At 39.7% G+C, this 109,338-nt stretch overlaps 1 protein-coding gene across 1 annotated transcript; it reads left to right on the top strand.

Annotated features, from left to right (window-relative positions):
• Nucleotides 1-13,754: 13,754 nt before the first annotated feature.
• On the top strand, nucleotides 13,755-108,820 carry AMN (amnion associated transmembrane protein). The gene is made up of 12 exons (XM_088149800.1): nucleotides 13,755-13,823; nucleotides 24,491-24,609; nucleotides 24,694-24,738; nucleotides 71,448-71,535; nucleotides 78,235-78,467; nucleotides 81,035-81,172; nucleotides 82,266-82,374; nucleotides 87,067-87,149; nucleotides 88,642-88,828; nucleotides 90,229-90,394; nucleotides 99,880-100,000; nucleotides 106,344-108,820. The coding sequence occupies exons 1-12, from the start codon at nucleotides 13,781-13,783 to the stop codon at nucleotides 106,452-106,454; spliced, it is 1,443 nt and encodes a 480-aa protein (XP_088005926.1). The 5' UTR covers nucleotides 13,755-13,780; the 3' UTR covers nucleotides 106,455-108,820.
• The last annotated feature ends 518 nt before the right edge of the window (nucleotides 108,821-109,338 follow it).

Genomic DNA, 109,338 nt, shown 5'->3' with positions numbered 1-109,338 from the left:
CTGTTCAGTTCAGAATACTACTTTCTTGTATTGTATTTCTTGTGGTTGCAGCGGAGATCCCCCTTCCCTGTTTTGCGAAAATGATCTTAAAACTTACCATCATGCCTGTTTTGCTTTTCAGTTGCAGTGAGAGATCGGCTGCTTCTCTGTTGTTGTGTATATCCATTATATTCCCATTTTTTTCTTTCCTGTTCACTATATTAAACATAACTTGTGTGCCTCAGTTTCTGCTTGTCACTATATAGGTGCAAATAAGAGCTTTTATGCGCACAAGGGTTTGACTGACTAAAGACATTTTGCTTTCTAAGACAGAACCATAATGGGTGCCTCTCCCCCAGATGAGTAAATTAAGCTAAAATAAATAAAATTATTTTTGAACATAAGGCAGAAAAACCATTAATTCCTCTACTTGGGAATAACTAACTAAAATAACTAAAAATGTGCTATTCTTTCGATCCTTTGCCTGAGGAAACTTCTTCACAACATTTCTGCCTCAGAGCAAAGCCTGGCAGATATGGGAAGAGAGTAATTATCAAAATTCTCAAGTTGGTGAGAATGGAGATGGATCTGGCACTCCACCCAGTGTGAGAACAAATAGGCAATTATTTCATTCATTACTAGAATTTTATTAATGAGGGATTTGGATTTTATGCTTTTTGAACCAAATCTCCTCTCTCCTCTCCCTCCCTCTCTCCCCCTCTCTCTCTCTCTCTCTCTCTCTCTATATATATATATATATGTCACATTTATATAGCCACCCATCTCACACAAAGCAACTCTGGACAGCGTAAAACAATTGAATAAGACTTTGCAGTCTTCTCAAGCAGGGGTGCCTTCAGGGTGTGATACAAAAGAAAAATCAAGATGGCGGTTACAACCATGATCAAAGCCCTGCCTGTTTGTTAAGTGCATCACATAATGTGGGACACACATAAGAAAACAGGCGAAGCTTCAACTGCACTGCCATGACCACCAGCTTAATCTTCTTGACCATATCCTGCAGACACTCCCATCTCATGTGATACCCTTGAGGTCTTCAATAAGCACTGAGAAGAGCAGCCTGCTGCATTTGGCAGCCTTGGTGCTTTCCTATGGAGATTGCTATATTAATCAGAATACTGCTATTTATTTCTCAAATGGTTATTCACTTCACATAATCCATCAGCTGACACCATCTTTTGAGTTTGCATTTTATCTGCACTCATAACCTTCTGCTGGATGCAAAGTCTTGTCACTGGCTTTTATTTACTGAGATTTATTGAGATTTTGTAGGTTTCTGAATAATGCTCAACTGCATACCAGCTGTATTACTAAATGATAAAAATTGCTATAGGTGCATACTCCAGTGCAATGCAGTTATTATTGCTTTATATTATATTATGCCTTCCTTCTTTCCTGAAGTTTTTATGGATAGGCCTTCTTTTCAGTTACCCCCAATTTATATAGACCTATGAGAAGATGTTTGACTATTATGTACAACCACTGATTTATTCCCTTCAACAAGCAAGCTTTATCACTGTCCATCAATGTTACCTTCACATTCTGTTTCCCAGTTCATGCATGAGAAATATTTTTGTGGAATTATCTACCATTTATATGCCAATGAACTAAAGCTATGGGATAGCCTAGATAGGGTTTTGGTGGGTGGTTTTATAAGCCTGAAGATTGTTGTTCAATCCCTTCTGGAGCCCATGGCTGGAGAATAAAACCCAAAGTCTGTGGGTTTCCCACAGGCATCTTTTGGGAAGTGTAGGAAGAGAATGCTGGATTAGATAAATTGATTAGATAAATTTGTGACATCATCTGCTATGGTTCTCCTCAGACATCCAGAAGCTGCAATTGGTACAAAATGTAGCAGCAAGATTGGTGATGGGCCAATCCCATCAATATTTTATTTTATTTATTTATCATATTTATATAGCTGTCCATCTCACACAAAGTGACTCTTAGAGTGACACCAAGTGTGAAGTCCTAGCATTGTCTACTAGTAGGTTTCCAAGTTCAATTCAAAGTGTTGGTCATTACCTTTATTTCAGGCAATATCTTGCCAAAATAAAACCTGCCCTCTAGAGAGGGCCTACTGAAGGTTCCCCTTCCTTGTGAGGTACACTGGGTATAGACCAAACAATAGATCTTCTCACTGGTGGCCCGCATTTACAGAATATTATTTCCTTGGAAGTAGAGTGATTCCTAATCCTCCTTGCATTTTGTAAGCAAGCTAAAGCAATATTATTTTGATGTGCTGTTGGCCCTTAGCTAAATCTGGGTATCTACCATACAATACGTACTTTGTTTACTGCCGTATTTTTAAAAACTGTTTTGTATATTAGGAACTAAGTTGTTCACTGCTAAAAGTCTATATGGATTGGGACAAGCTATAAATATTAATGTATGAATGAATAATGAATAAAGTTGCCCACTCTTAAATTAGCCACTAGACTGTAACCTCTGACTCATCTCCTTGGCATTAATTAGCTATTTCCATTTTTTAATAATAATAATAATGGAATTATTTATAACTAATTTTCTGCAGTGTGTGTGCATGAGCTTGAGACAGTTTCTGTGTTTGTCTCCTTATGTTTTATGGTGAAATAAATGAGAGGCTGGATTTATATGCTATTTTTCAATCATGCACATTCACTTTTTGCTTAAGAAAAGAACCTAAAAAGATTATGACTGAAAGGATTTTGCATTGTTGTTATTTGTAAATCAGCTTTGGGTATATGTTTATGTACTCAGCATGGGGAGCAGAAAGGGCACCCATAAGAAACTTGATTCTACCTTGGTATAGTCTTAGACAACTTTTAGTATAATCCTTAAACTTGGAAATAGCGCCAGTTGCACAAACATCCTCTTACCTGTTAATGCTGGCACCCATAGAGTGACCTTCCCTGGGCAGAAATAACCTGCCTGCCATTAGCCAAGATATGCTTATTAAAAAAATATATTTCAATGCAGCTTAATAGATTTTTTAAAAATGCTGCTGTCAGACTATAGCAAATTATGCACTCTAACCAGTGCTTGAAGAGCTGCATCAGTGGCTGATATGTTACTAGGTATAATTCAAAGTGTTGGCGTTCTTCTTTAAAACTATGGGCTTGACATCTGTTGAACATTGCTCTATGGATTAAATTATGCAAATTCTTTGTCAAGTGCTAACTACCTGGTGGTACCAGTTAATTCATGTTCCTATTGTTAGCTGCCAAGAGTTATTCACTTGATGGGCAACAAAACAAATTTTATAAATAAATAATTAAACCAATTTGACTGTATATAAATACACTCTCTAAAAGAAAGGAGATCGGCAATATATAACGCTGCAGTCCAATTATATGTGCATATACTATCTGTAACTGCACAGATAGAGCCATGTTTGATAACTAGTAGTCATATCAAAATGCACATTTAGTACAGAGAGATCAGTATTCCATTGTGATTACATGGATCAGTGAAACTCATTGTACATTAAGCTGCTATTGGTATATGTGAACCTCCTTGAGCTGTCAAGTTATGTAATATGGCTGTACAGCCTTTGAAAATTATTCAGAAAAAGTGCTTTAGATCTTACACAAGCACAGCATCTCTCTACTATTCATTAAAGCAGCCCATCTTTCTTCAGGCTTCCATGTGAGCCTGAAAAGGTTTCCCATCCAGCTGAGGACTATATTCATTTAGGCACCAGATTTCCAAATATGGATTAAGGTATATATGTACAGTATCTGCAAATCTGATGCCTCAGCTGGATGGAAAACTGGTGCAACCAAGTAACAAAATGCTATAATCTAGATGTTGCTTAATGCCATGGTTAGTTTTTTGAAATACAAGTCAACAACTGTAGCCAGTGGGAGAACATATATGCGTACCCATCATGATATCCCCTTTTGAAGTAAGCAATATTATGCAAAGCACAGAAAAAAGGGTGAATAGTAAGCAAAAACTAAACTAAATTCAACTGAAAGGGAAGTTAAGTCTAGTTTACGTCAACACCATTCACTGTAATCATCAACACTTTACTATCCCTACAAAACCATCCTTCTTTCCCCAGAATCCATGGATCTCATCAGCTCAATCTCACAATCACATTTTCAGTTTTCCCCTTCCTCTCAACCCATTCACTCTTCATTCATATATTGTTTTGTGACTCAGTCCTCATTTATTTTCTCTGTATGCCTGGTATGTCCATGTGTCACCACTGCTACACAAGTTGCTTTGGTTGTCAATCAGCTTCCAGGTGCAATTCAAGGTGTGCATTGTTACCTATGAAGCTCTATGACATAGGGACTGCATACCTGAGGGACTGCTTATCTCCAACTGTTTCTGCCTGCCTGGTACATTCCAGCGTAGTGTATATGCTCCAAGTCCCTTCTATTAAATGTTGTAATCTTATGGGACCAAGGAAGTGTGCTTCTCTGTTGCATAATTCAATCCTATTTACTTTATCATCTTCCTTCCTTCCTTCCTTCCTTCCTTCCTTCCTTCCTCCCTCCCTCCCTCCCTCCCTCCCTCCCTCCCTCCCTCAATTAAGAAACAATCTCTGGTCTGCATACTTCTGCATTACACCACACTGAACTTCCCCAATTTTTCTCACTGTCACTTCCTGAATATTTTCAATCACAATTTGCCCAAATCCTTCTGAGGCACAGTTAATAAACACACACCCTTGGTGATTTTTTCATTCCTCCCTTGATACAGGAAAGCAACAAAAGCATTCTTCTAATCATCAGGCACTGATGCAGTCTTCTCACGCATATTAAATAAATCAAACAGCCACTCCATAAACAAAATACATCATTTCAGGCCTGTCACATCACTTTGTTCCTACCTGCCCTCCAATTCCTTTCTGTCCAATTTCTCCAGTTCTATCATCTACACTTGCAGCTTTACCGTATTTAATATTCTCACACCATTTATGACTTCTTTTTCATTCATTTTTCTTGGACTCTTACAGCACTCACTTCAATTCCACTTTTTTGACATATCACCATCATTTCCATATAGATTTCTAAAATACTTCTTTCAGCATTCCGTCACTTCAAATTAATCCCAAATTATTTCATCACTTTTATTTTTCATTCCAATCTACTACAAGTTCCTTATTTAGCCCTTTTATCTACTATATCCCAAACAGTTTTTTTTATTTCCATCAGAATTGGATTTAGTCTGCATCTTTTAATCCATTCTTGCTCTTTTAGACTGCATTCTTTCATGTCTCTTTCTCTCTCTATATATTTCTCTCCATATATATGCATTATATGATCTTTCTCTCATCCTCATTTTTTTCATGAATCATTCTCCTACATGCATTATTTTTTTCACCCAAAGCCTTTTTTTACTTCATTTCACCAAGATATTTTTCTACAGTGCTCAGTCTGTTCCAAGCAGCTTTAATATTCCAATAGAAAAAACATTTGTAGCTCAGGATTGAATTGTGGAGTTCTTCGTGCTCTCCGAGCTTAGTTGTTTGCTTGCAGACATTCATTACCCAACTAGGTAACATCATCAGTGCAACAGTCTTTTCCTTTCAACCACTTCATTTATTCTGAATGCAGAAAAATCTATCTTTTAATACTTTTTGATACAGGGCTTACACTTTATCTTCTTGCAGTCATTACCCTTTCCCACTAGTTTATCCCTCCCACCATATTTCTTTCTGCCTATTATTTTGCTAGCTCCTACCTGCCCTCCAATTCCTATATGTCCAGTCTCCTCTTGTACTCTAAAGAGCAATCCCAGTTCTTGAGAGCTCCTCATACAATATCATTTCCCCCAACCTTAATCATTCAATCATCAGTTAACATTCAGCAGCCCCCTGGGCCCATTTGCCAACAGAGCGAGCTCAAAAATACACTATCTACATACATAGCCAAAGGCAAATTTCTATGCATCTTCCACCATATAGCCCATTTTCACCAGATCCACAGATGGCAAGCCCCAATACCAGTACAGGAGATAAGCCCCTTCTGTCTCTTCCCTGGAGAGGGAACAGCCACTTTCCTCACCAACCAGTCCAGAAATACATTGTTTTTAATCTCTCTCTTTTTTTTTAATCTGCACTCAATCGTGACTGATTCTGCAGCAACTGCCTGGTTGAGTCCCTGCAGTTTTCACGGCAAGGTGTTTCGGAAGTGGTTTGGCATTGCCTCCTTCCTAGAGCAGAGCCCAGCTGGTGAGTGCAGGAGGTGGGGTTTCCGTTGCTTTGTGCCGTTTTCGGGCATACGCGACTTCCGCGTTACCGGCAACTGGTCCTGTCTCCTGTGCAAGGCGCCGCCAGTGTTTTTCCTCCCACTGAGGTGAGAGTACCCATTTATCTACTCGCGGATGCTTTTGAGCTGCTGGGTTGGCAGAAGCTGGGGATGAGACAGGAGCTCACTCTGCCACATGGAGCTGGCCTCGAACCGCTAAAGTGTTGACCATTTCTGGCTGGCAACTTTCAGCATCATTAAGCTGCTGTGCCACCACATCCCCCTTTTAATCTCATAGTCCACATCAAATAATCTGAGACCCATCCAGCAAACAAATTTTGCAAACGTCATAAAATTTAGGCTCTTCCACAACAAGCATTCCAATTGGCTAAAAATGGTCTTCTCTGCATTTGACTATGTGGGAGATATGATGGTGTCATATCAGCTGACAACTTCCATCAGAGCAATCGCAGAGCTCAGGTCAGAATTCAGCTTGCTGTCTAGTCTGATTTTGTTCCTGCTACCCACACTCCACAAAATCAGAACAAAACCTCCCCTGCCAGCCCTCCCAATGTGTCAGATCAGCTGAAGCTTCTCTAGATTGAGCCAAAGAACTGTCACCAGTTCTACACATACCACACACCTTGATCTCCACTTCCAATAGATGCCTGCCAAAGCTTGCTGCCAGCACCACTATCTAAGTACTATAGGCACTTCAGAGTCAGCAGTCACCTGAGGCTCCCATCCAGCAACAGGTTGCCAAACCAGCTCCAGAACATAAGAACATAAAAGCATAATCATCGTCTCCTGGATCAGACTCCTGGCCCATCTAGTCTAGCAGGCTGTTCTTAGTAACACAAGGAAGCCCACTAGTCTCCCAGCAGATGGCCTTCAGAAGCAGTCACACACCCATCAAAGCTAATGGCCAATGATCCCCATGACTTCCATGAATTGGTTCAACCCCTTTTTTGAAGCCAGCCAAACTGGTAGCCAGCACCAAACTTGGGATAGTGAATTCCAAAATTGAATTATGCATGGGGGAAAAAATTGCTTTAGTCTGTCTTGATTCTTCCTGGATTCAATTTTATTGGGTGATCTCTGATTCTAATATTTTGGGGAGGGGAAAATAGCTTCTCCTTGTCTACTTTATCAACACCATGCATAGTTTTATACACCTCAGTCATGTCCCCTCTCATTCACCTTCTTTCTAGACTAAAAAGCAGCAAATGTTTCCTCACAAGGAAGCTGCCCCAGTGCCTTGATCATCTTAGTTGCCCTCCTCTGAACCTTCTCTAGCTCCACTATATTCTTTTTGGACAATGATTTCTGCCAGCTTCTCACTTCATTAATTGCCACTGTTGCTTTGCTGACACTGCTCAGGATTCCATTCACATAAGCTCAGCTACATTCTGGCCCTCACACCTACCATAGTCAACAAATCTTACTTAACTACTTTCTCTGTCCCCACCCAAAGCAACCTACTTTTCCACTGTCAGAAACCTTCATTATCACCTTTGTATCCTTCATTACTTAGGTCAACTTTCCATATGAACAATTAATCATGCTTTCAGAATGATTCCTTTGACATATATACACATGAATAGACTTATTCTTAAACCAAATATTTGAAACCAACCTTTTTCCAAGCACCAAACAATCACTGGTCTGATTATTATTTGGTTTTCCAAATGGCTCAACCACTTTTCCTTACTCTTTTATCTCATTTTCACTCATCTATCCATGTTAGCAGAATAATTTTTCTCTGGATCATATGCACAAATTTTTGCAATGAATGGGTAGGGTGCCCACTGCTTGCTGGTAGAACAGCAAGGGAGGGATTCCTGTGTATGTTTGTGTGTGAGACTGTGGTAATGAAGTGGGGGAGGTGGTTGCTGGGCTCTTATGGCTCTGAGAGCTAGTAAGCTAAAGAGCCTCGGGGTGCCCAGTTCCCCTCCCAGATATGGCTGATAAGGACAGCAGATGCTCCCCGGTTTTGGGAAATGAGGGGCTTCGATATAGGGATGGGGCTGCTGTGGGGGGGAATGGGGGTGGGCCAAAATATGGTGGTGACGGGCAGGGGGAGATATGGCAGGAGACGGGAACAGGCCATTTCCGGGGACTGCGGGACCATTGTTTGTTGCCAGTTTCATGTTCCAGGTCCTCAGACTCAGCCCTGATACCCTGTCAGCAGACCTTCAGAGGCTCTGGTCTCCGGCTGCTGCTTCTAAACGTCAGCTCAGTCTGTAATAAGGCATCCCTCATCAGTGATTTAATCACGGATGAGAGGGCTGGCCTGGCATGCATCACTGAGGCCTGGCTGGATTTGGAGCGGGGGGGTAGCTCTCGCAGAGTTATGCCCAGCTGGGATTTGAGTGTGGCATCAGCCAAAAGTCTGGGGCAGGGGTGGAGGTGTGGCAATGGTCATCTGGGAATCTTACAGCCTTCAGGGGCACTGCACCACAGGTCACTGGATGTGAGACCCTGTTCATTAAGTTGGGCTTTAGGGATCAGCTGGGACTGCTGCTGTTGTACCAGCCTCCCTGCTGCACAGCAACTTCCCTGCCTGAGCTCCTTGATGTCATTTCTGGGTAGGCAGTGGAGTTCCCCAGGTTTATGGTCTTGGGGGACTTCAATCTGGCTTCTCTAGAGATGGGGTCTTAGAGGGCTTGGGAATTCCTGGCCACCATGATGGCCATGGGCCTATCCCAATCATCCAGAGCCTGACATAGAACAGTGGTCGTACTCTGGATCTGGTATTCCTGTCGGAGCAGTGGCTATGCGATCTGAAATTGGGGGAGCTTTTGGTGTCCCCCTTGTCATGGTCAGATCATGCCCTGATTACAATGGGATTCCCTAGCACCACTATCCATTGCAGGGAGACTGGACCTATTAGATTGGTCTGCCCCCAGGGACTAATGGACCCGGATGGGTTCCAGAGGGAGCTGGGGGTTGTTCCTGTTGGTCTGCTGCATGGTACATCTGAAGCCTTGGTCACCACTTGGAATAAAGGGGCAGCTGAGGCTTTGGATTGGATTGCACCCATGCGATCTCTCTCCTCTTGGGGATCCTGGCATTCTCCATGGTTTACAGAAGAGCTAAGGGAGAGGAAGCAAGAGAAGAGATGTCTAGAGCATTGCTGGTGCTCACAAGGGACTAACTCAACTGAACACAGGTTAGAGTGGCTGTTCATGCCTACTTAGTGGTGATAAGGGCGGCGAAGCATCATTACTCCTCTGCTCCTATTGTGTCTACAGATAGCTGCCCCGCAGCCCTGTTTTGGGTGACACAAGCCCTCCTGGGTAAGGATGGCTCAGAGAACCTTCTGCAGAGACATGTGGAGGAATTTTCTTGGCATCTGTCAGATAAAATCACTTGGATTCATTCTCAGTTGGATGCTGGCTTTACTGCAAGTCCAGTGGAGGTGCCTAGGGAGGAGACTTGCCCTGTTATCTGGGAACAGTTTGAACCAGTTGGACCTGAGGAAGTGGACAGGGTCCTTGGGGATGTGAGCTCAGCCACCTGCTCTTTAGATCCATGCCCCTCCTGGCTTGTGAAAGCAGCCAGGGGGTGTCATGTGAGTGGGTTCTAGCGATGGTTAATGCATCTTTGAGTAAGGTGGTTGTTTCCTCACCTCTTAAGGAGGCCTTGGTTCTCCCCCCTCCTCAAGAGGCCATTGCTAGACCCCACTATACTGCACAATTTTCATGCAGTACCTAACCTCCCCTTTTTGGGGAAGGTGATTGAGAAGGTAGTTGCGCAACAGCTTCAGAGGACCTTGGATGAAGCAGATTATCTGGATCCCTTTCAGTCGGGATTCAGGCCTGGGTACAGAAGAGAAACAGCATTGGTCGTGCTTTTGGATGATCTCTGGCAAGGGCGAGATGGGGGTTGTGCATTCATCCTTGCCCTACTTGACCTCTTAGTGGCTTCCAATACCATCGGCCATGGTATCCTTCTGGATCAGCTTAGAGGATTGGGGGTGGGTGGCACTGTGTTCTGTGTTGTGCTGTTCACCTCCTTTCCCTGGGGCCAATTCCAATCGGTGGTGGTTGGGGAGGAGAGATCCTGCCCTCAGCCCCTGTTATGTGGGGTGCCCCCTCCTATTTAACATCTACATGAGGCAGCTGGGTGAGTTCATCTGTCACCATGGTGTGAGGTATCATCAGTATGCTGATGATACCGAATTATACAACTCTGCCCCTGGCGAATCAAGCAATGCTGTGAATGTCTTATCCCGGTGCCTGGAGGCTGTGAGGGTCTGGATGGGGACCAACAGGCTTCAACTGAACCCTGGCAAGACTGAGTTGCTGTGGGTTTTGGGGCCTTCTGGTGCTAGAGCTATGCCATCTTTGGTTCTTGATAGGGTTGCACTGCCCCAGACAGACCCTGTGCGCAATCTGAGGGTCCTCCTGGACTCATGACTCCTGCTCAAAGAGCAGGTGGCAGTCATGGCTAGGAGGGCCTTTACACAGCTTTGTGTTGTGCGCCAGTTGCGCCCATTCCTAGATCAGAGGGATCTAATCATGGTCACTCATGCCCTGGCACCTCCTGTTTGGAGGTTTCTCTAATGTGCTCTACATGGGGCTACCCTTGAAGAGTTTCCGGAAGCTTCAGCTGGTGCAAAATGCAGCGGCATGGGCAGTTATGTGTGCCCCTAGGGTGGTACACATTACACCTCTGCTCCGCGAGCTGCACTGGTTGCCAGTTTGCTTCCGGGTCCAATTCAAGGTGCTGTTTTTGACCTTTAAAGCCCTTCATGGCATGGGGCCAGGTTACCTGAGGGACCACCTCTCCCCAATTACATCTGCCTATCCCATCAGATCTGGTAGAGGAGGCATGCTACAGATGGACTCACCCAGCCTCTGTAATTCCCGCCTGCTAGAGAATTACATTTGGCAGGTCCGAGAAGGCGGGCCTTCTCTTCTGTGGCACCTGCCTTGTGGAATCTTCTCCCCCCAGAAGTGAGATTAGCTCCATCCCTCTTAACATTCTGCAAGTTCCTCAAGACCTGGCTATGTGATTAGGCCTGGGGCTCCCGGGGGACTGGGGAGATTTTACGATGGCTCCCTTATTAATTTTATCCCTTCCTATTTTGTGTGTTTTTTCAGCTTTTTTTTTTATGGGTAATTGTTTTTATGTATTTATTTTTTAATTGTTGCATGCTCCCCAGAGTCACCTTGTGTGAGATGGGCGGCTATATAAATATGATAAATAAATAAATAATTTTCCAAAACTCACCCCTGGTTCTTTCATTATCAGCATACTGGAGCATTAGCATAAAATATCATCGAACTACAAATTTCTGTTTTCGTGCACACCATAGCAATCTAGTAAATGAACCCCATTCATACTTTCTAACATACATCTGAGCCATTTCATTTGTAATTACACCAAGACTTTACTTCCATAAATGTATTCATCCCCTACATTCTAAAAGAGCAGACCACCTTCATTTAGATACTATTAAACTCTTTTAGTTTCAGCTGTGCACAATGTATCTATTTTTCTTCCTTTCTTCTCTTCCATTAATTAATAACCTTTACTGACTCTTCCTCTTATGTTCCAATTCTTTTTGCCTTTAGCAGGAAAAACACTGTTATGTAAACATGTTTCACCTTCTTCTCTGTTCCTTCTTCTGCACTGTCTCTGATGATGATCATCACCATCATTCAATTTCCAAATTTTAATAAAAAAAAATTTATTCACTGATTTCTTCAGGAAGATTAATTGGAAAAAACTACCCATTTGACACTATTATTAGTAATTATTAGATAATGGACCTTTTACAGTGGGAATGAGCATAATGGCATAATGGATAACAGCTCTATAGAATGTTAGCATTTTACAAACAATGAATGAAATTCAATTAATGAAAGCTTAATGATATTTCCTAAACCAATGTCAGAAAAGGAAACTGATAGACCTAATCTACAACTCCAATTGCTTTGGAGAAGTTTTATTAACTTTGGAATTAATAAATTAAATTTGCACTGCGTCATTCTCTTGCATTCACAAGCAAATATTTCCCTGGGGATGAGACATGCTGACAATTGCACTCTGCAATTGTATGCATTTATTCATGTTTTTTCTTTATTTCCCTTTTATATTTGGTGGTATTGTGTCTTGCAGTTAGTTATGGATTTGCTTCATGTTTGGACTAGACTTTCCCCTTCCAAAAATGTCTAATGCAATAGTTGTGGCTACTAAATTTGTTTTATTTCTTGCTCTTTCCCCATTTTCTTTTTTGTATGTTATCTATTTTACACTGTCATTTAAATTGTGCAGTAAAACTGAATGTATGAAAAATTGTATTTAACAATAGGAAAGAAATCAATGAAAATGATCTCAAAGCAATTTTTGCAAAACATTTAATCCATTACACTGAGATGGCTACATGTACTTACATGTTATGAACAGGGAGGCATCATGCAATAAGGACTAGCAGTATTTCCATAATAGAGCACATATTTGTGTACAGAAAATCCCCATTTTCTGCTTCTGTCCTTGGCTTACAGAGCAAGTAATTGAAAGATCTTTGTGTGAGATCTTGGGGAGCCAGTGTAATGTAGTAGCTTGGGTATTAAATGTTGTCATCAAATGGGACTGAGGAAATGTGCCTTCTCTGTTGCAACCCTCACCCTCTGGAACAGCATCCCTCCAGAGATAAGGACTGCACCCTGTCTCCCAGGGTTCCGGAAAACTCTTAAAACTGGCTTTGGTCCCAGGCCTGGGGTTGATGTATTTAGGTATCACTGTATTTTGGGGTGCCCTGTTTTGTTTGATTTGTGTCATTCAATCATTTTAGTCCGGGCTGTCTGTTTGGTTTGATGCTTTATCTGTTTTTATGGATTTTCCAGTTTTGTACGCCACCCAGAGTCCACTGTAGTTGAGCAGCTAACAAATTTGGATAAATAAACAATAATAAATAATATTAGACTAAGAATGAGGAGATTCAGAGTCAAGTCCACCAAGACAGCCATGGAAATTCTTTGGACAAGTCACTTGCTCTCATCCAAACATAATTCACAGGAGTACTGTTGTGGGAATAAAACAAAAGCAGATCCCCTGTAAGGTATCTTGAGCTCCTAGGAAAGATCAGATATCAAAAATACAAACAAACAAAACAGAACAACAACAACAAAGGACTCTTGGTGGGCAGTCATCTGTGAATAATGCTGTGTTTAATGGAGACTCCCTAATCTACTGGACCTCTGCTTACCACTGGCTGAGGATTGTGGCAATTGAATAAAGAATTCTTGTGAGAATGAAAGTTGGGGAAGGCTGATCCTAAGGGGTCACATACTGTAGACTTGAAGTTATACTGAGATTACTTTTTCATATGCCTCACCCTTTTGAGTAGCATTAAAAAGTGGGAGATACTGCTTCCAGGGAAGGGCTACAGCTCAGATCATGCTCCAGCAGCAATGCATGAAAGACAGGCTGTGTGCCCAAACTAAAGGGGAAGAGCCCTCTTATTATCCCTACAATTATCTTATAGTGCTGCAGTTTCCTTAAATTACCAAGTGTCATATGATAGGCAGAGTCTAAAGTTCATAGGGAGATTAAGAGGAGACAAAGTAGAATCAGCAGGCTGCAAAATGAAGACGTTCCTTTCCTTCTTTGCTTTCATACAGGTTCTTGGTAAGTAAAGAAATCTCAAGTACTATCTAAGATTGGGGGATGAGGGTCAAATTGTTTTATATATTGCATGAATATTGTGCAAAAGAGCCAAGGATTTGATCATTCATGATATATTTATAATTCAGGTAGGAAAGGTAATTTCCATGTAGATAGTTTGGGGGTGATTTGCAAAGCACACTCATAGCGATTCTGCAGCTTGGATTTTTCCATTCCTTTCCTTTCTATTTACACTTCTCCCTCCATTGTCCCCCCCCCCCACCCCCCATGTGTAGAGCCTGAAGCTACTACTGTGAGCTAAGTTCTGTTAAATATGCATTGCTATTTAACATTCAAAGACCAAGATCCTTTAATGCAAGAACTGATTAAAGCAGAAGTCACAATTTATTTATAGAAATTAAACACAGCAACAGTACCATAATTGTTGAGAACTGAGAATATTTTATTGCAATTTGCAACATTTTATTATATTAAATACCACAGTAATTACATTAGAAGACAGAGATTGAATGTTCCTTCGGCACCATAATGAAAAGAATACTTAGAATCTATGCAGTAGATTTCAAAACTGTGATCTAATGCTTAATATAATCCCATCAAGTTTTACAACAACACTGTAAAGTAGGCTGGTATTGTGATCCTTAAATTACAAATAAGTGAGATGAAAAGAAAAATGGCTTGCATAAACTGAGATTTCATCCAAGAACTTTCCCCACTGTACACCAATTCCCATGTTCATATCTGTAACATTTTGTAAATTTGTATTTTGATTGAAGAGTAATTTTAAAAGATTAGAGAAGGAATAAAATTATTGATAAAAAGACACTTTTCCAAGAGTGGTTTAAACATATGTATGAAATTTTAATTTGTTATAATCATTGTCATAGTATTTTATTTTGTTTTATTCAGTGAGTATGGCCGTACTAATTGCCTTATTATAATTTATTGTCTGACAAGGAGACCAACACTTTTAATTGCAGATAGGAGTTTGCCCGACTAAATTTCTTTCAAATAAAAGAAAACTATCTCCACATGGAGTTTAGATGACAACATCTACTTTATGTAGCCATATTTTTTTACACATTGGAAATCTTTCAATCCTATGATTCTTTCACCTGCATTTAGAAGTGACATAATCCAGAATCAAGCTAAGAATCACAGTTATGGTGAAACTAGAACATGGGTATTCCTATGATTTAAAAAGACAGAAGATTTTATAATGGATCTTGATTTTTTTTATCCAATGTCCTATACAGGCACAGGGAATTAGTGCTAAATGAAGTACAAGGAAACTGTTACTAGGTTTTCCAATACATAAGTCATGTATCTTAGTTTATAAAAGATTTGCTTCTATTTGAAATCCAAGTCTAGTTCAAAAATTCTTTGAAGAGTGAACAGAAACCATCATCACCAAAGAGATGTTGTAGATATATCACTGGTATTGCAAAATGGAATACTCATAGCAATATGGTAAGCAACAGAAGAAGAATCAGTAAAGGTTTTAACCAAGCTATGCCAGCAGATTTGGAGAACAATACCACGATAATGGCCAACTGATTGGAAGAGGTCAATCTATATTCCAATACCAGAAAAGGAGACTTAACAAAGGGTGCAAACTATTGTACGATATCCTTAATTTAACACGCTAGCGAAATAATCTAATCCAACACAGATAATCGAGAAAGCCAAAGAATATAAAAAAGAAGTCAATATGTATTTCATTGATTATAGAAAGGCTTCAATTGTGTCAAACATGTTAAGCTGTGGAATGTGCTTAGAAAAATGGGAATCCCAGAATATCTCATTGTCTCATGAGAAACCTATATACAGGTCAGGAAGGTATAGTATGGACAGAACATAGCAAAACAGTTGGTAAAGAAGTGGGAGAAGACTGTATACTCTGCCTTTATTTGTTCAACCTACATGCTGAATATATATTAAGGGAAGTTGGATTAGAAGGAGATGAGCATGATTTTAAAATTGGAGGAAGAAACATCAATAACCTGTGCTATGCTGATGACACTATTCTAATAGCTGAAAATGTAAAGGATCTGCAAGGTCTACCAATAAAAGTCAAGGAGCACATTGAAAAAAATTGGACTAAAATTAAATATAAAGAAGACCACACTAATGACAACAGGCACAACAACCAACTTTAGAATTGATAATGAAGATATTGACTGGTAGATAGCTTCTGCCTTTTAGGATCAACCATCAATAATAAAGAAACAAGCAGTCAGGAAATATGCCACAGACTAGCACTTGAACTTTGGTGTTGGAGAAGACTCCAGAGAATTCAGTGGACAGCCAAGAAAACAAACAAATGGATCATTGAACAAATCAACCCAGAATTCTCACTTGAGATACAAATGACCAGGCTCAAATTATCCTACTTTGGGCACATTCTGTGAAGACCTAGCTCTCTAGAGAAGGCTTTAATGCTGTGAAGGGTGGAAGGAAAAAGAAGAAGAGGATGACCAGCAGCAAGGTGGATGGACTCAGTTATAGTGGTGATGGATGCACCATTGGAAGACCTAAAAGACAAGCTTGGGGAGCAATCACCATGTAGAAAATCTATCTATGTGGTTGCTAAAAATTGACAACAACTTGATGGGATATAATCAATCAAGCTAGCAATCAAAATAGCAATATACCTATTTAAATCAAAATAATTATTTCTAAATTCATATCTAGATATTTAACTTAGCTCATTTGTCCTGTTTGGGTGACACATAAATGGCTACAGGTCTACAACATTGATTATGGGTGGGCTTCAATTGGGCCATGAGGGCAGTAAATTGTAACAGGTATAGAGGATGAAGCATCATGGTGCCATTTCTCAGGTTTCACACTTCCAAAGATGAAGCCATGTAGAAGATAAAAAGTAAAACATAAGATCAATTTTGAAAGTGAGTATTATAGAGCTGAGGACTTAATCCCCCTCAGCTACAAGTGGGAGGACCGTTATAAGTAAAGAAAAATAATCAAGAGATCCAGCCATGGTTAGCCTATATCATCTCTCATTTGGCCTTAAAAGAATCATAGGAGAAACTTCAACAGGGAACTTTAATTTAGAAAAGCTTTCCCCAATATGGTGCCTTCTGGATGTGTTAGACTGCAGAATCCATAAATCCTGTTGAGCCATCAGTCCCAGGAACCATTTGGCTTGGGGATTATGGGAGTTGCAGGTAAAGGGTGGAAGAAGGGCCTATGCCTAAGAATTTGGTGAGTCATTACTGATAAAGCAGTTAGTAAAGGGAAAGGGGTAGAGATAAGCCCAGCAATTTCATACATTTCTATCTAGAGGTTCTCGGTCAGCATGTCTCCAGAAAGAACTGTGCCTCTAGCTCTAGCTGCCCTTCTTATTGAATAGATATCTGTCACTGTATTCAATCTTTCACTAGCCAAAGATTTCAAAAGTATGCTTTGTCATAATTCAGAAATAGCAGTGCCTCTCTTGCTTTCAGCTAATTAGAGTAAGAGAAGACATCCCTTTGTACTAATTAATCCTAAAATGCAGTCTTCAACTATCTCCTTCTCAAAAAAAACTGTATTAACATGCTTCTAGGATTGCTCCACAGGCCCTGTAACTTCACAAAATGATGAACCACATTTTTGTCTTAGTTATGTTCCTGCTGTGGCTGAATATCATACTTGTCTCTGACAATAGTAGCTTGTTAACTAACATGCTATCAATGAAACAAATCAGTTCAAGCCCTAGACAGGTTGTGAGGAAGCTGGAAATGGGTCTGCTTGGTTTCTCTGCAGGACCTGAATACGACTAAGTAAATGATTGAGCTGAGGGTTTGGGGGAGTTTTTTAGCCTGGTAATGGCAGTTAATCATCAATTTCTGAGATTTAGGAGATGCAGGAAGCAACTTCTGTTTCTGTTACGTTTTACTCTGAATCTGCCTTCTATTCCATGCATCCATTCCTCTCCTGTGATCATTGCCAAGGATTAGAGCTTTCTAGACCCCTTTGCTGCCATCAATGGCTCATCTGGACTTTTGCAGTCTGGATCTGGTAGCTGTTTTTGCCCTAATCCCCATCGGAGTTATTTGCTACTTTGTGGAACAGAAATGGAAGAAAAAGCCATTGATGGTTGCCTAGCAACCAGCAGACACGGCTTACAGTTTAAGAGTCACTGAGAAAAACATAGGCAGGGAATACCAAATATTTACTTCCTTTCTTATAATGCCACCCACGAAAGTAGAAAATCCTTGCTGACTTTAAGCATAACAGTATTATAATTTAACCTCAAGGCTTCCTCACAGATCAGGAATGGTGTGAGATGAAGGATCTGTGACTGGATGTTTTGCTGAGGGCCTTTGTTGAAGGTGTGAGAGGTGAAATGAGGTGGCCCGTGTTATCAACATGCCTGGAAGCTGAAATGCCCTCTGGCCATGCATGATAGCAACCATGCATTAAGTGATAGGCTGAAAGAAGAGCTAAGGGTGAAATGATATATACTGGCAGTGCTTCTTTGTGCAAATGGGAGACCTGAATAATTGGATATCTACACTTGTCTTGGCCCCTCTCACACCAACACGGTTGTGAAGAGATTGGAACAGCAATTATATGGACATTGGGGGCATGGCAGTGAACAGTTCCACTGAAGGGGGCTTGTGGTATTTTGTTATGTTTATCATAAAACAGTTGTTGGGATTGCTATTTTGTTAAAAGTTACAGTGGAGAGAAAGCTTTTTCACAATTTCATTTGTCACATTTAAGTACTGCCAAAGATACTGGCTTATAATTGGCTCAACATTGGAGAAAAAATGTACAGTATCAAGCTAAGCACATTCTGTCTTCACTAAACCACATGGGACTAACAGAAACTTCAGGAACAATTTAGACAAGGAAAGTGTGTGTGTGTGTGTGCGCACGCGCATGTGTGTAAAATGGAAAAGTGTTAAATACCTTTTCCAGCATTGCCATTTGAACCAATATTAGAACTCCTGTGACAGATAGTTTAGTTTTAGTTTAGTTTATGACAGATATTATTTTCAATAACCTAAAGTTAAAAACATCCAAGTATTTTGGCCATCAGTAGATCCAAGCATAAGCATATTACACTATATCCATTTCAGCCTGAATAATTCCTGATTCTTCTCAATTTTACAGCCAAAAATAGAATTAGAGAGCTGAAACAGACTATTTAGGCCATCAAATCCAACCGAGTGTTTAGGCCAGAAACCCAGATTGAAGCATATCCAATAGATGATTGTCTAGCTTCTGACTGAAAGTGGACTTTCCCCATTAGTAAGTCATAATGTTAGTGGCAGAAAATTATTCCAGCATGAATGTACTGTCTCCGTTGCCAATTTGTATCTTACTTCTGTTGCTCCTGTTCCATGTCATTGCAGTCACCCAACTTCAAGATAATGGGTGACAAAGCCTAACACATTTTATAAAGGTTGAGCTGTCCTTAGATAGTAATCTGAATAAGGGGGAAAATAACTATTCTAACACTGGTACAGATGTGGATATCTGTTTTATCCGGGGAAGGGATTTTCACCACTTTCCTCAGTTATAAATTGGTTTCACTGTGAAAAGTTCTGGGATTTTTTTTCCTCTAGCCTTCAACAATAACCTGCTTTCCTATAGTTTAAGACAATCCCTGTTCTGAAAGAAAAGGGTATTGACCTTCTTCTGTGTGACACTGATCTAGAGACTTGAAAACTGATATCCATTTCTGTCAGTCTTACCTTTTTGTAACTGATCCATTTTCTCTGAATCTTTCTTAAAATGGGATGCAGAGAACTGAACATAGGGCCCAAGATGGGTCTGACTAATGCAGAATATGATGGACCTATTACTTCCTGTGATTTGAATGTTACAGGTCTTTTGATGCAACCTAAAATTGCATTTGCTTTTTTGGTGCTATGTCACACAGCTGAGTCATACGCAGTGGGTTATCAAAAACAGTTTTAATTCACACATGCAAATACCATCTGCAGTGATGTCTTTTTATTTTCACATCTGTTTTTAAGGCACCATCAATAAAAACACTTTTTTATTTCATCTCTTTCTCGAGTTAGCCAAGTCCCCACCATCAACTTATAGGGATGATTTATTACACATCTGCCCCTTGAACTCCACTGCCAAACTCCTGTTAGGTCTCCCTGATTGGTCTGTCAGGAAATGAACGGATTTATTTTTCAAGTTGTTAAGAATTGGTTCCAAACTGCCTATGGTATTAAAAATATATTTAGGGTTTTTTTTCCTTCTAAATTGAATCACATGAGTTGGTGGGGAGGAATCAGGATTGAAACCCTAGCATCTGGGGGAGAGTTTTTCTAACTCTTTCCTTCATTGCAGAAATGATTCACATAGAAACATCCTCTCTGAAATTGCTATTACTTGGGGGAAAAGTTTCCACTGACACTACAATATATCCTTGTTTTAGTTCTCCTTTAGCTTGGTAGAGATTACTCACTGTGTGAGATAAAGTCTCCCTTAAAGCCAAGAAACTTGATTTTATTCTCTGTGACGGTGTTTCAGGAATTGGAAGAGTGCATCACATCTCATCTCAGTTATCTTTTCTCAAGGTTACACATACACAGATTCTTCAATGTCTCTTCACAGGGATTAGATTCTAGTTCCTTGATCATCTTTGTTGCCTGTTTCTAAACTACTAATTTCTTTGAATCCATAATAAAACTGTGGTACCTAGAATTACAAAAAGTACTGATGGTAAGGGGTCAAGCCAAATAGAGTGGAATGATTATTTCCTGTGATTTGGAAATTATACTTAGGTTGATACAGCCTAAAATTGCATTTGTTTTCTTTGCAACCACATCACACTGCTGGCTTATATTTAGTTTGCAATAAACTACAATTCCAAGATCTTTTTCATAAGTACTATTACCAAGCCAGGTGCCTGACAGCTCTGTAATTTGCTGGATTTTTCTCCTATTTGGATAGGGATAATATTTCTCCCTCCAGTCATCTAGCACTTCACCCAGAATTTCTGAAAGGTAATAAGTAAGAACTTGGATAGAATATCACCTAACTCCTTCAATACACTACAGTGCAATTAATTTGGTCTAAGAGATTTAAGCTCATCCAAAGTACAAAGTTATTCTCTGATCATCTTTGCATCAGTCACAGGCTTCAATTGTGCCCTGTCATCTTCTTCACAATTTCCAGGTGAAGCAATGTTCTTATTATCTGGCAGCATTTTGCCTTCTTCAGTAAGCAGCTGGTATACTGATTTTTTCCTTTCTTTTTCTTTTGACAATACTATTTTTTTTGTTATTCTTAGTAAACTTTGTAGCCTCAGCTCCTTTTGAGCTTTTAATTTCCTGGCACCAGCTCTACAATTTTACACTTCCCATCTATACTCTTCCTTGTAACCTGGTCAGCAACACAAGTCAGGAATTTCCCAGAATAACTGTGCTTGCCAGAAGAGAATATTTGAAAGAGAGAAAACCGTCAACAAATGTTGTAACTTCCTTTTCCTAGAAGAAAAGGTGATACAGGGGAAAGGTAGTCAGTTCATTCAAGATGATTGCCTCTGCTGGATAGACATCTCCAAAGTAGGTGATGTTAAAGGTAGGCAATTACTGGCCAGAGATTGTTACCTATAATGTAGATAAATTTACAGATAAAATGCAGAAAATTAAACAAGAAGCCTACTTTGACTTGATTTGGCTATTTCTGTACAAGTAATATGTAGGTAAACGATAGCAAATGATGAAAGATTCTGTATTTAGGGGTATTTGCTGGGAGAATAGGCGAATGCAATAAAAATTCACAACTATTTGTTATAGTCCTGCAGTTACAGACTCCATAGACCTTGTCCTTTCATAAAGTTAGATTTGTTTTCTTGGTTCCATCAACAAATCAGCTTTTTGTGAGTGTGTATGTGAGGATCCTTAAATAATCTCACATTTATTGTGACACAAAGAGGAAGCTTTCTTCCTTTCTGCTTGATTGATGAATGCTGCTAGGGCCCATAGAATCAACTCAGCTATGTGATTTTTCAGGGAAGGACTGAAATAATTTAATTCGTGGCTTAACAATAGTCTTTGGTTCCTAATTTAATGGAATCTACAGCTTCTAATTATGTTGAAGCCCCTTCATCAGATATTGCCATAAAAAAAAAAGGCTGTTCCAAACAATCTAACTTGCATCTTCTAAAAAGAAGAGGAAATTGAACATATGAGAACTTTTCAGACATTATTCTGATTGAATTGCCATGGAGGAAAAGCTCATGCTTGTTAATTTGTTCTACCCTGCTCCATAGGTTATGTGTGTATGTGTTTTAGAGAATCTGACAAAGACTGAATGAATATAAACTATACATGCATGTTTGTTCACACAGCTGCAGCCCTTGAATAGGCAAAATCTTTAACTATAAAAGGTAAACACTGATTTCAATCTTTCTGTACTGTGCATTCAGACAGTACAGAAAGTGCTGTGTAGAATTTATGAATGAGCAGAAGAATGAAAGAAGCATTACTTGGGTGGAGAGTGATCATTATGAGAGGTTTCACCAATTGTCCTAAGAGTGGGCACTGAAAACATTAACCAAGGGCACTTTCATACCACCACCATTTCATTTCCCAAGTCTTCAGATGCAGCAGAAAGCTATATATGATTCACTTCTGCTGATCTGAAATGCTGAGAACAAGGGACAAAGTTCCCAAGCCACTGCAATTTCTTTAGAAGCAAAATCCATCTCAAAGAGCAGGAATGTGGGGCAAAGGAAGGAAGGAAGGAAGGAAGGAAGGAAGGAAGGAAGGAAGGAAGGAAGGAAGGAAGTGTAAGGTTCATGGCTACCCAGAAAACTTGAAATCAATCAACAGCACAAAATAAGAGACTTCAAGCAGGGACTTCTCTAAGCAGCTTTTTATTTGGCCAAGCAAAACTCTGGGTGCTCACACCATGCACTAGGAGAGAGCAGGGTGGCACACCCTTGGAGACAAAACCACAGCCTTTTATAGTATTTTTAAAAAGGCAGATCTTAGTACCATTATAATGAAGATGAGTTTTACAACCAGTCAAAGAAACTTTAGCAGAATACATTATTCCCCGCCCTTGTTTGCTTACATTAATTTAAAGGAGTTCCCCCTAACTCTTATACCTTGTCAGTCCCTGCAGACCCTTGTTCTGGGTCCTCCCTCCTTATCAGGCCTCAGACTTAGTCTCTTCGGGAGGAGTTTTCCCTATCATCTGAGTTAGCTCCTCTGTGGTTAGTTGCTTCCTCTTGCAATTTCGCTAAGTGCTGTTAGTATTGAAGCTTGGCTATGAAGAACTTTGCGCATGCTCTAAAGCTATGAAGTTAACATTGCCAATTTAGTTATTGATCCCTTCAGAAGGAAGGGGTTCTTCCATGCCAAGGAAAAGGCAGAAATTAACAAAGCATTAATAAGTTTCGCCTTACTCTTTTTGTTTGCTTGCTTGCAGCACTGACAAGCTAGCATTTCCCTTACAGGACCAGAAGTTCAGGACTTAGGAGGTGTGGTAATACTTCCTTCCAGGGAGAAATGGAGCCTTACCATCTCAATCACTAACAAAAGGGGGGAAAGTAGTATCTCAGCAATTTCAATTACTCTAAGCCAATGTTCTCCCAACATTGCTGACATTATGGGAACACAGAAGTCTGGAGCTGCTTTCAGACTGGTTCAGAATCCTTCTGTGGAAATACCCTTAAAAGGCCTGTTATGGTGGAATCCTAATAAATAGGAGTCAGAAATCTTTCTCGCTTAATCTCATCTATGGCAATCCCATCTTCCGGGACAAAATCATCCTGTGAGAAGACTAGACTTGTGAGAAAGTATTTTAAAAATAATAGCAATCGACAGCTCTTCATCATAATGAGTATAAAACACTGCAAGGGTCTTCTAGGGCAGGAATTCATTCACAGTCAATTTGTTATATTCGCTTAGAAGATGAGGAACAACTTCAGATGTGACAGAGAATCAGCTTGTCCAGTATCTATGTATGATTATTTTTTTGGATGTTGCAGGAGAAGCATGAATTGTGTGGGAATCTGTATACTGTAGTGCTTCCTGGAATTTGCCATATTTAAAGCCTTTCTGGGAATTCTCTAGAAAGCATTGTCTACAGCAAGCAGCTATGTTGTGGTGGTACAATATTTAAGTAGGAAAGAAATAATAATAATAATAATAATAATAATAATAATAATAATAATAGGACACCAGTGCAGCTAAATAAGAAATGTGTTTTTGCCCTTACCCCAATCATTCTGTCCTTGAACATACAACATTGGCTATTGCATGCATGCCATAGTATACAGAGCAGTAGTACTTATAAAACCACTTGTACACAGCAATACAGGCAGGAAGCATTCTGCCATAAAGCAAAAGTGCTCTTTAAAATGCAATAAAACACAATACATAGGATTGGTAAGTCTTTGTGCTGTCATCAAGGACATCAGTCAATGTGGCCAGGGTGTATCAAGTAGCATTTTAAGGCCTGTGGTGATATCTGAGCTATATAGCTACTTGATTTTTTCGAGTGGGTTAGTAAAAAAATCTGAATGTATAAAGGAAAGGCCAAGGATCAATGTTTCAGTGATGTCAGTTGTAATCATGCAGTGATAGGAGTAAGAAAATCAGACATTCCACTTTGCTGTGGCCATATCTCCTCAAACAAAGCTTGTTGATACTATGGACTTTTTTTTCTTTTTGCTTTTTCAGGCACTTCAATTGCTGTGTACAAACAATGGATTCCAAACACAAATTTTGAAAATGCTTCTAACTGGGATCAAAATCGAGTTCCATGTGCCAAGGATGTCATCCTTTTTGGAAGTAGTAAGGTGCTTAATTTTTTAATCAAAACCAAAATTTACAACAGTCAGTCTTTCAGGAATGTGGTCTTTACACGTCTTTATTTCTTCCAGATTGTATCAGTTTTTGTCCAGGCATCCCACTCCTTGACAGGCATGGTAAGTATACTCATTATTGTGACATGTACAAATAGGGTAATACGTAAATGCATTGCATACCTAAAATTGTACTGCAGGTGGATGAGGGATTATTTTTGTGTCATTTCTATTTATGTTGTATCAGTGCAAGTATTGCTGCCTTTTAGAGTAATAAAGAAAAACAAGCCGAAACAATGGTTTCTGCAGGTATGGTCAGAAAAGTCCAGATGGTAGTCAAACTGTGATTGAAGAAAGCATAGTCAAAGCTCGGCATGCACTTGAAATACAGGCAGAGTTTCGATCACACCATCGTGGCTGCCATCTGGACTTTTTGACCATGCCTTGTGGACACCCCTGAGTCCAAAATCAATCACTTCTCTTGATGACCTTGACTTGTGTTCCTTAGAAAGAGATACTTGAAAAGGTACTCGTTCATACCCACCCTCCAAGAACCATGGTTCAATGGGCCAATTAAAATAATCCTATTCAGGTTTGATATGTTTCTCTAGTAGTTCAGTAGGATACCATATTTTAAAATATGCATTCCAAGATAATGTGCAACAACCTGAAACTGCTTCTGACATGAATTCATTTCTTAAGTAACTGTTTTGAGTTGATTCTGTTGTAAAATGCTTGTAGGTTGCAGAGAATTCTGCATGTGTTTGGGGATACTCTAGAGAATTAAAGCAGAGATTTGAGGCCTCATGGTTTACAGTTTTAAGTTAGTAAAGTTAAGTAAACTCTCCAAATTAATCACAACTCATGGCAGCTACATGGATGCATCCATATTGTTTTCTTGGCAACAACAAGGAATTGGTCTGAACTGCCTTATTTTAGGGCTTTTTTAGATTATTATTTCCTTGTATAACCAACAGCCTTCAGATTTCCATTCAATTGCTAACCAGATCCAACTCCGCTTAGATTGTTAAATCAATTTAGTTGAGCCTTGCCATTTGTTTTGTCTTTAAGTCAGTACCCTGTCCTTTTATTTTTGTGCAAGAGCAACTTGCTTCTGCTTAGTGACAAATGTCAGGGTTGCCAGTGCTTACTTAGGATTCTTGTAAAACAATGTTGGTCAACACTGCTGGATTCAAATATATCTCAGTATTAGCCAGAATTGAATTCAGGATTTGCAAGCCTTCCATGTCTGAAGATGTACATATCGCCATCCCAGTTCAGAAGGAGGACCTGGAGACTGATAGCACTTTTATGACAGACAGTTTATTTGGGCATGTATGTAGGCATAACGTGAGGATTCACGGATTCTCACAATCAATACTCCATGTAATTCTTGTTCTCCATCTGTTTCAAGGGGAACCACAATGTCATCAAATTTCTTGTAGCAAAAAAGTCAGCTCTTTACCTCCTTTTCAAACCTATTTTCAGAACAGATGGCTTAAATCTATGGACAAGGTTTGCCCTCTCCACTTGGTCTAGTAGGATAAAAGATTGAGTCATCTTTCCTCTATAAGTTATGATTTCTTGAGACTAGTCTAACCTCTGCGGAAAAACCACTTTCCTTTGTCGTATCTTAAGATGTATTTGCTCAGGAAATCTGGACAAATATTTTTGCTAACAGAAATCAGAGTCAAAATGCAATTCTGACTCTACCAACATCTTGATCAATTCACAAGCCCAAGAAATTATTTTATTGAGCCAGTTCCTGAGATACTCATACCAAATATTTAATGTCTTCTGGATTGTTTGAATAAATATGGTTGTATATTTATTCTCTACAGTGCTCCTGTCATTACATGCTTCCCTTTCCCACAAAGTATGAGCTATTCTTGGAGCAGTACTTTTGTGTTAACTTTTCTTTGTGTAGGGTTGTGTACATGAGTGTGTGTGTGTGGGGGGGGGTGAGTGCTGCAGATTTATGACATCTCTGTAATATTTATAAGTATATATTAAAACCTGCAAGTACAAAATCTGAAATAGGCAACTTGTGGCAATCCCAGTGTTGCTGAACTACAACTCCCAGCCTCTCTACCACTGCTCATACATGCTGGGGCTTCTGCGAATTAGTTCAGCATCACCTGGAGTACCACAGGTTCTCTGCTCCTATAGTTATACCACATAGATTCCGCACCAAAAGGTACCTTCAGCTTTGGGCCTCCTGATTGTTTTTCTTTGTTTTCCTTTACAATACCAGTTGCTATTCCTCAGTTATTCATACCTCTTTTTCTCTCAGCCAGAGTATTATTCTTTCCAAGTTATGATGGGTCTCTTATTCAGAAACAAAGAGTTGCCAAGAAACTGGCAACTAACCATTAGCTCCAATTGATGGAATCCTATGAACCTTCTGAACTGTTGACTAGCAATCAACCAAAGAAAGGAATGGAGCAGCACCTATAAAGCTAGAACTGTCTGCTCTCTTTTCTATCTGTACATACTCTTAAGAAACTTAAAACATTCAATATGAACAATCCTACATTTGGAAAGAGGCAGGCTATGTAACTGAGTACCTCCCTCCACTTGTGTTTTCTTGTTAATGCATTTCTGCTTCTTCCAAATGCTTGAGCTTCTAAGAATGGGTTGTGCCCTAAAGTGACCCTTTCCCTCTAATAGTTTCATCTCACTATTGCACACTTGGGCATTCTTAAAGCATTTAATAGGCTAGTCAACATGTGCAAGTGAAACAAAATTATTTTGAAGCACACAGCCCTTAGTTGCTGCTGTAAACAATGATTCTGTCAAAATATCTGCTTTTTCATTTACCCCCCTCAAACAGCATTCATCCTAGGAACCTGAGGTTGCTACGGTGATTTGATTTCCCAGGGAGTGAGTTATCAACCATTAAATAGCTACATTCAAAACTGCATAATGCAACAATATGCAGTTGTCTTTTTCCATATGACTATGTCTACTTGCTTCGATTGTCAGTGGAGGCACTAGCTCCAGCCCCTGTCACCACTGGAAGGAGCAGGACAAGGCCTTTTTAGCTGCAACCCTCAGCCTGTGTAACCTGCTGATGCTCAGTTGTTTTCTACTCTTCATTGTTATGTTGGCATCTTATATACTCTAGGCTGTTTCAAACACATATATTGCTACTCTTTTTGATGGCTTGGTTTTCTTTCTTCTTTTGTGATTTCATAATACGTCTATTCATTTTGTAGTGAGTCTTTTCTTGAAGTTTTAATGAAATTTTAATTAATAATCTTGTTGCTTTGGAACCTTTTTCATTATCTGCTTTGAGAGTCCTTAAATGGTCAAAATTTGGAATGCAAATGTTTTAATTAAAAAAGTAAAATTTGGAATATGAAAAGTCTTGGAAGTTGTTCAGTGTCAAAAGATGGAATAAAATTTGATTATGTGCCATCAAGTTGTTTTCAACTCCTAGCAACCACATAGGTAGGTTTTCTCCATGACAATCTATCCCTAACCTGTTCTTTCAAAATTATATCATAGCAATAGAAGAATATATAGAATTTAATGTAATCTGTAATTTGCCATTTGCAAACTATGATCTGATCACCCAACAGATCCTTCAGTAAGATTTCCAGGAACTAAGAAGGGCTTAATCACATTTCTATTGCTTTCTTGTAATACTTACCTAGTTTATTTGTTTCCTTATATTTATTTTCTACTTCTTATCTGTTAGAGCAGTATATATGGTTCCCTTATCAGAGGATATCTGAAGGAGGGGGTTGTGAGGGAATGTATCTACGAGGAGGAGAGTGATGTGGGAGAACAAGGCTATCAGGAAGGAGGGGGTGCATTCCAGGAGGGGGCAGGAGGCAAGAGTGTCCATAAGGTGTAAGCAAATAAAGGAACTGGACTGGACTGGACTGGACTGTTTCATCGTTGTTCTTGGGCCGGGCCTGACATCAGTCTTGCCAAACTCATACTCCCAAGAGAAGAGAAGAAATTTGAGCATGGCTACGGATCCTCAGGGAGCACCGTTAACTCCACAGCATCTAGCAGCAGCCTTACTACAGCACCAGCAGCAGGAAAATGCCTTATAAGCCATGGTGATGCAGTTAGCACAACAGTTCGAGCAAAATGCCCAACAAGCCATAGCTGGACCACCAGTGCTCTTGCATTCTCATGGAAGCTTACCGGAAAAATATGGAGGAGTCATCAGGGAACTCAGAGGGAAGCACCACACCTGCGCTTTCATCTCTACCACCTCTGCCCAATTCCTCTGAGGACTTGAAGGGGGAGTCTGACTTTGAAAGGGGGGGGGATGTGATGGAATGTATCTACGAGGAGGAGAGTGAGGTGGGAGATCAAGGCTATCAGGAGGGAGGGGGTGCTTTCCAGGAGGGGAGAGGAGGCAAAAGGCAACAACACAGTCCGCAGGGGAAGCGTGAGAAGAGTAAGAGATTCAGGATAGCCACTCCCTGGAATCTCATAGGGTAGATCCACTAGTTGCTGTAGTATAGATTTAGTTTGGCAAGATTCTGTCTATAAGGTGTAAGCAAATAAAGGAACTATACTCGACTGGACTGTTTCATTGTTGTTCTTGGGCTGGGCCTGACAGGAGTAAAAAAATTCAAGATGGCAGCCACAACCATGTGATTGAAGCCCTGCCTCTTTTTATGTACAGGCACATATAAAAAAAGGGCTGGGGCATTAATTTCATGGTTTTGGTTGCCATCTTGAGTTTTTAACACCCACACCCCGTGGCCAGGACAGTTAACTCTAGCCCTATCCCAAACTTTGTATGGGCAGTTAATTCTGATTCTTTAAAGCAGTGTTTCTCAACCTCAGCGACTTTAAGATGGGTGGACTTCAAAGCTGGCTGGGGAATTCTGGGAGTTGAAGTCCACCCATCTTAAAGTCACTGAGGTTGAGAAAAACTGGTTTACAGTATGGGGTCTGTCGGAGGAATACCACAGTACTTTTTGGCTGGGACAAAAAAGCACCCCCAAAGCAAGATTGGTTCATTCCTTAGAATGCTTTCTCTCAGGCATTTCTTTTTAAAGGAAAGAAACTGTGGCTAAAATCCAGAAACAATACATACCATAGTATACTGTAGGTGTAGCATCTTACAAGAGTCTTCCCTGTCTGGTTTCCCACAGAGATAAGAAAGAATCATTGGCATTCTAGTCCATAGCCTAAGGAGTGTATCAGATGAACAAGGCTATCTTAGAAAAAGTAGGTTATGGGTTGGTGGATGTGCAAATTCTGCAATGGAAAAGTACATCCAGAGAAACATTTTCATGCATTCCAGTTGTGAAAATTACTATGTGAGGGATGGAGCAGTGTCTCTCTGTTCCTAGTCCACTAGACAATGCTTTGGGTCCCCCCCCACTTTCCAAATATCTGCTCCCTGGCAGTAAGCATCTGAGCCAAGCACTGCGGAAGGGGGTTTAAAAGAAATGGGTGTTGGGGAAAAGCATCCAGTTTCTTCTAGTTAATATGGTTGGTGTTTAGTGTATCTTCTTGCCTCTTTTCTTTATTTATGTTGCAGGTTTCTTTTCATTTTCTAAGGGTCATGCATGAGTTTTATCTGTCCAAATAACCCATATAATTTTATTTGTGATAATTTATTCAAGCTATTTAAACTGCTAATTACTTGACTGTTTAATAGGACAACATGCTGTGTTTAACTGGTCTATAAGCATCCACATGAGAATTGTTGTACTTCACTGTGTATAATTATTTTACACTTGTAGTATTTTAGGAGAAAGGCTATATAGAGGTAAAATGGTGGGATGTTAAAGCTAAACCAGTCATGTTTCTGCATATTATGCTATACTTTTTTAAAAAATAATGTAAATAATGAAAAAAATACAAATAACTGATTATTATACCAGGACAAGGTTTTTCAACTGCCCCTCTTCTTCAGTATTCTGATTTTTCCTTGAAGTACATATTATTGTTATTATTATGCAGCAGAGTATCCCATCATTCTAGCAATAGTTCACCAGGGAAGAAGTGTAGGAAAGGGAGGATCAGCATTTGCTGCTCTTCTTGTTTATTTTTCTTCAAAACAAATAATATGTCCATTTTGTTCAATGCAAGGGAATATACTTAGTGAGTTAGGTAGATAGAAAGATGTGTTTGTTTAGAAGACTTTGACCATAAAGTTTCTCATGCCCTTTTTCTAATCCTCAGAATTTCCTCTTTTGGTCCTCCTAATATTGGAATTTCTCACAGTGGGAAAGGCCTACTTCTGCCTAATAAAAGGGCTAATCCAATATAATCTCAGCCAAGGCTGTGCCTCTGATGAGGGAGAAGAAAACTCATGTATCCTAGGGACAGCTCCCAGGAGCCATGGTATTACTTAGTATTTAGTAGTATTCTCCAAAAGCCTCTGCAGTTCTCAGATGCATCTTTCCATATATATAGTTCCCCAAATGACCTTAAAATCCAAACAATGGAAGATATTCTTGAATGAAAAAGCCATTTTAATAATGTTTCCCCTGGCTATAGAAAGACATCACTAGCAAACTTTCCCAAAGTCCAATTTGATATCCTATTAATGTTCAGCAAACATTTTATTCTTTTGAATCTTTTAATCTTTTTTTGTATACATTTTATTAAAAGTTTTAAAGAGAAGATAAAAACTAACAAAAACTAATACAGAATAAAGAAAAAAATGAAAGAAAGAGAAAGAGAAAAGGACAAAAGTGCGGAAAGAAAAGATAAAAGGAAATAGAGAAAGCTTCCGATTTCCTTTGCAGGAAATACAAGTATGATTACAAAGTAACTCTTACTCTATAGTTACCACAAAAAAAGCTCACTTTTTTCCCTAATATCTATTTTTTTTCTAATCATCAAAACCACAAGTCACGAGTGCTTTTTTTTCTGTTTCATCCAAAAAGTCTATAAGGGGTTTCCAGTCAGCCATAAATGTAGATGTTTCTTTTCTTTAAACAAGAAAGTCAATTTAACCATCTCTGCAAATCCCATCACCTTCACCAAACATTCCCCTGTTGTGGGTAGTGTTGAGCCTTTCCACTTTTGAACATATAATAATCTCACTGCAGTTGTCATATATAAAAACAAAGTTCCATGTCTTTTTTCTAGATGTCTGTCCATTAGTTCCAAAAGAAAAGCATCAATTGTATATTAGTCTTTAAAATCTTCTGAATTAATGTACAGGTAGTCCCGAGGTTAAGAACACCTGGGTTACAGACAACCCATAGTTGAGGACAGAGCTTATTGTAGCAAAATTCGAGTTAAGTACACAATAATTGAAGTTAAATACACAATGATTTGAGTTCATTACACAGTACTACTTATACTGTATTATACAATAATACTGTTCCAGCTTACATACAAATTTGACTTAAGGACAGTTCTTGGGAATGGAACTCATTCTTAAACCGGGGACTACCTGTATGTATTTGCATCCAAATTTTTTTGGTTTTTTTACAGGTCCACCAGACATGATACAATGTCCCTTCATGTTGTTAACATTTCCAGCATAATATTCGAGGTACCTTTATATATTCTAGACAATTTCTCTGGTGAGAAATACCAAGTGTACATCATTTTATAAAAAATCTCTTTAAGACTAGAACATAATGTAAATTTCAATCCTTTCAACCACATATTTTCCCATTGATCCATTTGTATATTATAACCAAAGTTTTTAGCCCATTTTATCATACATTCTTTCATTTGTTCTTCTTTTGTCTCAAGTTTCAACCAAAGTTTATACATTTTAGCAATAACATGTTCATCATTTGTACATAATTCTGTTTCAAATTCAGTCTTACATCGTTCAAAACCGTAAAATCTTTTATCCACTTTAAACCTTTCTGACAATTGTACGTAAGAAAACCATTGACAAGTATATCCTTCTGTTATCAAATCTTCTCTTGATTTTATTTTACATTCCCCTTGAGAAAATTCTAGTATATCACAATAAGTTAATCATTTATGTTTACTTATAATTTCTTGTGTATAAAAGACTTCTTGTGCTGAGAGCCACAAAGGTGTTTTTGGGCACAACCTAGATTAGTATTTATTCTATATTCTCAAAATGGCATGCCTGACAATGATTTTTAAAATCTACATTAACCTTAGCTTTGTCATACCATAGATATCAATGCCAGATTAAGAATAAATGATTATGTGCAACAGCGATATTACTATGAGTGTTTTAACTCTGTGAAATGTATTACTTTAGCTTTCTGTATTTATTGATTATTTCTATAATGCTTTATTATCCAAATCTCTGCTTTGGAATGATTATTTTGTTCTTACAGTTCCTTTCTTTACATAATTCTTCTAGCCTGCTGCTTGATTAATTTTTGTTTAACTGAAGCTGAGGTTTTTTATAAAATTTATTTTGTGTATTGGTCAAAAAGCTATTTTTATTGGGTAACTTAATGAATGAAGCTATTGATCTTATCAATGATGCCATAATACCAATCAAATTCTTTTAGAGAAAGACAAAGTTTATCCTACACTGGGTTTCCAGTGACACGTTTCCAGTGCCTGTTTATTCAAGTGGTCTGGTGTTGAATTATTTAAGCTACTGAAAGCAGAATCAGCAGGAAAAGGAGTGGTTGAGAAGTAGTCCAGAGTTTAAGATTTATAGGTTAAATATAAGTAGTAAGTTCAAAAGACTGGGAAACAAAGGATGACCTTGGGAATAATAAAGGTCAACAGATTAGGATGTCAATTACAAGGCTCAAGTTCATGGCTAAAAGGATACAAAACAAGGTTGTTGCATATATTATTCCTGTATCTGACTACTCCTAGACAGAGGCTTTTATGATGTTCTCAACCAAATCCAGCTACTACTAATTATCCTGAATTAGTTGACAGGTTACATGGAAAGAACTTCTGACTCTTAAGTAGAACATTTGTCCCACAAGGCCCTTTCTTGAAGCCTGGTGATCCTATCGCTTTGCTGTTTGACAATCAACCTGATGCCACCTTTGTTCTCAAGTGTATGAATGGCATGTAATTTCCTCAAGATCATTATCCAGAGTCAGAGGGTCATGGGAGTGGGAGTCTTTCCATGGAGTATAGAGACAAAAGGATTCCTATTTGTATTTGGCAGCAGGCAAAGGAAGCAGGCAATGGGGGTGGGGGCAGAACGACATGAACAAGAGGCCACTAAGCAACACTGACCTGCAGGCTGGAGGTTCCCATATCAAACCTCCTGGTCACATTGGTGAAGGTTAGAGTACAATCTAGATTTTTTTTTTTGGTGGTGGTGGTGGTGGTGGTAAACAACAGACAACAAGAGTACAGTATCTTTTTTACATACTAAAGCAACAGAATTGTGAATGCCTGGGCTGCTCTAACTCCTGCCCTCATCACTTCAGGATACAGACTGCCCATACCCTTTCACACTCATCACTTCCAAGTAATGGCATCAGCTCTTCTTCTTCCCATCATCTGCCATGAACTTGCTGCCTCTAGTTGCCCATCTGTCCCAAGCCATACCAACCTATCTAACTTCTCTGTTACCCAAACTATATCAACATGCATGTGTGGTCCATCTGTCTACCAACTTTTGATATCACTAGGCAGAATGGTGTGTGTGCGTGCGCGCGTGTGTGTCTATCCACCTATCCATTTGATTGCTATGGGATGTGATAAAGCCCCAGCCCAAAAAGGTTATGTACCCCTGATTTTAGAGTTAAAGGGAGTATGAAATAGGGATTACTGTTTACTCTTATCTTATTTTTGCTTTGATGTTGCTTCAAACTGTTCATAACCTGTTTGATCAGAAGAGGCAGTTTGACTAAAACAGACTATAGCTTAACTGTGGAATTTATAGTTTCTGTGAGAAAAAAATGAGGTCCAGTTTTGATCTTCTCCAAGAAAGTCTGGGAAAGATTGTAGCTGAAGTTCTATTAAAACCTAGTTTTTCCATCAGGCCTTGGGAATGGATGTGTCACAATGCTATTCCCTCTTATAGTTTGTGGTTTTATCTTTATGGAGTTTTTGTATGGTTCCTCTGCAGAAAAATATAATTTGATTTTTTTTGGGGGGGGGTATGTATATGATTACCCCTATTTACAGAATAAGACATCTAAGCTGCTCTGAGTCTGGAGTGGCTCCAGTGGCATATAAGCCCAATAAACAAACAAAAACCAAACAACTTCCCATAGTGTCATCAGTATTGAGCAGGATAGAACAATTATCTGATTCCTATAGTTGCTAAATAATATGGGCATTCATATTAAATCTTTCTCCAACTCATTTTAACTCATAAGAACTGCCTTCATTTGGTGCAGTTGATTTCTTGAACTAAAACTGTTAAATATGAAAATTTAGGATTTATTCCTTCATCAAATTTTGCTAAATGTTCTAGAGTGCTAGAGTTTTAAATCAAAGTAGTACATTTTTGTTGAACTCTCTTTAGCATTGTGTTGAATGAAACTACACAGTGGGTTGACACATTGAACTAAGACATCATTCATCATTTACAAGATATAATGACTGGATTCACAGAATAGGCTAAGGCACAAATGAGGAAAGTGACACAAAGAAGCACAGTGGGTAAACCCAACTGTAATTGTGAAGGATGTGGCTCCTCAAAGCAACCTCCTATGTGTGCCTTTCTGAAATGTTGCTTCTGTTGGCTAATCAACCCCTCTCTTCAATTATGAATAAATTAGAGGAAAATATGTATTTGGTCTTGGTTCACGGCTGAGGTGATGCTGACTGCTGATAGAGCATTTACTAGAACATTTGGGATCATGAGATAAAGGAGAAAAGAAGCTTACAGGTAGTCCTCACCTAACAAACACAATTGGTACTGGCAACTCCATCACTAAGTGCCACTGTTGCTAAGCAGAAAATCACGTTGACTACAATGGGCTTACGACGTCACTTCCCATTCAGTTGTTAAGTGAATTACTGTGGTCATTAAGTGAGACATCACGTGACCACAACTTGCAATTTTACTTCCATGTTATTCATTAACTCTGCTTCTCAGAAGCTGGTTGTGAAGCACACAAATGGTAATCATGTGACCGTGGGACGCTGCAATAGATATACATGTGAGGACTAGTTGCAAAGCTATATTTTACAATGTCATAACTTTGAATGGTCACTAAATGAAGCAGTTGATAATTGAGGACTACCTGTATTTTTAAAAAGTTACTTAAGTGTTGCCTGTGTATTTAGAATGTGGAGCTTCTTTCCCATATCTGTCCCACTTACAGCCTCCCTCTTTAATTTATTCTAAGTTCAGTGACTAGCATCTTGCGAAATTGGTCTTTCATGTCATCACTGCTATATATGGTGGCAATGAGATAGAAAACAAGTAAGAATGATTGATACTGAGGAAGATGCAGAAGGTGCATATGTTTTATTCTTAGCTTCCTAATTGGTATGAGAAGAATGCACATGCTTCAGGATTTCTGTGGCTGAAAGAGAGGTTGATCTTGAAATGCCAACCACACTGCAGAGGACCTGGTCCACGTAATTGAAATGCTTTACGCTACTCCTAAGATGAGTAGAATGCTTCTCTTGGCTTTTAAAATAGGGCAGACACTGGTTTCAAAAGCAGAGTTAAGATGGACCATAGGATCCATTTGTGCTGAGTTAATCATGACGTTCAGTGGAAGGAGCTTTAAGGTAGGATGAAGGAATATTTATTCACTTGTTTGTACAATTTATTACCTACTTTCCATCATTATAAATAAGAAAAGAATAGGAGGTCAATGGGATAAAAACAAAACTAAATCAAAAACTAAATCAAATTATGACAGGTTAAAACTATTTCTAAGATAGCAGGAAAAACAACTACAGCAGCAGCAGCAAACAAAAGATTCAGCAGCAGAAACTCAATAAAAATCATGGATGAATAAATGAGCTTTCAGCTGGTGCCAAAAAGCTACAAAATTCAGCACGAACTATAATTGAACAGGAAAGTGGATTTTTCACTGGGTCATGTCTCAGATTTCTTCATCATGATACAAATTCGTATCAGGAAGCATCCAAACTAGGTTTTAATGACTGGGTGGGGTCATAAGGAATTTCTTTTCTTCAAATCAATTAAAACATTACAAAAAAGAAAGATAGGATAACAGTCAAGTTACAGATTAGGAGTTGCAATAATTTTGCACAAAATTATAGCAATGAAAATAGCAGTAAAGCAGTGAAGTTCTAAAAAATAATACCAAAATGGTTTTTAACATGCCTAGAAGTATGAAAAAGCTTTCATTCGGCAACAAAAAACCTAAAATGGTGCTAAGCAGATTTCTTTGAGCAGGATTCCACAGACAGGGCACCACTATCAGAAAGCCCATTTTTTCATGATCACTGTTTCCTTCATTACACAGTGACTCTGATTAACTTCTTAGGGTTTAAGTAGGTAAAAATGAAAGGAGACACTTCTTCAGGTAAACTGGCTCCAAAGAGTTCAGGGCTACCATATCTGGACTACAAGAATAGATAGCAATGAAAACTTTTGCAGCCCAGGTATGGTAGCCATATTATCAGATGCCCACACTTTGAATTAGGCCCTAAAGGACTTTTAGGAAAGCACAAATATAAAGAAACTGAAACAGACAACCCAGTTAGCAGTGTAGCTCTTCAAGGTTGAATTAACTGAAGTTTCTGAACTTTTTTCCAAAGGCAGTCCTATGTTTGCTGCATGTAGTAGTCCAAATACAGTGTGAGCAGAGTGGAAATTATTGTTGTAAGGCCATCTTTGACTAGGGGGAAGGAGGCCACTTGGATTTCTAGTGAATTCCTTAATCCAAAAATATTCCCCAAACTGATCATTTAGAGAAAGTGCAATAAGAGGAAAACCACTTAACCACTTAACCAGGCAGGCAAACTATTCATCAACATTATCTCGGGGGGGGGGGGCTTCTGGATGGAGAAAATGGCAGACTGACACATCTCCAAAAATCAGGGATGATGCTGAAGTGGTGAACTGTGACCAGCTGGTGAGCCTGGACCAGTCGAGCTTCTCCAGATTGCCCACATGTGCTTCAGAAGGCAGCTCCTTGTGAGGAAGCCTGCAGAGACCCTGCAGGTGACTCAGGAGTAAGAGTGCCAAAAGCTGAGGAAGAAAGATTGTGCTTGCAGCCTCAGTGGAGCCTGTAATGGACACTGGGTCTGACTAACTCTGCTTTCTAAAACACATTTGCATTATAATTATTTAAAAGCTACAGAGATCTTCAGAGCAGCAGAGTAATTAGACCTCCTCGAGAGTGTTCCTACAATCCAGGGCATGAATAAGGGGAAACGGAAAGAAATAAGTACAAGGATTTTAAAATAATCTACAGCAAAAAGCTTGCTAAGAGTTTGGACTATGAAAATTTAAAATGGATTAAGGTATTGGCTGAATTTAGTTTTTGTTCATTTTAAAGTATTTTCAAATTAATTAAACAAATTAATTAAACAAATTAAATAAATAGTATAGACCTTTGTGGGAAAGAGGACTGTTTGGATTCTCCAAGAGAAATGATTGATCAATTTTTCTAAACAAAAAGTCAAGAGACTGTCATCAAAGTGCATAGACTGTAGAACGTGTCAAATTGGACTTATGAGTTAAGAATATAGAAAAAGGGAAAAGAAAAAAAAGAGAAAAAGTTTTCCCTTCTGGCTGTTGTTTTCCCTTGTTAGACAAGTTAAGAGAGAGGGAGAGAGAGATGGCTATTATCAGTGAAGCTGCGAAAGAAGAGAGGAGAGGATCACTAACACAGCAAACACCAGGAAAAGGCATTACACCAGGGATGCTGCAAAGGATATTTGAGGCATGGGGAAGAATATTATAAAGTCAGTGACACTTTACTGGCTGAAAGATTTGAAAATATGGAAGAGAAATTGAATAAAAAACTGGAACAATCTGCAATACAAATGATTGGTGGAGTTAAACAAATCAAGGAAAAAATAGAAATCCCAGAAAATGAGATGGAAATAGCAACCAGAGAAATGAATAAAGATCTGGACATGGCATTATCAGAATTAAGAGAGAAAGAAATTCATCTGAGATTGAGTGTAATTTCGGAACAACCTGGGGAAGGCATTAAGGAGAGAGCTGCTGAAGTTTTAACAGAGTTTATGGAATGGGAAGAGGAAGATGAGGGTACAGAAGCAGACAGGGTGTGCAGAATTAACACAAAACATGTAAAGATAAAAAATGGTTTAAGAGATATAGCTGTGCACTCTGTTAGGAAGACAACAAAAGATCAAGTTATGCAACAATATTCAACACCAAGTTAATTTTGCGTGAAGAAACATTTATTAGATAATTGCCTATGAGGAAAGAATACAAAATAGACTTCTTTGATCAGGGATAAAATGATAAGTACTTTTATAAAAGATTGAAAACCCTTGATGGACTTTTTCCTGAAAACAGTTAAAAATGACATGGGTGATTTTTGTTTTTGTTTATTAAAAAGGGTTGAATATGGGGAGAGGGGAACTATACAGTATATGAAATTTTAAAGGTGGAGGGGAGAGAATAAGCTTGTTTGTAACTGCTGTAAAGAAGATTGGAAGCCGCTTCTTTTTCTAATATATTTTTCTTTTCTTTTTTCTTTCCTGCACTTTTTCTTTCATCTTTTTTCTTAACTTTCTGTTTTATATTTTTTCATGTTACTTTTATTCATGAAATTCTTTTAAATAATATATATACACGCACGTGTACACACACACACACACACACACATTATCTCTGCCTGGTCTGCATGAGTGTTAGTTTAAAAGTCCTCATCCAGTCTACTTCTCTGTCCAAGGTAGAAGCTAACCCACCAAAAATCCAGGTTGTAGATTGTATAGGATATAGATGTACAGTTACACTGACTGTAGGTTGGTAGCATATTGGCCCCCAAAGTAGCTCCTTCAAAACAGGCATAATGTTAGTAGTAGACTGTCTTGGCACCAGTTTAACCATGGCATCCTGCCCTAGCTGCAGCCATCTCAAAGGTAGCCCCACATAAGATGTCCCAACTCATGTGAATATTTTCACGTAGTAAGTGCTAAACTATGGAGCCAGTTTGACGTATTGGTTAAGGCACCAGGCTAGAAACCAGGATACTGTGAGAGTTCTAGTCCTGCCTTAGGGATGAAAACTGGCTGAGTGACCTTGGGCCAGCCCTTCTCTCTCAGCCCTAGGAAGAAGAAGGCAATGCAAACCACTTCCAAAATCTTGCCAAGAAAACTGCAGGGACTTGTCCAGGCAGTCACCAGGAGTCAACACTGACTCAAAGGCGTGCATGCGTGCACACACACACACACACACACACACACAGAGTGCTGAACTGGTGATGGCAAGGGACCACAAGGTTAATTCAAACTTACAGTTTTTGTTTCTTTGATTGCAGAGATCATTCAGGGTACAGACTAATTAGGAGCCTTGTTTCTACATTGCCTAGCAACTGCATGGAGTTAAAGGAGTCTGAGCTGGGCATCTTGTGTGCATTAAAGAAAAAGCCAGGCATGTTCTGTACAATTTCTTTTCATACACTGTGGGTGTGGGTGTGTGTATGTGTCTGTGAATGAGTGTGCCTATGGTGTTGCTTTCAAGCCTATTCCAATCTGAAAACAATTACATTGCTTTGGATTTCTTTGGTCTGTTTTATTTCTATACTATGTAAAAGATGTTCTTTGAATAGATGTAAAACAGGTTTAATTAATTAAATGCAGTGTCTTTATGCAGACACTCTTCTAATAAGAATTCAGATTTGTACGTTAACTGTATAGCAAAAGAGCAAATGAATGCTGAGGAGTCAATGAACTCTTCTGCTCATGTGCAGTACAGGAGAAATTAGCAGGGCACAAAGCATCCTGGATAAAATATAATGCAGAGAGATTCCTGTAGGAACACTGGAAAAGGAGAAAGGTGCTTCTAGGACTCTACTTAAATAAACAGTCTTGTGTTTCAGTGTAAGTTTCCAATCCAGTTGGGAGGACAATTTTCATGAGGATTCCTTCCCATCTAGTAGAGGTTTGTCCAGAAATTGTGCTTTGTCCAGAGACTGCAATCAGCTCAGCTCAACTCGGAGATTGGCAGCCCATCTTCCTGAGCCAGCATCCTGGAAGTGATGCTTCCTGGTTGTTAGCTTGGAAACTAACATGAATGTGACAACTCTACACCCACGCATGAAAATTTCACTGTTTCTGTTTCTTTTCCTTTGGGAGGAAAAAGCAACTTTCTTTCTATCCGACTGAATGCTGGCTGCATGTCTGTGCCTACGTAGTCCCCAGTACTCAAGTTCAGTTTTGATGGCCTGTCTCTTTCTCAATGTTTGAAAATGCCGAAGAAGAATTCTCTACAGCACTAACCTGAATGTTAGGGTCAGGATGAAAATGAGGATTTTAGGGTATGCATGGAGAAGCCCCAGTTTAGTAACCAGTTTGGAAGTCAGCAGCCTGTGTCCTCTCCAGTCATACAGTTACTGGAATTGGTGGTGGAGGGGAGGACCTGCACTTCCAGAGTCTGATGAAGGGGAGTCTCTGTGCCATGGAAGAGGCCCATATCTCCTCCTCTAGGGAGCAACCACAGTTCATCTACCTCTCTTCTGCTCCTCCCTGATGTGCAATCACACCAATAACATTTGTACCAGTTTATAAAGTAGTTTTTAAATTATACAGCTTGTCATGTGGCAAAAACGGACACTATCATTGTAAGGGTATTGTAATGCTTGTCTGTATGAAAGGTGGGATGTGTTGCTGTCATTGCTTTCTTCCAAGTGGAGAGGAAAAAAGAAACGGCGTTCATATAAATAGAGGATATTTCTGCTCTAAAGCCTTCCTCCTCCAAGCTTGATCAATATGTCATTTAGCAATAGTAGTGCTCCCAGGAAAATGAACATCAGTTTCACTATTGGTAATAGTCTAGTGGCAAGAAGATTGCTATATCAGGCTGAGTAAAAATAAATGAGAGTAAACATTTCTAGGAGCACTTTTTGTGAAACTGCAGAATTTTTTCACTGGCATTCAGGGCAATGCAAAGAAAAGCAAGAGTCTTTGCAGAAAAATTAAACAGAGGCACAATTGGCACACTTATGTAGCATTCATCTGTGGCTAGATTCATGTCAGCCATATATATAAAAAACAGAGTGCTTTGAATTGCAGGACTCAGGCATGATTGAGGAATACAGAAGACGGTATGATTTCGGTACAGTGATGTGGTACATTTTAATCTACAGTATGAGTTAATCATAACTACACACACACACACACACACAGAGCCCTGTATAGCATTCTACCAAATTTATTGGAACTAGTATGCATGCTGTGTGCAGAGTTACTATGTATAGCCTCCATTAAACATAATGATGTTTACTGCCAACTGCATAGGTTGCATTTGTGAAATGTGCTGCTTTTTAACAAAATATTTTTGTCAATGAAGTTTTACCATATAAAAGACTTGCCCGTCCAAGACAGAGGAAAAACTAACCAGCTTCCCTGCTTAATTATTTTCCTTATCCACTGATTTTCTCCATGCTAATGGGAGAAGGAACAAAAATAAAATTTGAAAGTCTTGTTATAGGTACCCTGCATTCATCTTTCACACCTACAACCTGTCAGCCAGGTGATTTTTGAATTCAGGTTTAGGGCTCTTAAGGAGTCCATGTGTGTGATCTGTTGGTCGGGTAACTTAATTGATTATGTGCCATCAAGTCAGTGTCGACTCTCAGCAACCACATAGATTTTCTTCATGACGACCTGTCCCTGACCTGGTCCTTCAGGTCTTGCCATAGTGCACCCATCGCCATTGTAACTGAGTCCATCTACCTTGCTGCTAGTTGTCCTCTTCTCTTTCTTTCCACCTTTCCAGCATTAGAACCTTCTCCAGAGAGCATCTTCACATAATGTCTCCAAAATAGGATAATTTGAGTGGTCCTTTGTGCCTTGAGTGAGAACTCAGGGTTGATTTGTTTGTTGATCCATTTGTTTGGTATTCTCAGGAGTCTTCTCCAACACCAAAGTTCAAATGTGTCAAGAAAACAGATACAGCAACCAGCCTTAGCACTGACCATGAAGATACTATATTGAAGTGGTAGACAGCTTTTGCCTTTATTGTGATGGTTTTTGCTGCCAGCAAATCACACTCTGTAGGAGGGGAAACAAAGGCAAGAAAATTAATGAATTGCTTTCTTTAATTTGTCTCCAGTTAAAACTATAAGGAGAGGACCATTCTCAGGCCTTGATATTGAGGCAGAATAGGCTATCCAAACAACAAATATCTCCAGGTATTAGAACAACCTATTCTCAATATAGTTATAAGAGAAAATAATCCCAAACAATTAAAAAAGATATGTGCCAGTAACAGACCCAGAGGCTTGCTGAAATAAAATTGTTTTGAGAGCCTTCATGAATGCAAGGAAAGAGAAGCTTCTCTATCTCTGGGGAAGCATGTTCCATAAAAAGGGGGCTCCTACAAAGAAAGCTGTCTCCTGGTCCAAGTCCCCTTAATCTCCCAGAGGGGAGAGACCTTCCCTTGACATTTGAACCAGATGGGCAGAATCATGCTTGGCAATGTGTCCCGATGCCAGGCTGTATAGAGCTTTATAGGTGAGAATCAGCCCTTGGAATTGGGCCTAGAAGCCTACTGGCAGCCAGTGCTCTGAATGCAGAATTGGTGTTCTTCGAAAGTAACAGACCTCCCTGACTAATAACGTGGTCATGAACAGTACTAGCTGCAGCATCTAGGTCATCTTCAAAGGCAGCCCAGTGTAGAATGTGTTGCATATCACAAGGTAATCAGGATGAATGATTGTTGACAGGATATGGCAGTCCAGGTGGTCCCCAACTGGTACACCGGCAGAAGCTGGATAAAGGTCCCTCTGCTCATCTAGCAGGAGCCAAGAGTTCTGGAGGACCTCCATGTTGTGGACCAACTCCTGCTAAGAAAGCAAAACTTCACAAAAGAACAACTGGAGCAGATGTTAACTGTTAATTTACAATGAGATTGGTGGCATATATAAATTTGAAAAACCAGTAAATAAATAACCCTGATATTTATAGATATACATTAATTTCACCTTGATAGGATGTAATCTGAGCTTTTTTCTCCTCATCTTAAGGCTGTAGGCTTAAGATGTTTACCACATCTTCGCTAAGCCTGGATGCTGATCTAAACTAAGTGTTCTGTGCTTGACCTAGGGTGGCAATGTATAGGTTGAATATCATCATTGTACTGATGATCCTCACCCCAAATTGATGGCTGACTTCTCACAGTTGCTTCAAATAGATGTTGAATAGCATAGGGGAAAGGACTATGACTGTAGTACCGCACACTGGAACATCCAAGAGCTCAAATATTGTTCCCCATGACCACATGCTCAGGAGTGGAACCACTTTAAAACAGTGCCTCCAATTTCCAGTCCTTGCAGGTAGCCCAGAATGATGATGGTATTGACAGTCTCTAAAAGGTTCAGGAGGTCTGCACTCCCCCTCTGATGAAAGTTAAATGCTAGAGCAGCTAGTCCTGTTTTTGTCCCATTATGGTCCTGAACCTTGAATGAAAAGAGTCCAGATAATCTACTTCCTCTAGGATATTCCACAGTTGAATCTCCATCACCTTCTCAACAGCTTCCTTAAAAGGAGAGGTTGGAGACAGAATGAAATTTATCAAGGACAGCTGAACTAAGAGATGGCTTTTTTAAGAGCACACTCAAGTTTGTACCTCCCAGAATATACCTCCCTTTAGCCATGCCAGCTGGTATTGTTTGGATTTATAGCCCCAATAAAACTGGAAGGCCCCTGCTTGGGGAAAGCTGCAGTAAAATACATTTTCAAAAATCTAATACAAACATCCAAAATGAAGGTGGTTCAGTGGGTTGAACCAAAATTATTACTCTGCAGCCTTTTCCTACTAATAGTTACAGATAGTTAAGGAAATCTAGGAGCACTTCATAAGTCTTCAGTAGCCCATAGCTACATTACTCATAAATGGGGTTAAGTCTTATGTGTTCTGTGAAGTTTTGAAGTCCGAAAAGTAGCAGAAGACTGCTTCTGGATCAGTCCAAACTTCCATCAAATTCAGCTTCTAGTTTCCCACTCACACGATGAATGCAGCAGTTCCCCCTGCTGGTAGCAACTGGTATTTAAAGTTGTGTCACCCGTAGATATGCACTCCCAACATTGTTACCTGTTTGGGTTTGTACAGAAATGGAATTATTTATGCTACTGTGTTGTTGGTTGTATTGCTTTTATATCTTTCTCAGGTAACCCACTTTATATGGTTAGTAAGTAGATGTATCCTTCACCATTTATTTGCCCAATCTGCTTTCTAAGTCACTGATACATATACATAATTTTGATGTAGAGGCTGGGAACCTGTGGCTCTCCAGAGGTTATTGAATTCCAGCTCTCATCAGACCTATTCAGTGTGGTCAATGAACAGATATCACAGGTGTTATAACAGTTTACCAACTTCTGGCACACCATTAATGCTTATTTAGATTGCCCTCCCCTGTCTTTGACAGGGATTCGTGCCACCATTTATAAAGTGGAATGTGACTTTTCTGCTCATTTTTCATTAGTGCTGGTGACAGCTCTTCACGAGGAGGAGCAAGATAAGCCCATTGTTTGGATATAGCGATAAATCAGAATTACAGGGGATTCTGGCTGCTGTTTTACAAGTGGCATATTTGCGTATGCTTTCTGTTCACTGTTGTTTGACTCTTCTCTCCAATCAGAGCAACTTAATCACAAACTAAGAAAGAAGCAACACTATTATGTCAAATCCAGACTAAATCACAAATCTCAGACTGGGAACAAATTTGGGGTTTAGGCCAAACAAACCAGGAATCCAGAATGTAATGCAAAAGGAAATGGTAGCTTCTTCCCTTTGTTGTTGTTGTTTTTTAATTAATTTAGTTGCTCTTGTTGGCAGAGGAGCCAAATGGCATGATCAGGCAGGATGTACCAGCTTGTGAAAGATAAGCCAGAATGTTCAACAATTCTGCTTCATCGTTTATATTCAAAGGCAATTACTAGAATAGTAGCACGCATGGTCATTTGAATTTTAACCACATGGAGGGGTGTTTGTGACATATTGCTTTACCTTGTGGTGTCTCTTCTATATAATAAACAGTTGTGTGAATGAGTTCTTCAAGGAGAACCTACCGTTTGTCTTTACCACTGATAAAATCTGCACTGCCTGGCTTTACTGTCAGATTCCAATACTGAGCAATCCCATTTAGTGAGATAATTCTAAAAAGATTCCCAAGCCAAGTGCATATACCATGTTTACCTCCTTCCCCAAATATGAACTTGAATTTAAAAGCTAAGAATAGACAGAAAAAATGGTATAAACACAGACAAAAATCCTACGCAGAGTCAAGCTTTTCTACCTCATCAGTCAAGCGTTGTATCTTAACCCGAACCTGGAATTTTGCCTGCCCAATACATAGGTGTATTAAACATATCTATCTATATATGTGCATATCTCTATCTACCTACCTACCAGAAACTACGCTCCCCTAAAATGTAAGGTCAGATAAAATAAATAATTGAATTAAACATTTCTAATTAAAATTAAGTGCTATGAAATAAGAAATCCCCTCACCCACATATACTAACCATTCTCTTTCACACAGAACACACATACCAATTCACTCCCCTCCCTTCTTCTAGGAGAGCAAATATGAAGAGAACCAGGATGGAGAAGTAGCAAGGGGAAGGTGGAGCTGTACTGGGAAGGGATGGGAAGAGAAAATGTGGAGCAAATGCAGTCTGAGTTGAGGAAAGCATAAGATTTAACTGATTTGGAAGGAAAGGAAAGAACTACTGTTTTCCTTAACAGGTTAAATTCACTTGGTGAGCACTTTCTCCCAATGAGAAACTCCCATGTTCTAACAATGAACATGTTAAGGCTACTTTTAAAAGGCATTCGTAGTTTGCAACAACTGCATCTATTGTCCTTTGCATCTTCTGGACATTTCTTTGTTTTCAATAATATCATCAGATGAAAGAGACCCTCCCCCATGGGAATATCTAACCATTTTATCAGTTAATATAGTGCTTCAAATAAGCCCAATAATTAGAAGCTCTGAGTGATTACTATGGAACAGAACAATGTTTAGATAAATTAGTATTTCTTCCATATACACATACCTGCAAAAAACAACACATTCATTTAAACCATTGCAGAGTATGTAACAAAATTGCGTGTTTAAAGTAAAGACATAAAATATTTATACATCGCAATTGCATCTATTCGTATCTACCACATTGCAATTAACTCCAATTAATAATACTCATTACTGTTCATCAAAACTGTAAGTCTGGGTTAAAAATAGAGATATCTGTAGAATCTTACAGTGGAATAGAACATTATTTTTAAACTGTCTATTTTTACTCTTATAAGGTACGTGCAGTTTTAACCAATATAAAAGCTATATGTATTGACTTTGCTACAGCTTCACTGAATTTAATTTTTGCTAGCATATGTCCAATAAAAAACAGGAAAGGAGGCTCCTGGGAAGAAAATGAAGGTATCTGCCTGGAGAGAAGCAGGCTTGTTCATGACCCCGGATCTATGTCTTGATGAAGTCATATTAAACTTTCTCTGACAAAAATGTGGGTGTCCTTCCCCTATGTTTTGATTAATAGTTCAAGAGAAAATAATAGTTGCAAGGGGGATTAGTTACAGTCTCATCCCCAGGGATATTGATAGAACATCTGTACTCGTAGGTTAGGTCCACTGATTACTACAGAATTTATTCCCTCTCATGTTGGGATTGTAAGCTTTGTCCTACCGTAATTAAGTCCATCCACCTTGCTGCTAGTCATCCTTTTCTTCTCTGTTCTTCCACCTTTCCCAGCATTAGAGCCTTCTCCAGAGAGTTAGGTCTTCACATAATGTATCTGAAGTGACAATTGAGCCTGCTCTTCAGTGAGAACTCTGAATTGTTCAGTGATCCATTAGCTTGCTTTCTTGGCTGTCCAATGGCATTCTCAGGAGTCTTCTCCAACACTAAAATACAAAAGTGTTAATACTGTTTTTATCCTGTTTCTTCAAAGTCCAACTTTTGCTCCCATAGAGTGTCACAGTGAAAACAATTGCTTGCATGTTCTGACCTTTGTAGTTATAGACACATCATGGCATCTGAATAACTTTTCCAAGGCCTTCATGGCAACTCCACAAAGTACTAGTCCACAGCATATTTCCTCCTTAATTGTTGACAGTTGATCCTAAAAGGCAGAAATTATCCATCATTTCAATATCTTCATTGTCAGTTCTAAGGCAGCTATTGTACCTGTTATCATTAGTTTGGACTTCCTTATTTTTAATCTTAGTCCCATTTTTTGTGCTCCTTGACTTTCAGTACTACAGCTTACAGGGAGGAGCAGAATAGTGTCATCAGCATGGCACAAGTTTTGATGTTTCTAATTTTAAAATGATGATCATCTTCTTCTAATCCAGCTTCCCTCAGTATATATTATGCATATAGAATAAATAAGGGAAGATATACAGCCTTTGTCTCACTCCTTTGCCATGCTGGAGCCAGTCTGTTTTGCCATGTTCTGTCTGTACTGTAGCTTCCTGACTTGTATATAGGTTTCTCATGAGGACAATGAGATATTCTGGGATTCCCATTTGTCTAAGCCCATTCCACAGCTTGACATAATTGACACAATCAAAGGCCTTTCTATAATCAATGAAGCACATATTGAGTTCTTTTTGGTATTCTTTAGCTTCCTCAGTTATCTAGCATGCATCACCAGTAATCCCTTGTGTTTCTTGGCTTTTTCTAAAGCCATCTTGAACATATGGTATCCCCTCCATATAGAGCTCTAACATGTGTTGGATAGTGTGTGAAATTAAGAATATTATACTATAGTTTGCACACTCTGTTAAGTTTCTTTCTTTGGTATTGGAATGTAGTTTGATCTTTTCCAGTCTGTTGGCCACTATGTCATTATCCAGATTTGCTGGCAAAGCTTGGTTAGAACCTTTACTGATTCAAATTAACCAATAATATAGTCAATTTGATTTTGTGTACTCTGTTGTGATGTCCATGTATATACCTGAGGTTTTGGTTGTTTGAAAACTGTGTTAGCAATGAAGAAATCATTGGATTGATATAGACTGGTAAATTGTTTTCCTGCTTCATTTTGGTTTCCTAGGCCATATAGTCCAACTACATTTTCCTTCATGATATTTCCAATTTCGGCATTCCAGTTCCCAACCACAAGCAGCGCGTCTTGCTTGTGTGGTCTGTCGATTTCAAATTGAATTTGATTATAAAACTCATCAATCTCTTCTTTTTCTGCATCAGTGGCTGGAGCATGAACTTGGATAATCATCATATTAAAGGGTTGTCCACACAGTCTAATTAATATTATTTGGTCATTGATTGCATTGTAGCCAAGTAGTGTTCTTGCTATACCCTTCCTAATTATGAAAGCACCAGCATTCCTTCTTTGCTTTTCATGTCCTAAGTAGTAAACAGTGTGGTCTTCTGATTGAAGGTGTCCAATTCCAGTCTATCCCAGTTTGCTGATGCCTAAGATGTCAATGTATAGTCAATTCATTTCATCTTTCACTGTGTTGAGCTTTCCCGTGTTCATGCTTCCTACATTCCATGTGCCCACTGTAATTCTGTCTTTGCAGCTTGGATTTTCTTTTCCTGTATAGCAATATCAGCAACTACATGTCCTAAAGGCTTTAATCTAGCCACATCATAAACACCATTAGTATTCTGAAAGACTCTCAGCAATTCCTCAGTAGCATGTTGAGTGCCATCCAACCTGAGAGGCCCATCATATTACACTTTATTTATTTGTTTGTTTTATATAGCCGCCCATGTCACACAAGTGACTCTGGGCAACTTACAAGATTAAAACAAGAATCCCCAACATCCAGGAAAACTGTTAACTCACCCACAACAACAGCAGAGCTCATCTACCCCCAACCCAAATGTTTTGGGAAACAGCCAGGTCTTCAGTCCCTTGTGAAAGGCTAACAGGGTTGGGACCATCCAAATCTCCAGGGGGATGCTGTAGCATAGGGTAGATGCTGCTGCTGAGAAGGCATGACTCTGGGGTCCAATAAGATTACATTGTTTAATAGAAGGGACCTGGAGCATGCCCTCTCTACTAGATCTGGTGGGGCGGGCAAAAACAATGGGAGAGAGGTGGTCCTGCAAGTAACTTGGCTTTATGCCATGAAGGGCTTTATAGGTAATGACCAACACCTTGACTTGCACCTGGAAGCCTACTGGAAGCCAGTGCAGTTCATGGATCAGTGGTGTTACATGGGAGTAATGAGTAACATCAAGACTGCCCACACTGCTACATTCTGGACCAGCTGTAGCTTTCAAGTGCTTTTCAAGGGCAGCCCCATATAGAGTGTGTTATAGTAATCCAAATGAAAGGTGACTAAGGCATGAGTTACCATGAACATGGTCTCTGGGTTCAGGAAGGGACGCAATTGGTGCACAAGATGAACCTGGCCATGGCTGCCACCTGTTCTTTGAGTGGGAGCTGAGATTCCAGGAGGACTCCCAAATTGCATACCAGCTCTGACTGGGGAAGTGCATCCCCATGCAGAGTAAAAAGCTGGAAAGTCCTTGGAGCTGAGGGGCCTTAAATCCCACAGTGACTCCGTCTTGCCAGGGTTGAGTCGAAGCCTGTTCTCCCCCATACAGACCCTCACAGCCTCCAGGCACTGGGAGAGGACCTTGGCAGCATTGCTTGGTCAGCCCAGGGAAGAGATGGACTACTGGGTATCATCAATATACTGATGATACTGCACCCTGTGCTGATAGATGACCTTATGCAGCAGCTTCATGTAGATGTTAAACAAGGGTTGGGAAAGGGTAGAGTCCCCACAAAGCAGGGCCCTCAGGCTCAATGTCTCCTCCCCACCAGCACCAACTGGAACCAGCCCTGGAAAAAGGAGAACCACCACAACATGGTGATCTCCCCACCAACCTCCTGAGACAACCCAGAAGGATGCCATGATTGATGGTATCGAAGGACACTGAGAGATCAAGGAGAGCCAGAATGGATGCACTATTCCCATCCTGAGCCTGCCAGAGGTCACTGATAAGCATGACCCATGCTGTCTATACCCAGAACTATAACTAGGCCTGAACCCTTACTGAAAAGGGCCCAGATAATCTGCCTCTTCCAGGGCTCTCTGTAGCTGTAAGCCCACCACCTTCTCTACAACCTTCCCTAGGAAGGGAAATTTGGAGACTGGATGAAAATTGTCCAGATCTGTTGGATGCAGTGGTGATCTCTTGAGAAGGAGAGGGGCAACCATCTCTTTCAAGGCAGATGGAACTTCCCCCTCTCATAAAGAAGCATTCACCACTGCCCAGACCCAACTGCCTGCCACCTCCTGGGAGACCATAATGAACCAGGAAGGACAGGGAACTAAGACAGAGGTGGCTGCATTCAGAGATCCGATGACCCTGTCCACTTCATCAGGGCTAACAGATTAGAAGTGTCTCCAGATAATGAGGCAAGAATGTGCCTCAGGCAACTCCACAGGTCCTGTATAGCTAGAGTTCAACTCTGAGCAAATCCAAACAAATTTATCTGATGGGTGCCTAGAATAATCTTCACCGTGGCCCTGCAGAAGTTCCTGTGGTACCTCCTTATCTAGGAGGGACCAGATCACACCAAACAGAGCCTCTTGATATCATCTTGATATCATCAATCAATTTATATTTTCCATTCATGTACTTATTTTGGTAAAATATAACAGTGGTTTACCACTGCCTTCTCCCATGCAGTATGATATTATGCCTTTGCCATTGTCATTAAAGTGATTATCTGCCTCCAGCATCTTCCTCTATCACTGCTGCCCAATATAGGTGCCTGCTTGTTTTAGCCTGGCAGCTGGGATGACCTTCACACCATGGGTGACCCTGCTGTGAGTATTTACTCTTGGAATATGTTCCTAGCATTCTTTGCTCATCTATCTCAGGAACACCCCCTCACCAGGTTGAGGCAGCATGACAGGACTTGGGAGGGTGGTTAATATTCATAGTTTTCTGAAAATCAAGCCACCTTCATAGGAATTCTTCTTCCTAATCTTTCATACACACTTTCAGTACCAACAGTTCTTTTTTCTAAACACTTGAGGCCTCAGTTATCTGGAATTGTTTTATTCTACCATGTTAATTTCCTCAGCCAAACAGGTTTTGGAAAATTTTGTATAAGCTCCAAAAGTATGCAAAAATCTTTTTGCTACCAAGGAGAAAACCACACTGACAGGCCAAGCTACTGTATATAAACAGGGAGCAAACCCCACACTCACTAGCACCAATGATGTTACCTAGTCGGGTAATGAAACGTCTGCAAGCAAACAACCAAGCTCAGAGAGCACCAAGGACTCCACAAAAATCTTTGTATCCAGTGTTCTATCTCATTGTATCCATCATTCTCTCTCAACAATTTAGTTTTTCAGAGATTAGAATATCATATGCTAACACCACAGTTTTCTATAGCATAAATGCTCATTTTCCCCAACCCCAATTTTCTATGACTCAACCATTCTAGTGGGATGGGTTTGTTGAAGAAGTGTGGGCCACAAGAAGGGAGAAGGCCACAAGAAGTCTACCACACACAAGAAAAACCCTGAATTTTCTCCTGGACACATCTGTTACTCTCATGCCCCCAGCTACAATTTCCAGAGATGGGATTTAGTCCGCAGAACAAATAGGGTTCCTGGTTGCCTTACATAATGAGGGTCTGGGGTTTTGTGCATTTCAGGCACTGCTGAAAATGTCTTCCTCTAAGTTAGGGTTAGGGTTACCCTAACCCTCTAAGTTTATCTGCCACATCTCCCTTCTTGTGGCCCACACTTCTTCAACAAACCCATCCCACTAGAATGGTTGAGTCATAGAAAATTGGGGTTGGGGAAAATGAGCATTTATGCTATAGAAAACTGTGGTGTTAGCATATGATACTCTAATCTCTGAAAAACTAAATTGTTGAGAGAGAATGATACTTTCTGTTTCTGCTTAGATGTTTGCTCTTCTTTTTCATATTCCATGCTTTCCATATTTGAACTCATGGATCAGAGAGTGTTTTTACAAATTAAAGTGCAAGCCTGTCCTAATTTACTGTTTGTTGCAAAATTATCCATATTACATTTGGACCTCAAAGTAAGAATTAAGGCATCTGGTAGAAGCCACAATTATATCATGCAAATTACATAATCCAGGTCACTTGTGCAGGGGTATCTTGATGCACATGAGATCACTTCTCTTCCCCCTGTAGACACCCATGGGCAAAAAATATCATAATATTTTTATTTAGTACTTTGGAGTCTTCAGAGCATTTCAAGTATATGTTACCGAAGCACAGCCCAATTATCGGTGAATGCTTCAGGCCCTGCAATCATTACCAATAGATGCCAAATGTTACTTTTAACCTATCAAGCTCAATATGCTTGGAGCCTGGGTACCTTCAGGGCTGCCTTCACCTACCTGAATCAGCCCATCTAGTATGTTCTTTCTGGGAAAAGCTTTTGATTATTATCTATTTGCATGAGGTAAGTGGAATGGAAGCCTGGAGGCACTGTTTCTCAATTGCTGGTTCCAGTCTCCCCAATCAAGGCTTGTCTCATCCTTTTTATTATTCCAGGAGTTGCTTAAGACTCAAATTTTCTGTAGAGCATTTGGAAATGAGTTGATTGTTGCTATCTTATCCCATTTTAATTTTAAAATTAGTTTATTTGCTAGGTTTGGGTTTCATACCTTGGTTGTATGCTTTCATCTATTAGCTGTTTTTTTAAAATATTTTCTGTCATTATTGATTTCTTAATTGTTTTACTGTGAGCATTTTAACTGAATGGTTATTTATCTGTATGGTTGCAAACCACTGCAAGTCTCTATTGATTGGCATATACAGTAGGATAAATAATGAAATCTTAATAATTCTTGCAATCATTTATAATAGGTCAGAGTTATACATGGGATGAGGAGGGAGGAGAGAGATAATGCCTGACCAGAGGCATGAGGACTGACCAGAAATGTGCCCAGCTGGGTTTAGGATGTGGCATCAGCTGAGACTCCAGGGCAGGGGTGAGGGTATGGGAGTTGTCATCCAGGAATTTCTTAAGACTTCAGGGCTGCTGCTTCACAAGTGGCGAGATGTGAGACTCTGTTCCTTAAGTTGGATTGTAGAGATCAGTTAGGACTGTTGCTATTATACCAGCCTTCCTGCTGTGTAGCAACTGCCCTGCCTGAACTCCTTGACTCTGAGCTCCTTGACTCTATCTCAAGGTTGGCAGTGGAATTCCCCAGGCTTATGGTCCTGGGATATTTCAATCTGCCTTCCCTGGGAGTGGGGTCTGAGGTGGCTCAGAAGTTCAGGTCCACCATGACAACCATGGGCCTATCCCAGGTCATCCAGGACCTGACACAAGACAGTGGTCACACACCTGATCTGGTTTTCTTGTTGGAGCAGTGGCAAGGTCATCTGGAGCTCTCTGTGGCTCCTCCGTCATGGTCAGATCATGCCCTGGTAACTATGAGATTCTCTGGTGCTTCCCCCCACCTCAGGGAGGGTGGACCTATTAGATCGGTCTGCCCCCAGTAATTGATGGACCTGGTTGGGTTCCAGAGGGAGCTAGGACTGTCTGCTGTATAGTCCAATGGCAGCCTTAGTCACCACTTGGAACAAGAGGGCAATTGTGGCCTTGCATCAGATTGTGCCCATGCAACCTCTCCCTTCCTTTGGATCTTGTCACTCTCCATGGTTTACAGAAGAGGTGAGGGAGATGAAACAGGAGAAGAGACATCTAGAGCACTGCTGGAGGCCAACAAAGGATGAACTTGACCAAATATGGGTGAGAACCACTATTAAAGCTTACCTTATAGCAGTAAGGGTGGCAAAGTAACAATACTTCTCCATCCTTATTGATTCCATGGATTGCCACCCAGTGACCTTGATCCAAATGACTTGAACTCTTTTGGGTGGGAAAGGAACCCAGAGATTCATCTTCAAGGCCATGCAGAGGAATCTTCAGAGCATCTGTCAGACAAAATCATTCGAATTCATTCCCATTTAGATGCCAGCCTTGGTGCAGGTCCTGTGGAGATGCCTGGGGCACAGTTTTGTCCTGTAGCTGGGAATAGCTTGAACCTATTGGTCTTGAAAGTGGACAGGGTCCTTATGATTGTGAGCTTGGTCACCTGCTCTTTAAACCCATGCCCTTACTGATTGGCCAAGGCTGCCCGGGGGTTAACATGTGAGTGGGTTCTAGTGGCAGTGAATTCATCCTTGAGGAGAGGGGGTTGTCCCTTCACTTCTTAAGGAAGTGTTGGTCCACCCCCTCCTCAAGAAGCCTTCACTGGATCCCACCATATTGGACAACATTCGACCAGTGTCCAGCCTTCCTTTTTTAGGGAAGGTTGTGGAAAAGGTGGTGATGCAGCAGCTTCAATGGACCCTGGATGACATGGATTATCTGGACCCCTTTCAGTCAAGATTCAGGCCTGGATATGGGACAGAAATGGCATTGGTCACACTTTTGGATGATCTCTGGCAGTAGTGGGATGGGGGTAGTGCATCCATCCTGGTTCTCCTTAACCTCTCGATCATGGTATCCTTGTCAAAGCTTCAAGGATTGGGAGTGGGTGGCACTGTACATTGCTGATTCACTTCCTTCCTACAAGGCTGATACCAGTTGGTGTTGATTGGGAGTGAGAGGTCCTGCCCTTGGTCCCTACTATGTGGGGTGCCACAGGATTCAGTGCTCTCTCCACTTCTGTTCAACTTCTATGTGAAACTGCTGGGGGAGATCATCTGTCGCTATGGGGTGAGGTATCATCAGTATGCTGATGATACTCAATTATATCTCTCTGCCCCTAGCAAATTAAGTGATGCTGTGGATGTCCTGTCCTGATACCTGGAGGCTGCAGGGGTCTGGATGGGGAACAACAGGCTTCAATTGAACTTTGGCAAGACTGAGTGGCTTTGGGTTTTAGGGCCTTCTCGATCTGGGACTCTACCATCTTTGGTACTGGATGGGGTTGTACTGCCCCAAATAAACCTGGTGCACAATCTGGGGGTCCTTCTGGACTCACAATTCTTGCTCAAGCAGGTGGCGGTCATGCCAGGAGAGGCTTTGTGTAACTTTGTATTGTGTGCCATTTGTGCCTGTTCCTGGCTTGTGAGGCTTTGCTCACAGTTACTCATGCCTTGGTCATCTTCCAAATGGACTACTGTAACATATTCTATATGGGGCTGCCCATGAAGAGTATCCAGAAGCTTCAGCTGGTGCAAAATGCAGCAGCACAGGCAGTTATGCATATTCCTAGAAGGACACATGTTACACCTCTGCTTTGTGAGCTGTATTGGTTACCAGTTCGCTTCCAGGTGCAATTCAAGGTACTCATTTTGACCTTTAAAGCCCTACATGGTATGGAGCCAAGTTATCTGAGGGACCATCTCTCCCTGATTACTTCTACCCATTCCATCAGGTCCAGCAGGAGAGGCATGTTGCAGGTCCCATCTACTAAGGAATTCCATCTGACGGGACCCAGTTAAATCTCTTAACTGACCATAGTATCCTTTTGGACTGTCAATGAAGATTGTTTTAATTTTTATTGTAAGCCACCTAGAATTGAGTAGGCAGCATATAAATGTTGTATCAGCATATAAATGTTGATTGATTGATTGAATAAGAGATCAAGAGAGTGAGAGAGATAAGAAGGCAAGTCAGGGATTACACCCTAAAATAATAATTTATATGACCTTCCTCCCATGAATTATGTTATGAATAAAATTTCCAGGGTGAATAGAAATCTGGCTCTGCCAGAACTTTCTTTCCCATTGGCAAGGTGCCTTACAGAGTACAAGTTCTATATCTCATTTTCTGTTAGTGTCAGAGTTCTATAGACAATGCACTTCCTGCCCACCTGCCTTTCAATCCTTCTAGTTACCCCAAAATGTGTGACTCTCCTAAAATTTGTTAATAACCCTCTCAGTTGAAAAGCCCTGCACTGAGCCATAGCATGGTTTTGTTTCATGAATCTTGTGTAACCTGCAGTGATTTACAGATACATAGTAAATCTTCACAAGCTTTTTCAGATTGATTGATCTCAGCCTTTGAGACTTGTGTCAGAACCAACCCCCCCCCCAAAAAAGTTGTGGACAGGTCAATACAAAAATTAAACAATTTCATTTTATTTATTTACACTGCAATTTGATTAAAACCAACTGTAATATAAATGATTACATTTATTTAATAATTCCACCTTATTGTTATGTTAGATAACAACATTTGGAAGTCTATGGAGATCACATCCAGGCATCCTGGGGCTGGAGGTAGTCTTGGGGCCTCAGTTTATATATATCTATGTTATGGTTTGGTATGCTTTACAAACCCCAACCAATTCAAGAAACCATGGTTAAACTTATTATTTGTTAGTACAACTGGGAATTCAGTCACAAGCAGAGAGAGAGAGAGAGAGTCACAGGTTGGCCTTTGTCACTGTCAATTTACAATACAAATTTGTGACTTTCAACTGAAGAAAAATTCTATCCCACCTCCCCTTTGGGCAGCATTATTATATATAAGGACAGGTTTCCCATTGTCGGTCCAGGGAGAGGGGATCCTCTGAACTACTTCCTATTGCATAAGGAACCTGAAGAAGGCTCTCTCCTTGCCTTTGCTCCCTGGAGCTCTTGATATAAATCCCAAGAAGGCAGAGCTTCCTGGAATGCTGGATCCATGTCAAAGTGCCCTAAACAGAGTTTTATAAGGCAGCTAAGGACAGCAAGCAGAAAGATGCTGACAGCTCAGCATATCTTAAGACTTCTAGAGAGGAGAAAGTAAAAAGTATAGCTGTGGTAACATGCATTAATCAGCATGCTGAGAAATGGGCTGGATGTATGGGAAAAGTGAACCAGCCAGCCACTGCATTACCCATCTCTTCCCCCTACCATACAGACATATGAATTGTAAATTTTCCTATACCTGAAAGAGAAAGAAAAGCTGTGGAAATCTAATAATACAGAATGAAATTTGGAGAAAAATGTATCTACCTTACAGTAAAGGAACACCGCTGCAGCCTAAATAGTAGCAGGCTCAGCTGTCTTCTCTAAATTGGAAGAATTCAGTGGATTTAGCAAATCCACCTGACTCTAGTTACATTGTGTGATTTATTACAATATTCTTAAATTGCCTTGGCTAAAGAAGGTCTCTAGAAGCAATATGTAGAACAAAGCACTAAACCACCAAAACAAACCAAGATTAAAAACAAAATTAGCTTGAAATCATAACAGAGAATGAAATCATCAATTTTTAAAATGGATGGGACATAAATGTTTTATCTGTCAAACCTGAGTTGAGAGAGGTGGTGTTTACAACAATGTTCAAAAATGCATTGGATACATTCAAGAATTAATTAGAAGGAAAATGCAGGTTAAGTGTTTTAGCAGCACTTCTTGTAAACTGAAGAATGATGGGATCAATCTAAACTCCTTGGAAGGGCATGCTGGAATTGTAATGCCACCTCTAGATTAGACACTGTCCTGTGTCCACTCCAAACTACCTTATGTTGGTAATGGAATATACAGAAATCTCTAAATTCACATGTTACACAAGTGATTTAACCATGGTTTGTTGAAAAGATGTAGTAACTAAGTTTCATATATAGCCCTGAACTCTAAGTCTTTATTTCTAAATGACAGTGCTAAATTCACGTATTGTCCTAACCCAACTCAAACAACCTATATTATAGCTTAGCACAAAGCCTAACAAGAGTATCTGAATAAGAGCAAGTATTACAGGAAACACCTATTCATGTGCAAAACCTTTTGTAAGATTCTGTTTCCAAAAGTTATCAGGAGGAATATTTCCACAAAAATGGTTGGGCTATTAATTTTTATTAATAATTTTATTATTATTATTATTATTATTATTATTATTATTATTATTATTTTATCCACACTCAGTTGTGACCCATTCTGCGGCGACTGCCTGGACAAGTCTCTGCAGTTTTCAAGGCAAGGTGTTTTGGAAGTGGTTTTCCATTGCCTCCTTCCTAGGGCAGAGCCCAGCTGGCGAGTGCAGGAGGTGGGGTTTCTGTTGCTTTGCGCCTTTTTCGGGCGTACGCGGCTTCCGCGTTACCGGCAACTGGTCCCGTCTCCTGCCCAAGGTGCTACCAGCATTTTTCCTCCCACCAGGGTGAGAGTACCCATTTATCTACTCACGGAAGTTTTCAAGCTGCTGGGTTGGCAGAAGCTGCGGAGGAGACAGGAGCTCACTTTGCCGCACAGAGCTGGGCTCGAACCGCTGAAATGTTGACCATTTCTGGCTGGCAACTTTCAACTTCATTAAGCCGCTGCGCCACCGTGTCCCTATATTATTAATTATTAATAAAGGTTCATTATTAATTAATTAATAATAATTAATAATTAATTAATTATTCATTGTCTATATGGATGACATTTTAGAATTTAGGATATGAATTCAGAAGCATGTCTATATCTTCAAGGAAGTCTTGCATAGAATTAATTATTTAGGTCTCAAAGTAAGTTAAACATGTTCTGTTTTCACCAAACTGAACTTTTGGACAAGAAATAATGATGAAGTAAGGGACTTCCAGTGAAGGCATGATGAACTAAACACATGTCTGAAAGAGCGGAGATGACGACTGTGGCAAAGATTTAAAAAACCAGCAAGTAGACTGGTTCTTCAGAGCCTTTCTGGATAAGGAGAGGAAGGGAGGTCATCCACATATGCTATGGATGGCTGCAGGACAGTGGTCTGTCATGGGTCTAAGCACTGGGAGATGAAGGGACCAGCCATCATGCTCACAACCACAGCACAGCCTTTTCAAGGACACTGAGTTCACTAACCTCACTTTCTAATCACTTTTGGAAATTGCTTATTTACTATGCTAAGGCTATTAGAGATCCTCGGAACAAGAAGTTTGAGAATCCACCTGGTGAGTTTATCTTCCTTCTTGAACAAAAGAAAAATTAACTATAAGTTTAAAAATTTAAAGAATTGGAAATAAAGAGCAAAAAGCTAAATAAGATTTTGATCTAAGAAAGTTATACAGGTAGTCCTCAAGTTACAACCATTCGTTCAGTGACTGTTCAAAGTTACAATGGTGCTGAATGAAGGGACTTATGACCAGTACTCCAAGTTCCAGCCATTATAGCACCCCTGTGGTTGTGTGAACAAAATTCATGTGCCTGGCAACCAGCTCGCACTTACAAGTTGCAGTATCCCACTGTCACCTAATGGCCATTTGCGACCTTCCCTGCTAACTTTCCCCAAGCAAAGTCAATGGGGAGCCAGCAAGGAAGTTTACAAGTCACTAGGGTAAGTCTCCCCCCATGACCTTTCTTCACTTACGTGCATCACACCCTCCTTCCCCCCTTCGCTCACACACACCCCATACCCTTTTTCCCAGGCCTTCCTGCACTTGCACACCCTCACACATGCACCCTGCACCCTTTTTCCACAGCCTCCCTGCGATTGCACACATGCATGCATGTATCCTGCACCCTCTTTCCACGGCCCTGCAATTGCACACACACTGTGCCCTCTTTTCACAGCCTCCCTGCAATCACACACATGCATGCATGTACCCATGCCCTCTTTCCTTAGCCTCCCTGTGATCACACACACATAAAGATCAAGTTTGTCAGAAGTAAAAGGAAGGAATATGAAGTTGGTTTGTTTGATCAACATTAATATATGACATGTTTTAATAAAGCTCTGGTGACCCTTTATGGACTTTTTGCTGACACCAGGATTGAAAATTTGATGATTTATGGATCTACATATAGATAAGGAATGGATTATGGGAACAAGAGATATTTGTTTGTAACCTTATAGGAGGTGAAGAATTATCAAATTTGTTTTTACTTGTTGTGATGAAGATCGGATGTCACTTCTTTACATATTTCTTTTTCTTTTTCTTTCTTTGCACTTTTTATTCTTTCTATTTCTTCTTTTTCTGAGTTTAGTTTGTATTTGCTTTTACTGCTGTAATTAAAATCTTTAATAAAAATTATGAAAAAAAAAAGAAAAGAAATAATGATGAAGTAAATCCAAATCCAGGAGAAACAGTTAGCTATTAGAGACTGGAATCAGCCACCAATTTTGTAGAACTTAGCCTTATATTAGGGTTGGTAAACAAGTTTATCAAACTTGTTAATGCCTTTGAATGAAAGATTGAAGGGAGATATTTCCAGACCATTTTAACTAAAACTAGTACTTTAAAAAAAAATGAAAGAAATAATTTTAGATACCTGAAATTCTAAGATCCAGATAAGCAGGCCATCATGAACAAGGATGCAATAACTGTAGGATAGGAAGTGTTCAATTACATAAAGAGGAGGGGAAGTCAAATTGCATTTTACTTTTAAATGTCTTTTAATGTAGAAAAGCAATATTTGTAGATCAAGAAAGCTTAACATGTGCATGGGCTTGTTAAGTTTTTTTTTACATTTCTATATCTGTGTAGATTGCATTCTTTTAAGCTAATAATTTATCACAACACTCTTGTCAATCTTATTCATGCAAATCTCAAACAGTTTTGAGATGTCAGCAGTTTCTGATAAATAAGGCTGATGTGATTCAGCCCAAGTATTAAATTTGCCAAAGAAAGGCTCTGTATAGAATTGTCAAAAGTCACAATATCATATGAGGACATCTGATCTGGATGTATTGTATTTACTTGAAAGAAGACAGCCCTGAATTTAAGATACAAACATACACATCTGCAAAGGAGGATAAGGCAGAAAAATCTAAACTCCATATATTATTATATTCTCAATAAATCTAAAATGATCCATCTATTTCAAAAGTGAATTGTCTGGAGAAAATAATCTTCTTTTCAGATAAATACAGTAAAGCCTGAGTTGGTTTACTATTGGTTGTCACTTCTGCTGGAAAGAAATACTTGTAGAATTCTTGACAATTTCACCTAGTTAAAAAAGGAAAGTAGCTTTCAGGGTCATAGGTAGCCTGGAATATCAGGCTGTCCATCTTTGCCATAACCAATCTCATTAATTTTTGTAGTCTCTTGTGCAATTAAGGATCACTTACTGGTAATTAACCTGTATTTTGGAAGAAAGATTATTCTTATTTTAAATAAGAAGCCACTAATTATTTTTAGGCCATTTATCTGGTCAATACCTAGCATGAATTTTGCCCACTCAAAAAATAAATCTCCCCAAACTTTTACAGTATATCAGGGTCCTAAGCAAATAAGTCAATACTAAACATCTTCCTTATATTCTGAAAATATGAAAACCAGGTCTATTATCATTGCAACATTGTTTTGGAAAAAACAGTAGGAACATCCAGATATAGTTTAAGGGTTAACTACTAATTATTATAACACTGTCTTGAATATATAGACCAACACTTAGAGCATATCCACATTTCCAAGTTACTCTGTCACAAATATGGGCCACCAGCCATTTCTAGAGGGTTGGAATGAACATACCTTCTACTTGCCCTCAGTCCACCAGGAATGTGAACTCTGCCCATATTTCCCTGCTCCAAAGTGAAAATAGTGTTTTCTAGCTTGTGCTGGCTCAAATGTTGCTATCTCATTTGCCAGTTAGACTTTATTTTCTTCTAAGCATCTCCCCCTACACTTTGATAAGAGGCAGGAACATCCCCTCACTTCATTTTCCCTGCTCTCCCTCAATAAGATCTGATGCACTTCTGAGTTGCATAATAGTTCCTCAGTTCAAAAACCAGCAGAAACCTTTTTTACTATTTTTGAGAGCTACCTACTTTTTCAATGGACTTGATGCACCAGTAAACTAATTAAAAATGTAACAGTAATAAAGTGGAAAGCTCAGGAAAAGAAAAATAGTAATTTAAGAAATCCTGCTAGGTTTCAAACCAGTGAAGTTCTACCTGTCAGTAAATGTTATAACTACTATGCTACTGAGAAGGTTAGGAGCACACGCAGCTAGGGAATTGTCCATGAGGGGTAGTGGCTGGGATGGAATAAACAATGGTCTGGTCTGAACACCTGACAACTTGCTGCCAAAGTGTTCCGATATGGACAGAATTTTCTTAAACCAGCTTAGCATCTAGCCAGCATCAATACAGAATAAGAAAAGTTTAAAGGTGCAATGCAGACATTTAGTTAGTTAGCTGAGAGACTGATATGTCTGCCCAATGAACAGCTGTGTCTCTGTGTGGCATATAATAAAGATATGCAGTTAGACCAGTGCCAAATTACAGACCACTTATTTTAACTTGTCTTTTGTTCTTAGCTCCCTCGTTAACTAGATTTCCATACTAAGTGAAGGTCTGTATAACCCTGTGTTATTCAGTAAAACACAATTGGCTGATGTTGCACCACACACTAGATTAAAACTGAACTAACCATATTATGGCTTAGCGCAATTTGTGAACCTGTCTAATCTGTACTTGATATAATTAAGATGGTGTACATAATACTTTGCCCAAGTACTATGATTGAAATAAATGTTGTTGCCAATAAAATAAATGCAATGCAACTTTGGTTAATGCAGCAGTTGGTGCTACTATCCAGTAAACATTCAAATAAGGGCTGGTAGGATTGGAAAAAGTAAAATGTGTCTCCTGAAAAGCTGATATGGAGGATTGCAAAAGCATCTGGAGCATCATGAGAGGTGACCTCTCTGCTCTTTTCTAAGCGGGGAGCCTCCATTGAATGCTTTCTTCCATGAATGGAAAAGGTCTTCTATTCCTGGAACAGCCAATCAAAATCCAACCCCAAATTCTATTCGTCCTTCAGAGAATGCTATATCAGCTATGCTGCTGGGATAGACTGTTCTCTGAGCAATCACGTTCTGTGCAGGATCCGGTTTGGCCTTTTTTCTGAAACAACTTGACAGCCTCCTCAAATCTGGAGCCAGCTCAGTTCAGGCCCAATTTTCTCTTTGTATGAAAAGGTCAGGTGTATGTTTGATTTGGTTCTTGTTTTTGTTTTTTTCCTGGGCATAGATTCAGTAGCCAGCAATTATTGGCAAACCTCTTATCCTTAGATTCCCTTTCCTCTTCCTCATTTCACCCCAACTGAAGAGAGAAATAATGCCTTGTGTTATGTAGGCTGTATAGATAAATCTGACAATCTGCTGCCACCTTCTGGTACGAACCGGCAAACACACTTAAAAAGAAGGGTAGACCAGAACAGATAGGAAGTAATTACTGGAAAATGTTAGTATCTGCCTCTCTCCCCATTCCCTCCTATTTCCAATTTTAATATCAGAGGTACAAATTCATGTAAAGAGCCTTGCAGGAAGCTTCTATATTAAAAAGCTATATAGATCTCAGGGGCATCTCAATCAGTGCCAGGCTAGCTAAAAAGCACTCAGCCTTGGTTTATGGCAGGAGAAGAAATTCAAAGTCGAATGTTACCTCCAATCAGCAACACCACGCAGGCTTGATTGCGAACAAGCCCTTTTGCAGCACTCCCAAGTGGTTCCAGCACTGCAGAACAGCATGCTCTGATGATGCAGTCTGTGACATGCAAGCAAGACAACGCTGGCACAATGCAGGCAGAGCAAAATGAAAATGGTTTTGGCTCAGAGGAATGAAATTAAAATCACAGCATAACAGATGACATATAATAGAATCGTTCCACCTTAAGAACATTTAATACTTCCCATATCTGACAGCTGTGTAATAGTGACGAAAAGAATGGTCTTTTCAACATGAGAAAACCTAGACATGATTCCCACAAATAAGCCTACCATTATTTATGAGGAAGAAATTGTTGTCATCGTCCCGCCCCCCATGTATACTGCTCTGAGCTTCTCAGAGAGACACACACATCTGGAAAGTAGATCAACTACCTCAAATGTTGTCCTCCTGAGATGCTGAAAATATTTGTGTGGAATGGGGATGCGGAGAGGGGATGCTTCCAGATGAAAGTGCAGTCCCACTTTGGTCATAAGCCGAGTCCCCTGGTAACTGGTTGATGTCATATCTGGGAACCAGCCATGGCAAACAACTCTAATGTATCTCAGTTGTTTCTTTGAATGGAAAATTGCCATTTCAAGGAGAGGAGAGGAGAGGAGAGAGGAAATTGCCATTTCAATGGAGAAGAGAGAAAAATGCTCAAACCTCCAGCTAGGTTAAAGTAGTGTCATAGCAATATGCTTTGTTCCTGAGAACATCTAGGAAATCCACAAAACAGCTTGGATATTAGAGATTGAGAGGTAGGGGTAGTCCTACATGCAGAGACACTGCTGGAACTTCTTGAAACTGACAAAAAGCTGATAACTCTTTATCTTGCTGTTTTTCTCATCACTTCTTCCTACTATACTTTTTTTCCCCCCGAGACAGAGAGGGAAAGATGTGGGGGGAGGGTGGGGAGGGATCCCCTACTCGCAGAGGCATAATCATCTCCAGGCCCAGTTTAGAAATAAGCAAAAAACCACAATCAATTTCAGTTTCCTTTGAAAATGGATCCAGGAGGACAGGAGATGGTACATCTAGTCATCTGGAAGTGCCAAAATGCATTAATCCAATCCTTTCTAAGCAGATGGTGAAGGTTTGAACGACAGGCTATGCCCACATTCCAGTTACAGGGTTCCCAGTCATGCATAAGTTATGGCCATGTTCAACCAAAAATCTTTACTGCCACTTTTCAGGCCTTCCAGGACAACAAGTTCAGCCACAGAGAAATGAGGACAAAGTGGATACCCCCTTTCCTCCTATTTTGAATACCTGAAAAAAGGCTACCATAATGGTGCTAACATTAGTTTTAGCATGTAGAAATAATGGCTGCTCTTATATACTGTATAATACCAAACCACAATTTGTTGCTGCTTAAATAAGCCTGGGGCATATACACTCTCTTTTCTATCATATCATATCCTGGTTAGCAGCCTGCTTCATGATAGGGCAAACTATGGTAATGAAATGTTTGCAAGAAAACAGCCAAGCTCAGAGAACTCCAAGGACTCCACAGGGCAGACTATTTGCCCATCTAGCAATAGCTCTCTGATGTTTGGGTCTCTTTTGCTTATGCAAAGCGTGTAGATCAGGTTGCAGGACTAATCTATCACCTGTGGTTGAGAGGTATCAGCAAGCATTGGTTTGCTCCATACCATAATGAATTTCAGTACCATAAGGGAATTTCAGTACAACAGGTCTGCTTGTGTAGTGCCTAGCCTTGATTTGGCATTATGTCTGCAGAGCACTGGTGTTTATGGATAGGGACTATTCCATTCCCACCCTTAAGAAAGGGTCATAGAAATCTAGCTTGAATAGGACCACCTTCTCCATGTAGTCTTCCTGTTCTCTGTGCTCTACCTAGAAGGGTGTGATTTTGATTCTCTCTCTCTGTGTGGCTTGGAAGGCAGACCTTTTCTTTGATTGCCTCAGCCCTGGGATATTCTGTTCCCTTTGGGGTTAAGATGGCTCCCTCCCTGCTTTCATTTAGGAAACATTTAGGAAAAGACCATCTTCTTTAGTTGGGCTTTGGAAGGATAGATTGGCATTGATTACAGCTGTTTGTTATCTCTGGTGCTTATGTTTGTTGCAGTTGCCTGTGATGCAGTTGCATTGTATTTTTTATGATTTTATGATTTATGATGTTTTTGTGATGTGTTTTATTGTTCTGAGCTTCCCAGAGTATTTTTCATTGGGCTAAATCATACAAATATGATTAAGTGGGTAAGTAAATGGCTATACAGTAAATAGCTTTCTTCCTAAGAAACTAACTTTCTAGGGACACTGAAAAGCAGAGCTTTGAACTCTCTGCACTCTGCACTAAATTTTGAAATGCCTAGGAAAGGAAGGGCAGATTATCAGCGATGCTGTAGACATGATTACTCAACAGCCGTTTGATTATTAGGTGCTCAGATGCAACTGATCTTCAGTTCTCCAGGCTCTGCTGCCATCCTTCACTGGCTTGTTCTCCGTCTCCTCCATTCACAGCTCAGACTGAGCACGGGTTCCTTTCCACCCATCTGGAACAGCACAAAAAGAACAGAATAAGGTTGCCTGCACTGAAACTTGTTACAAAGAAACAGTTAGTACAGGTATTAAATGATGCCACTACTGTAATATCAAATATAAGTACCAGCTTACTACAGGAAACAGACCAACTAATGTACACCACGGCTGTGGTTATAACTGAATACCTTGGATGCAAAATCAACAAACAAACAAAAAGAAAGCCACACAGTGCACCACCAAAATGGAAGATCTGGCTGGAAAATAATACCAACATGCTAAGATCAGATGCAAGCAAACTAGAACAGATGAAAGGAAGGAAGCTGAAGAACAAGAAGACCATAGAATACCTGGTCAAGAAATATCACCTAGAAACAAGGAAGATCAAAGAAGCACTGGAAATAATAAAGCAATAAATAACAGCCATAGCCAAAAAGATCAGCAGATACAAAGCTCAAATTGCACACTATAGGCAGAATCTCCAATTTCAGTCGAATCAGAAACATTTCTACCAATCCATCAATGGAGAGACTGCAATGAACCAGTCAACACCTGACAAAGAAGAAACAGGACAGTTCTGGGTGCAGCTATGGGACAACCCAAAGAAATACAACAAGAATGCAGCTTGGATAAAGGAGGTGACAAGAATAAAAAAGAAGCTGAAAAAAAGGGCAAGGAAGATCAAGAATTGGTTAGCACCAGGTGAAGATGAACTGCATCGTTTTTGGTTGAAACATCTGACTGGTCTACACCCAATCATTGCCAAGCAGTTTAACAATATACCACAAGGAGGTGAAATTGAAGATTGGTTAACATCTAGCAAAACCTACCTGATAATGAAAGATCCAACAAAAGGGGCAGCACCAGGCAACTACAGGCCAATTACCTGCTTACCATCAGCTTTCAAATTGCTAACTGGTGTGGTAGCTGATGCAGTCCAACAGCATCTAGTTGAAAACAAGCTCTTTCCATTTGAGCAGAAAGGAAACTGCCCCAGCAGTAGAGGAACAAAAGATCAGCTCCTAATTGACAAGATGATTATGGAAAATTGCAAGAGAAGGAAAACCAGCTTAAACATAGCTTGGATTGATTACAAGAAGGCATTCAACTCCCTGCCACATGATTGGATAATCAAATGCCTAGAATAACAGGAGTCACTAGAAACATCAGAAGCTTTATGCAAAGATCAATGGCACAATGGAAGACACAGTTGCTAATCAATGGTGATAGACTGGGATAGGTTAACATCAAGGGAGGAATCTTTCAAGGAGACTCACTATCACCACTACTGTTTGTCATTGCATTGATTCCTCTGTCAACAATACTGAACAAGTCAGGCCATGGCTATCAAACATCAAAACCATCTGCCAGGCTATCCCACCTCTTTACATGGACAATCTGAAGCTGTATGGAAAAACACCCTCTGAAATAGAATCACTGCCGAACACTGTCTGAATATACAGCCAAGATATTGCAATGGAGTCTGGCCTGGACAAATTTGCCACCCTGACCATCAGCCAGGGAAAAATAGTGAAAACTGAAGGAATCAAGATGCCCTATGAAAATAATATCAAGTGTCTGGATGAAGAAGATCACTACAAATACCTGGGCATCCTTCAAGCTGACAACATCAAGCACACTGAAGTCAAGAAGAAGGTTAGTAGTGAATACATCATGAAAGTGAAGAAGATCTTAAAGTCCAACTCAGTGGAGGAAATACCATCAAGGCAATTAACACCTGGGCAATTCCAGTCATTAGATACACAGCTGGAATAGTGGACTGGACTCAAGGAGAATTGGAACCCCAGAAAAATAATAATGACCTTATTAAATAGAATGACAATATAACAAATAATGACAATGAATCCAATGAATGCCCTTCATCCATGCAGCTATGTTGACAGACTCTACTTACAAGAAGCATAGGTGGGTGTGGAATGTTACCAGTACACCAGACAGTTGAAGAAGAAAAAAGGGCATTGGAAGAATATCTGAAGGACAGTGAAGAAGATGCACTGAAGCTAGTAAACCATGAAGGCTCACTGAATACTGAAGAGGCCAAACTGGACTATACGAAAGACCAAATGAAGAATAGAAAAGAGACATGGCAAGACAAAGTATTAAATGGCCAGTACACAAACTAGCAGGCAATGACAAAGAACAGGAAAGTTGAAGAAAGAGACAGAGGGACTAATTCTGGCTGCACCAGACCAAGCCTTAAGAACAAATGCATACAAAGCTAGAATTGAGAAGACAACAACAGACAGCAAATGCAGCCTCTGCAAAGAAGCTGAAGAAACAGTGGACCACCTAGTTAAATGCTGAAAGAAGATCACACAGACTGACTACAAACAACAGCATGACAAAGTAGGAACAATGGGTGCACTGGAATATCTGCAAGAAATACCATTTGCCTGCAAGCAAGAGGTGGTGGGACCACAAAACAGACAAAGTAATACAAAATGAAGAAGCTGAAGTGCTCTGGGACTTCAAACAGACAAGCACCTGCCACACAACATCCCAGACTTAACAACTGTTAATAAGAAAGACAAAAAAGTCTGAGTAGTGGACATTGCAATACCTGGAGACAGCAGAACAGAAGAGAAAGAACTGGAGAAAATCACAAAATACAAAGAACTGCAACTAGAAATAGAATGACTGTGGCAAAAGAAAGCAAAGATAGCACCAATAGTAACAGGCACCTTGGGCGCAATCCCAAAACATCTGGAGTACCACATGAACACCATTGGTATTGACAAAATCACCATCAATCAATTGCAAAAGGTAGCTTTACTTGGAACAGCTTACATCCTGCCACAATACCTTTAACATCATCAAACAACATCTGCCTATCCCAGGTCCTTGGGAGGGACTTGATAGGTGGATAAAGATGCCAATTTCAGTCTAAACATCTGGCTAATTGTGCAACCAACAATAATAATATTGGCATGGAGGGAGAACTTTCACATCCCCCAGAATCGGACAGAGAGCTATAGAAAAGCCTGATGTGAGCAACCTAGCCCTTTCTCATTCACATTCCCTAATCATTGGTACTGAGACATTTGCAGTCTGTTGCTGTCTTCTCAGTTCTGGCTTTGTATGCATTTGTTCTTAAAGCTTGGGCTTTGCAGTTCTTCCAATTATACTTCTGTGAATACTTTATTTCATATTATAAATCGACATTGATCTGCTAGCCTCTGTTCTGTTATTTCTGATTCTGGATGTTGTTCTTTCTAGAACTGGTGCATTCTTTTCAGATATCCTCTTCCCACTGGACTTGATTTGTAATAGCAGATCATTATTTCTTTGTTTTCAGTCTTTGTATATTTGCGACAGGTAAACAACTTTTCTTTCAGTAGTCCTGCAGCGGCTGCCCCTGGTTGCTCAGCCAACAGTCCTGAGTCCTGTAGCCCACATGCCACCAGATGACCAGGAACTAGAACAGTCCTTGTTGACCCGGGTGACAACCGATCCAGTATAGGTTTCTGTAAATTACGTCTCACCATGTTGTTTATGGGAGAAACACTCTTCATCTGGCTTCTCTGATGAGACTTGTGCAGTATGGTTGAACCTCTGGAATAGCTCTTATCCTCCTTGGAGCACGCAAGCCCTACAACCACGTCAAGGTCGTGTCTCACTGGATGAATAATAATAAAATTGGCATGGAGGGAGAATATTCACATACACCAAAATCAGACAGAGACCTATAGAAAAGCCTGAAGCAGGATGTGAGCACTGTAGTCTTCTCTCATTCACGTTCCCTAATCATTGGTACTGAGGGACCAAGCACCTCCAGCACTGGAGCTCCCTGCACTAACATTGTGAGTAGGAGCCACTGATAGTCACATTCTCCTGAACATTTTTAATCCTGTTGAAGGTAAGCGATCATGCATACAGTTGTGCTAGGGAAGAGAGTGCTTGCAGATGTTCTTCACATGCTTTCTCCTTGCTTCAAAAGCTAGCAGATCCTAGTGGAGTGGATTTGGAAATAGGGATGTGGCAGCTTAAATATTTGAGGACCACATGTAGTCTGTAGGCTACCCTTGTGTAGATCATCAGATGCAGAAAGGAAGTCAATCTGTTCTTTTTTCACAATTCTGAGTCTTGCTTTGTAGATACTTAAACAAAAAAAAATCATATATCCATTTGAAATGAAAGGGGCCTTGTAACTATATAAAGTTAATTCCAGGTCTTTGCTTCCCTCAGATCCTGAAGAATGGCATCCTGTACCTGTGTAAACCTTTGGATTTTACAGCATTTGGTTTCTTATTAAAATTTGCAAGGGGAACTCTGCAACTTTCAAATTAAGAATTCTCTGAATGTTATATTTATTTATTTTATTTATTTATTTTCAAATTTGTATGCTGCCCATCTCCCCCAATGGGTGACTCTGGGTGGCTCACAATAATAAAAAAGAAAAAACACAGGACTCTCCAGACATAGACATAATCTATAAATAGTTAAAAAACATATATAAAAATGGCCTAAAAACCTCCTATAATTTGGCCCTAAAAAACCTGTAAGATGCTGGGGGGGGGACAACCCCTCACCCCACCAGCCATCTCCACAGGTGCAGGCCCCCCTCTGGCCCCCAGGCCTTCTGGCAGAGCCAGGATTTGATCTCTTTCCTGAAGGCCATGAGGGAGGGGGCACAAAAAGGAAATGATATTACATTTCACTTGTCCACATTCCCCAAGTCACTCTGAATTGTGCAGCCTAGGCTAAGAGAAAGAAGTCAGATATCAAAATATTGGTTGTCAGAATACTTAAGACTGGCTGCAATTCAATTTCAAATGGAAATATTGTATAAATAATAAATGAATCAATATTACTATTACTGATGATGTTTGGAAAGTGCTTCTAAATAATCCAAACTGGGGAGGATCATAGTTAATGGTACTTATTATGAGCATACAGTAGCTGGTCTTTAGCAGTACAGCCCAGAGAGAAAATTTATGCCTTTTGTTTATTCTGTTTTGCTGCTTAGTATCTTCCACTGAACGGAGAATTCATTCTGGCCCCTGGTGCTGGGTTTGCAGCTTTCGATGGCAATTACAATCCAGGATGTGAGACAGGTATTGTGCTCAGCCAACCATTAATTAGTCATGCAAATTAAGCACTATGAGATTATTCCTCAGTTGTGCCTCTGCTTATTTGAGTCATTCTTCCAGTTATCATAAACTTTCCCCTGGAGCCCTCCAAAGTTTTAGAATTATCATCAGAGCTTTCTTTTTCTATAATGGGAGAAGAAAGAGGAAATTACCAACACAGCCCATGTATATTTTTTCAGGACCTTTTCCTGTGGATGTGTCATTGATAGGAGGTGTACTTTGCTCTTGCTAAAGCTGCATTTGCTGTAGGGCAACTCACACAGAGGATATACCTATGGGAATCATACTTATTGAACTTCCTTTATTTCTGCTGGTGATATTGAAATCTGCATTTTTGAGCTTCAAGGCCTTTCTTTAAAGGACTATATTGGCCAGACTTGTTTTGATTTGGAGCCAAGTCTTGGAACCTCTTTGGAATGTTGGATAATAAAGTTAATAGCCTATGTGGGTTTTTGCACACACAGCTTAAACTTTAAGTTATGTACATCTAACCATACTAATTTCAGTGGATTTAAGCATACCATAACCCTGTTACACCCAACATAGTTCTGGTTGTTTCTTCAGTGATTATAGGTACTACATCTAGATCTGTGTTTCTCAACCATGGCAACTTTAAAAGTCCTTACATCTTTAAAGTTGCCAAAGTTGAGAAACACTGAGGAGTCAACATCTAGTACAATGAAATTGCAAATGAGTTGCAAAAGTGCTTATATCATGTTTTGCACAAGCTACATTAAAATAGTATATTTGACTTTTGCAGTAGGAGGACATGGTGATTGAATATGGGGATTCAACTAATTCTATACTAGTATTGAATACAAATCAATTAGGAGTTTTTGGTGAGACGTGGAGATGTGGGGCATGAAAAAAGATATCACAGAGAAGCAGTCCCTTGTGTTAAGTAAATGGTGAAGTCCATTCACCTGCAGTCTATGTACTGTGGATGATGTTCCTCTGAAGGAAGAGGATGTGGAAGCTTTATCTGTAAAAGAAAAATCCCATGTCCCATGCAGTTCAGCAATGTTAAGTGCCATGGCAAGGACTTTGGGTTCTTGTGAGTATACTGGATTATGCATAAATATGTGACAGCTTCATTAATATTAAACAGAAAGTTGTTAATGAATTAAATATGAATTTCAGTAACGCACTGTGTATAATAGCTCCCATGTACTATAATTCCCTAGCAGAGGAATTATGATACTCAGTCTATGGTTGGCATGTTTGTAAAAACGTGATGGCTGTGGAAAAAATGGCTAATACATTACTAATAAAATTGTCATACTTACTGTCATCCTAGCTTCCCACAGGCTTATTCACATACCATATTTATGGGAAATTCTCTCCAGCAACTCCATTTAAGTTCTAGGTAGTGTTCTATTAAAATGGCTGAGGTAATAAACCAAATATTGCCATAATACAGTATTGTGGTTCTAATCTTTTATCACCAGCAGGGGTTGCTTGCTTTAAAGGAAAAAAATTAACTGCACTAATCCAACAACTGAATGGGAAGCAGCACCCAGCTCAAAGATACAGCTTAGCTTTTCCCAGTCTGGTACCCAAGTTGGATACTTTCCACCCTCACAGCTTGGTCGATGGCCAAGAAAGCCAAAGTGCTCGGAAATAAGCTTTTCATAAATTGTTTGAATGCACATTGGGCAAGGATGGTGCCACTATCACAACCCATCCCTTCCTTCCTACCTTACATTCTACTTACTTTTCAAACTGTTTTCTGCATAAACAAGTGTCAGCATTGAAAGGAAGGAAATATGATCAATATCTATCATATTTACATATGATATCTATCATATGTATATATGATAGATTTATAAATATTTATCATATTTATATCTAACATGATATCAAATATATTGTAAATATGATACATATTTATCATATATGAATATGATAGATATTGATCATATTTATAGGATAAATAACTTTGGGGGAACACCTGGGCTTGTACCAGGGCTACAGAAGGTCATTGACTCCTCTTGGCTGCCAAATTCTCCAACCAGAGTTGTAAAAATGAAGTAAATTAAAAATCTCAGCCCTGGTATCTACCAGGGCAACCAAAATTGGGAAGATGACAGATGGAGTGTCACATTGCAAGCCCTGTCACTTTTGAATGATGATCTGTCTACCATCTTGTTGATTTTGACACACTCACCTATGGATACCACTGATCCTGTCCATCTGTGTGATAGAACCCACATATTGCAAGAAAAATGTTAACTCTGCATCACATGGATAGGCTCAATTTTTGGTAAATTACAACTTTCTCAGAACCCTCTGTCTCCTTGACTCACCCATCAAAAATCAGCCTAAGCCTGGCAGAAAAGTCAAAGGGAGATTGGGTGTTTCTGGTTTAAAGTGAATCACCCCCAAAGGGTGATAATGACAATATTTGTGATCACCGTATGAAGGCTGGAGGTAGAAGCACCCCATAAACATATAGGAAAAGGCAAGAGCAATTTAAGGATCTAAAATCTAAAAACAAACAAACATTTTAAAAAGTTAAAGTCTGGGAAAATAAAAAGCTGTTTACTTCATAAGGATACAGTAACACTACAATGAAAAATGTGAGCACTATTTGAAACGAGATAGTTTATTCTATTTTAATTCTAGAAACCATTGAACCAAAATAAGGGACATAGAAGTTTGGTTTTAAAGAAGAACATAACAATAGTACATTCATAACAGGAATCTGAAAGAATGGTATGGTCAAAACACTTCTAATTGGAGGAGAAGTGTAAGGGAAGTATTTAATACATTGTGCCTTGCAGAGACTTAACATTACCAATATTTATTATTGCTTAAAATAATTTGGGTTATCATGGCTATTTTGCCAACAAACATTGATGGTGTGATCTGGGAGTGAAGTGGGGCCACAAATGGGGTTTGGGGGCCATGGGTTGTCTACCTCCATGCTATATGATGGATTTGGAAAGGGTGTACAGGGAGTAGTGTCATTCTGTGTTCCAAGGAGGGTGTGTGTGTGTGTATTCCTGGAATTGGTGGAATGCTACTACAACAGTAGACCTAATGAGAGGGGATATATGAAACATGTGAGGGAACTACAGATAGACAGAAGACCTACATCCATACTAACTGAGAAACAGCTAGTTACCCAATGCTTCAACATAATGAAGAGGAAGCTGCTCTCACAATTTGAGATAGATCAACTACACATTACATACTGGACTCAAGAAGACCTGGAAGGACAACTGGATGTGCAGCCAACACCTGAGGCTGGAACATCTCTGCCACCCCCATTGTTACAAAGCACAGCAGCTGATATGAGACATAAGATCATGGATAAGCTAGCTAAAATCAACCCTCGAGATTGATTACCAAGGCTCAATGGAAAAGTACTATCAGATAGCATGCTAGAAGATGCCAATAGAGCCCTCATGACAATCCATACTACCACCATAACTCAAACCAAGAACTGGTATACACTACAGCTGCTGTAATCCTGGAGATGCTTGGCTACACAACCAAGAAGAATAGCAATATATACCTCCCTTGGAAAATGAGGTTGGAGGCTAAGATCAAGGCAACTTGGAGAGATGTTAGTCAGCTGATGGAACTACAGAAGGGTGTGGAGATTAAGGATAAGACTCAGCTATTGAAAAAATACAAGGGCCTGACTCCATCTGAAGTCCTAAAGACTGCTAAACAAAGGTTCACAGCACTGGCTACCAGGCTAAGGAGATACACTAGAGAAGCAGAGGCCAAAAAGATGAATGCCCTGTTCTCCAAAGGACCATCCAAGGTGTACTCCCAACTGCAATGCAGCTACACAGTAACAGCAGAGCTACCAACAGCAGAAACTGAACAGTACCGGAAGAACATATGGGAGAAGGGCAAGACACATAACACCAATGCAAAGTGGCTGCAGAACCTGAGAGTAGACCACAGCAATCTCCCAGAACAGGAACCAGTCACCATCACAGTAGCAGACATCCAACAGCAGGTCAAGAACATGAAGAGCTGGACAGCACCTGGCCTAGACATGATCCACACCTACTGGCTAAAGAAACTAACAGTAGTGTATAAATGCCTAGTGGTACAGATGAACCAGCTGCTAGCAGCAGGCTCCCACCCAGACTGGCTAACACAAGGAAGGACAGCATTGATCATGAAAGACCCCTACAAGGGAACAGAATTGTCCAACTACCAGCCAATAATCTGCCTCCCTACAACATGGAAAGTCTATCAGGTATCATAGCCATCAAGCTACAGGACCATATGGGACAGTACATAAGCACAGCTCAGAAGGGCATTGGGAACACCAGAGGCTCAAAACACCAGCTGCTCATAGATAGAACAGTTGCCTGAGACTCAAGGTCTAGACAGACCAATCTGAGCACAGCCTGGATTGACTACAGGAAAGCCTATGACTCAGTGCCACACACATGGATCTGTGAGTGCCTGGCACTATACAAAGTCAACACTAAGGACCTTCCTCAAGAACTCAATGGGACTGTGGAAGACAACACTAGAAGTCAACTTAAGACAGCTCGCACAGGTGGCCATCAAGTGCAGCATATAGCAAGGTAGTGCACTGTCCCCACTGCTGTTCTGCATAGGCTTGAAAACCCTCAGCCAGATAATCACAAGGATTGGATACAAGTTCAAGAGTGGAACTACCATCAGCCACCTCCTCTACGTGGATGACATCAAACTGTATGCTAAGAGTGAACGAGACATCGATTTACTGATCCACCTGACACGGATCTACAGTGAGGACATTGGGATGTCATTTGGACCAGAGAAGTATGGCTGGATGGTAGTAAAGAAAGGGAATGTAGTTAAGGCTGATGGGGTGGAACTACCAGCGGGCCACATAGCAGACATACAAACCAGCTACAGGTACCTTGGTATCCCACAGTCACACGGGAACCATGAGGAGGAGGCAAGGAAGATAGCAACATTCAAGTATCACCAACGATTAAGACAGGTCCTGAAGAGCCAGCTTAATGGGAAGAACAAGATGGCATCATCATATACACCCTGCCAGTCATCAGATACCCTGCCAGTATAGTGGACATGGAGGCTGTCGATGTGAAGACCCGGATGCTCCTCACAATGTATGGAGGTTTCCACCCCAAGTCCAACACTCAGAGACTGTACACCACCTGGAAAGAGGGTTGGTGGCGTCTGGTGAGTGTTAAAGCCACTGTCCTCGATGAAACCCAGAACATCCAGAAGTACATCAGTAAGATGGCAGCCAAAGATGAGCTGCTGAGAGAATGCCTGAGGCAGCAGCAGACATGAGAGGAGGTTCAAGCAGAGGAAGTGCCATGGCAAGACAAAACCCTGCATGGGATGTACCATTGACAGGTTAATTTAGCAGTTGCAGCTGGTGGCAGAAAGGAAGAAGAAACAATGTCTAGGTATGAGGGAGAGTGCCAGACTGCTACTGCTTCTCAAATAGTCTCAGCAATGGTTCCTGTGCCATAAAGTTATGCAGTAGCTGAACAACTTCAAATACATCCATTCTGAAAAATAAAGTTTTCACCACAGATGAAACACAAATTCTAATACGTCCAGTGACACATCTATGGAATGTCTGTTGACTGCATGAGAAGTACTGTAGATTCAAAGAGATTAGATGCATTGAATTCCAAGATTTTTCCTTGATTTTATTATTAGGCTAATCAACAACAGATGTAGTAATAGATTTCTATGAGAGGAAAAAGGTCAATGGAATTTTTGGAATGCATGGATAAAATGTGCTATACTGTATGTTATAGTTACAATATATAAGAGAGGTCTCCTCATCTTGATGACATCCAGATGTGTTTGTTCTACAATTCCCAGAATTCCAAGCTGCCATGGCCAATGGCTATGCTTGCTAGGAATGTTGGAAATTGTATGGTCAACATATCTGAAGAGTACCAAATTTGACAGGACTGAACTAGATTATTAGAATCTCAGATTAATAATAAACTTTGGCATTTGAAATCCAGTATTTGTCATACACAATGCCAATATCAGTAGAATGATTCCTAGATTACTATCAATTATCCTTCATTATGAAGAAAAATCTTATGAATCAAATTGCCATGTAGATTGGACAATACAGATAGTCCTTGCTTAACGACCACAATAGGGAGCAGAAAATTGGTCGTTAAGTTGGGCGGTCATTAAGTGAGTCACCACATGACCAGACCTGATTTTATGACCTTTTTTATGATGGTCATTAAACAAATCACAGGGTCATTAAGCAATTCACATGGTCATTAAGCACATTCAGTTTCCCCAATGGACTTTTTTGCCAGAATTTGCTTAATCACATGATTCACTTAATGACTATGTGATTCGCTTAACAACCATGGTGATTCGCTTAACAACCATCATAAAAAAGATTGCAAATCACAATCATGTGACTGGGGTGGTGGGGTGGCAGTTTGTGACAGTCATAAGTGTGAGTACAGGACATAAAGGACTTTTTATGAGGCCATCGTAACTTTGAACCATCCTTAAACAAACGGTCATTAAGCGAGGACTACCTGTATATTCTACATGCCCATAGATTTAAAAAAAATAATAATTTCAGCATTCATTCTGCAGATTTATGAGCAATTTAAAAAATCAGTGAACCCAAATGGATTTCATATTATGGCTCTTACTCTCTCTTGTCATTTTCATTATTAGCTTCAGAAGTCTCATTTAATAGTGCAGAGAATTATGAGTGGTATGATCCTACATTATGGCATGCTGCAACCTCTTTGGAAAACTTAGATCTGGGCAAATACATTTTCCTCGTGGATGAAGAACGGGTTCCGTGCCAGTACGATGATGTTATTTTTCAGCCTGAAACATCCTTCCGAGTGAACATCAATTCTGAGCAGATGATACAACTTAAGAGCATTTCAATCATGGGGCAGGTAAAATCATCACCTTCCATTGTGTCCCCTTTTCTCCAGAAAAGTTCATAGCTAGTAATATCAATTTTTTCCAAATTTCTGTTGAATTGCCATGGAAAATAAATTGCATTACTTTCAAATATTTAAATACCCCATTTTATTATCTCAGTCAATTCATTTTGGGAATTCACCACCCATACACATTTCCTTAGAGCAAATGGCATTCATTCCAGATGAGGAGAAAAACACAATGTGTATGCATGTGTGCAATAAAAAAAAGAAAGAAGGGATATCATATCTAAAGAATCTGGTTGGGCATTGCACAGTTCATAGCCCTGGAAGACACTCAGAAGATTTGTATTTCACAATATAAAGATAAAGATATTGGCCCAGTGCACAGGCTTAGGAAGAAAGGTCACATCATCCTTCCTCCTGAGATTAGGTTAGCGCCATCCTTTTTGCTATTCTGAAAAGCCCTCAGGACTTGGTTATGTGATCAGGCCTGGGGCTCCCAGAGAACCAGAGACCTGCTTAGATGGCTCCATTGCTGAGGGGGCCATTTTTATTCTCCCTTCCCCTATGATTTGTATTTTTGGTTTTTGTATAGTATTGATTAATGTGGTTTTTTATTATTATTTTTCTGTTGTTTTTATATTTGTTTTTATCTGGTTGTTGTACGCTGCCCAGAGTTGCTTCAGTGAGATGGATGGCTATATAAATTTGCTTAATAAATGATTAAATAAATCTGTTCTAAAATATTTATTTATTTATTTGTATTTTGAATTTAGACACCGCCCATCTCATGAGAAAGTAATAAAACAACAATAAATATTAGTTAAAATACAATAAAAACAGTATAAAAATACAATAAAACCAAACACATACATAAATAATAATATCTTCCAAGATATTATTGCTAAGATTGCTAAAATTTAGCAAAAATTTAGCAAAAAATAATTGCTAAAATGTTTACAGACTCATTTAAGGAGTAAAATATGTATTGAGGCAGGGCAGGTCTGCATTTTCTGTTTTGCCCATTGCCAGGATGGGCCACTCACTACTTCCTGAGTGCAAGAATGGATGATGATGTTACAAATGCACCTCACACTTGTGTTTCCAGCTTTGATTCAAAAACTGCTGTTTTTAACCAGACCACCGTAAGCCCTTCAACTGAGTGGTCTCCAGCGCTTTGTTTCATACTAATTGCAGACCTACCTCTGATTGGCTGCAGTGCTGACATGCCCCCTTCCTTCCAACAGCTGGTTACTGCCTTGTGCAGCCATTACATGCAGGGCTTCTCTGTTCTCTGCTGAGTTGCAGTTGCCAGTTTTCTATAAACTTGCATTTGATCCAACAATGGTCTGTTAAATCAATTAACCTTCCTCAATCCTAGAAGCTCACCTCCATTCAATCTTTACACCTGGTGGTGAGGACTCTTTCCCATTTCTGCACAGTCTGGGTGAGGCACGCTCCCCTTGGTCTCCCACCTCCTGCCCACAATACTGCAGAGCTTCCTTTCCTTTTCCTTTATTTTTAAAACATCTTGATGTTGAAACCCAAGATCATTGCTACTTTGCTTCAGTGAACCCCCAGTTCTTCCTTGCTACAGTTTCTATGGACCTATAGAGGTAGGTAGAATTGGAAGGACAGCCTATTCCCTATTGCTTGTGTTGTTCTAGCATCAGAGCTGTGATATTACCAAAAGGGGAAAAAAGAAAAGAAAGGGGTCTGTATTAGGGTCAAAAGAGATAGTCTGGGAAGGGTGGTGGTAGTGAAGGCACCCGTGTATGCAGACACCTGGGAAAGCAAGGAAAAGCATAGGAACTAGAGAGGGGGGAACAACCCCTAAAAGGAAAAGGTGAGGCCAGCCAGTGAGGCATGCCTTTCTTGCAGGAATGGGAAAGGCAAGAGTCAGGGGAATAGCCAATCAATCAGGTCTTGCTGTGACATAGTCCAGACTGAGCACCAGCCCAGCCCCATTGCAGAAGTTGGCTTAAGAAACAGACAGGAGCAGCATGGGAGACACATTAAAAAAATAATCTAAGAGGTTATAAACTCTTAGATTAAATTTTTGTTACCTTTGCCTAAAGAAGCTCAAGTAGCAAGAAGAATGGGAAAAAGCTTCTGATAGAAAATGTGGAAAGTTATTGCCAGTATGAAAGAATAATATAATCTTCCCAACTTTATACTTTCCATCATCCTATGGTTGTGCTGGCTGGCTGTCATGGGAATTGATTTCCTATACATCCAGAGGGCACCAAGCTGCTTTAATAGTAGGCAACTGCCTTTCTAGAATTACACAACCCTGTATATTTCCTAGGACAGGAGTGACTAACCAATTTGTGAGGTGTGTTTGTGTGTGTGTAAAAGAGAGAAAGAGAGAGACTTCTGGAACCTGCTCCAAATATTGATGGTGAGATCACTGAAAACTAGCAAGGACGTTGGTCCTTGGCTGCAATGCAGTTAATGTTTTGAGGGGAGGATAAGGGCACAGTGAGTTTTAATTAAACTACTTTGATGGTGATTTGCTGTTGAGAGAAGTGATTTGCTGATTTTGTGTTGTCCTTCCTTCCCTGAATTGGAATTAGAACTTCACCAGTGACAGTGCCCTGACAGAATATATGCAGAGCTCTTCTGCAAAGCTTCAGTTCCAAGGGCAAGGGAAAGTCCAGTTATCACATACCAGATGTCCAGACAGATCTGGCTGTGAATGTGGAAATTCAGCAGTAAGTCCTCATGTTCAAACTTGGTATCGGGGGGGGGGGGACCTTTTCTTTCTGTCCAGGCCACATCCCCTAGGAGAGGGTTCCTCAACCTCGGCAACTTTAAGATGGGTGGACTTCAACTCTCAGAATTCCTCAGCCAGCCATGTTGGCTGGGGAATTCTGGGAGTTGAAGTCCACCCATCTTAAAGTTGCTGAGGTTGAGGAACCCTGCCCTAGGAGATATGTCAGTGCATATGACACTGTATGTCAGTGAAGGCAAAATGTGCTTCTTTTTCTCTCTCTCCAAGGAAATAGCATATTTCTCTTCCTAGGAGTCAGGAGGAATCTCCCACAGAGGGCTTTTGAAATTAGGCCATAGGCAACATTAGAGCCACAGACAGGCTTTCTTTGCTCTAGTTTCTGCTATTAAGAGACTACCAACAACAAAAGGATTGAAGGAAATGGAGTGGCCTATTAAGAATCCTTTTAAGCATAATTATATATTGCAGAGCTAATTCAGTGGATTGACTGAGTTATAAGCATCCATTCAGGCAGAAGAGACTGTTGATCCAGCAAACTAAGAAAGGAAATCTGGGCAATGGCATTCATGATTACAGAAGTATGGTAGCCTAAACCCTGAATTCTTGACCAGGTATTCCTCTTCGGGCCTTCCTGCAGAGACAACAGTGTGCAGTAGACAGTGTTCTAGAACAAACTGGAATTATGATAATATATTACTTCTGCTTCAAAACATTGATCTCTGTTACGGATTATGCCCATCATCTAACTGGGTTCCTACAGTTTCTGTTGTGCAGTTCCATCTCTGAAAGAGGGTGGGAGGGAGGGAAAGAAGTAAGTTTTGTTAGTTTACTTGGTCCTGAAACCTAGTTTTCATCCATTACAAATGAGTTGATAGTGAAAATGTGGTAACAATTTTTCTCATGGAACCTCTTGATAGGCTATGTTGGAATTATCAGAAGTCAGTTATGTAGTTTCTTTTCAATTAATATATTAACTTTAAAAAAAATTAAAAGCCCATGAGAGGAATTATTAGAAGTCAGTTGTGTAGTTCTTTTCAATTAATATATTAACTTTCTTAAAAAATAAATTAAAGGCCCATGAGAGAATCTGTGCTGCCTTGCTCCAGAATTCCAGGAATCAATGTCCAGAGGTTACGTGCAAAGATGCAATAAAGCCTGATGGTCACTGCTGTGAAATATGTGGTGAGTGGTTATTGTTGCAACTGTATTCATGCAACAGAAGAGCAAATTCCCCTAATCCCTTGTACACAGGACATGGGCTGATGATCACCCTATTCCCTTGCTCTGCCCATTCACATTATTGGGAAACTCCTGGTAGAGCTTTGCATGGGAACAATCCCAAATGGAGGAAAAGTGATTGTATATGTGTATAAGGTTTCTGAGAGTAGGAATCCAACCTGAACAATGATTAGTGAAGTAAGCTTTATAACTATACCAGAAAAGAAATGTATTTTAGAAAGACGTGATAGGGATTGAGATAGGAAAAGCCAACTACATCTTGAAAAAAGGAGAGTCAGAGACTCTCTGTGCTCTGTGTTTGCAGGCCTGGGAGCATAAGCCAAAGGAAATGATCTGAGATTAGCAATCTCATAGACAAAGAGCAAAGTGATGCACCAAAGGGGACACAAAGTAAAACCTTAACTGTCTATATACACCCCACTGTTCCTTGTGGTTAATAGGTTGTGAAGCGCTGAAAAGTTAGTGCCACCGAAGTCATCTTTCTGTTATTGTAATGGAATGTGAGAATGACCTTGGTAGACACGGGGAAGAGATGCTGCCCAGGGAACTATCAGATAAAAGGGAGAGGAGCCCACAACTGAGTAAAGGAAAGAGAAAGAAACTTAGAAAGGACCTCCCTAACGGATCAGACAGTGAATAGGGACAGTGGGAGATTTGTACTTTCAGACTTGCAAGATTGATGTCAGCCCTCCCAGGTAAACCAGACAGGAAACATGACCAGATGTTTATGGATCTACTTTATTGATAGGCTACATTAACAGAATCTTGCAAGTACTTCTGTTTCTATCCCATGCCCAGACCTGCATTCCAGCTAAAAAAGATTTAGATAATTATCATCTTCTAGGATCTTCAGCCAGTATCTTCTCAATAACCTTCCTCAAAAAAGAGAAGGTTGGAGACAGGGTGGAAGTTGATTGAGAGATGGTCTCTTCAGGAGAGAGTATACCACTGCCTCTTTCAGAATAGGCAATGGTACACTTTCCTTCAGAGGGGTATTCCCCACCTCCCAAATCTAGCCATGCACGTTTCATCTTGCCACCCAAAGATGGTAGGTGGAGCATAGATCCAACCCCCAGGCAGCAATACTCATACTATAGAGCACTTTATCCATTTCCTCAAGTTCCACAAATTCAAAAGAATCTCCAATAACATAGATAGATATTACCCTACTCACCTCACATGGCTCTGCTCAAACAGCATCAAGACATAGGCAACTTTACCTACAAAAAAAACAAAACAAAACACACATTCAGAATCATTCAGACAGACTGCAGGAGCTTTGTTCTTCAGTCAATCCCTAATTCATCTCCTTAAACAGGACCCACCACTTGGGAATCTGCAAATGCAATAAGAATATAGAACAAATGTTTTGCCACTTTCTGTAGGTCCAAACTTGATCATGTTCCAATGGTCTGTTGCATTCATTTTTAATCTTATGGTATTATTACTCTAGGTGCCTTTTCTGTTGCTTTCTTTCTGGGAGCTTCTCAGTAAGCTAGAGAGCTGTTCAGTGGGAAGAGGTATTGCAGGAGTAATTTTGTCCTGCAGGGTGCTCTGGTCATCTCATTATACTAGAGATTGACCAGATCCAAAAGTTGTCCACCTGATCATTGGAGAATTCCCCAAGAACCATCAGAAAACCCAGGATCCACCTGGTGCTTATAGTGAATTACCTTAATGGATCTTTTACCCTTGGTAGAGGTGGAGATACTAATGATCTACACTTTGACCAGGAAGTGATTTAGTCACAGCAAAAGATAGATGCCAGTGTCTACCATATTCAGCTCACATCTCATCTGCTACAAAGTAAAAACAAGGTCTCGGGTACATGCTCTCCTTTGTAGGTGTCCAGGTTATCTGGGATAAATTCATGTTTGCTATGGAGGCCATAAATTTTCAAGGCACTCCAAACACTGTCCCCAGGGCATGGAGATTGAAGTCCCCAAACACAACCTTGGGAATTTCAACACCAGCCTGGATGTGAAGGCTAGGAGCTTGTGGAGGGTACACCAGCCCTACTTTTTCACACCAGTCCAACTTTACACCCAGCTATCTCCAGAACAGTGATCCTGGTCACTGCCAAGTTCTCACAAACAAGTGCAGCAACCTCTCTTCCCTGACCTTGGCCTTATGGCTGCTACTGGCCCTGAAACCCAGGTGGGTAGATCTCTGAGAAACCCACATATCTGTCATTGCCCAGCCAGGTCTCTAATGGTGGATGACTGTACTAGATCTGCACACTCATCTACCTTAGGTCATGGATGAATGTAGTTTTATGTACACACTTCTGTTTAGCCATAACCTAAGATCAAGGCATCTGATGATTTGTCCATCCTGGCCAGGGCTAGGAAAAATGGATAAGAAGACAGGATTTGCACCAAAGTTGAGGATCTCCTTCTATAATGGTCTACCCAGTGTGGAGGAGCACAATAAATCACTAAAGAGTCCAGCTTATCAGGCAGGGATGTTGCAGAAGATAAAATTAAGAGACCCATGTAAGCTACCTTGAACTTTCAGAAAAACAGTAGGATATAAATGTAAATTATGAACATAGCAACACTTAAGGACAATATCAAACCAAGATTTAAGTGCAATTTAAAATGAAATATGTGTCAAACAGGTTAATGATGTTTCTTTTTACTTTTCTATTTCATTCACGTTTGTGATTTACCACAAACCAAATATGGAGCTTTCCCATGCCATTTTTTAAAATCCTAATTACAGTATGAAAACAAAATGCTTTAGGGAGTCACTACATGCTATTTAGACAAGTTTTTAAAAGCATTTACACCACATTTTCCAGAAATCCTATGCTCTCCTCCTCCGCATGCTGAGAAATATTCCTCATTAAACCAGTGCAGATCCAAAGCATAAATGAAACTCATGGGCGTGCAATTTTAGTGCCTCATGAGTAAAGACAGGACTGCTGTATCTTGGACCTCCATTGCACTCTGCCCAACGGTTTAAAAAAGACCAAGTTTTTACTGTATGGGCTCATTTGCGCTAAATCTGCTCCATTTGATTGTATTATTTTAAATAATATTTTCATTCTTACAGAATTTAGAATTTGGAATAAATAATGGGTAGATAGAAGAAATATCAATCAATCAATTTTATTTCAGTCATAGACCAGCATAGAACTAACAACATAACAATTATGGTAAAATAGAAATAAAAATAAAAAGTCATATTGATAGAATAAAATAAGGTAAAGATAAAATTAATGTAAAATTAGAGAATACAGGAATTAAAACCCAAAAGAATCCTATAAAATTACAATTAATTTCACAATGAATGATGAAAATGCTATACATAGCTAGGATAAGCAATACTAGAATTTATAAAACACTAGGAGAATATAAAGCTATGCTAACATATTAAGTCTAATACTTGCTGAAGCCCTGCTAGAGGGTTTTGGGATTAAAACCATCATGGTCCAACTAATTATAACAAAGAAATAGCAAAATAAAACACAGAACAGCATTTGCATATTTAAAGAAGAAGAGAAAAAAGGGGGGAGGAAGAAGGAAAGGGGGAAAAAAGAAGAGAAAATATATTGCATTATGGAAGCCTAGTTAAGGCTCAGCATCACCTCACTTCAGGAGAACTTACCACATTAGAAGAAATATAATGATGAATATTAGTTAGAATTAGTAATGATCTTAAAGTGGTTGATTGTGGCCTGAGGATGTCAGAGAGAAGAGAAGCCGTAAAAGGAACAAATGTTCCATGATATTAATAGGACTTTATACAGCAGCATATTTAATGAGCCTAAAGTCTTGTAAACTAAAATGATAGCAGTGATTCTATCAATGCCCTCATTATTGTCATCTTATATGAAATTGAGAAGTTTATCATCTCCCTAGTCCATTATTTATGAACAGCATTCTCTTCAGCATCATATTCTTCTGATCTTGTGTTCCCTAATTTTTTGAACTGAAGACATTAGGAATTGAACTTAGGACTCTCTATATTCAAGGCCTGATAACTATTTCCAAGCTATAGAATCCTTCCCTTTTACAGTGGGGCAAATTTCTGATTTCTGTGGCCTTTCAGGAAAAAATTATGTGAACTGCTTTGCAAACAATGGCCTAAAACATTCTTGCTGCACAGCAATAGATGTAGACTACCCAAGACAATCAAATTAATTTTCCACATTTATCTGGCATCTTGCAAAATTATCACAGTAACAAGTGCAAATTAAAATGTATATTTTTATGGCACTAAACATCTGCTACCTGAGGTAGATTTTAATTTATTTAAAAATCTGTCCCTACCATTACTCAGGGAAAGTCTGGATGAAAAGATGGGTCATCCATATAGGTCTGAACAATGTAAGGGACACCTCCACTTTTTGGAGAAGAACATTCCAAAGAGGGTGCCACTACCAAGCTTGTACTTGCAGAACTAATTGACATGAGAATGAGCAACAATGAATTCATCACAGTTTCAATTCATCCTTCCATGGAGAGCAAGATGTGGGGTAGATGAATGACTGAGTGTAGACATACATGGTTGATGTATCGAAGTATTGGAAGTGACCCAAAGGATATTCAGTAAACTCACTGTAGATTGACCATCACCCAAATGTAAGAATACTGTTTTATATTGTCTTATTCTGTGTTTTAACTACAGGGGTCATCATTACCTTAAAATACTCTGCTGATTTTGACATTGAACTCTATCGAAACAGAATATTCCACACTTTTCTGAATCTGGTATGTTTATTCTAAGCTTGTACATGATGGAAGTGGAGGTGTAGGCAATCAACTAGTCTGGAATAATTACCATTACAGAATAGTAGTTTGAGACAGGGATGTCTGCAGACCATGATCCAAAAAGTCAAGATGGTGCAACTGACACTTTGCACATAAAAAACAGGCAAAGCTTCAGTTACACCATTGTGGCTACTATCTTGACTTTTTTTACATAATGTGTGGACACCCCTGGAAAGGGAAGATTTAGGGGACAAATAAATGAAACAGACAACACCTCTTCAAGGACTCAGGCAGATGGGACCTAGCCCGTTTTTCACTGTATCTTTTAATGGAAGGTGCCAGAGACTGAAGCTGAGGCTTTTGGCATGCAAGTATGTGCTCTACCACTGAGCTATGTCCCTTCCATAATGGTCAGAGCTGTAATTATGCTGTATGCTGAAAGAGAAGAACACGAAAGATTTTGGGGAGCCACGTATTTGTGGTTTCTTCTCTGGTCATTTTTTTTTCTTTTCATGTAAGAGAGAAAGCAGTAAAAATGTAGCCTTTTATCATTTTTGTTTTGCACAAAAATGAAATGTATATAGATGGCTGGCTGGGGAATTCTGGGAGTTGAAGTCCACTCATCTTAAAGTGGCCAAGTTTGGACAACACTGCCCTAGAGCAAAACTGTCTTGTCACTCTGCTGCTGGCATAGCATTATATAGTTATCATTCTAAACAGGCTTATGTAGAGAAGTTTTAGATATAATTCTTAATACAACATTCATTGGAACCAAGAAGGCTGTGGCCTAGAGGGTATCTATGGTATCCATGCCAAAATATCTGCTAAAATACTAAATGAGTTGATTGTGAAATTCAGATTGTCATCTGAACCTGGACTATTTATCAAACTGCGGTTAAAACATAGCTACTTAACCATCATTGTAACTCATGGGAAAACTTGGCTACCATTAGGCAGAATCAAACAAGAGGATTAATCTATGATTAACTCTCACTTCTAAATTCCTACAGAGAGAGGGGAGACTAGCACAACCCTACAATGGAGTGGCTCTAGCATCTCTTATGCTTGTTTATTTTATTCTCTGTGGATGCTCAGAGGAGGTGGGAGGAAATGGAGATAGAAAGAGACTGATGAGGTGATTGTAATTTTGATCAGGCCATTCCAGTTTTAGTCTAATTTTATTTTTAATGAAACAGCTTTCCAAAACAAACCAAGAAGTATCAGGTGGCTAGTCAGTGTAAAGGTAGCTGGGATACCAGTGAAAATACTATTAAATTAGAAAATGAGAGCTGGACCATTGGATAAGTACATCCAGTCCTTACTGTTAGGAAAAGGCCTGAATGAGTTGTTATCTAATTGAAGAAAGACAGTTAATTGGTCATTGTCCCGACTAGCCCAATATCGAATATTTCTTAATATTTCTAGAGGTGTTGCTTAACACTTTTGACTGGCTTAAATAAATATGCTTCTCTCTGTCTCTTCTTTTGCAAAGCCCAGGAATAATGGTATTCAGATGGCCATGTCCAAGGTGCAAAAATTGCAGACTCCCTTGGGAATTGTGCCACGTGGCTTAGACTCATTCATCCAGATTGTGCTAATTGACAATAAAACGGGACCCTATGCTGGGATTCATGCTGAACAGCTGGCTAATGACATCATGAAGGATATAGCAGAGCATGGTAACCCTTTCTATTGTATTGCTGCATATGTTCCTATTCCAGAGGTCCAACCTCAGGGAGACAACAGTGCACCTTGCAGTCTTCCTTGAGTAAAAGGGCATGGGAGAATTACTTTGCATGCCAAATGTCCTTGCAACCAAAATTAAAGGATCAGGTTACCAGTGATGGGAAAATTCTCTGTCCAAAACCATGGAGGACCATTGGTTGTTAGAATAGATGTTAATGTCTAGATGGCCAAAGTGTTTCAGCCAGTAGAAGACAGCTTCCTCCGTGTCTGCTTTGTGACAAGCATATGAGAGGGAGAGGGAGAGGGAGAGGGAGAGGGAGAGGGAGGAATTCCCTGGCTCTGGATGTACAAAGCTGGATGTGCTAGAAACCATTAAGACATTGGAAGACTCACTAAGTATTATTTCTGTTTACCCTGCCAGGCTTTCATTAATGCACTGTTAGGATTAATTTGGCTGCTATGGTATCATACTTTAAACTAATGGCGGGCGGGGGGGGGGTTGGGGGAGGTGCTTTTATTTTGTTGCAGCATTTTGTGGTATAACTACAGTCCCCATTGCAATATTGCATTTTTTTAAAAGTCATGCATCATTTTGAAAGGTAGAATGATCAGAACAGTGACTTAAAAGTACTTAGGATGATTACTATAACCAATAATGACAATAGCAATAACAATAACCATAAGTCTGTGCGTGTGTGTGTGTGTGTGTCTCCTAAAGGACTATGCCTTATTCCAAGTCAGACTTCTTTCATTGCAGCCCAATGTTGTTTGTTCTGGCTGAAAAGAGGTTTTCAGAGTCCTAGACTATGAGGCCCAGAGTCTGTTTCATTACTCGTTCCCTCATCCTTCCAGTTGTAGATGCCAGTTTGAATAGGAGTCCCTTCTCTTGCCAAATATATGCTCTACCACTGTAGTTCCTTCCTGAAACTCTCCTAAGATCTCCCAAAAGGTCTTGCTATGTACTGTATAGTATTACTTCTGCTGGTTTAATTTATAAGCAATTACATTGTAGTATATTCATTGGCTTCTATAATTTTGTATTTTATACACTTATACGCTTTCCAACACTATTGGACACAATGTACATTCCTTTTGAATCAGCATGGATTGCATTGTGCATGAGCTAACAATCCCACAGTGTTTCTTCTTTCCAAATCTGGGGAAAGTGCATTGCAGCAGTAACAGTGGAAGCAGAGAAAGTATGAAGAGGTCAGTTGCTGCTTTCATTTGCTCTCTTTGGGAATAATTGTTCCTTGCTGGTAGCCACAGTGTTTTCTGGGATGAGGAAATCAGCTAGAGAAGCAGGATGGAAGGAGAGTTATGTCCTACCTAAGAGAAAATGGATTACTTCCTGCAAATACATTGGACATGTAACATTTGCATTATTTTCCAGGAAAATTCTTAGGCATTGTGACAGCCAACCTACAGGTAGCCACTGGCAGCACTCATGGAATCAGCAGCCACACTATTGCTACAATTGCTTGGATTGTCATAGGAATCCTCCTTGCCTTGCTCTTGTTGGGAATTACTCTGCTTCTTCATAAAAATGACGCATTAAGGTAACAGGTTGAGCTATACTTTCAGAAATAGTACATGGCATGCTGTGGTATGTTTTCTTGGGTAAGTATGATGTGGGTAAACATGTGTAAATTCTTTTCTATGTTTAAAAACCCTGCATACAGAACATGATTGTCAGAGAGAACACCAGACTTGAATACTGTCCATTAACATGCTAGCTTTCCCTAGGTTCATCATCTCCTAATGCAGAATTATTTACAAGTGCTGCCTGAAGTTCTCCAGCTACATCAAAGCAGTGTTTCTCAATTTTATTTAGTACTACATCATGCAGGGGCTTATGTGAAGATTAAAAAAGGTGACACAACATAGTTGATCAATGTATATTTGAAAATATTTAATGATGCTGCTCCATCTCTATCCTAGAGTCCTTTGAAGGTTCAGAAATATAGCCTGTTCCCTCACATATATTTACTGATTGATTATGTGCCATCAAGTTGTTGTCAACTCTTAGCAACCACATAGATAGATTTTCTCCATGATGATCTGCCCCTAACCTCATCTTTCAGGTCTTCCAGCAGTGACCCATAACTGAGTCCATTCACCTTGCTTACTGGTTATCTTCTTCTTCTCTTTCCTTCGATTTTTCCCAGCATTAGAGCCTTCTCCAGAGAGCTAGGTCTTTGCATAATGTCTGAAATAGGATAATTTGAGCCTGGTCATTTATGCTTCAAGTGAGAATTTTGAGTTGATTTGTTTGATGATCCATTTGTTTGATTTCTTGGCTGTCCATGGTATTCTCAGGAGTCTTCTCCAATGCCAAAGTTCAAAAGCATTAATATTCTTCCTCTTCTGCTTTCACTTCCATAGAATGTCACAGAGAATACTATGGCTTGAACAATTCTGATCTTTGTAGGTATAGACACATCACGGTATTTGAATATCTTTTCCAAGGCCTTCATGGCTGCTCTACCAAGTAATAGTCTGCAGTATATTTTTTGAATGCTTGTTCTTTACTGTTGCAAAGTCTCTGTAACATGATAGCAATTTAGAATTGACTGAGGGGACAATTCTTCAGTAACTTGTCTACAATATGATCTGTAGAAGTAGCCATTTTAGCCTATTCTATGTTCCTAACTAGGAGGCTTACTGCAGAGATCGGCAGTGTGTATCTGGGATGTCTCAGATAGCACCTGTGAGGCCCTTCAAAATTAAATAATATTTAAATATTAAGATTTTTTAAATGGCCAAATCTCAGAAGAGTTTGTGCAAGAATGTTGACATCTTGCAAGATTTCAGGAGTTTGCCGAAATCTCACAAGAATTGTAGATTTCAGTTGTACATCTGTATGTCCTCTGTGAACAATTATATAAGAAGAAATTGATGACCCTTGGCTTCCTATGTGGTTTTGGGAAGCAAACATCCTGAGAATCTCATGTATGTTTCTTTACAAGCAAATTCTAATATTCAACATTGTAAGTATTCATGTCTGGAAGATATTGAGGGATACAAAGACCATTACCTACAAGGAAAAGTTGAAAGACATGGGTATGTTGAACTAAACAGCAAAACCATTAGTTTCTTTACAAGCAAATTCTAATATTCAACATTGTAAGTATTCATGTCTGGAAGATATTGAGGGATACAAAGACCATTACCTACAAGGAAAAGTTGAAAGACATGGGTATGTTGAACTAAACAGCAAAACTCTAATGGAAGTGTGATTTTAGGTAAATATTAGAAGGAATTTCCTGATGTTGCACATTGTTCATCAGTTGAACAGACCATCTTAAAAGGAGATGGGCTTTATTTTGTTTGAAATTTGTAAGTAGAGAATAAGATTTTGCACTAATAGCTAGTTCTTTAATAGATTTAAAGATATAAAGGGAAATGAAATATGGTGAAATCTCAGAAACAAACAGTTGACTTATTTATGCTTTTCATTGTTCTTCATACACTGCCTTCAGGGATCTTACTTGTAAGGGTGTATGGTAGTTTCCCCAAACTTGGTTTCTTCCAGATTTGTTGGATTACAACTTCATAATTCTTAGGCAGTGTGGCTTTTGGTTTTTTAAAACCAAAACAATATCTCAACTGCTGTATGGTGCACAGATATGCATCTACAATGATTTAAAGCCCTTAGACATTGTTCAGTTTAGGTTCTTACAAGCACTGTTCTGCAACCCATGATGTGTTCCAAATGGTTTAATCTGCATGGAAGCTGGTATGATTCCACTGGAGACAAAAGTCCACATTTGCTGCCTCTCTTATTGCTTAAGCTCCTGTTTTCTAGAAGCTAACTGGCCTCATTAATTCTCTTTGATGGTTTTTCATCAAGGTGGAAAGCTGACCTCTGTTACTGTAGTCTTTTATATTACCTGTGGCCTCTGGGTTTAGAGAGAACAAAAGCTGAAAAGAGTCTTTGACATTGCACAGCAGACAGATCTGGGTGCTATAGCCAACTCTCAGTAGTAGGTTCCAGACTGGAAATCCTTTATACCAGCAAACTACCTATTCAATATTGTTTGCCTAGCACACTGTAGAAGCTTTTCATTGGCTCACTTCAATGTCTTGCCCTCAGCAGGACTAGATTAATACACTAGGACCCCATTCACTGAGAGATGGTGTCCTTGTGTTCTGAACCAACCTGAGAGCCTGTTGCATGAATTTTTCCATTGTCCTTTTCATACCAGTTTACATTCAGAGATACCTTTACCACTTCTTAACAAAAAACCATTTTTAAGGGAGGGAGAGAGAATCCATTTCCTACTCACAGATCAGAAGCTTACCATCAGCAACAGAGTTGCTAGGTTTCTATCTGCAGCAATTTTCAAAAGAAGACATGAAATGTCCTAATCTTGGAATGATTGCACTATGAAGTTTAGTTGCTCTTTTATCTTACTGTATTTTTATTTTATTCTTGTATTTATTGTATTTTTATTTTATCTTATGTGTTATATTGTTTCTAATTTTTCTCTTACTCTGGTTTTAAGTCTAAATCTTTTAGATTTTATCTGACTATTACATTGTTTTAACTGTATTCAGTCATTGGTTCTGAGGTTTTTCTTTTTTACCTTGCTGGTCATTGACCATAGTTAAATAAATTTGAAATTTGATATGTGGATTGTAGTTAAATATATCCCAAGAGAACCAGGTTGGAAAAACACTCTAAGGCTTTACTTTTCTTCAAAGAAGAATTAATATCAACCTAGAATTTTCTAGGTCACTGTTGAGATTCAGAAGTGGCATCACCCTCAGATTCTTACTCCATTTCTGTATTTTCATGTTGTTGCAGGGAATAGTATTATGGGTGTGTGTGTGTGTGTGTGTGTGTGTAGGCCCTTCTGTTTTCCATTCCTCCTTCCTTTGCTCCATGTTTTCTTTTAAACAGGTTATGTTTAGAAGAGATCAGGTTTTCCCCCTTTTAAATGACCTACTCCATGTCCTTTTCCAAATCAATTATCCTGGGATAGTATTCTCTACTTTTGTCAACCTGCTGTAGTTCCTTTATTATGGTAACTGACCAGCATTTTACACTATTTTTGTAAAAAATTTATAAGACTCAAAAATATGGACATTTTTTTGTTGATTAATAGAAATAAATAGAATGGTTCAACCCACAAAACACTATAAATACAAGTAGTAGAATTAGAAATTAGAAGAGTATTTTCCTGCATAAAGCAATGGCAGCTGAAAGACCTTCTGCAACTCTCCTGAAGATGTTAGGATTCTGATCTGACAGTAAAAAGGAAGTCAAATCATAATCAGATCAGGTGTAGCTTCTTTTGGTAGGCAGCGTTATCAGGACAGGGCCTAAGCTGATGCAGAAGTGAATTGATGGAATACATGGACTAGAGGCTCAGATTCTTTCAGGTTGCAGGAAAAAAAGAGCATTATTATATCATCCCTCCAATATTGTGGAGGGCAAGACATTCAAGTGGGCTAAGGAGAGAATTTGCATTGTGTTGGGTAGCTAATACTGAATAGGTAATTTGCTGTGAATGGTTTTCTGTTTATATCCTGCCAGTATTTTTTAAATAATTTTTTTATTTGTAAAGCCATTACAATAACTATAAACAGTGCAATAAAATTCAACACATACATACAGGGGTTAAAAAGGGAGACAAGAAAAACAATTCATAAAACCACATATTAATAATTCTTTAATATTCCTCCCACATAATATATTAATCTGGCATAAAACAATTATGGTTCTCCTGGATAGCATGAGGTATAAAATCAGATGATATATTTGAGAAGGCTTTAACTTTAGCTTGACTAGAACACAATTGAAGAGTGTAGGTCAATTTCTCAGCTACGGCAACGTGTCACACATTTTGGTAGCAGAGCGCCAATGTCAAAGTTTTATGTTTCCGGTGTTTAGCCTTGGACCTTCTAGCAGCAAGATTCCATCAGGATTCCATTAGGATCGTCCCAATTTCTAAATGGAGTGCTGCATGTGAAATACAGCAAAGTAATCAGAATAGCACTGTTAGGAATCTGGACTGGACCGGCTGTCGTATAACATTTGGAAGATGAATTTTGTTTTAAAGAGTTTTATAGTAGCAGGTCTGGTCGGTCTGCTTTTGAATGTGGTTATGCTGTGAGATGAAGAGTAGTAAAGTGAAAGACAGCCAACAAGTTCAACAATGGAAATGTTTTTTAGCTGATGTCACTCTCATCCCAGGATAAAAAATTATAGAGATTAATCTAAGATGAGTTCCTTGGGCAAGTAGCAAACCAAACTTCAGTGGAATCATACTGAAAACATGGGCTGGAAATATGAGCTAAACCATCTTTTTTAAATATTTGGCCTAATGCTAATGCAAAAATACAACATCCTATCTTTGGAAGAATTTTTTTGGACTTTTGGAAGTTTTTGGAAGAAAGAGCTCAAGAAAATAGAGGATTCCAAGCCTAGAAACTAAAATTAGACATTGATCAAGAGTTGCTCTGGAGTTCTTGCAAACCTCAGATTAAACTTGGAGCTGAACTAAAACTTTGGAATTGACTTGTAGCCTAGGCAATAGGACAGGAATAGAAAAATAGATTCAAAGTCATTATGGGGTTTAAAACAGCACAAAGAATGGTTTTGAGATTGTAATAAGAATGGACAAAATTTCAGTCTTCTGCAACTAAGTGATTTTTGGACAGGCTGGGACCTTAGCTTCCATAGCTCATAGTCTAAAGACATCCTGGCTAGAGTCTAACAGTGCTAGCAAATCTGGAGGTACCAGGCTGAGGAAGATGGAATAACGTGATCCACTAGAATGAAGGAAAACCTCAACGAGGTTCCTTCAGACTACGTGAGTTTAGATTGCATGACTCACTAATATAGAAGAAGATATACTATAAGGATCATGTAAGTATTGCTATACAAAATCACATTTTTTATTTTCTTGGTGGGCTTTTGTTTAATTTATAAACAAAAATTATAATTTATAAATTCAGTACATTAAATTTTTATAAACAAAACCCTTCCTTTCCCAAAATGGAGCTCCCAGCAGCTGTTAGTAACAAGAAAAGTGAGATCAAAAGGAAAAAATTCATACTCAGTGGCTCAGCAGTCAAAGCAGCTCCTATGCCAAAGGGCCTGTCTGAATAAAAATATCTTTGCTTGCTAGTAGAAGGAGAACTGAGACAGATGGAATTCCAAACCCATCAGACAGTCAAGATTTTGACCAACCCATCTCTCTCGGAAAGAGGAAAGCTTTAAGGTTGGACTACTTTTTCCCAGCCAAGCTCAGGATCAAACAACTTAAAGGCACTGGGTTACGACTTCTCAGTCATGTGGGCATTTATTCCTTGGGAGCAGTTTGCTCAGTCTAACAGTGGAGGGAAGATAACATCTTCTTTAAGTTGACCAGGGGAGGAACTGCATATATAAATACTGTAAGCTCTGACACTCTGCCATCCTTTGGGGACATGATTCCTCTTCCCAGCAATCTACCAAACCTCAGCCTCTGTAGCTCATTCCAGAACAAAATGGATTGTGGAACCAAGATGACAGGGTAAAGCCCACAGGAAAAATCCAAAGTGTAACTACACATCTAGTAGTGTGCTAAGAGCTAGCACATCTAGCTTTCTATGTAATGCAAAGTAATAACGTCTGCATTGAAATGCCATGTCTTGGCACACCATTATTTTCATGGGGGTGCACATTTGGAGATCCAAGGGAGCATTGGCCTGGTTGCCTAGGCAACAGAGATGTTCCTTCTTCTCACCCCCCCCATCCCAATTGGCAGCCACAGATTGAGAAAAACAACAATAGCCTCCATGAAAGGTGGAAAGCAGGGGGCTGGGGGGGGGGGTTCATGGTGCTTTTAAAAAAATCCCTGAGACTGCCAAAATCAAATTGCATGAAAATATGATGCAGTATAATAACAGAGACATAAAAGGAAGCCAATGTGGTCTTATACCTAATACGAAAATTTGTATCCTGCCTTTCTAATGCATATGCAGCGTTCAAGGTGGCTAACAGCATTTATACCAGTACAAAGTTAAAATAATTTAGACCAAACGATTTTAGTCATAGTCTAAAACAAAGGCCAATGCAACGCTGAAAAGAATATCTAACAAGAGCAGGCAGGAAAAATAGATAACATCATCAAGTCAAAATGCTCCTGGGGAGAGCCTAAAGAAGAGACCCTTTACCAACTAATCTGGATGCCCATAAGCAATAGTTACGCGTCAGGAGATGAGCCTCCTTGGAGTACTTTCCACAGCTCAGAAAAAAAAAATTAAATTCTGCAGGATATGCATGGGCATTATTTGTGGCTCCCCCCACCAAAAGAACATGTCAAAAAGTCACTTGTTGTTTCCTTAATATATTAAGAGGAAACAGCCCAGCAAGACGTGGGGAATAGATAAATGTACAGGCATTTCAGAAGAGCTGCTCTTCTGAGAGCTAAATTTCAGAATCCCATTTGAAATGGAACCATTACAAACAGATGGTTTTGATTACATCTGTTTCATGTGGCACCTGTTATAAATATGAGGGCTGTGCTAATCCATCAAAAGAGGATTTGGAATAGGCAGGAAAAAGCTCCTCTTCTTGAATGCAGAGACAGCCAGAAGCAGCTTCCTGAACAGCCACACGAACTTATAATGGGAGTTTAAAGTTGGGATCAAATTTGTTGTGCACCTTGCAGAGCAAGTGAGGTAATCTTAAAAGTAATAGCAGCAATTTTATGCAGCTATAGGGAATAAAAGGAGTTCAGCTTCTTATATCCCAATCAAACATGATTTTCTGAGGCCTTCTACTAAAGGCCCTCCCCCCCCCCGAGATGAGGAGGTTAACAATCAAGGAGACAACCTCCTTAATTACAGCGCCACACTGGGGGAATACTTCCCCCAGGAAAGCTTGTTGTGGCACTTACAAACTTACATTTGCCCAGGTGTTTAATGGCTGGGATATATGATGATGATGATGATGATGATGATGATGATGATGAAGAAGATGAAGATGAAGAAATAATTTACAGTCATAGACCAAAGTAAGCAAAAAAGAAAGCAACATTAAAATGTCTTGGATAAAAAAAGCTTATTCAAACTAGGAGTTAAATGTATCTATATTGTGTTCTCAGTTTGTCACTTTACGCTCTTGGTTGTTTAATAGGAAACACAATTGCCTGTTGGGATCAGGACTGGTGATTAGAAGAGTGATTAACTCTGTCATCCAAGAGTGATAGATAGGATGCTTCTATGTACAGTAAATACATAAGCAATCTGGATAGGGGATATTATTGAATCGCCTGGTCAATATCACTGAGGGCAACTGCATCTAAGTCTGCCCTCTGGGGGAGGATGCAAGGATATAATAAAAGTATTTGGGATTGGTGAAAGGTGAATATGTGAGCTCCTTGTGAAAGAGGCACGAGGTGTTAAATCTATTTCTTTGTACATCAAGGTAAAAAAATTGTTCCAAGCTTTATCACCTGCTCTATTTCTTTATGTGTGTGATTTCTTGCAAATGTACTGTACGTATGTATTTACAGTGGAACCTCGGGTTACGAACTTAATCCGTTCCATGACTCTGGTCGCACCCCGAATTGGTCGCAACCTGAAGGAAATTTCCCCATAAGGTTCAATGTAATTACTGTTCATCCGTTCTGGCGTGGAGGACAGGGAGGTGGCTATTGCTTGGAGGGAGAGTCCCCCTCCCTATGACCACGTGTCAGGGGCGGAAAATGGCCGCGGACCATGTGTCAGGGGCAGAAAAATGGCTGCGGACCATGTGCCAGGGGCGGAAAAATGGCTGCGGACCACATGTCAGGGGCGGAAAAATGGCCGTGGGCCGTGTCACGGGAGGGAAAATGGCCGTGTATCCTGTTCGTACCCCGAGGCGGAGTTCGCAAACCGAGGTAAATTTTTACGGCCGGAGCTGGTCGTAACCCGAAAAGTTCGTTAACGAGGCGTTCGTAACCCGAGGTACCACTGTATTTATTTTTAAAGTATGTGTTTAAATAAATACCTACATACATATATTTGCAATGTTCCCAATGACTGCTTTGTAGACATGATTGCTACATCAGGGACAACCCAATTCTATTGCCTTGGGTAAAGGACAATATGGAGCCATCAACCAGTTCCATATACAGAAGTTAACTAGAAGTTGATACTGACAGGCCTGCATATTCCACAGCACTGAAGATGGCAGGCTAGATCAATTTACTCATTTGTTGGTTTAGGTAATGTATATATGACCACTCAAGGCAAATTGAGTGCTAACATAGGATTAAAACACAAAACGAAATAACCAAGCAGCATAAACACTATAGAAACACACTGCCATACAACACAACCAAGGCCATATCACATCATGTTCACATTCCAAAATCATTTCCCAGATGGGTTCCTCCAACAGCCTAGCCCAGTGCCTGGAGGAAAAACCAGGTTTTTAAGGCCTTACTGAAAGCCAACAGGATTGGGGCTGTCCAAACCTTGGACAGTATGTGTTCTAAAGGGCAAGTGCTGTTACAAAGAAAGCGCACCTCCTGGGTCCCATTAGATGACATTATTTCATGGCAAGTACCCAAAGCATGCCCATTCTATCTCATGCCCAGGAGATGAGCAGAAAAATTGGAGATAGGCAGTCTTGCAAAGAACTGTGGTCATAAGGAAGACAACAGGATGTGCGGAGTCTACCTCTTCTGTTCTGTGCTGGTGAACACCTGCACTCCGAGATTATTGTGTCAATATGCCTAATGTTAGGACTGGCCCCTGCCTACATTAGTGTACTGTCTTATACTATCAAATCAGCTGTCTTTCTCACATGTCAGTTTCACTGTGTTTTGGAAACCTATTACCAGTCTTTTGCTTTCCCCTAAATGGATGTGTTTGAGAAATCTCTCAGTATCTTCACACAGTCTGCTGATGTTAGGGCAGCCTCTCTTTCAGGCCAGTTTTCACTGATGGTACACAGATTTGATGTTCTGACAATTTATTAAGTTCAGTGGACTGCAGTGCTCTTCTTAAGAAGCCAACTACAATTGTCTTTGTTTATGTTCTGTCATTTCTATTTTCACAGATCTCTCTCTTCTTGGCACCTTTTCTCTTTGTGGAACCGAAAAAAGGATCAAGAAGGTTTTGAAGGGACCATTAAGGAAGGGTTTGATAATCCCATGTTTGACACACCGTGTAACCCAGCTGTAAGGGTCCAATTTTCTGTATATTTATTTACGTATGGACAATGCACTTCCACCAATGGGACAGGGACATCCAGAGCTAGAATAAAACACCTTATCCTGCTGTATTTACACTGGCAAAGCTAAATGTGGGTTGATCGACCTTTTTTTTTCAACTTTGTTTTTTCTCTGACAGTTTTCCTTCTGCATTGAAATCAATAGGAGTAAAAACATATATACCAGTGTAAAGGCTGGAATACAGTCCAAGTCTATCCATGCCAACCCACCCAATATGCCTCAATAAGCATCCAAGTTCCTATTTCAAACTAACAAGGGCCTCAGAGGTGTATCTTCAGGAACTGGATAAGGGCATCTAATATGAAATCTCTTCCTTGAAATAGGATGCCAGAAGTATCTAGTTGCTCCTGGGCCCATCTCCCTCCCAGAATTGCAATTTTAAAATATTTTTAAACTATCATTCAAGGCAAAAAGCCTTTGAAGGTAGTTTACTTTTTTTTTTTAATTCCTTCTACAATACTGTTTTACATCATAAATTTGGTACAAAGACTGCTGATGTTGATCCAAGGAGAATTCAGACATTAAAAAATAATGAGAGTTAAAATTTCAGTTTTTGAGATATAGATTGGCATTATTATTTAACTAAGAGTAAATGAGAACATTCAGGTTTATAATCTTTGTTTAAAACTGATGAAGATGAAACATTGTAGCTCTCCCATGAAGAGGCATGCCATAAGATCGGTGTGTTCAATGTATGTTTGAAAGTAGCTGTTGCATGAGATCACTTCCCTTTCATTAATCTCTTAGACTTAGGATAAAACTACTCTACTTTCATGAAGCCAATGATACTACCAATATGGTAGACATAGTCTGGAAGTTGAAGTAGCAGTAAAGTAAGTGGAAAGAAACCATGTAACAGTGGCGTTCTTGATTGTAAGGGAAACAAAAGCGGAGGATAATTAAATGCATTTTTTAAATTTTAAGAAAGTGGATTTTAATAAACTCAGAGATATAATAAATAGGATTCTATAGGAAAAAAATCAATGGGAAAAGAAGATCAAAATGAGTGGAAGTCCCTAAAATGGAGGTACAAACAAATTTAATGATAGGAAGATGTAAGAAGAAACCAGTGTAGCTGCACAAAAACTTAGCGAAATTCTGAAAACAGAAAAGAATGCTATAGGAGTAGGAGAGGTTTTCAAGGCTTTCTAGAATACCAAAAGAATAAGAGGCACATAAATCCCTGAGGGATCCCATTCCAGAAGGCAGTGTGGTGACAGAGAAGCCACTCTTCCTGGGTCCCAACAGAATAAGCTGAGGTTGGCAAAGGATGTTTAAGAACAACAGAAAGGACTTCTTGAGACATGTTCAAAATAAAAGGCAGATCAAAAGGCCATGAAATTGGAAAACATTAATAGATAGTAAAGAAAAAATAGAACGACTCAATTCATCTTTTGGCTTAGTCTTTTCTGAGATAGTGTGAGTTCCACCAGGCAATTCTGAAGAGCAGGATGAAATGACATGATCAAAACTTAAGGTTGATAGAAACATGGTCAATGAATACCTTATTTTGAATAAGCTTAAATTTCCAGTGTCAAATAAATTGCATCCTAGGGTACTGAAACAATATGCAGGTGACCTGACCAAACCTTTATGTATTATGTGAGAGAAATCCTGGAGAAATGGTGAACTGACAGATGGGGACAAATGTTGTCCCTATCTTAAGGAAAAGGGAAAACAAGGATCCATTAAACTGCAGACTAGTCAGTCTGTCTCCTTCATGGATCACTGCCTTGTCGTGGCGAAGGGGCTTGCGTAACTCAGTGAAGCCATGAGCTATACCGTGCAGGGCCACCCAAGACGGACAGGTCATGACAGAGAGTTCTGACAAAATGTGGTCCACTGGAGAAGGAAATGGCAACCCACTCCAGTATCCTTGCCAAGAAAACCCCATGGACAATGTTAGAAGGCTAAAAGATATAACGCCGGAAAATGAGCCCCTCAGGTCGGAAGGTGTCCAATATGCTACTGGGGAAGAGCGGAGGGCATTTCCAAGTAGCTCCAGAAAGAGTGAAGCAGCTGGGCCAAAGCCGAAAGGACGTTCAGCTGTGGATGTATCTGGAAGCGAAAAGAAAGTCCGATGCTGTAAAGAACAATATTGTATAGGTACCTGGAATGTAAGATCTATGAACCAAGGCAAGCTGGATGTGGTCAAACATGAGATGACAAGATTGAACGTCGACATCTTGGGAATCAGCGAATTGAAATGGACAGGAATGGGTGAATTTAATTCGGGTGACCATTATATCTACTACTGTGGCCAAGAAACCCTTAGAAGAAATGGAGTTGCACTCATAGTGAATAAGAGAGTGGGAAAGGCAGTAATGGGGTACAACCGCAAAAACGACAGAATGATCTCAGTGCGTATCCAAGGCAAACCATTCAACATCACAGTAATCCAAGTCTATGCCCCAACCACTGATGCCGAAGAAGCTGAAGTTGACCGCTTCTATGAAGACCTACAACACCTTCTAGAACTAGCACCAAAAAGATGTCCTTTTCATCATAGGGGATTGGAATGCTAAAGTGGGAAGTCAAGGAGTAATCGGAATAACAGGCAAGTTTGGCCTTGGAGCACAAAATGAAGCAGGGCAAAGGCTAATAGAATTCTGTCAAGAGAACAAGCTAATCATAGCAAACACTCTTTTCCAACAACACAAGAGACGACTCTACACATGGACATCACCAGATGGTCAATACCGAAACCAGATTGATTACATATTTTGCAGCCAAAGATGGAGAAGCTCTATACAGACAGCAAAAACAAGACCAGGAGCTGACTGTGGCTCAGATCATGAGCTTCTTACTGGAAAATTTAGGCTTAAATTGAAGAACATAGGGAAAACCACTAGACCACTCAGGTATGACTTATATCATATTCCTTGTGAGTACACAGTGAAGGTGATGAATAGATTTAGAGGGTTAGATTTGGTAGACAGAGTGCCTGAAGAACTATGGACAGAGGTCTGTAACATTGTACAGGAGGCAGCAACTAAAACCATCCCAAGGAAAAAGAAATGCAAGAAAGCAAAATGGCTGTCTGATGAGGCATTACAAATAGCTGTGGAAAGAAGGAATGTGAAAAGCAAGGGTGAAAGGGAAAGATATAAGCAACTGAATGCAGATTTCCAGAGAATAGCAAGGAGAGATAAGAAGGCCTTCTTAAATGAACAGTGCAAAGAAATTGAGGAAAACAATAGAATGGGGAAGACTAGAGATCTCTTCAAGAAAATTGGAGATATCAAAGGAACGTTTAGTGCAAAGATGGGCATGATAAAGGACAAAAAAGGCAGGGACCTAACAGAAGCAGAAGAGATTAAGAAGAGGTGGCAAGAATACACAGAAGAACTATACAAGAAAGATCTTAATGTCCCTGATGTCCATGCTGGTGTGGTCACGGACCTTGAGCCAGACATCCTAGAGAGTGAAGTCAAGTGGGCCTTAGGAAGCATTGCTAACAACAAAGCTAGTGGAGATGACAATATTCCAGCTGAGTTATTTAAAATACTAAAAGATGATGCTGTTAAAGTGCTGCACTCAATATGCCAGCAAGTTTGGAAAACGCAACAGTGGCCACGGGATTGGAAAAGGTCAGTTTACGTTCCAATTCCAAAGAAGGGCAATGCCAAAGAATGCTCAAACTATCGCACAATTGCACTCATTTCACATGCTAGCAAGGTTATGCTCAAAATCCTACAACTAGGCTTCAGCAGTACGTGAACCAAGAACTACCGGATGAACAAGCTGGGTTTCGAAGAGGCAGAGGAACTAGAGATCAAATTGCCAACATTCGCTGGATCATGGAGAAAGCACGAGAGTTCCAGAAAAACATCTACTTCTGCTTCATTGACTATGCAAAAGCCTTCGATTGTGTGGATCACAACAAACTCTGGCAAATTCTTAAAGAGATGGGGGTACCAGACCATCTTACCTGTCTCCTGAGAAATCTGTATGCGGGCCAAGAAGCAACAGTTAGAACCAGTCACGGAACAACCGATAGGTTCAAAATAGGGAAAGGAGTACGACAAGGCTGTATACTGTCACCCTGCTTATTTAACCTATATGCAGAGTACATCATGAGAAATGCCAGGTTGGAAGAATCACAAGCCGGAATTAAGATTGCAGGGAGAAACATCAACAACCTCAGATATGCAGATGATACCACCCTAATGGCAGAAAGTGAAGAAGAACTAAAGGGCCTCTTGATGAGGGCGAAGGAGGAGAGTGTCAAAGCTGGCTTGAAACTCAACATTAAAAAAAACTAAGATCATGGCATCTGGACCCATCAATTCCTGGCAAATAGAAGGGGTAGAAATGGAAGCAGTAACAGACTTCATTTATTTGGGCTCCAAGATCACCGCAGATGGAGACTGCAGCCATGAAATTAAAAGACGCTTGCTCCTTGGGAGGAAAGCTATGGCAAACCTAGATAGCATATTAAAAAGCAGAGATGTCACCTTGCCGACAAAGATCCGCATAGTCAAAGCTATGGTTTTTCCAGTAGTAATATATGGCTGTGAGAGCTGGACCATAAAGAAGGCTGAGCGCCGAAGAATTGATGCCTTTGAACTGTGGTGCTGGAGAAGACTCTTAAGAGTCCCCTGGACTGCTAGGAAGTCAAACCAGTCAATCTTAAAGGAAATCAACCCTGATTGCTCATTGGAAGGACTGATAATGAAGCTCAAGCTCAGATACTTTGGTCACCTAATGCGAAGAGAGATCTCTTTGGAGAAGACCCTGATGCTGGGAAAGATTGAAGGCAAAAGGAGAAGGGGACGGCAGAGGATGAGATGGTTAGATAGCATCACTGAAGCAATGAGCATGAAACTGAGCAAACTCAGGGAGGCAGTGAAGGACAGGAAGGCCTGGCGCAATATGGTTCATGGGGTCACGAAGAGTCGGACACGACTTAACGACTGAACAACAACAACAGTCAGTCTGTCAATTCTACAGCATAAAAAGATTGATCTGTAAGCAGCTTGAAGCAAGGTGTTAAATACTAGATGTTAGCATATGTATTTCTCCAGAACAAGGCTTGCCAAACTTATCTTATCTCATGCTTTGATCAGGTAACTTCCTTGGTAGATTGTGAAATGCTGTAGACATAATATATCTTGATTTCAACAAAGTGTTTGAAAAAGAACAACCATGACATTCCAATTAGCAAGTTAGTTAAGTGTGGGGTGGATGGCATAACAATTAAATAAATACATACTTGGGTTGAAAATGCTCAAAGAATATTTATCAACATTAGACTAGAGGGGAGATCTTAAATGGCATGCCAAAGCATTCAGCCCTGAGCTCTGTATGCTTTAACATATTAATGGCTTCTCTGTGGAGGAAATGCTTTACAAATTTGCACATGACACAAAATTGGGTAGGATAGTTAATATCTTAGAAAATGGAAATTCAATTTAAATGTGAGTCGGTAGTGTGATATGGCTGCAAAAAAGGCTAGGTAGAATCAACAGTACTGTCTATATCACAAGAAATAATAATTCCACTTAATTCTGGGCAATACACCTTAAGAAGGATTCAGACAAAATGAAACATGTTCAGAGAAAAGAGATCAGAAAACTATAAATTAAGGTCTCTGGAAAGATTGCAGGAGTTGGGCATCTTTAGACTTCAGAAGCCTGGGTTAATATGATAACTCTTCAAATACCTGAAAGAATGTGACATAGAAGGAGGTGAAGAATTACTCTATCAACTCAGAGTGCAGGACATTAAATAATGGGTTGAAGTTATAGGAAGGTAGATTTTGATTGATTGTTGAAGAAGTTTGACAGTGGAACAAATTGTCCTGGAAGTTGTGGGTTCCACATCACTGATGTGTTTAAACAAGGCAAAACAGCCATCTCTTGGAATGCTTAAATCTGGATTCCTGCACTGACTAGGTGGTTGGACTTGATTGCTTAAGTAGCCCCTTGCAATTAGCTTATAAGTGGGAATTCAATGCACAAGGTGGAGGTGTGGAGTGGGAGGAAGTTACCCATTACCTCATTATAGTCCTAATCTGGTTTGAACTTCCAAACCAAAAAGAAAAAAAAACCCATTACACATTTATAAAATGTATTTAAATATAAAATTCACATTTTCTTAATGCAGAAATGATGTTATGTGCACAGCAAATGAACAGCCTTAAGCATTATTGTCAACTGTAAATACTGCACTGATAGTATGAATTCATCTCACCTCACAACAGCTATTTTCTCTTCAAAGCTTTAAAGTTTCCAAGTTAGTTTTCACCAATTGCATTAACATGTGCGTTTTCTCTCTTTTTTTCTAGACTTTAGCCAGTGGATACTCTGTGGAGGAGACTCAGGAGGAGATAGCAAGCAAAAATAACAAGCTTTATTACCTTAACCCTTTATATGATGAAACAGAACTTAGTGCTTAAAGTCAAACCTTTGTCTTACATACTCATGCATTGTTTGCAGTTTCATCTCAAAAGATTCAAAGTTACTGATTATCCTTATATTCAAATTTCATTCAGTTGTGTCCATTATACCAAAGTCAACTTGATGTGGCCTATATTAAATTATGGGTAATTTTGTAAGTGAAGAGTATAGCCAATGGAGCTCATCAGAAGCAAATTTATTTCTAATCATTTATAGTTGTATTCCCCCACTTGGTGTCCTCCATATCTGGTGAAATTGCAACCTCCAGAATTTTAAGCAACATTTTCCAACACCTCTGAAAAATACCAAGTGGGGGAAAGCTGATTTAAAGAAATATTCCTCAGATTTCTACAAGAAATTCTGAGCATGATAAAACAATTATAGCAAATTGTATGATTTATGTGTGGCTGTTCATTCCCAGTTCTTCCATGGGGATGATGCAATCCAGCCAAACTTTATGATCTTTGCCTAATTTAAGAAATCTGCAAGTGAAACAATCAGACCTTTTCCAACTTTAAGGTATTACTGCTACTAGAGTCTGCTGGCCAGAAATAAAAGGAACGGAGGGCTTTTGCTGTTTAAGAAAGGTTTTGAGTGCAGTCATTTAAGGGATATCTCCTTAAACCAGATGGAATATGTCCACAACAGGGCAGCAGCTCTCTGGAAAGGCTCTAATGCTGGGAAAGGTGGAAGAAAAGAGGAGAGCAGGATGACCAGCAGCAAAGTGGATAGACTCAGTTACAGTACTGATGGGGACACCATTGGAAGAGCTCAAGGGCCAGGTTAGGGACAGATCATCATGAAGAAAATCGATGTGGTCAATAGGAGTCAAAAACAACTTGATGGCACATAATCATCATCATTTCCATCAACTCCAGCCAACATAACCAGTGACAAAGGACTGTGGAAGTTGTAGTTGAAAACATCTGGAAATCATCAGGTTGGCTAGTCCTGAATCTATGAGAAAAAATGGATAGAGTTGGGTATGCTTAGCCTGGAGAAAAGTATTCCTTTCCCTCTCTCCTATTTATGACAGTAAAGCTGTCAGTGCAAAGGTTTGGAAAGAGAAAGGAAGTACATTTTTTCTGGGCAGGAAACATATTGGAAGACAAATTCAATTTCCATCGGAACATCTCCAGTGAGCCATTATCTTGGAGACAGTCTGTAATGCTTTTAAACACTATAGAGTAGCTGTCATATTTTGGCAGCACTTGTAATGTATGTCAAAAGAGTTCCAAAATCTCTGGAAAACGAAGAGGGATTCTAGCCCTGCTAAGCAGGAGAGGAGCATCAATAAAATGCAAATATGTATATTCTTCACCTGTTCTACATTGATCTAAAAGGCAGGAGTTGGTCTTTTTAAAATGAAGTATAATGAAATTCTACTGTTAGGAAAAAACTATCTATCCTTGTTATGAAACACACACACAACAAACAAAACATTTTGGGCAACACTGGAAGTCAGCAAAAAATGAATCCAACTCCATGCCTTGTTTCCATTTTTTGTCCTTAATTCTATTGCAAGATACAGGAGCAGAATGGATGTTTCTATGAAGTGAAGTTAGGTAGGTAGATTTATTGCATTTTTTGTTTTGTGCCACAGATCTCTTTTATTGCCTGTAAGGTTGACCATTGTTTCTGAGGGTTTTGTTTTGTTTACTTTGCTGGTTATTGACTGTAATTAGATAAATAAAAAAAGGTTGGGCTTGCACACTACATTAAGCCATAATGTGGTTTGCTTGGGCCTAGTTTATTGTGTGAACCCATCCAATGTGATTTGTAAATCATTATTCCTACCTTGTGAATTTGGAATCTCACTAATGAGATGGCATTAACTCAGACCATGTTTTCTTATAGTCCAAAATAAGTTTATGGTTTTATAGCAAGAACAATATAAAGGAATTAACTCATAAAATAATAAAAATGCAAATGAAGCTCCTGTTGATTTGCTGATTGCTAAGAGAGATTAGATGGTGAAATAAAGGGTGGCTCATAAGAAACATAAAGAAGGACCAGGTTAAAAGATATTGTAGCTTTTGGTCTTTGGCAATAACATGCTATGATATGTTCCACTATTAGAAAAGAAATCCATTACACACCACTCTCAAGAAGAGTCACTTTTTGACTGAGAGGCCCTAGAAATCAAATCAAATAAATCAATAAAGTTCATTAAATCATGGCTGTCAGTGGTTGTATTTTGGCTTATTAGTAAAACACTCAAAGTCTTGGCATATGTGTTTTAGAGTTAATCATCCCATTGCTTCCAGGCAAAGAGCAGGTTTGGAGGATATGTTGAGTGAAGAGATGGTCAGGCCCTGCTCTGATTAGACAAGTAATATCATCTGTTCCAAGTCTTATTTAGTATGCATGTTATTAGTAGCCCAGCCAGCCAGCATTTCCCAATTGAGTGCCCTGCAAATGTTTTGGAGGACAACTGTGATCATATTCATAGAGGCTCATTTGCCTGAGAATGAGGAGTGCATGTGTGACTCTACTCTGGAAGTTAACTTAATGTTCTGTTTATCCTCTCATTATGCTGGCATAGGTTTTTCCAACTTCATGCTCTTCTTATGTGTTAGAATACAGCTCTCATAATACAATAGCCATGCTGGCAGATGAGAAAGAGGAAGACTGTAATCCAACACATCTGGAGAACACAAGTTGAGAAAGGTTTATTTTTCTGGAAACCAACTTGGAGAAACCTGAAGTAGCAACAAGTCAACAAAGGTGGGCTCTGATGAAATGAAATGAGAATTCTGAGACTTGCATGCATACATACCCATCACACTATTCCCTTTTGGGATAAGCAATGTTATGCAAAATGCAAAAAAAGGTAACAAATAATAAGCCAAAGTAATGAAAAGCATGAGATGGGGGAGGGTG

The sequence above is a fragment of the Python bivittatus genome, unplaced genomic scaffold, assembly GCF_059951505.1.
Source record: "Python bivittatus isolate LINGU-HERP-01145 unplaced genomic scaffold, Pbiv_v1 ctg000580_np1212, whole genome shotgun sequence".
Classification (NCBI taxonomy): domain Eukaryota; kingdom Metazoa; phylum Chordata; class Lepidosauria; order Squamata; family Pythonidae; genus Python; species Python bivittatus.
The sequence above is the reverse complement of the archived record's forward strand: the minus strand, read 5'-3'. Positions and strand labels throughout refer to the sequence as shown.

Bases quoted from the DNA above. Each gene is read 5' to 3' on its own strand.
- AMN (XM_088149800.1), top strand. From the start codon at position 13,781: ATGAAGACGTTCCTTTCCTTCTTTGCTTTCATACAGGTTCTTG. The intron at 13,824-24,490 runs GTAAGTAAAGAA...TTGCTTTTTCAG, and splicing joins TGCTTTCATACAGGTTCTTG to GCACTTCAATTGCTGTGTAC. The intron at 78,468-81,034 runs GTAAAATCATCA...AATTGGAATTAG, and splicing joins GCATTTCAATCATGGGGCAG to AACTTCACCAGTGACAGTGC.